General features: G+C 37.3%; 4 protein-coding genes across 6 annotated transcripts; 3 read left to right on the top strand and 1 right to left on the bottom strand.

Annotated features, from left to right (window-relative positions):
- The first annotated feature begins 9,075 nt into the window (after window positions 1–9,075).
- On the top strand, window positions 9,076–12,106 carry LOC129243003 (rab5 GDP/GTP exchange factor). Its single transcript, XM_054880007.1, has 7 exons — window positions 9,076–9,342; window positions 9,413–9,670; window positions 9,745–10,057; window positions 10,122–10,279; window positions 10,349–10,605; window positions 10,666–10,908; window positions 10,980–12,106. The coding sequence occupies exons 1-7, from the start codon at window positions 9,201–9,203 to the stop codon at window positions 11,856–11,858; spliced, it is 2,250 nt and encodes a 749-aa protein (XP_054735982.1). The 5' UTR covers window positions 9,076–9,200; the 3' UTR covers window positions 11,859–12,106.
- Window positions 12,107–12,338: 232 nt separating this feature from the next.
- Window positions 12,339–16,272, top strand: LOC129243004 (transmembrane protein 11 homolog, mitochondrial). 2 transcript variants are annotated; one of them, XM_054880008.1, is made up of 3 exons: window positions 12,339–12,516; window positions 13,271–13,604; window positions 15,068–16,272. In XM_054880008.1, the coding sequence occupies exons 1-3, from the start codon at window positions 12,476–12,478 to the stop codon at window positions 15,230–15,232; spliced, it is 540 nt and encodes a 179-aa protein (XP_054735983.1). In that variant the 5' UTR covers window positions 12,339–12,475; the 3' UTR covers window positions 15,233–16,272. The 2 variants fall into 2 exon arrangements, with proteins under 2 accessions (XP_054735983.1, XP_054735985.1); XM_054880010.1 differs by lacking the exon at window positions 12,339–12,516 and adding an exon at window positions 12,862–13,136.
- Window positions 16,273–29,234: 12,962 nt separating this feature from the next.
- LOC129241243 (peptidoglycan-recognition protein SD-like) lies at window positions 29,235–46,496 on the top strand. Its single transcript, XM_054877471.1, has 5 exons — window positions 29,235–29,643; window positions 37,712–38,074; window positions 42,002–42,189; window positions 45,918–46,065; window positions 46,159–46,496. The coding sequence occupies exons 1-5, from the start codon at window positions 29,637–29,639 to the stop codon at window positions 46,353–46,355; spliced, it is 903 nt and encodes a 300-aa protein (XP_054733446.1). The 5' UTR covers window positions 29,235–29,636; the 3' UTR covers window positions 46,356–46,496.
- On the bottom strand, window positions 46,473–96,358 carry LOC129241242 (alpha-tocopherol transfer protein-like). Of its 2 annotated transcripts, none has more exons than XM_054877469.1 (2): window positions 96,118–96,358; window positions 46,473–47,956 (listed from the first exon to the last, which is right to left on the bottom strand). In XM_054877469.1, exon 2 carries the CDS (start codon window positions 47,893–47,895, stop codon window positions 46,918–46,920), a length of 978 nt encoding a protein of 325 aa, XP_054733444.1. In that variant the 5' UTR covers window positions 47,896–47,956; window positions 96,118–96,358; the 3' UTR covers window positions 46,473–46,917. The 2 variants fall into 2 exon arrangements, with proteins under 2 accessions (XP_054733444.1, XP_054733445.1); XM_054877470.1 differs by lacking the exon at window positions 96,118–96,358 and adding an exon at window positions 69,481–69,501.
- Between the last annotated feature and the right edge of the window lie 12,171 nt (window positions 96,359–108,529).

Genomic DNA, 108,529 nt, shown 5'->3' with positions numbered 1-108,529 from the left:
GTTGACGACCGTCCGCGTGAAGGAAGGCCAAAAACCTTCGAAGACGTTGAATTGGAGGCATTGCTCAATGAGGATCCGTGTCAAACGCAAGAAGAATTTACTTCGGTATTAGGAGTTACCCGCCAATCCATTTCCAAGCGATTGCATGCTTTGGAAATGATTTAGAAACAGGTGACTTGGGTTCCTTATGAGTTAAAACCAAGGAATGTTGAACGTCGTTTTTTCGCCTGTGCACAACTGCTCCAGTGGCAAAAAAGGAAGGGTTTTCTTCATCGCATCGTGACGTGGATTCTTTACAGCAATCCAAAGAAAGTCACGAGGACTGCTCGGTCATGCTTCTACGTCGTCGCCTCGGCCGAATATTCCCGCTGCGAAGGTTATGCTATGTATTTGATGGAACCAAGTTCGTGTTATTTATTATGAACTGTTAAAACCAACCGAAACCATCACTGGGGATCGGTATCGACTTCAATTGATGCGATTAAGCCGAGCACTGCGCGAGAAGCGGCCGCAATATGCGGAGAGGCATGAAAAAGTGATTCTAAAGGGTGTTTTTTTAGAGGTTAGGTTTTCAAGATGAAATAAAACGTATATAATTTAATGTTATGGCCAAGAATTTAGCTTTATTATAAAGATAAGGGTTTGCCATTATGTTTTAAAAATGATTTCGGGCAAGTGGCCGCCGCGGCTGGCTCGAATAAATTCCATCCGAGAGGCCCACTTTTCGAACACTTTTTGCAGCAATTGGGGCCGTATGTCAGCAATAACGCGCCGAATATTCTCTTCCAAGACGTCAATCGTCTCGGGCTTATCTGCGTAGACAAGCGACTTCACATAGCCCCACAAGAAATAGTCCAGCGGTGTTATATCGCACGATCTTGGAGGCCACGCCACAGGTCCACGGCGCGAGATAATGCGCTCACCAAAAGTTTCCTTCAATAAATCGATTGTTGCGTTGGCTGTATGGCATGTAGCGCCGTCTTGTTGGAACCAAAGGTCGTCCACATCAACATCGTCCAATTCAGGCACGAAAAAGTCATTAATCATGGCTCTATAGCGCTCTCCATTGACTGTAACATTATGGCCGGCTTCATTTTTAAAGAAATATGGACCAATGATTCCCTCTGCCCATAGAGCACACCACACAGTGACTTTTTGAGGATGTAACGGCGTCTCAGCAATGGCTTGTGGATTATGTTCACTCCAAATGCGACAATTTTGCTTATTGACATACCCATTCAACCAAAAGTGAGCTTCATCGCTGAACAAAATTTTCTTCGATGCGTCGCGCGAACCAAACCATTATTTTCGTAATAAATTTGCACGATTTGCAAACGTTGTTCAGGTGTAAGTCTATTCATTATGAAATGGCAAACCAAACTGAGCATAAATCAAGTGACAGCTGTCAAAAAGACCATCTACGAAAAAAGTAGTGCCAACTTGAAAACCTAACCTCTAAAAAAGCACCCTTTGCGCCGTCCCATTATCACCTGTTCCATTGTAGTTCCATTCATATGAAGACATCAAAAAATAGCTTGATCCATGGATAGCCTCAAAAGATGAACAGTTTTACCGCGACGGTAAACGCGATCTACCAGAAAGATGGTAAAAGTAGTAGCCAGCGATGGGCAATACTTTCATTGATTCACTTATAACCATTTTTTCATAGTAAAGTTGTATTTTCATCAAAAAAACAGCGAGAACTTAGTAGCGCACCAATATAATTTTCTTTTCATTTTCGGCTAGATTTGATTATACACAAGAAATTTTATTTTCAGATCTACGAATTTAAAGTTTTCTATTATGCATGAACTGTAGCCAAATGAGAGAACTCTCAAGCTGAATTGTTTTGTGGTTGTTGCGAACCTTCTTTTTATCAAATTGGTATATAAGATATCTCAAGATCGTCTTAAGCGATTTTATTTTTTAGTCCTTGTAGTTTTGTCTAAAATTTGGAGTAAAATGTTTTTGCTTGGATGTGTTTTTTTACTTCATTTCAAACGTCACTTCAGCCAACTATGTACTTTGCCGTAATGAACGAAATGTCATTCTGTGTGACCCTTCAGTTATAAATTTCCATAAAAACCTGATTTTTTTAAGAGCTACCACTTTTGAAAAAGAAAAATAAACAAATTCAAAACCAAGTAACGGGTGATCAATTAAGAGGAGTTTTTTTCATTTGCGTTTTTTTTTACAGATCGCGCGCGAGTTGTGGCAAACTGTCATCGTGGATTTGTTGAACAGCGTTTGGCATTTCATCATGGAAAGACTCACACCGCAACAACGTCTACAAATTGTTCAACTGTATTATGAAAATCAGCGTTCTGTGACAAATGTTTTTCGTGCGCTTAGACCGCATTATGGTCAACATAATCGGCCTGCCTTAAACACTATTCGACATACCATCAACAAATTTGAATCCGAATATTCATTGGTGGATAATTCTCGACCGAATAGACCACGTCCAGCAAGAAGCATTGAGAATATAGCGGCAGTAGCAGAGAGTGTACGTGAAAACCGCGATGAATCGATTCGGCACCGTTCTCAGCAATTTGGACTGTCGTATGGAACAACTTGGTCAATTTTACGGAAGGATCTTCATTTAAAAGCATACAAAATACAGCTCGTACAAGAACTAAAGCCAAATGACCTTCCTGCACGTCACCGTTTTGCTGATTGGGCTCTTGAAAAAATTGAAGAAGATCCGCTGTTTTCGAGCAAAATTTTGTTCAGCGATGAGGCGCATTTCTGGCTCAATGGTTACGTCAATAAGCAAAATTGCCGTATTTGGGATGAAGAGCAACCAGAACAGATTCAAGAGCTGCCTTTACACCCAGAGAAAACAACGGCCTGTTGTGGTTTATGGGCTGGTGGAATCATCGGTCCATATTTTTTCAAAAATGATGATGGCCGCAACGTAACTGTGAATGGTGCTCGCTCTCAAGCTGAATTGTTTTGTGGTTGTTGCGAACCTTCTTTTTATCAAATTGGTATATAAGATATCTCAAGATCGTCTTAAGCGATTTTATTTTTTAGTCCTTGTAGTTTTGTCTAAAATTTGGAGCTCGCTACCGTACCATGATATCGGACTTTTTGCTACCTGAAATTGAATCTAATGATCTCTACGACATTTGGTTTCAACAAGACGGAGCCACTTGCCATACAGCTCGTGAAACAATGACTTTATTGAGAAGTCATTTCGGAGAGCAGCTGATTTCACGTTTAGGACCTGTGAGTTGGCCACCAAGATCTTGTGATATCACACCTTTGGACTTTTTTCTTTGGGGATTCGTGAAGTCCAAGGTCTATGCTGATAAACCAGCTACGATTGAAGCTCTGTAAGCCAACATTACGCGTGTTATTCACGACATACCAGTCGAAATGCTCGAACGAGTGATTGAAAATTGGACCTTCACAATGGACCACCTTAAGCGTATTGCGGCCAACATTTGAATGAAGTCATATTCAAAAAGTAAATGTCAAAAAATGTCCTTTCAAATGATAAATAAAGGTTTTGAACATAATTTACATTTTTGTTTTTTTTTAACTATTGAAAAAAGCACCTCATGATTGATCACCCGTTATTATCTACTATCTTTTTTCTGTCAGAGAGATTAAGTACCCCAATTCAATTCAAAATCAGGAACCTCGGAGATGCGAAGAGCCGAGAAACAGCAGAGACACCCCTCAAAACAGCGTACAGTCTCCACTCCTCTGGGTTCTGTTTTAGCTGTAAGAGGGAAATTTCCGAAGACATTATATGAAATTACCCAAAGCTTATTAAGTGTGGTAGACAAATGGTCGACGTCATATGGACTAGGTGTAAACGCTACCAAGCTTGAACTGATAATATTTACTAGATAACATCATTTATCGGATGTAAGGCCTCCGACATTGAATGGAATCACCTTATCATTCAGCGAAAGTGCTCGTTACCTAGGCTTGATATTAGATAGAAAGCTAAATTGGAATTCAAATGTAGAAGACAGAGTGAGGAAAGCCTCAACAGCATTTTACTCATCCAAGAAAACAATAAAGTTAATTTCGGCAATACACGGATAGTAAAACCGATTGTACTGTAAGGAATATTAGTATGGTGATTGTGAACAAATGGGCTCATATTCAACAAGTTTATATGGAGCTCTTAGAATCACTCCCACAGAAACACTAAACGTAATTTTACACTTATTGCTAATTGACTTATCTGGTAAGCAACTAAGTGCCAAATCAGCATTACGGCTCAGAGAACTCCTCCTCCTAAAAACACTCAATAAAGGTCATTCGTCTTTATTAAACGAGTTTTCTACTATTGTAGCTGGATTTCAATAGCAATGTAGAGCTCCATAAACTCTTTACCACAATACTCCCTTCTAAAGAGGACCAGGACAGTGATACGGTAGATGATGCAAATAGAGTCAGCTTCATGAATTGGTAGGTGAAGGAATTTACTCTGAAGGACTAGGTATCAGTGCATACTTTCACTTGCCTAATCACTGTAATCTATTTCAGGCAAAAGTTATCGCTTTAAGAATGGGATTACGCCTCTTAAAGAAGAGTCCCCTAACTATGTAGGAAGTATGTGTCTACACGTATGAATGAATGAGGTTTGCACTTCGACCTTGTGGTCTTTTGTGTCCTCTACTCATCACAGTACCTCATCCAAGCCCCTTTTCGTTATTATTCTCAGTATAGAGCTAGGTTGGATTGAGGGTATGTGCCTTTCGTCTGGCTGCAGTTGCCCAAGTTGCCTTAAACGTCGCCGCACTATAGCGCTGCATTCCAGGAGTCTCGTGGGATTAGTTGCAGAAACGGCATGAGTCCGTAGACGAAATACCGATCATATGCAGATGACTTCGCAGTCTGCAGAGGCTTGTAAGGATGCCCGGGAGCATCACTACTCGGATATTTAGACAGCTCTGAATTCGTTGGAGTCAGTAAAACATTCGTCAAAAATGGTAGTTGAATGCCACAAATTATTATGCGAAATGTCGCAATATTTTAAAATATACCATATAAATATTGAAGGTAATTTCAAAGGAACAACCCTAAATATTCACCCAGATGATGAGCTAATACCGATTCCCGTAGCTACATGCAAATTACTAATAGATGGTGCCTCTATCAATGCTGCTAATGCCCGTTGGAGGCAATCACCTTTTCGCCAAATAAGCAAGCAAACTTGGCCAGCCAGAATGCAACTACGGCCGCACAAAATCGTTACTGAATCTAAGGAGACAGGATATGAGAAATACGATAGGGACATTGTCTAATTGGAAAGCATGCAAATAGACTGGGGATACCATATTATGACTTTTGTCGAAGCTGTCAAGATATTAAAGAAGAGGAAACCGTGGAGCACCTCCTGTATATTCATAGAGCACCTACTGTATGCAGGAAAAGACTTTCCACGCTCGAATTCGCCTTTCTTGGCACCATTGAAGTCGTCTCTCAAATAGGGCTACCGAAATTAATAAAATATTTTTAGCCTACAGGGTGGTTCAGAGAAGATTCAGGAAAGTAAAGGACCAGCTCCAATGGTATCACAATGGGACTATTCAGGTGTTGTGTGCATCGGCTGACAGCCACTCAACCTAATCTAACCTCACCTATTATTTCAAATTTGAATTAGTGAAAAACATTAATACATAAATAACCTCTTACTTGTGACCCCTCAACTTCCGCTATTCTTAAGGGGGGAAGCTGGTCTAGAATTTTGAAAAAATCGAAAAATTTTTTTTTGTCTTAAAAGGTGCTTTAGGGTCTTAGAAATAATATACCAAATGAGGGATGCCAGCAAAAATGTCTAAATGCCCAAATTTTTCATTCGACGGCAGTGCCTCGCAGGTATGCCCCGAACGCTATTTACAACTTTAAACGCGTTTTTCTCGAAATCACTTTTTTTAAACTGGCCGAAGACATAACTCGAACAAATCTTTACCGATTCTTACGAAATTTTGACAATACATTCGAAATACCTTTCTCCGGAGACGTACGTAGGATTTTTTATTTATATTACATAGTTTTTTTTTTAATCAACAATTTTATGTCGTTCTTTATAGTGAAAATTGTAACTTTTTGTTCAAACGTGCACCATTTCGCGAAAAAACAAAATATCGAAAAAATCCTACGTACGTCTCTTTCTGTTGTTATATAGAAACTAAAAAAATTTTATTTTTTGATCCAGGACAAAAATTAAGGAGTTTACGTCTTCGGCAATGGACCCACTAGAAAAAAAGGCGCCTTAGGAGAACTGCTGGACAGCGGCCATTTTGAAATTAATTCAGACGAAAAATTTTGTATTTGTACCATGAAAGCTATATTATTAAACCTATTTCACAGATTTTCGATTGATTCCTTTGTTGAGTCAAAATAAATTCATAAAATATGCCCATTTTTTGCGCTCTAGACCAGCTTCCCCCCTTAAAAAAGTTTATCGACAAGCAAGATCTCATATTCGACTAAATTATAACTTAAGTATGCATTATAATACCAGCCTAAGGGTTTTATTTATTTTTGTTTGCTATCCATTTTTTTCGAATTTATATTCAATTTCAAACAAACAAATATTCAAATTAGTTATAGCAAATTAATGTGTACTTTAATTTAAGAAGTTATAGTCAATGCTCGTAATTCCTCTAATTTTTATTTATTCACTCCAAAGTACTAGCGAAAATGGCATAAAGGGCAACCATCACATGCAACTAAATATTATTCATAAGCACCGGGAAGTCACAATTCGTCCATTTAATTACTTTAACAGAAACCACGAAAACAATGAATTCATATTTGAATATGCGTACGCGTACGTACATAAATATATGTATAATAACGTATCTACACATGTCCGAAAAGCTATGTACTTATTGTTTAACAGTTAAAGTTTAGCTCTTCTTTCTATTTTGTATACATAACTGAAAAAACTTTGTTTGTAATAAAACGAATTTATGTTTGAAGATAATTCCTAAATGTAAGGTAAAATTAATAAAGCACTGCGAATTAAGAATTCTTGTTTTATTTGCGATGGAAACGACACCACTTAAAGGGTTAATACAGTTAGAATTTTCAAAAAATGGATTTTTTTTATTTTATTTTCTTAATGTACATATATTTAAGAAAACGCACAGAAAATTTAATACCGCTCCGGTGAATATTTTCAAAGTTACACGCAAATTTGAAAAGACGTTTCGGAGTGATTGAAAGTAAAGGGTTTTCCAATAGCAGGTGTTATTTTGAATAGCACGCTATTTCGGTAGATGTCACTTTTGAAGCTGTCATTTTTTGATATTTGACAAGTAGAAACTACGTCATTAATAAAAATGGAACGATAAACGTTTAAACAACGCATTGAAAGTATTAAAATTCACTATGAAAATTTGGCAGAGACCGTTCGTAAACCTCGAACTTTTTTGGGTCATCGTGAAGCACCTTGTCGGACTGCAATACAGAAATTGGTAAAAAAATTCGAGGTATTGGGACAAGTTAGTGATGTGAAGAATAAAACCCCTGCACGTTGATCAAGAACAGCCGAAAATATTGCTGTTGTAGACGAAAGTGTTAAAGAACACCCAGGTTTGTCCATTCCTCGTCGTTATCTGGATTTGGGCATTCCACAAACGTCATCACACCGTATTTTGCATAAAGATTTGGGTCTTAAGGCTTATAAAGTCCAGTTAACACAAAAACAACGTCATGTCTTTGCTGATTGGTTCGTTGAAATGCATGAAAATGATCCCGAATTCCTTCGAAAACTCATTTTGAGTGATGAGGCCCATTTCCACCTCGGTGGCTTCGTCAACAAGCAAAATTGTCGGATCTGGGGTTCAGAAAATCCAAGAGTTATTGTTGAAAAGCCTCTCTATCCTCAACGTGTGCCTGTTTGGTGCGGTTTATGGTACGGCGAAGTCATTGGACCTAACTTTTTCGAAAATGAAGCGCTATCGAGAGATGATTAACGATTTTTTATGAACGGAATTGGATGGTATTGATTATTTTCAACAAGACGGCGCTACGTACCTCACAAACAACGAAATCATTGATCTTTTACGGGAATAACACCTCTTAATGGAAAACCCTATACAAGGCCCTGCTTTAATCGCGTTTTTCTCAAAATGGTGTTTTCAAACTCGGTGACCAACATTACTCGAAAACGGCTAAACCGATTAATCTCAAATTTTAACACGAACTTCTTAAATATATTTTTTAGTGATTAATCGAAGATTTTTTCTCACCGATTATTAAATTTTTTAGTAATTAATCGAAGATTTTCTTTCTTCGATAATTTGTTTTTTTTTTATAAACAATTTCAGGCCGAAATTTTGGTCAAAAACCCTTTTTTTGGTTTTTTTAAGGAACCGCGATTTTGTCAAAAAAAAATATTTTTTACTTATTCCTTCAATTAGTTATTAAATTTAACATTACTTTAACGAAATCTGTTTGGTTTTTATTTTTAATTTCAGAGGATCCAGTTCAAAGACAAAATTGCATTTTGTCATAAATTTTTTTTTTTAGATAGATTTCAGTAGAAGGAATAGAGAGATAGGAAAGGTAAAATGTGGGTGGTAAAACAGAAAAATTAGTTTGAGGTCACTCTTCAACGAAACATGATGTATTAATGCTATGTTTTTATTTTTGTAAAATAAAGCAAATGACTAGAAAAAAACAAATTATCTCTAACCCCATAAATATTTTTCTTTAGGAATGAGATCTGTTGTCAATTCGCCACAATTTCGCCGCTGGCTAATATTATATTTATCGGAAAACGTATAGACTATAAGGAATCTATGTATGTGAATACCCTCTTCACAGGTATGACGAATAACGGTGGACACACTCGCCAACGTAACACGATTACACAAATGAGAGACCCATGTAAATGAATTCTCACCGCCGTTCCGTTCCGTAGTAGATGCAGAGAACGTAGACGGTTCTTTCATCGGGTCAGCTATTACGGCCGTACGTGCGCACGTTTACGTTGGTGAGTGTGAGCACCATAAAGGCGAAAGAAGAAGTGAGTTTATTGTGACTTTAAGAAAATGTGTAACAAAACAAAACTGCTAGCTGTAACATTGTGACTGACACGGACATTGATTACTTTTGCATTGGAGAAAATATTCGACATCATTTTATAGAACAGTTAAAATTTACTACATAAAACCTATGAGAATTATCATAAACTTGCTAACCTACACAGCGAAATAAGTATGTCATTGGCACGCGTGCCTCAGCTGCGTATTGTGCAGCGTGATCTGAAATGTCGGCAGGGATGTGGATTTTATGGAAATGCACAATTTGACGGTCTCTGCTCGAAATGCTTCCGTGAACGTAACGAAAAAAAGAAAAAAGGTAAATTACGGTTTTACCCCGTAACTGTAATTAAACAACAAGCCCTTAATATTACTTTTTATTACTAAAGCGGATCAAAAAGCAGGCATTTCTACTACACATACAACAACTACTGATCAAAGTAGTGGTAGTGGTGTCATCAGTGGAGCCGGACGCCTGTCACCGCAAAATCTGTTAGGACGCTCACTAAGCAAGCGGCAGGAAAGTTTGCCGGAAATATCGACTGGCACTCTTACGAAGAAGAAATCCCTAGTGCCTGCCGTGTTCCAAAAAACACTCCAATCAAGTGTGCAGAAAAGTAAGAAGTTAAAACAGGAGGTGCAGCTGGGTAAGGACAACCAACTAGTAAAATCTGGATGTTTTTAATCAGAGAAAAATTAAAAATCGTCGTTTTTCTAATAGCAACAGGACAAAGATCATATGTTCCTGACCCTACGGAGAGTCTGTTCATGCTTCAGCTGCGTCAACTACGGATACCTGACGATGGCAAGCGCAAACTGAAGAATGAGATTCAACGCTTGGATAATGCCATACGAAGCTATATGAACAAAAGCGCTAATAAAAGCATAGATGAGCTTTCAGAGCTGGTGCAAAATGCCTATACTAAACTGTCTGATATTGTGCATAACGACCAACGTTTTCAAATTGCAACTAATGAAGATCGCGAAAGTGCACTTGACTTCTTTGAAAAGGTTGTCATGACACAAAATCACAAGTAAGTGCCTACTCCTTTAAAAAAATCCAACAATTATTGTATTAACAGCTCGGTATTTTTGCAGGTTTTTATTCAGTCCCTATTTTACTCTCGACGAAGAAAACGATGTGAAGATTCAGAAACGAATACGACAACTCAGTTGGATAACAGCGAAACATTTAATGTGCAGCATTGACGAAGTGAATGCCGAATCGCGAGATCTAGTCTACAATGCCATAACTGGTATGTTTTGCCTTTTTTAATTTTTATGCAAGTAACTGAAGCTAAAGTGTATTCTTATAAATTGTTCAGAGTTAGTAGGCATCGATTCTTATTACTCACCACAAGAAAAACTAGAGTGCACAGTGCGTTGCTGTCGTCATATATTCGAATTACTCAAACACTCAGTTGGAGGCCCAGCAAGTGCAGATGAATTTTTGCCTGCACTCATTTTCGTTGTACTGAAAGCGAATCCGGTGCGTTTGCACAGTAATGTAAACTTTGTAACGCGTTTTACTACTGCATCGCGGTTAATGAGTGGCGAGGGAGGATATTATTTTACAAATCTGGTAAGTAAATGAGCAAAATTAATTTAGATCTGCACTTTCACAAAACAAATACATTACCAGTGCTGCGCAATATCCTTCATTGAAAATCTAAATGCCGAAAGTCTGGGCATCTCGGAAGAGGACTTTGATCTACTTATGTCAGGCGATAAGGCATTTAGTACACCTTGGGAAAGCGCTCTGCTCGCCTGTGAGGGTTTGCATTTAATATCAGAAAATATGAAGCGTATGGAATTGTTGAAAAAACGCAATGCGAGCATCGCTGCTGGTATTGAGAATTTCCGTAAGGACCTCGCAGACTTTCAAGTATATATTGGTTTCTAATATACGTATGTAGGAATTTCAATGATTTCAATGACATTTTCCTTCTTATTCAGTGCGAAATTGTCGATAAAGTGGATGCTTGTATTGCCAAAGCTCCGCTGACAATTCTACCAATAAAAACACCAACACATCTGATCAGTAAGGCACGTGAACATATTTCTAATGGAAATGCTGTACCTTTGCAATCGAGTATATCGCTTGGACACTATAACACGAATTTGCTCGCCGCTATTGAAACCAACGGCAAAACGACAAAAGGTAGTGTGGAAAAGTGCCTTCCTATTCCATTGGCACCCACAAGTACAATGGAAAGCGCTGCTGTAGATGATGCTGCTCATACATTGGCGCTAAAAGACACTAGTATATCTTCAGTCGGTCGTTTGTCGCCTTTACCAGCAGCACAACCATCAGTAGATATGCTATTTACATCTCCCATTTTCAACTATACCCCTTTCGATGCCGTTTCCCTGCTTGACGATCACTCGGATTCCACTGATGATTTTATACTCAACACAGATATAAGAGGCGGACTTACAAATGTAAATTATGACTTTGATTTGTCCGATCACAGTGCAGATAATAGTGTTGCTGAGGATTTGAAACTTAACTTGGAAGAATTCGATCCCCTTGTACAAAAACCAAATGAGGAATCAGCTTCAGGGGAGGCAGTATCGACTGGTTTGCAAACACCTGAAAAAAAGGTTAATCCCCATGAGCGAAGTTTATTGGACAGTGACTCACCAACAAATGGAGCATTGCTACCCTCGCCGCTCAAGCCCACTGTAGCCGAATATCGTGGCTTTTCGAGTTTCGAAATACCTTCTATTTCGTGCAACACCGGTGACTTTGCGTCTCTCAATCATTCAGTCAATGAACGTGTGGACAATACAGGGGCGCCAAACACTGTATCTGAAAATAGCGCAGCTAAGTGATTCAAATTCGGGCCTATGAGGAGTTTATTATTGGTACCGCCGCTGATGCAAATATTAATTTAATGATTTGGCTTCTAATCAAAGATATGTTAAAGCGTGCGAATATAAATTGTGTTCGACTGTTTGAAGTTAAAAGGAGCCAGTGTGTATTTTATAATTTTTTAAATAAATTCGTATTGAAATCGGCAAGCTCAATAAAAAGAGGGGCAAAATATTTCATACGTACCGTTATGCTTTTAAAACTTAAACGCAATATAGTTTTCATAACCTAATTATTCTTAGAGGAATCATAAATTTAATGCGCAAAAGAATAACGGCGATAGCAGAGTGTACTTCTGTGTGATATATTCAATGTGTAAAAAAATAAAAAAGTTCCATCAACCGAAACTGTTATTCACTCAAATTTTAAGTAACATAAGAAGCAACAGTGACTGTGAATGTCAGTGCTACCTGCTGCAATCACAATAGGATAACAACGAAACGAAATGTCAAATGCAGACAGACTTCGATCTGATTGCTTTCCGTTTGTCCATCGCTGTGATTTTGTATGTGGAGGGATTGTGGACTTTTCGAAGGAAATTGCGTGCGAAATAATATTAACAACTTGGTAGAAACACATGCAAAAGCGTAGAAAAATGGGGAAAAGTGCCGACGATAGGTGGGTGCTCTATGGCCAGTCTATAATTTCGAGTACCTCTAGAATAACTATAGTTTTGTTATGCAATTCTCTTCCTTCAAATGGAGAGAATATCATAGAACAATGGATTTTGTGGTCATTTGAGTGTGTGTGTTTTGTTGTGTGGACGGGATAAAAGCGGTCTGTATGGCCGGCTATTATAGTAGCGGTGCAGGTGGAGCCAAGAGCGGTGTGTAGAAGTAAATAAAATGTCTATGACGGCATGCCGTGCGTTTATATTAGTTTAACTTCACATCACCGTTACTGCCTGAGTCTGCATTTGATGCACATCATTTGCAATTTGGGGCAATGTTTTTCTAAATAATAATTTTAGTGATTGAACGCGTGTATCACAAGTATTGCTGGAAAGAAAAAGCTAGGTGTGATACAAAATGGGCAGATGGGCGAACACGTCCCATCCCTACACCCTTTTCAGCGTCGTTTACTACACAATACACTGAGAAGACCTTGAACTCGAGACATACTAGTTACATACTCACATTTGCCGTACGCACGCCGCTGCAATTCAAACAATAGTGGTTAAACTTTGTAATACCTTACATAAACTTTATTTATGTACGCAATATGTTGATAATAAGTAGGTAAAATAGTATAATTGGCAAACATTGCTAGTGATAAGCAATCTTGTTTTTAGTCTATCACAAACCTGGCGCAACTTTTTTATGATTTTTTTTCATTTATCTGTATTTTAATATATTTTTTTTTTTTGGAACAGTTCCACAGCCGCGCCTACCTTTCGCATTATTCGTGAAGTCTACGAAAGCACCAATGCACATGAACGCTTTGAAGCTGAATTGGACAAAGCGTTGGAGGCTAAAGTGGATTATATAATTATTGAACCGCCCAGATTGGGCGATGAGACTGGACGTTGGATAACTGTGGGCAATTGCTTGTACAAAACAGCTATTACATCGGGAGTGGCTTCGCTCATATCCAGTTTGATTTGGCGGGATCGACCATTCATTGCCGCGCCTATGTGTGCTGTATCGCTTTTCTGTACAGGCTTATACACAGTGTCATGGAATTATGATCCCTGCTGCCAGTATCAGGTATTAGTAAAAGATCGCAATTATATAAAAATAGTGAACATTATAAAGATTTCGAACTGAGTTCAATGGAATTTCAAATAATGTCGAAATTCATTTTTCATCGTTTATAAGTAATTTAGTTAAGGTTCCTCTTATTCCTAATTACAGTCTGTGTCAGAAGAAAGGAACCGGTTTTTTTTTCTTGTAACTTCAAGATATATTTAGTTCTGCAACCCGTAAACGCAACCAAACAAAAATGAGTGAGAAGCACGCGAAGCGTTTTGAGGCGGTATTTTTAGCACGCATTCGAAACGGTCGAAATTAACTTACGCCGCAGCTGCAAAAGTGATTAACAAAATCAAAAAAGTTTGTTGTGATGTCGAATCAGCAGTATAAAGTGTACAAAAATGTTGATGACTTTTCCGAGCGCGGCTTGAAGCGAGTGACGACAAAAAAGCAAGATTAGGTGATCGTCCAACTTTTTAAGCGGGCCTTTTTTTTGTGACTACGCCAAGCACGCCCAATTCTTGCTGAAAAGGGAATGGATGTGAGTATCAACACCATAGAACATCGACTGAAGGAGACGAACATGACTACGCCAAGCACGCCCAATTCTTGCTGAAAAGGGAATAGATGTGAGTATCAACACCATAGAACATCGACTGAAGGAGACGAACATGACTACGCCAAGCACGCCCAATTCTTGCTGAAAAGGGAATAGATGTGAGTATCAACACCATAGAACATCGACTGAAGGAGACGAACATGACTACGCCAAGCACGCCCAATTCTTGCTGAAAAGGGAATAGATGTGAGTATCAACACCATCGAACATCGACTGAAGGAGACGTACATATCCTACCCTCCCACATCATCAAAACCACTGCTCTCAGAAAAACACATTGAGAAACAACAAAACAACAAAATGGCGTTATAGTATTAGAGTGGCCTTCCCAGTCCCCAGACGCCAAACCCATTAAAGATGTGTAGGGAACTATGAAAACGTATCTTGCCGGAAGGCCAATCCTTGAATTAAAGCAACTCAACTGCGTCAAGTTCGCAAAATCTAGCCCTGTTTGTCGACGAGCTACGCAGAAAAACTGGTACAAAGCATGAAGAAAGTGCCAGGCTATACTCGACAACGATGAAGATAAACGGTTCACTATACAGGAATAGTTTACTGGAACGGCAGCCCTTGGTCGGGAAAAACCCGAGTCATTCCGCTAACGTTGAACCGGCTGCCATGGGAATGACAACAATGAAGACTACACAGCTTATTGAGTAATTGCGACTCGTAATTTTGTACATACTTTCTTGTAAAAAAATTTAAATATATATCTTTTATACATCTTGAATAATCGCGGTTCTGACACAGATTGTACATCTAAAATATGCACTACTTTGTCTATATGATTTTTATAAATAAATATATTCATATTTTAAATAAATAAATATATTCATAACTTTCAAAAATTATGTTTCAGGTGCAAAATGATGATGAAATCCTTAGCAAATTACCTCTGGGAGATGTGTCTGCGCCTGTGATTTTAGGCTATTCTCCAAATACCAAAACCAAGTACTTGCATCGCAGCGTTACTCTACTTTCAGCAGCGTTCTGTGCATGGCAAATCTGGCGGTCATACAAGTAGCTAAGCTTACGAGCGCTTACTACTATAGCCTGAATAGAGTTGCATGCTTATACGAATAAAATAAAAGTAGATTGTCAATGCCACTAAATCATATATATTTGCACATTTATAATTTGTCATGCATGCAACCACGCCGCCAGCTCTCGAAATCGGACCGCAATCAAAAGTACCCAATTGTCCACACACAGATGTAATAGGAAACTATGCAGCAGTTATAATAATCGCCATAACTCAGTGTGGAGCAGAAAATATTGCAAGTTATTCACGGATAAACAACATCCTAATTTTTTTTTTTCTATTTAATATAATTCACTAATTTTTATTTTATAAAATTTTACAAGTAATAAGAATGAAAATAAGTAAATAACGCGTTATTATAAAAAGAAAAGCGAAAATATACGTGGAATTAATTTGGATACTAAACGCGAATTGGAAAATCTCTCCCATTTGATGATGTGCCGATTACAAGGGAAATTTGAGAAATTAGTTTTAAATTCAAAAGTTTCATTTAGTTAAAAGTTAAAGTAGAAATGAACAACAAGAAACTAGATTGTGCATTAGAATTTTTATAGAAAATTTTTCGTTTAATAAATGATGTATTCCCTTTAACGCTGCGTTCCACTATTTCTTCATTTGCCCCCTTTCATCATTTATTTCCAAGTACATGCCATTACGTGGTTATGGAACTTCCTCGGTCATCTGCATTGTTCTTAGTTTTTGTGTAAAAAAGTGGCGCTCAGCAGCATTAAACTACATTCGCATTGAACAAAGTGTGTAATTTTGTATTGTTTTAGTCGACTAGACTCTAGAGTATAAAATAAACTCAGAAATAAATGAAAATAAATAAAAACTTGGAAAGATACAAATAAATGTTTAGCCATTACGAAGAATAATGAAATGTTGGAATCTACTTGTAGACGAGTATTTCTGTTTTAATGAATTGTAAGAGTTGTAAAATAATCAAATGTGACAAAGTAAAACACCATACAAACAAAAAAAAAAGTAAATAAAAATCTAATATAAAATTAAAAAAAAATTAACCACTTCATTTTACTCAATCGCACAAAAAAAACGCTAGACGTTCCAACGACAGTCGGTTCTACGTTACCGGAATGTAGCAGCATTCCCCAGTGGATGAATAGGGAATGTTTATGCTGCTACAACAACAACAACTCGATTGCTGAAAGAACAACATAATCCAAAAAACGAAATTACTAACAAACTCGATTTTAAAATAAATCGAAATTTTCTTCTAATCAACGGCATTACATCATAATGTAGAGTATACACGCTCCAACCGTTGTATCAGGGGTACGGGCTCGTTGGATGAACTGTTGTACCATGTATAGTACGAGTGTAGCTGCTGTTGTAGTAGCATAAACATTCCCCATACTTACATACGGGGAATGCTGCTGGAGTGACAGTCCTTGGCCGGATATAAATCCAGGTCGTTTCGGTAACGTAGAACCGACTGACGGTGAAACGTTTGCACGTTTGGTTCTGCTCAACCCATTCCCATGTTGATCCAACGGTTGCATGTGAAAATTAAAATGTTTTCATTTTAGGTGGGCGGAGTTAGCCGTTGTACAATGAGTTGGAACGGGGCACACTAAAATAACCGGAAGTGAACGCCTCGATGATACCGCCAAATAAGGGCATCAAGCACCAGTACTAACGATAGAAAACATAAATCGCGGGCTTAACCAAAACCGCCCCTGCGAGAGGACTGTTCTAGTAGCGTTGGACTTACAAAAGGCTTTCGATACAGTCAGCCACTCCACGCTACTAGATGGCATTTATCAGTCGACACTCCCGCCAGGGCTGAAGAGGTGGTCCGCGAACTATCTGAGCGGTCGGCACTCGTCAGTGATATTTCGAGATCAAACGTCAAAGCAGAGAAAGATTAAGCAAGGTGTACCGCAGGGTGGTGTCCTTTCTCCCTTGCTGTTCAATTTCTACATCTCGAAGCTCCCCCAACCACCAGCGGGAGTTTCCCTGATCTCATACGCTGACGACTGCACGATAATGGCGTCGGGCAATGACATCGATGGCCTGTGTTCCAAAGTGAACACCGACCTTTCTCGCTTTTTCACTGCGAGGAATCTCCAACTCTCCCCCACCAAGTCCACGGCGACCCCCTTTACCACCTGGACAAAGGAGGTCAAGCTGTCTCTTAAGGTTAAAGTCGATGATACACTAATTCCGACGGTAAATAACCCCAAAATTTTGGGTGTAACCTTCGACAGCTTGCTCTCCTTCTCTGCGCACACAACCGCAATTGCCATTTAAGTCCAAAATCGCAACAATGTCCTCAAATCGCTGGCCGGCAGCACTTGGGGCAAAGACAAAGAACTGTTGCTTTCGACATTTAAGGCAATTGACCGGCCGGTTCTAAACTATGCTGCGCCTGTCTGGTCGCCTGGAACTAGTGATTCGCAGTGGACAAAGCTACATACTTGTCAAAATACTGCCATTCGGACAGCGACCGGGTACCTCCTGATGTCACCCATCCAACACCTACATGACGAGGCACAAATGCTCCCAGTAGTGGAGCATAATAAACTGCTCAGCAAGCAGTTTCTGGTAGGTTTCACCCCTGCAGACACTTGCTTGAGCCTGAGCCGCCTCCCAGGCACGTCAGGAGATATCTCCTAGACTACGCTGACGAAATCCAGGACAAAACTGACCGCAACCTACTGGCCCGGACAGTATTTAGACAGTCAATAAACGACATTCACCGGGAGACTGCTACCACCTTCCCGTCCTGTGAATGCCGTAATCGGAGTCCAACCAGCACCTATTGCAGATGAAGAGCTCCAGCTTCCCCGTGAGACTCGTGTAACACTGGCACAACTACGTTCTGGATACTGTAGCAGGTTAAACTCCTACATATCCAGAATCGACCCCGACATACCAAACACATGTCCGGCATGTGAAGGTACCCCGCACGACACTAACCACCTCTTCACATGCCCCCTCAAGCCGACTCATCTAACCCCCCTCTCCCTCTGGACCCAATCTGTCGAAACAGCATGTTTCCTGGGCCTACCCCTAGATGAGCTAGACGAAGACGAACGATGATGTGCCTTTACTGACAGGGATACCTATGCTGTTAAAACAACAACAATTTAACTCCCATTAAAAAAGAAGTTCTATACCAAACAGCACCATAAATGGAGCTCAACTAATGACTGATACCAAGAAGTAAACCATACAAAACCCCATGTAAGAGGTTTTATGAAAAATAATAAAAATAAAGCACAGGCATGGACGTCTCATGACCAATACCAACCCACCTACATGCACATGCAACCCACACGTGAGAAGTATTATACTTCTGGATGTCACGAGGCACCTCTTCAACTACAGCGACGAGATTCGGGACAAAACGATTCGACAACTACTGGACCGTACAGGGTTTAGACATACAATAAACGTCATTCATCGGGAGACCCTTATCACCTTCATAAGTTCCCAACCCCCCAAATGCCGTAATCGGAGTCCAATCACCACCCAGCTACTCCGAGAGACCCGCGTAACCTTGGCACAACTGGGTGGGTGGGCCATGTAAAATTTGCCCATAAAAAACAAAACGAATCAATATTTTTTCAAACTTTTTTTTTATTTTGAAGATTGAACATTGTCATTTATGAATGAGAAATAATATCGTTCAAATGACTGCCACGACTGGCTTTACAGTAGGCCATTCGATCAACCCAATTTTTAAGCACATTTTCGATTGTTTGGGCGCCAATTTCATGAATAGCAACTTCGATTTCGTGGTTTAAAGCGTCAATTGTCTTTGGATGTCTTTAACGGCTTCCCACAAAAAATAGTCCAACGGGCTTAAATCACAGCTCCACCACCTAAATTCACCACTTTGGTAATAGGTTTTCAATATTTCCCAATTTTGTTCAAGCGTATTGCGTCCCATTTCGTAAATGTCAAACCTTTAAGTAAATTATAAACTCATTTCACATGTTATTTGTGTTACCATTCTCAAAAAATTGGGTGGTTCAAAAAGCAAACGCTATATGGCCCACCCTGTACGTTCTGGATATTGTAGCAGATTAAACTCCTACTTATACAGAATTGACCCTGACATACCAAACACATGTCCGGCATGTGAAGGCACCCCGGACGACACTAACCACCTTTTCACGTGCCCCATCAAACTCACTCATCTAACACCCCTCCCCCTCTGGAGCCAACCTGTTGAAACAGCAAGTTTCCTGGGTTTACCGTTAGATGAGCTAGACGAAGACGTCCAGTGATTTACTTTGCTATGACAGGATTTAGTATTGCTGCTACAACAACAACAGGTACTATACTCCATATCCTCTTCCATTGCCCAATATACATACTCCGCCCGCAGAAGACAAGTCATCAGCAACTTAAGCCCAATGACTCACATATCTTTCCCAACTACCGATTAACCATTAAAATAACCAACCTAACCATGCAATTTACCCGGAACGTCGATTTATATCCGGCCAAGGACTGGCACTCCAACAGTATTGCCCGTACATACAGTGCCGGTCAATATAATAGCACCAGTTGCAATATTCTGATTCGAAAGATGTAAAAATTTCACCTATTTACCATATTATTTTTTGGAGTGTAAAAAACAGTTAAATTGTTTATGCTATCTCAGAGTATGTGCATTTTTTATCAAATTTCGTAACTGTTAATCCGCTATAAAAGATATTTTGTCAACACTTATCATTTTCTACGGTTAATAAAATAGCAGCAGTAGGATTTTTAAATTTTGTTTTGCAAAATTTTGCGAAAAAAGTGAAAGCTGAAGGTAATAAAATTTGTTTAAAATACTTTCAATTAAATCGTGTAATAATATTATAAAAATTCTATAGTTATGGGTCGCGAAAAGCATTGTTCCCCTGAAAAACGTGGACTAATAAAAAAATTTGTGTCCGAGGGTACCTAAATCGTATTCCCAAATAAGGGAATTGCTGTTCAAATAAAATGAAAATAAATGCCCTAAGATATGAGCAAAAAGTTAAATCCCGTGGTAGGAAGCGAGTTTTCTCACCCTTAATAGTAAAACGGTTAGTACGGACGACTATAGCAAATATCCTTATGACAGCTACAGAGCTCAAAAAAACATTGAATGTGCCGGCAAACGTGGAAACTTGTCGCCACAGACTTCGAGACAACAGCCTCAATGCCTGTAGTCCTCGAAAAGTGCCGCTCCTTTCCTCTAAACATGTTGCTAAACGGATATCTTATGCTAAAGCACATCTAAATTGGTCAAAGGATAAGTGGAGAAATGTGCTATGGACTGACGAATCCAAAATTGTTCTTTTTGGTGGAAAGGGTTCCAGATGTTTTGTCCGTAGGCCACCTAACAGCGAATAAAAGCCACAATTCAAAGCTATCAAACTATCAAACATGGCGGTCAGGTATTATGGTATGAGGTTGCTTCTCGTTTCAAGGTGTGGGTCCTATAAATTGGCTTAAAACCGTTATGGATTCATCAGTTTATGCAAAAATCCTTGATGAAATTATGCTGCCGTATGCTTCCTACAAAAAGCCGCTGGTGTGGGTCTTCCAGCAAGACAATGACCCCAAACACACCAGCAAAATGGAAAAAAAATGGTTCAACGATAACTCTATCAATGTAATCTGAGTGAACTTTTTTATTTATTTTATAATTTTTTATTTGTTTTATAATTTTTTAATTTTTTATTTATTTATATCACTAACTTTTGTTAAAAATGAACTGAAGTGCTATTATTTTGACTATGTAGTATTTAAGTTTTTTGTTTATATTAATTAGCGTATTATAAACTGTTAAAAAAACCAAATAATTTTTTTATGATAATAAACCATTAACATCAAAGAATTTATTATTTTGTTTTGAGTTGAATCGGCCCAACAGTTAAACAGATGTAAACGGAGTCAGTATAAATTTTGTGCGTGGTGCTATGATATTGACCGCAGCTGTATATGGCGAATGCCATGTTGTTACAACAACAACATAACAATAGGGTTTCGAACAACTGTCAGGCCTACCTAATAAGATTCTTAAACCGCACAGACTGGATATACTCGTAGTTATGCTATAAAATTACCCTCGAACAAGTTGGTTGCGAGGATGTGGCAACAAAATGGTGCGGAAGCGCCAGTTAGATTCTGGATGAATCAACACTTTAACCAACCAACCAATTCCATACATACAATACACAGAAAAGAAATTAAAAAAATAAAAATTATTAAACAAGTTTCACTTGATTCCTGCATTTTGCGAAATGTTCAACACCACGAATATGAGAATAATAAAATTGTGCAACGCGTTGTATATCAGGTTGCTAAACAGTCATCCAACCTTGTTGTTGTTGTTGTTGTTGTAGCAGCATAAACATTTCCCAAACTTACATACGGGGAATACTGCTGGAGTGACAGTCCTTGGCCGGATATAAATCCGGGTCGTTTCGGTAACGTAGAACCGACTGTCGTGGAAACTAGCCATACAACCTTGTTTTGATGATTTATATATTTATTATGGCGCTAATGACTAATGACTAAATTTTGTATTAAAACTCATTGCATGCCGGCATCTCGGAGACTCAGACATCAAAAATGCGATTGGTTAGCAGGTAGCGAGTGTTTGGGCGTCTTAAACATCCCTATCTGTATGTACACACGTGCATATATTTAAAATCCGTACACCGAAAATGCATTGCTGCAAATGTTTACAACCCCCGCGTACGGATACCGCACACCAAATGCATTTTCAGTAGGTGCAAGTATGTTTGTATAAGGCATTGAACTGGACATGTTTAATTCATAACAAACTGACCGGCAATGTTCTGGTACAATTCTACATACATTCTAAACGTATACTAGTAAATAAAAGAAAGTGCCATTGTGTCATACGTAAAGCTAAATACACACCAGGCAACCGTTGCAGCAACACGGCCATGTTGAAGCAACCGTTGCCTCGTGTGTAGCTGTGTTGCCAATTGATTTTCGTGTTGCTGCAACCGTTGCCTGAAATATCAAATAAATTTGATTTTTGGGATAGGTTGCTGCAACCGTTGCTTCGTGTGTATCATTGTTTACTGCTTTTACTGTTCAGTGGCAATTGAAAATAATGAAAATTATGTTAATATAATTTTATTAACGAATATAAAAATTTGAGAGAGCTGTGGGATATAAGTAATGAAAAATATAAAAATAAAAATTTTAGAAAAAAAGCATACGAACATTAAAAAATGAATACAATAAAACTGATAAAAATTTCAAGTCCGCAAAAGAGTTTCCTGTTGCAAGATATCGCAAAGTTATTGCCAGTCTAATTTTTGCTGATATCGCCTCTCTCATTATGGTATCTTGTTTCGTTATTTTGGCCTTTACGAAGTCCAACAATTTTCTAAACAGAGCTTCGTCCATCCTCATGTAATTTTTATAGTCCGCTGGCTCATTTTCCTTCAGTTCTTTCAGCAGCCTCTCGTTCGAAAATTCGATTTTTTTTTAAAGCTAATTTTTAGAAAAAAAATTTCTTTCTCTTCTTTTGTTGCATCTCTTCTTCCTCATTTTCGTACAAAAGCTCGTCAATTATAATAAGAGAAGTAATTTTACGTATTTCGTCGATCATTTAAAAAATTAAATTTTACGTATCTTCCGCTTGTACCTTTCCTGCACCACAGTTATACACAATACTGAAATTGAAGCAACGGTCGCAACGTGTTTCTTAAACAAAGGCAACACGTTGCTTCAACGGTTGCCTCGTGTATATCTAGCTTAAAAATACATATTTACGAAAATGCATACATGGACCCTGTAGGGAAATTGAAATGTTATATTTTTCACTTAAAAATTAAGAGATTATTATCAATCCATTTTTTGGAACAACATCAAGACGCACGCCACAAATAGGAGGAGGTGCTCGGCCAAACACCCAAAAAGGGTGTACGTGCCAATTATATATATATGCAACATAATCAATAAATTATTCATTAGAAATTGCTTTTGTGTTTGTTTTTGTTTACTTTATTTCCTTTAATCAATTGTAAACTCAAGTTGTTGAGTGCAAAATAAATATTTTTCGGAACTTTCATAGAAGCAAATGCTTCTAGGTACTCTACTTGTACTCGTAGTTGTTGTTGTAGCAGCATAAACGTTCTACATTTATACACGGGGAATGCTGTTGGAGTGACAGTCGTTATATGTAAATCCGGGTCGTTCCGGTAACGTAGAACCGACTGTCGTTGGAACGTTATCTTACTGGACTATATCGCCTGCTGTAATTCGAGCAAAAAGCGTTACTCTGAAATTCTCTGTAATGACCTGTCCACTGTGATGCTTATAAAGGGATTTTCAATTGGCGCGGGTCGATTTTGGCGCCCTTTGGCAGCCATTTTGTTTAGGTGACATCTGTCAAATCTTTTGTTTATTATTCAGTTTTTTATGCCAAATCAGCATGGCAAGTTACACAATTGAACAGCACGTTGAAATGATAAAACTTTATTATCAAAATGAGTGTTCATTAACGCAAATGTTGCACGCATTGCGCCCATTTTTCGGTAGACGTCATATATACCTAGACGACATGTAGTTCCGACAGGACGGCGCTACGTGCCACATAGCAAACGCCATTTTATTCCATTTCAACATCTACCCACCCTTATTGAAAACCCCTATATATAAGTAATCCGGCAAGCAATATGTAAGAATATTGAACGGGCAAACTTTAAGATTAGCACTTCACGACGAATTAGCAGATTTTTGGTATGTGAGAAAGCAGCGATTTTTGAGCAGTTTCAAACTTTTTACTTTCAATAGCCTAGAATCATTTTCTAGTTCTGATTACAAAAATTGAAATTTTTATAAAAATTTATTCAATTTTTTTTCAATTTGCACAAAGTTGGAAACTTGACTTATTGTAGTTGAATTAAATATAATTTCATAAAAAATTATTAAAATTAAATGAAAAGTAAATAAAAGGTGACAACTTGTCAATATGTTCCTGCGTCATAGTTATTTAAGGGGTAACACCACTGTATAAATTTCAAAAAATTGATTTTTTTTTTATAAGCTTAAAAAATTCTTTGAACCTTTTAAAATACAGAACAAAAAGTTGTATACGTTACCGAAGTCTATTTCATAAATATTTTAAGCGTTTAACCAAGCGTTAGTGACTGCTACCTAACGACTTCTCCAAATTTCCAAACTTTAAACGCGTTTTTCTCAAAACACGTTTTCTGAAATTGGCACGCAGCATAACTCAAACAATTTTAAATATTTTTAATCAGGTTTTTCACTACGTCTGTATAATAACCTTCTTAAGAGAAGAGCGTAGGGGATTTTCGATAGATTAATTTAAACGATTGTTATAATTATTTAAGTGCCGTTTTTTTAGTCCAAAATAGAGTTTTTTCCTTCAAATGCTTGCTAATTCCACAAAAATAAATATTTTTTAAATCCCCTACGTGTTTCTCTAGCTATTCTTATCTAGATTAGGAAAAAAAATGTTTCTTTGTTCCAGATTAAAATTTGCACCCTCTGTGCTGCGTGCCGCGGAGCTCCTTCAAGAGAAACCACATTACAAAAATGTCCCCAATGCCGCCATTTTGTAAAATTTTTCGATCAAACTTTGTAGTTTTGTATTTTAGTATATAAGTAATAACTTCCCAAATCAAAGTGATTGTTTCCCCTTTCCTTCTATACAAAAAAATTCTTTAAAAATCGTGTTTATTTTACGCGTGTACAGTGGTGTTACCCCTTAATGCAGTGTTCATAATCCATGGCATGGTTGAGTTTAGTGTTACCTGTACAGTCCTTAAATTTAATTAGTTTCCTCTGGCAAATCAGCAGAAAGAGTCCGGAATGTTATAGCTGTTCTTTGCTGAAAACAAAAATGTGAATCAATTGTGTCAAGTTTTCCTAAAGCGAGGGCATTGGATATGCCGGACAGCTTTGTTTCCCTTTCAAATACCCGTATTCGCATAGTACTCGTAATAGAAGATAAAAGGATTCGACTGTGTGATTCTTATCATCATTCAAATGCTTTCTTATTGTTAAAGCGCGAAAATGATAAGATACCTCTCTATTAATAGCTAAATGTATTTAGTGTACTTATCTACATATTTTCATTTTAAAATCTTTGTTTGTCCCTAATATGGTTAGATGCCACGCAAGATACTGCTCTGTTGATTTCCAGCTGGCATCTACGTATGTATGTATATGTTAATATACATAAGCATACGAATATACATTAGTATGGGTCGAGTTATAGCCCTGCAGTAAAAAGCCAAACTACTTAGCAAATATTCTAGTCCATGAACTGGTATTTGATAGAAGAAGTCACACTAGCTCGAGAGTGAGTACAATTGTACCAGTTGCACAATGCTCAAATAAAGTTGTAGGTAGGTAGGTAGGTAAGATGGCAAGAGTACTTCAAGTAGCACTCACTTCCCGTTTTGATACTTAATGTGGACTACTACCTGTGCAAAGAAAAATTATTGGGAAGAGAAAACCTTCTACAGCCATCCCGTGCTGTTGATGTAGTGGAGGAGAGAAAAGGGATCTAGGCTGGAGAAATTCTTCAAGTCATCCCCAAAGGGCACGCTAAGGAATCTCAAGCGCCTAGCCGCCAGAGCCGGACATTTGCAGAGAAAATGTTCAACAGTCTCTTTCTCTGCAGAATCCCCACAGCTTCTGCAATAGGGGTTGTACGGAATTCCAAGCTTCTCCGCATGAGCACCGATCACCCAGTGACCAGTGAACACCGCAATGAGTTTAGAAATTGAATGGCGGGGGATTTCCATCACCTTAAGTGTTCTGTTTCTATCGTATTGAGGCCATAGTGTTTTCGAAATAGCCCACGATGAGACAGACCTCCATCTGTCTTGCGCTTTTCTTAGAAAGAAATTGTGTAGTTTCCCTTTCACAACGGACAAAGGGACACCGATGTCTGAGAGGGAAACAGCTGAAACCGGTTCTGTCGACTTCTTCCTGGCAAGCTCGTCGGCAATTTCATTTCCCTCTATATTCCTGTGCCCAGGAACCCAGATAAGGGAGATGTTTCCTGCTCGATCGAGATGTTTGAGTTTCTCCTTACAGGAGTTCACCAGAAGAGAGCTGCAATACGGCAACGACAGTGCCTTGATCGCAGCTTGCCTATCGGAAAAAATATTAATGTCTCCCTCTCAACAGCGATCTTGAAGCATTTTGCATGCCTGCAGGATCGCGACGACCTCTGCTTCAAAAACGCTGCTCGTTTCCGGCAGTTTAAAGAATACCGAAATTCTGGCTGATTTAGAGAAAACCCCCGCTCACGATCCAGATTCCATTTTGGAATAAAAAATAAAGTTGTATGCAAAATAAATTTCCTTCTATTAAATAACAAAGAAAACCCTTTATTTTTTTTTTTTTTTTTTTGTTCAAAACTAGCTTTTTTCATCAACGTAATTTCCATCAAGAACAACACAATCATTCCAGCGCCGCTCTAACGTTTCAATACCACTTTTGTAGAAAAAATTATATTTTACCCCAAAATAGACCACAGTTTCAGCGATAACATCTTCATTCGAGCGTTATTTTTTATCGGTGAGCATTTTTTTAGGTCTGCGAACAGCCAATAGCCGCTGGGAGCCAAATCTGGCGAATGCGGTGGATGTGGGGGCAATTCGAAGTTCAATTCATGTAGTCTTGCCCTTGTTTTCATTGAATTGTGACGCGGTGCGTTGTCTTGTTTTTGGTCAACAGTAAGCAAAGGCGCCACCCACTTTGAACAGAACTTTCTCATAGTCAAATGCTCATGCAATATAAAGCCAGAATGTTCTTTTGATATCTTTACCAGGTCAGTTAACTCACGCAACTTCACTTTTCGTTCATTCAAAACGATTTTGGGTTTGGTGCTACCGCCTTATTGGGGCATCGACTGCGTTGTGCATCATCGGTGTCTCTACGACCAAGCTTGAAGTCAGAGAACCATCGTTTTATTGTTGTTTCAGATGATGCGGAGTCTCCCCAACTCTTTTCTAAACCATCGCTTCGCTTGAACGGTATTTTTCCCCCATCAAGAAGCAGTGTAAAATTGAAACTCGATATATATTTTTCTTGATCCATTGCTTTGGAAATAACAAAAGTAGCGTCACTCTTAGCACAATAACTCACGAACTAATGAATGGAATATCATGAAACTTGAACAGCTGCCTTTTTAAGATTACACAGTACTAATTGAAAAAGAGGTTATTGCAATTAAACTTGAGTCATCTATGGCGTTTTTCAATAGGTGCGCTTCAACTTTTTTCCGATAGGGAGGGCGAACGACGCAATATTTTTTATTTTTCGCTTGTCATTTGTGAACTTCATTAGTATACATTTCATCATGAAACGCTACACACTTGAGCAACGATTGCAAATCGTGCAAATTTTTTATGAAAATAATCGTTCTGTTGCTGCTACTTTAAGATTCCTTTTTTCCAAAAAATCATCTTCAGTGATGAAGCTCACTTTTGGCTCAATGGCTTTGTCAACAAGCAAAATATGCGTTACTGGGCAGAAAGCAATCCACACGTGATTCATGAGGCACCGTTGCATCCCGAAAAAATCACTGTTTGATGCGGTTTACATGCCGGCGGCGTAATTGACCCATATTTTTTCGTTGACGAGAACGATCGCCACGTTACTGTGAATGGAAATCGACACCGCGACATGATAAACGATTATTTTTGGCCGCAATTGAATGGTATGGACTTAGACGACATGTGGTTTCAACAGGACGGGGCCACAAGCCACACAGCACACGCTACAATTGATTTGTTGAAGAGTAAGTTCGATGAGCGCATTATTTCCAGAAATGGACCGGTCGAATGGCCGCCGCGCTCGTGTGATTTGACGCCTCTAGACTATTTTCTTTGGGGTTATGTGAAGTCATTGGTCTACAGTAACAAGCCGGCGACGATTTGTGAGCTCAGAGCCAATATTGAACGCGAAATTGCTGGAATTTCGGCCGATTTATGCAAAAGAGTGGTCGTAAATTGGGTTCAACGATTGGACTTCGTAAAACGTGCACGCGGTGGTCATGCAAAAGAAATCGAATTTCATACTTAAATGTATATGTTCAAACTCGATAATAAAAAAAAAATTAGTTAAAAAAGTCAAACCGTTTGTGTTTTATTCAAAAAAAAAGTTCAAGCGCTCTTACTGAAAAACGCTTTATATGCTAGGCCCGGGACTTTTCAGCCCATGTGTTATAACAATAATAATAAATAAGAATTGATACACGCAATGAGGTTTAAACGAATATATGAACTTAAACATCATCTGCGTAGCTAATCCTAAAAATCAAACTTATTAATACTTCAAAAAGTGTTTAAATATCATAAAAAAAGGAAATTAATGCCAGAAATTTAAACTTCAATTTTATGAAATATGTACATATGTAGTTTTTTTAATACAATCAGACGAACTACTTCAGCTGCAAAGCTTACCACAAGTTTGGTAGTTCGAAACTAGTAGTCCAATAATTCAATATCCTCCACGAATTCAATATCCTCCAACACAAAGTTAATATTTGTAAAATTATATTATGATTTATTTTTACCTTAATCCAAAGATGCTCAAAATATTTCACTTTTTGCGCTCCTTAGATTCAGTCTTTAAAGTATGTATTTTTTGATACTTTTTTTATTTTTAAGCTTGGAAATTGATTTCGGGTTAGAGATAAAATTCGTTGAAATAAATAGTTTTGATTCGCTGGGCGGCAGCCGTTGGTCGTAAAAAATCCGAGTCATTCAGGTACGTAGAACTGGTTGTTATTTCATGGCTAATGGGTTCGGCATTTTTCTTTGAATCACTCCACCTTAATGTGTATACTTATAGACATGTATTGCATCTACTTATATTTATATGGCTGTGTAAGTGAGCAAATCTGTATGGATTGTATGTGTGTATGTATCCGTGGATCCCATAAAGCAGGAACATTGTTAATAGTCACTGAACGGTATCAATTTATCAGTGTTCCGCACTCAACAGCACTCAAACGTTTGTCCAGCAACGCGATCATTTCAATCTCAGCAGCCGCTGCCAAAGCGTGTGTAAACAAATTGTCTGCCGTTTCAAATACAAGTACAAATTTCTTTACTGGCATACCAACATTCGTGTCAAATAAAAAAGCATTCGCAAATCAAAATAATGAAAGACTTCTCAACAATTGTTTCCCCGGCTCGGAATTTGCTGGTTGACGTGTGACAGTAAAAGCAGCAAAATATAGCAAGAACATAAAATCAACTGACTCTACATCAGCGAGAGAGGCTACTAGAGGCTAAACTGCGGAATTACTGAATTCAAAATATAAACAAGAGTTGACCGCGTTCATGGTGCACCGACTCGGGACTTACGACCAAAGCGTTAATATCTTATATTACGGCGCACTATGAGAGGTGAGTGACTATAGAAAATACACAAAAAATAAATTTTTTTGTTCACAAAAAGTTCGGATCATATGTTTTCGTGATGGATAATCTTTGTTGGCCAAAATCTCTTCAGCACTAAATTAGCGGCTCTCTTTCGAAGAATTATTACTTTGCTCTCTCAATTTTTGAGTGATAAGATACTTCTTTGGCGTTAGTGACCGCCTACTTGCAAAAGTTAAGGATAATTATTACAAATTTTTGTGTTATCGAACACAACCAATCATGGATTATGAGATTGAGACATTCGTGAGAGTATTTCTGGTTGTGAACAAAAACGAAAGAGAACAGTAGAGTACGACAAATTCGCTCGTTATTAACAACAAATAAAAAAACAGACAACAATAAAATGAATATGAAAGTATATTTACGATGTCCACAAATTAGTGCATTCTGAAAATTCTCTCAGAGTGGGAAAGCCATTCGCGGATATACATATATGTATGTACATATGTATATATATGCTATACTATAATTTGTTGTAATCTACCATATCCTTTTTGATCGAAACCCACACAACAAATTGGAGGATGTATGTATTTATAAGCCATCCTAATATTATTAGCCGATTTCGGTTCGCCGTTCCACGTCTGTGGGAGAACAACAACAAAGTAAGCAAGCCGAATCGAGTTTGTTTAAGCCGTTTTATTTGTAAACAAATTGTCTACATCAGTGCTTGAAAGCATGGTGAAAAGATTTTTAGAAATGTGCTCTTTCGACAGAATCAGCTGATGGGTTGGCGTCACTTGGGATGTGTTTACCAACAAAGAGACTTATTGGACGAGTGTGTGAATACTTGTGAAATCCTCGTGTAGAATTCGACTGCCGAATTCCCAAGTGACGTGGACGCCGAAGTTCTCTTCAGAGTTTTCGTTTTCACCATAGTTAGAGAGCAAACCGTGTAAATTTATTATATTGTACTTGGCTGGAAAGTATGCCAATAGAACTTTTGCTAATACTAATTATAACGGTACTATTGCGGACACTTTAACGAAAAAGGGGGCAAACACTCCCTTCATAGGTCCTGAACCTTTCTGCGAGGTAAATAACAGCTTCAAAAGTGCTTTTCTGCGTGAGCAGGAACAACGAGGCCTAATCGATTACTGGAGAGCCCAATCGAGCATGCGACAATCGAAAAGACTCATAGATCCAGAACGGATAAAGGCAGAAGCAATCCGTAACCTTAGCAGACAGGTCATACCAATTTACACTTAACTACTAACAGGACACTGTAAACTTAATTATCACATGAAAAAGATAGGTGCGATAGAAAACGATTCCTGTAGACGCAAAGAGGCACAAGAAACAGCAGAACACGTTCTATGCGACTGCTCAGCAATGGCACGACGCAGACTAAATTACCTGTGAAGTGGGGATGTAGATCCAAATCTTCTGATAGAAATTAAGCCTACAGCAGTTTTTTATTAACAGCCTAAAACTGTTTGAGTAGGCTTCATGGCTGCACAGTAGATCTATTCAGGTCGCAGTGTACAAACAGCCAATCAATAATAATAATATAACGGTAGTAAAAGGTTTGTGTGATAAATAAAAATGGAGAGATATCGTGGGCCAAAGCTCAATTTTACGCATTTTAAAAATGTTAATATTTCGCAAATCATTTAACTTTTTACAAAACCAAGTATATCATTGGAAAATTAAATAAAATTCCATTTTTGATGTGCATACTTTTTAGTTTGTGAATTTTTGAGAAAATACAGTTTTTATGAAATAATAAGACGGAAGTGATGCAAAACGATTTGCCTAATTAAGATAACTTACATAAATTCTATGAATGTTTTATATTTTCATTAAAAAGTATATTCAATTACCTTTCATTGGAAATACAATAAGTCTACTTTGCTTTTAGTACGGGATCCGGCTGCAGATTTGGTGTAGTCATCGAGTACATGCTGAAATCCACATTTTTACCCACATTTATGATTAGGAGAATGAAAATTCACCAAGTTGCCAGTAGAAATGTGGCCGAAAGTATTTTTAATTAAATTATTGTTAATTGATTTTGCGGGAAAAATTTCATTAACCAAGTTTTGAGATAAAATATCGTTCGGTTTACTGCAATAGGTGTAAAGACTTAAAAAAACCGTAGTTGCCGTTGCGCGCTTGGCCGCACCTCTCCGCAGCCAGGTATAAACAGGTATGATTTCGATATATTTATACATCCATAACGTATATTGATCTGTTATAAATCAAAATATAGCTAATTTTTTTCTCATTATTATGATATATGGCAACCTAATTAAATCTGGCCGCAAGTTAGGGTTGCCAGCAGTTAAAGATGGGAAAATTTAAGGTTGAGTGAGAGGAAGCTAGCGCGTAACATCACTAGTCTAACAAGGATAGCGACATTTTAAGGCTATTGCGCATGCGTCAGATGCTGGTATTCTCAATCACCAGTTCAAACAATAGCAAGATCGACCAAAGAAATAAATACTCCAAAAGAATAATCATTCTTTCCAAACTACAAATTTTATAAATACAACAAAAACTTAATATTGATCAAAAGTAAAGCCAAGGTTACTATGTAAAAAAAAATTAGAAAAGAGGTTGACCCACACACACATCCACACATCCACATTTTTAATTTTTTAACGGGAAGTTAAAAATTCTATTGTGCAAGTGCTGTATGAAATAATTTTTGATTTGATAGCCTTAAAATGTCGCTATCCTTGTTAGACTAGTGATGTTACGCGCTAGCTTCCTCTCACTCAACCTTAAATTTTCCCATCTTTAACTGCTGGCAACCCTAACTTGCGACCAGATTTAATTAGGTTGCCATATATCATAATAATGAGAAAAAAATTAGCTATATTTTGATCTATAACAGATCAATATACGTTATGGATGTATAAATATATCGAAATCATACCTGTTTATACCTGGCTGCGGAGAGGTGCGGCCAAGCGCGCAACGGCAACTACGGTTTTTTTAAGTCTTTACACCTATTGCAGTAAACCGAACGATATTTTATCTCAAAACTTGGTTAATGAAATTTTTCCCGCAAAATCAATTAACAATAATTTAATTAAAAATACTTTCGGCCACATTTCTACTGGCAACTTGGTGAATTTTTATTCTCCTAATCATAAATGTGGGTAAAAATGTGGATTTCAGCATGTGCTCGATGACTACACCAAATCTGCAGCCGGATCTTAGACTATTTCGATTGCACTTCGAAAAAAAAATTACATTGAACTACGTTATGCTCAGTTTTCTGTTGGAACTAAATTTTTGTTTTTGGAAATTAACTGTTTGTATGAAAATTCTCCGCAGCCGAATGAGTTGGTGCGTGACTAAAATTTGGAAGACGTAGATTCAAATCTCAGTGAAACACCAAAATGAAGAAAAAGTTTTTGACGTGATAACGTCTTATAATTCGATTTAACAGGCTGCACGCACGAAAAAATGTGTCGCTACCTTGCTCATTAGTGTTACCTTGCTCATTGCCGTTACCTTGCTCATTGCCGTTACCTTGAATGAACTGCAAGCGAAAGCGCGGAACGAACGACAAAGCAAACGAACGGCAACGTTCGACATCTTGCTTTCTCCTACTTAAGTGAGCGTATATATGTATGTATATGCGCATATGTACATATATAAATTCACGTTCAATTTCGCGCAATTTTCAAAAAGAACAAATCTATATGTAAAGATGCATACAAGTCATATGGACATATCAAATATACGAATCTATTCCGTACGCAAGCATGATGGAAAGAATAATGAGATGGCGCCTATCGTGGTCCCGTTACTTTGCGCTCAGCGAATTTGACAACTAGTTACGTGATTTTAGCTCCAGTATGGCCAGATTACCATTTTCGTAACTTGATTTAGCATTTTTTTTTTTTGTTATTTTTATTATTTTTTGTCTCGGAGTTTTAGTTTATTCCACATGACATTTTTCTAGCCTATTCTAATTAAAAGTAATGTTTATAATTTTGTAAAATATACATTTTTTAATAATTATTTAAATAATTCACTCAGTTTTATTTAGCTTTACTTTTTTTTAACATCTGGTGGCATTGCCCGCGATTGCCGGTGTTGTTGGTGTTCTTCTGCTTTCGGCAGTCAAATCTCTCTCTCGCTACTGCAGAGTTGCCTAGCTTTGGATATAAAAACGCATTAAAATGCCTATTCAAAGAAAATAACCCAACAAATTTTTATTGAATCACTTAAAGAACTTTGTATGCGTGACAAATTGTCTTTAAAATGTGCGTTTTTTTAAATAAATGTGTCATGCTCATCTACAATTTAATTTATGAGGTTTTTTTGTTAAGCGAGACTCTTTTGTTAAGGGAACGACTTTTTTGCTATATTTGAAGTTATGTAACTAGATAAGGTACTCTTTTTGTAAAAACGTCAGTATGGTTTCTTTAGTATTTTCTGGTATTTTGTTGTTTATTTTTACAATGAATACAACTCTTAATGTCCTATGTCTCACTAAGGATTGATGACCGGAAGAAACGATTACACCTCTATGGTTTTAATTCAATAAATTCAAAGGCTTTTTAAAATGTGTAAAAAGGTTTTCAATCTTAAGAAGAGTTGAGAGAGGGGCATTTAATAAGTTTGCATAACCTTAAGGGGGGATTCTACTGTAAAAATCAAATTTTCATGGATTTTGTTTTCATACTTGTATTAATTTAATTAGTAAAAAAAAGTTTAGGGTTACATAAACACAGGTCTTGAGTGTACAAAAAAAATTTTTAAATTTATTTTCATTTCAAAATGGCAGCTGTACAGCCGCTCCCCCGAAACGCCTTTTGAAATCTGCCCACACTGTCGCGCATTTAAAAAAAATCTGAAATCAAAAAACCCAAATTTTTTTTATTATATATCATTATTTTTAGTTGTTAAGCCTATTACTTGCAAAAAAAAAATTTTTTTGTAAAATTTTTGAAGTTTTTTAAAAAATCGACATTTTTTTGTTGTCATTTTGTTATTAAAAAAGGGGTTATAAATAATAAATTTTTCCCCACCATAGCTTTAAAAACTAGTAAATATTGTTTAAAATATACTATCAAAGTTTGAGCTTGATATGTTAATTTTTCACGGAGCTGTGATGTGGGCAATTTTGAAAACGTGGTTTCGAGAAAAACACGCATATGACCGTAAACCTCTCGAGCGCTCAGTTTATACCTGCTTTGCTAAAACTTTTATAACTTGAAAACTATTCAAGATTTCTTTTTAAGATTTTCATGGAACATTCTGGAGTTGTTTCTGAGTATGTTTCAACAAAAAGTAAAAAATCGATTTTTTTTAAGTTTTACAGTAGAGTCCCCCCTTAAATGGGGCCAAAAATTAAATTTGCAGTTTGAAATTATCAAATTTTATAAGAGTAAAAAAATTTTCATTAGCACTAAAATCTTCACAGAGTGACCTTTTTTAACCTTTTTTTGTTTAATAATATAGTTTGTTTTTTAACCTAAAGTTTCGGTAGCTTTAAATTAAAAAAAAGAAACAAACACGAAACTTCGCATTTTCGGTATAAAAAAGCACTAAATTTATTGCGAAGAGCAAATGGTTGGCAATACTGCACAACTCAGCAAACGTGACGTCACGTCTGATGGGCGCAATCTTCTTTCTATCATTCTTGTATGTATATATATGCGCATATGTAGGTATATAAATTCACATACTTGTATTTGCATATGCCTTCTTCCTGTGTGCATGGTAATGAACCATTTCTCTGTTGAGAATAGGACGATGATAGAAAAAGGAGGAAGTGAAACGGAGTGTCTCGAGTATAAAGTGTCTTGAAAAAGGCAAATCGATGATGGTGCCTCTTAGTGTTATTGACTTATTAATGTCTGATGCACAATCGAAATTGAACATATCTTTCATGAATTTGATAAATGTTTAGTCATTTTTCACGTTTGTGTAAATGTAACTTGACCTATTCCATTGCAATTCCATTTACCTCCTTTTCAATATCAATACAAAATATCTATCAAACAAATAAAATTAAAATTTTGTTTTGAAAAATGCAACCATCCCATCAGTATTTGCTTATGACGTTGTCACGTTAAACTATCGTCAGTAAACCGACTTTACAGACAACCTCTTTTTTCCAATAGCGGTCGCCGCCCCTCGGCAGGCAATGGCGAATCCCCGAGTATATTTCCGTCATGAAAAATATATTCATAAAAAATTTGTGCAGTTCCGAGACGGCTGAAAACTGTAAGCTTGTTGAATAAAATCAAGACACATGCCACAAATAGGACAGAAGTGCACGCGCCAATTTTTTTGTTTTATCAAATAGAGCCATTCAGCATAATTATCATCATCATTCATAGCATAACAACGCGCGTTGCATTAAAACTTCCTACACAAAGCGGTTCTGATGTTGAGCTTTTGTTTCGTAGTTTTACGATTTTCCAATTGTTTGAGGTCGTTCTCTACTGCGTCTATCCAACGGTTCCTCGGTTTGCCTTTGACCTTCACGCCCATTAACTTCCCTGTCATGGCTTTCTGCACGGTAAATTCAGCAGGCATACGGGTAACGTGAACCTGCCATCTTATGCGTTGTGCTTTACGTAACAAATTGCACAGCTGACTCGTTCTTAGTAAGATCAGTTAGTTTCGAGTTATAACGGATTCTCTAAGTAATGTTGTTCATACTTATTGGGCGAAAAATATTTCTCAAATATGTCTCTCAGTGTTAGCAATCTGTGCGCGGTCAGCAAACTTCAAGAAACCACTCAGTAATCACCGAAAACTCCATCAACATTGTTCGTAAATTTATCATTTATCACATTTTAACTCATCATTTGGGCTTACGAAAGGTTTGCGCACGTGTCATTCCGCACAAGTTAACTGAGGACCAAAAATTGCTCAGAATTCAACATTCGAAAGACCTCATTAAAGAGGCGAGAAAAGACGAGTACCTCCTTTACAACATTGTAACTAGTGATAAAACGTGGTGTTTCCAACATGAACCTAAAACTAAGTGTCAAAGTGACGAATAGAAGGCGCCAGACAAGCGACCACCCAAAACAGCGCGTTTGGAGAAATCAAACATCAAGTCGATGCTCATTTGGTTTTACGATTTCAAGGGAATTATCCACAAGAAGTTCGTGCCAATGGGCCAAACCGTCAATGCAATTTTCTATCTTGGTATTCTGAAGCGTTTATTGCAGCGCATTCGTCGAATTCGCCCTGAATACCGCGGAGAAGGAAGCTGGCGCTTATTGCATAAGAATGCACCATCTCATCGATCCACTCTTGTGACAGATTTTTTGACTAGAAATCGCATTTTAACCAGCAATCACTCACCGTATTCGCCTGATATGGCTCCCTGTGACTTCTACCTATTCGGAAAATTGCATTTGGCCATGCAAGGAAAAAGTTTCGCGTCCGTAGAGGTCATCCCAAAGGCTTGTACCGACCTCCTGAAGGGCTTTCCGGTCAATGAACTGAAACACTCCTTCGAAAAGCTTTCAGATCGCGCCAAACCGTTTATCGAGGCCAGAGGGGTCTATTTTGAATAAATAAACTCGAAGTTATCAGAAGAAGTTATCCTGTCGTTTTTATTTTAGCTCGGTCTTGTTTATTTTGGACTTCACCTTGTATTTCAGCGTTCGCGTGCTCATAGCGGGTTTGAAATCCGTACACTACCGATTGGTAACCACGCACCAACCCATTCGGCTAGGGCGGTCGTGCATTTGAATGTGCATAAAATCCACAATGCAAAGATAACTCGCAATCGCGCATATCAAAACTCTTGTCAAATATTTGAGAACCGATTAAGTTTGCAATGCGCCGGATGATGAGCATTCCACACACTTTAATAGCATCACAGTAACCATTTATTCTTTCAAGCTCAGTGCCAGTATGCCACCGCTGTTAAGCAATCGCAGTGTTGGCAACTTCATATCCTATTTCGAGCATGACCAGAAATATGTGAAACTATTCACACAGCTGGAATCGCTTCCACGCGTTTTCTGGCGTCTAATCAAACTTATTTGTTGTATTCATTTGTTACGCGCTTTAATAATAAAACTTGTTCATTCTAATAAAGGTATACGTGCAAATGATCGATTGGCCATGTCATGCGGTGAGCTCTACGCCGTCATCTCGCGCACATCGCAGACTTCAGTCAAGTCAACGGCGATCACCAATGAAACGAATGAGCGGGTGCCTTTGTTAAAGGACAGCAAAAGCTATGGTGGCACCTCAACGACGACAATCTGTAAGAGTGGAGCTGGTAGCAGCTATTACAGCGATAACGATAGCCGCAGTATTAAAGGCGACTATGATGACATCACTAGCTCGGGATCTAGGAAGCAGCGCTCGGACTGCTGTGCATATATGAAAATTATGACATTTGTTTCGATTCTAGGTGGTTGTTGTGTTATTGCCACTTATCTCTTAATTGCTGAATGTAAGTTCTGAGACTATATAAAAAATATAATAGTTACTTAATACATATTTTTATACAATTTAGTAATCTGTTTGAATTTCTTGCGTTAGGTCCGAGTTCATAAAGTTGAATCAAATGATTTGTTTTGCTTCAAATTGTATTTGTATGTGTGTATGCAAGTGTAGTGTGATCGTTAGGACTAGCAACTACCTCAGATAGTTTAAAAATTTGATTTTTATTTAAATTGTTCTAATTGCACATATACATAGTAAAGGGTTATCCATAAGGCAGCGGTGATGGTTGAAGCGCATGGGAAACGTCATTTGCCGGGCAATCATTTATTGAAACCTGGTTACGTAGCTATTAAACCTGCTGCAGCATCGCAGTTCTCAGATACTCGTGCCCGTGGACGCTTAGGTAACTTAATCTCCTCATCAGACATTCAAAATACACAAGAAAGATGCTGACGAAACGAGTGCGAGGGTGCTGTCGGGAAATGTTATTTATGGCCTGCCTGTTATCTCAAATATGTAACGCTGACCTACATTAAACAACTCATGAACGTTTATCCTAAAGCGCTAAACTTCATCGAAGTCAGTGCACGTTTAGCTGTGAAGTTCGTTATAGGTACAAGCGCACCAGCGCATATGGAATTTTTAATGATTTCTTTCAGAGTTACATTCTAGCCCTTCTTTTTTTCAAATGTGCTTCAGATTTTCTATGGGTTTGGGCGTGATTTGTTACTAGTGATGTTACCATGTCTTTGTCTAGGCAGCGGCACTTAATTTCGAATATGTGTAGATTTTAGAGCGGTCGCCGTAGCCGATTGATTTTGTGCCTGATTACCATTTAGTTGGTCTCCGAATCGATGCCCAAATAATAGAAGATATGTTTTCTTAATAACAGTCGCAATTTGGCGAGCGATATGAAACCTCATTCTCCATGAAAGAGCTTTTTATAAAAATCATTTGACGTTCCGAGGCGGTATAAAATATTATTATTATTCATTTATGGCATAGCATCAAAACGCACACACCAAAATACGATATTTTACACAAATTCAGTGAAAATGGTCTAAGCTGTGTTTGATTATAAAATTACTATAGCTCTCATCAGCCATCAAAATTAATAGTTAAAGCGGAAATTCTCTCCCAAAGAGAAGAAAAAACAAAAGAGTTAACAAACGGAAAATTTACCATCACTTGCAAAAACCTGTAGAGGATGACAAACCAGCTTATTTTGTTTACAAATTTTTGTGCAGTCTAAAAAAATTAAATACTAAAGTTTTTGTGGTTGAATTTTTCATCTTATGGCTTTTGACTATAAACGGAGAATTTTAAATCGGTGCAAGTGCAAAGGCGCACTGGTTTCACAAAAAATAAATTCTTTGTTTACAAAAAGTTCGGATCACATGTTTTCGTGATGGATACATTTTGCTAGCTAAAATTTCTTCAGCACAAAATGAGCGGCTCTCTTGCATCGAAATGTTACTTTGCTCTCTCAATTTTTAAGTGATGCATAATTTTTTGGCCTTAATGAACATATTATCGAACTTGTCTTGGACTAAATTTTTTTTCCACATTTTCAAATTTTACTTTGTTCTTTTAATTTTTCATAAAAATATAATAATAACATATTTTAATAAAAAATACTACAAAAAGAAACTGAAAAAAATAGACCAAGTTAGGTTAATTTAAGTAGTGCTGGTAAAAAATATCTCACATAGACCCCTCGAAACCATTGTGTTGCAAATGTCAGGTATTTGGAGTCGAATTATTATTTCAATAAATAAAGGGTTTTCCAATAAGAGGTGTTAGAGAGGTAAAAGATCAATGGTTTCGTTGCTTGTGTGGCACGTAGCGCCGTCTTGTTGAAAATAAACATTGTCCAGATCAATACCATCCAATTCCGGCCACAAACAAATCTTTAATCATCTCTCGATAGCGCAATCCATTCACCGTAACTGTTGCTCCAGCTTCATTTTCGAAAAAGTTAGGTCCAATGACTCCGCCGGACCATAAACCGCACCAAACAGTCACACGTTGAGGATAGAGAGGCTTTTCAACAATAACTCTTGGATTTTCTGAGCCTCAGATCCCACAATTTTGCTTGTTGACGAAGCCACCGAGGTGGAAATGGGCCTCATCACTCAAGATGATTTTTCGATGGAGTTCCGGATCATTTTAATGCATTTCAACGACCCAATCAGCAAAGACACGACGTTGTTGATGATCGGCCGGCTTGAGTTCTTGTGTTAACTGTACTTTATAAGCCTTAAGACCCAAATCTTTATGCAAAATACGGTGTAATGACGTTTGAGGAATGCCTAATTCCAAAGAACGACGAGGAATGAACAAACCTGGGTTTTCTTCAACACTTTCGGCTACAACAGCAATATTTTCGGCTGTTCTTGAGCGACGTGCACGGGTTTTATTCTTCACATCACTAACTTGTCCCAAAAGCTCGAATTTTTTCATCAATTTCTGTATTGCAGTCCGACAAGGTGCTTCACGATGACCCAAAAATGTTCGAGTTTTACGAACCGCCTCTGCCAAATTTTCACCATTTTTATGGTGAATTTCAATAATTTCAATACGTTGTTTAAGCGTTTATGGCTCCATTTTTATTAATGGCGTAGCTTCTACTTGTCAAATATCGAAAAATTACAGTTTCAAAAGTGGCATCTACCGAAATAGCCGGCTATTCAAAATAACATCTGTTATTGGATAACCCTATATTTAATATACTTCAAGAATGAAAAATATGCTGATCCTGCACATTTGTTGAATCCTATAGGGAGTGGCAAAGTAAGTGTTCCAAAGTACCCCTTGCATTCGCTTCTTTACATGTGTTACACGCATCTGGACTAGTCCCATTTTGACTGCGCGATTTGGGGTGTGTCGTCAGTACTGCAACCAAAGTTTTGCAGTCTTTCCTAGACAGTGATAAAATAAAGTTTGCAGTTTTCGTGTTCCATGTCTTTAGCATAATTTTGGCAGTTTTGTATGAGGTTGAGTGCTCCCATATCGACTGCCCTTCGAAAGTTAGTTCCTCGTTTAGTTCCGTTTTCCGAAAAGATAGTGATGGGTATATGCCTGACATGCTCAATTTCGGCAAGCGAATACCTGCATTAGCGAGCTCATCAGCTCTTTCATTTCCTACTACTCCTTTATGTCCTGGTATCCAGTAAATAATGACCTGCCCATTTGCGCAGAGTCCATCCATTTTGGATCTGCACTGTTGAACACATTTCGAATTAGTGCAAGAAGCTATAATTGCTTTAATAACCGCTTGACTATCAATGAAAATGTTTGTTCGAGTGTTAAGAGGAAGTTAATTCCATAGCTAATTCAACTGCTGTTGGGTCATAGATTTCAGCTTGAAATATACTACAGTGTTTAGATAGTCTGAAAGACTTTTGGAGATCAAATTGTGGACAAAAATAAACCAAGTTTTATGAAAATTTCAAAATCGTATTTTTAAAAATTGTTGCGAGTATACAGTTTTGTAGCTCTTTCAATTTTTATGCAACACGATCGGCCTTTGAAGTGGTTCCAATTAATAGTTTACAACTTAAGATGTATTTCCCTGAGGCAATTCTGCCATCCCTTTCGTCCATAAGGTGAAAAAGTCAGTCAACAATTGAATGACAATTTAACAATCTTAACCCTCTTTTCCCCTCCCTTCTCCTTTCCCCAAGTAGGCCTATGGAAGGGCAGCCATTTAACCCAACCTAACCTAACAACCTTAACAGAAAATAAGCAAGATCATTAAAATGTAAACATTCACCTGCTCCTTTGCAATTAGTCGCCTTGAAGATTATGATTTTTGTTTATTTAAAGTAAATACAACTGAGGATATTAATTAAGGGATTAACATCGTATGTTATTATCTACCCTGTTCCATTACTAAACTTTCTACCTTAAACAATTATTTTTTCCTTCACAGCGCGCTCGCCTATTGTAGAATTCTCGTTGGATCTGGTACATCGTGACTTATGGAGTAATGTTTCCACACCAATCGCAGACTCTCTAAATTACTATGACGTGGAAAATATTGTGATAATGCAGACTGGTGGCTTAAGTTGTGTCGAATTTCAAAAATGCTTACAAACTCTGCGTGAACTTCAAAGAGAGGTTTGTACTATACCTATAAAGGGTGGTTAAGTTTCAAGAGCCGGTGTTGATTTTGAATAAAATAGAAATTATTGTCATTTCTTCTTCTTATGATAATATTGGTATGGCTTAATTACGTATGGAACAAAATATCGGCTAAATGGCCGCCGCGCCCTCGGCGGCACACCTCCATCCGATGGCCCAAATTTTCGATGACGCTGAGGCATAATTGGGGTTCTATGCCGTTAATGTGCCGAATTATCTCATCCTTTAGCTCTTGAATTGTTGCTGGCTTATCGACGTCCACCTTTTCTTTCAAATAACCCCAAAGAAAGAAGTCCAACGGTGTCAAATCACATGATCTTGGCGGCCATTGGCATCGCCGCGACGTGAGATTATTCGGCCATCAAATTTTTCGCGCAAAAGAGCCATTGTTTCGTTAGCTGTGTGACAAGTGGCACCGTCCTGTTGAAATCACATATCGTCCATATCCATATCTTCCAATTCGGGCCATAAAAAGTTCGTTATTATCTCACAATAGCGAACACTGCCTGACCGGCCTCATTTTGGAAAAAATACGGCCCAATGATGCCGCCGGCCCCTAAACCGCACCAAACAGATACTCTTTGTGTGTGGTTTGGTTTTTCGGCAATCACTCTTGGATTATCATTCACCCAAATGCGGCAACGTATCCACTGCTGCCATTTCCTGCCACCACTTAAACGCGTTGCTCGATTGTGTGTCTTTCCATGGTTCAAATTGAATTAGTCTGAAATTGAAAAATGTCAAATGAAATGCAGAAAAAAGTTTGACGTTTATGTGTGGTTCACATTCAACTTCGGTCCTTGAAATTTAACCACCCTTTATATGATTAATTCCCTTAACATTTAAATATAGACAGGCTGCAAACGGTATTTGAGGACAACTGGAGAGTAAAACTAATTAGCTTTTGTTTTGAACAAAATTTAATGAAACTTCAAGCGTTTTTTACACAATATTTACTTATAATATATCTATAAAATCATTCATTGAAACTTCCTATTAGCTGCAATGACCTTCTCTATCCGAGTCTGACATCGATTGCTCGCCCGAATCAAATGCTATGACGGTATTAATTGACCATAACGGTATTAGTTGCAGCCTTCAGTGAAGAAATGGTGTTATGAGTCTGCTTATTGTTTTGACGCTCAACTACGCCCCTTACGTAGTAATCTAGGGAATTAAGGTCTGGGGAGTTAAGCGGCTATAAGTTCGGTGTTATGTAGTCATGGACATTTTCAGCCATCCAATCTTGTTCCGCCAACGCTTTGTGTGAAGGAGCAGAGTCTTGCTGAAAGATGTAAGGGCTATCACTGCGTACACTAGCAAGCTAGGGTTTCCCTACTGTCTCCAAAACCTGGATATATGTATGTAACCGAGTTCACTCGAAACCCTTAAGTGTAAAGTGTAGTGGCATGGCAAGTGCTTTGTTGCTCACAATACCTAAAACCATAACAGTGGCTAGAAACTTCCTGTGCATGACAGCAGGAACCTCTGTTGCATAGCAACAGAGCCATCTATCATTTCTGCGGTTGCTCTTTTAGGCTTGGTCAAAATTTTGTTCGTCAGAAAAAAACCATAACATCTCAGGCGCTTCAGGATGTTTAACTTTGTTTTGAAGGCGTTTTGATGTTGTTGTTCATGGACAATTCGACAAATAATATCCTCAGACACTCAACACTAATCTGTGTTAGAATGTTGCTCACTGACGCTTCCAATTCCACGCGAACCTGATAAACGAATGAACGGATGCACTTAAGAAAATTATACAATACCTGTACATCTCAGGCGGCAGCCAAAGCTGAATGGGTTGGTGCGTGACTGCCATTCGAAAGTGCATATGATCGAATATCCGTGCATGAACATCAGGTAATAGAAAAAAATTTTCTAATGGCGTTCACCCCTCGGCAGGCAATGTATTGTGTTGCTGCCATAAAATGATCCTCATAAAAAACTATTTGCCGTTCGGGGCTGACTTAAAACTGTAGGTCCCTCAATTTGTGGAACAACATCAAGACGCTCACCACAAATGGAAGGAGAAGCGCGTCCAAACAGTTAAGAGAAGTATACGCGCCGATTATTTATTATCACTTCATTTCTTGAGTTAAGTTGTAGTCCTCCATGCCTTAGTCTGAAAAAGAGCAAAAAGAGAAATAATAGTTTCGGAAAGTTATAGCCACATGCATGTGTTCAAATACGGTATGCCCGTATACACCCTGTATATGCACTTACATATGTATATATGTATGTATATACCCTAGCCTATGTAAATGCATGTGCAGGGTGTATACGGGCATACGGTATTTGAGGGCATGCATATGGCTATAACTTTCTGTTTATTGACGTGATAACGTCTTATAATTCGATTTAACAGGCTGCACGCACGAAAAAATGTGTCGTTACCTTGCTCAATAATGTTACCTTGCTCATTGCCGTTACCTTGCTCATTAGTGTTACCTTGCTCATTGCCGTTACCTTGCTCATTTGTCGTTACCTTGCTCATTGCCGTTACCTTGAATGAACTGCAAGCGAAAGCGCGGAGCGAACGACAAAGCAAACGAACGGCAACGTTCGACATCTTGCTCTCTCCTACTTAAGTGAGCGTATATGTGTATGTATATGCGCATATGTATATTACATATATAAATTCACGTATTTGTATTTGCATATGCATTCTTATTGATTATTATTAATTTGATTTACTTAAAGAATTTAAAATAAAACCAAGTTTGTTAATAATACCTGTTGTTTTAATCTTATTATCATTTTTTGACGTGATAACGTCTTATAATTCTATGCAGCCGGCTTCACGCACCAAAAAATGCGTCGTTATCTTGCTCATACGTCGTTACCTTGCTTGAACAGCATGTTATGTTATGTTATGTTATGTTATGTTATGTTATGTTATGTTATGTTATGTTATGTTATGTTATGTTATGTTATGTTATGTTATGTTATGTTATGTTATGTTATGTTATGTTATGTTATGTTATGTTATGTTATGTTATGTTATGTTATGTTATGTTATGTTATGTTATGTTATGTTATGTTATGTTATGTTATGTTATGTTATGTTATGTTATGTTATGTTATGTTATGTTATGTTATGTTATGTTATGTTATGTTATGTTATGTTATGTTATGTTATGTTATGTTATGTTATGTTATGTTATGTTATGTTATGTTATGTTATGTTATGTTATGTTATGTTATGTTATGTTATGTTATGTTATGTTATGTTATGTTATGTTATGTTATGTTATGTTATGTTATGTTATGTTATGTTATGTTATGTTATGTTATGTTATGTTATGTTATGTTATGTTATGTTATGTTATGTTATGTTATGTTATGTTATGTTATGTTATGTTATGTTATGTTATGTTATGTTATGTTATGTTATGTTATGTTATGTTATGTTATGTTATGTTATGTTATGTTATGTTATGTTATGTTATGTTATGTTATGTTATGTTATGTTATGTTATGTTATGTTATGTTATGTTATGTTATGTTATGTTATGTTATGTTATGTTATGTTATGTTAATGTTAACTCATTCTCTATATCCATACAAAATATCTTTCAAACAAATAAAATTAAAATTTTCTTTTGAAAAATGCAACCATTCAATCAGTATTTTCTTATGACGTTATCACGTTAAACTATCGTCAGTAAACCGACTTTACAGACAACCTCTTTTTTTTACAGTACCAAGAAAAACAAGGTATTATACAGGAGCTTCCATTTAACTTTCTGATCGGCGGAGATCGGCAAACTTATGAGGCACGCGGTTGGAATTATGAAAGTGGTCTGCCTTTGGTGCAACAGAATGCCTCGTTGGTTATCGCCTTCATAGGTATGTTTTCGAAAAAAGTCACTTTTGATAACTTAGAAAACAACAAAACAAAAATTGCAACTAAATCTTTTTTCTCAAATGCCATTCAATTAGGCAACTACACAATTTTGGCGCCCAGTTCGCTGCAGTTACGCTCTGCTGTTTCGCTTATTGCCGAGTCAGTGCGCCGAAAGAAGCTCCAAAGCCAGTATAAAATTTTCGGTCTGCGAAATTTGACAAACGGCCAAAATGATGGAAAGGCGCTCTTTGGTGCTATTGGTCAGTGGCAGCAGTTTGCAGGACTGATCTGACTATGAACTCTACTAGTAGGTGTAATCGATGTCCGAATGTAAATGTGCTGATTCTCAGCTGACATTTTGCGCTTCAACGCAAGCACGAAAAACGAATTTAAATCGAAAATGTGTTAGTATTTTAAGAAATAAGGAAATCATTTATTTAGCTGTTGCGCAGTTACATAAAACAACAAAGCGCTTAATTATAGATATATTTATAAGTATAGTGCATGTACACACATACGTGTGTATGTGTGCTAAACGAGAATGCGTTTGTATGTATGTAATATACATTTGCTTTCTATGCGTAGTATGTAAGTATATATACTCGTATATGTAATACTAAATATGTGATACAAAGCGTACAATTTACATATGCCTCTCGGCGCTATTATTCCATAATGTACTCTACTAATCGCAAGCTAAATAGATGAAATTATTATTTTACAAAATATAAGACTTATTTTAAGTAATGTAAATTAACACATCACGCACATCAACACAGCACCTGTGAGCTTAACTCATTCAAATTCATTCCTCTTCCTCGCCTGTACAACGTTCAGACGACTTAATCCTAATCCTAATCGAAATCCAGTTTACGAAAACTACCCTCAATCGACTCGATTTGCGTCACAAATTTCATTCCATTGTTGGTTTTGTCCGCGTTGAAACTACTTTTCCGCAATATGCCACGATCACTCAAGAGCGCTATCTTGTCTAGGTTGAGTATCTCCTCGCGCTTAGCGACCAATTCGTCCTTCCACAATTCGACCATCGCCTTCAAAGGCATTTGACCGCCCAGTTCCTGTGGCAGGCAAGCCGGATCGACATGCTTCGCCAGTTCTTTGTCGTGTGTGTACAGTGCGAGGCGATTGCGTATTTTCGAACTGACATGCCCCTTCACGAAATCGATCAGCCATTTCAGTGTCGCCGGCACATTCACCAAATGTATCTCCTTGTGACGCAACGGTAGCGATTGTTCGCTCCACTTGAAAACGCGTGCAAATTCTGTCGGATTCCAATTCGTCACATGCGATGTGGTGACACCGGCAAAGTCACCGACGTGTATAAGTCCACAGATCTGTGTGGCTTGGTCCTCCATTAGGCACTCGTAGGTGAGAAAATGTGCACGCGCCTGATCACTGCTGCTGTATATCTTTGGATTGAAGCCTTTGGCGTTAATTATCACCACACGACGTCCGTTCTTGTCACGTTTGGGTGAGGCAAAAATGTAGCCGCTGTTTATTATGTCGTTCAACTTTGGCTCCAGAAAGTCCAACTGTGTGCTCATGTGTGGAAAAGTGCGTCGCACATTCAAGTACTTGAGTAGTGTCTGCTGAGCCATGGGCACACTATACTTTTTACAACGCAGGAAACGCAATAGGAACTGTTCGTCGAGGCGGACATCGCGCAAATCTTCATGTTTCAGTATCCAATTACGCAGTTGTTCCAAACTTTGCTCGCGTGTACATTTGTCTTCGCGCAATTCACGTTTTGCAATTTTCAAAATGTGTTCCGACATTTCGGAATTGGCAAGTTGCTCTTTGGTTTGCTTCATAATAACAGATTTGGGCGCCTCTGTGGATTTCTTCGATTGGAGAGAAGTGAATGGTTCGCCGCTGAAATGAAATGTAGATACAAGGATTTAAAAAGCTGTCATAGATCAACGTAAATATGATAAATAAAAGCTGAGACATTTTTTGTTTAATTTGTTAGTTTTATTATTGTAATGGTCCTGGAAAAATACATTAGGTCTGTTCATGTAAAAATTATCCAGTAACTTGCCACAAACTTCATTTCCGAGAATTCTGTCTCAAAAAGAAGATATCAAAAAAAGTACATGAACGCAAAACCAGTAACAATTTGCAAGTTTTACGAGCAGCTGATTAAATTGTGGGCAGGAAAAATCACAAAAAATAAAAATTTTCACTTGAGCTACCTCATATTAAATTTAAAAAATATATAAAGCAAATAAAATGGAAACTAACGAGCTTGGGAATCACATGATTTCATTTTGTCCACAATAATTTGTTCCATTTCAACATCGCCATCAATTGCAATTCCCAAATTTTGATTCTTGTTTATTTTTACTTTGCGGTCAGCTGTTTTTCTCACTTGCAAATTCTTACTAGTAAAAATTTATCCAGTAAAAACTTGCAACTTCCCCTCATATTTAAATGTCTTTTGCTCTCTCTCTCTCCCCTATTTTGCAAGTTTTTTGGAACACCAAAATGTGATAATTTTTAAGAATTGTTACAAATCATTTGCTTCATAAACAGTCCTATTAACTCAAATTTTTGACGTGATAACGTCTTATAATTCGATTTAGCCGGCTGCACGCACGAAAAAATGTGTCGTTACCTTGCTCATTTGTCGTTACCTTGCTCATTTATCGTTACCTTGCTCATTTGTCGTTACCTTGCTAATTTGCCGTTACCTTGCTCATTGTCGTTACCTTGAATGAACTGCAAGCGAAAGCGCGGAACGAACGACAAAGCAAACAAAGCACACGAACGGCAACGTTCGACATCTTACTCTCTCCTACTTAAGTGAGCGTATATATGTATGTATATGCGCATATGTACATATATAAATTCACCTATTTGTATTTGCATATGCCTTCTTATTGATTATTATTAATTTGATTTATTTGAAGAACTTAAAATAAAACCAAGTTTGTTAATAATACCTCTTGTTTTAATGTTATTATTATTCATTTTTTTATTATATATGAAGGAAAAAATGTATGGTAATATTTACGATATACCTTATAAGATATGTTGTATACTAATATATGTATGTATATAAACATGCATATACATATACAATTTCGCGCAATTTTCAAAAAGAACAAATCTATATGTAAAGATGCACACAAGTCATATGGACATATCAAATATACGAATCTATTCCGTACGCAAGCAAATGTAAGCTAATGTGCTTGAACTGCAAGCGAGAGCGCGGAACGAACGACAAAGAGCACAATCGGCCCCCGCGTTCGGCAACGTTCGACATCTGGCTCTGGCTTAGTGCAGCATATATATGTATGTATATGCGCATTTGTATATAAATTCACATACTTGTATTTGCATATGCCTTCTTCCTGTGTGCATGGTAATGAACCATTTCTCTGTTGAGAATAGGACGATGATAGGAAAAGTAGGAAATGAAAGGGAGTGTTTCGAGGGTAATGTGTCTTGAAAAAGTCAAATCGATGATGGTGCCTCTTAGTGTTGTTGACTTATTAACGTCTGATGCATAATCGAAATTGAAGATATCTTTCATGAATTTGATAAATGTTTCGTCATTTTTCACGTTTGTGTAAATGTAGCTTGACCTATTTCATTGCAATTCCATTTACCTCCTCGTCTATATCCATACAAAATATCTATCAAACAAATAAAATTAAAATTTTGTTTTGAAAATTGCAACCATTCCATCAATATTTTCTTATGACGTTGTCACGTTAAACTATCGTCAGTAAACCGACTTTTTACAGACAACCTCTTTTTTCTTCAGCAATTCATTTTAAACTATTAGTATCGGCCAGTAGCTCAAAGCGGTCAAGTAATCAAAACGATTGAGTATTATTTACATATTTATTTACAGGAAATAAAATTATAAACGATTATATTACACAATTAAGGCAACTACCAGCAAAGGCTGACGACTTGAACTGATAAGTAAACTGAAATGATTATTTGTTTTTTTGCATACATACGTCAATATGTCAATATGTATGTACTATGATGTTCAATGAGTTTTGCGATTCCAACAAGATTCCAATTGATGAATCCCATACCATTAGTAAAAACTGATTTATTAAAACAAAAATGCATAAGAAATAAAAGAAATAAACTAAAACTAAAAAAAAAGTTTAATAAGGTTACATATGCTCAATCGGAAGAGCAGAGTCCAGATCAAAACTTTGGTTTAATTTTGACGATCTCCTCATCGAAGGGGGATTTAATTAGTATTAGTAAATCCAACATGAAATTGAGATGTACGACTAAGGTAATGGAAGGGGGAATTGACAAGAATACGTTCTAAAAGAAAAGGCCACAGACCCATTGATTTTAATAAACAACAGAACTGAAAGAAAATAAACTGAGAAAAGAGCTTCTATTCAGCAAAGTTTTCAAATTTATAAATTTGCACAAACCGTTTAAGTCACAACGAGGCCTACATGAGACTGTCTTGTACAGTTTTATAATACTTCGAAATGGATAGATATTTCATAGTGGAAAATGCGGTAGGAAGATTGTTGTTGTTTTTGTGGTAGCATAAACAGTTCCCATACATCTACGGGGAATGCTGCTGGAGTGACAGTCTATGGCTCAATATAAAGTCGGGTCGATCCGGTTACGTAGAACCTGCTGTCGTGTGAATATTATAATTACCATAAGGGAAATCAGCAAAAAAAATTCCTGAAATGTTTTCTACTAATGTAAGGATAGTGTGCGACATTATAAATTACCCAGAAAACCAAAATCGGCTAGAGTAAAAAAAATTCCAGTGGCAGATTTGAAAAACAGTCAGGGTGTTAAAGTATTTCACGAAACTATCTGAGGAGTTCTCTTAAACTCTAATTTTCATCAATGGCAAGCTAACGTTGCTCGAACTCACGTGTCGCTCTCAGTGAAATAGCAAAATATTGTGTTTTTTTTTTTATAATGAGACAAAATTAATGGTATATAACTTCGATGAACCCAAAGGCCGTATTATGTAAGTACTGCTTTATTAGGCGTTTTAAGTCGATGGAGTCAAAATACAGAGGCGCTTCCTTGTAAGCACTTATCGCGACACAATCAGCGAACTCATTGCCTTTAATTCCGCAGTGGTCTGCGGTCAATTTAATTTTATTTGCTTGCTTGATAAGCAAATCGCGAACGCAAATCACTAAAGCAGATTTCTTACAGCATTGATGGCAGTTTGACTCTCCGTACAAATGCATTTACCATTCTTTTTGGAAGCTATTAGAGAGACTTGATATATAGCAAAGATTTCACTAGTAAATGTTGAGCAGTGGTTGAGCAGCAAACCTTTTTTCAGAACAAATCTTTCCTCAGATATAACCGCGAAAGAGGTTAAGAAGTTGGTTTCTGAGCCAGATAAGAGGACAAGTGTCTTGCTTTCGATTATCTTGAAGAGGAAGTTCAATCTACTTAGTTGTGATGGCAAATAGAAAATATGACGCAAGCGAATGAAGAGCTGCAACCGAAGAACGGTATCCCAAGTGTAAAGCATGGCGGAGGTTCGGTGACGGTATACAGTTGTATGGTATGCCAGCTAGTTGGGTCAGTAAATATAAGTTCTTGGAAACAACTATGGGCCGGTTTGTTGTTTATCTGAGCCAGTTTATTATTAGCTAAATTAATCAGCAACCAAATTAGGTCTGATGACGGATGATATTGCCAATAGGAGAACGAGACGAATCACATGACCAATGTGGTAAATGGTTCATTGCTTGATAACGTGCCAAAATAACTCCTTTCGCCACTCCAATCGCCGAAACCCTACCCTATACATATAACAATTATGGGATACGTAAAAGAACTTATAGCAACAAAGATGAACTGCAGGAAAGTCTGGAGCGCGAAGGGACTCAAATCTGTGAGAAAAAAAAATAGTTTTTTCGGTTAATCGATTAAAATCAATAGCAGAGGCCAAGGAAAGCCCAACTAGATACTATCTAATCTATTTGCATTTAGCATTTATATTATACATATATTGAAATTGATTTAAATAATTTTTTATAGAGTTTTTTTTATGCAAGTACATATACTCTTCTGTGCTGTGACTTCATTACCTTGGTTTTTTATTATATATAACACATGGGCTGAAAAGTCCCGGCCTAACAAGGAAAACACATTTTTTTTTATTCAAAATTAGCTTTATTCATCAACGTAACTTCCATCAAGAACAATGCAATCATTCCAGCGCCACTCTAAGATTTCAATACCACTTTTGTAGAACGACTTAATTTTTGCCTCAAAATAGGACTCAGTTCCAGCAATAACCTCATCATTCGAGCCAAATTTCTTACCGGCGAGTATTTTTTTTTTTGGTCTGCGAACAGCCAATAGCCGCTGCGAGACAAATCTGGTGAATATGGTGGATGTGGAAGCAATTCGAAGTTCAATTCATATAGTTTTGCCATTGTTTTGATTGATTTGTGACACGGTGCGAAACTCGTTTTGATTGATTGTTTAGAAAATAACGAAAGTAGCGTCACTATTAGCACAATAACACACGAAATGATGAATAAAATATCATGAAATTTGAACAACCGTATTTTTAAGAAAAAAGAAATGAATGCAATAAAACGATGTGTTAGGCCCGATACTTCTCAGCCCATGTGTTAATTCCAAAATATTTATTTTTAAATTTTATTATCGAAATAAATATTTACGTAGTTCGTCTCTTCAGAGATTTTTTTTAATAAAATCAATTATATTCTGAACGCATTATATGTGTGTGTACGTAAACTTTTCTGTGTGACTGTATGTTTGTGTTCATGAAAATGCTTAAAGTACTTGAAATTTCAGACGGTAGAAGTCAAAAACGAAAGACTCAAGAACCAAACGGCCATGTCAAACAACTTTAAGTAACCAATATTTTTTAAAGATAACTTCAATTGTTTACTAACATACAGTAATACTACTGACACATTGTCAAAGAAGGTACACATATACTTATTACATATGTGTGTGTTTATGTTTATGTCTAATTAGAGCTCTGTTTCATATTTTGTTTTCCCAAATAGGTAATGAGGAATAAGATCATTGTACTTATATGCTTAAATGCTTACATACATACATGCATATATGTATATGCATGTATGCTTATTAACGAATGTACGTAGTAAATACTTATACACACATACGTATATACCTGTATGTCCGCTGCTCCAACAGTCTTTCCTCGCAAAAGAAACATGTATGCCCTTGCATTGGAACGTAATGAATGCCCTTCAGTTGGTACAAGCAAAAACATAACTCACGCAAATAATTCACATACATACGTACATATCTACATGGCTCACAGAAGTATTTTGCATAGTCTCTTTAAAATTTAGTCGACTTTAAAATTTCTTATCTATTAATTAGACGAATTTACTTTTTTAAATGCGTGTTGTTATTGTTGTCTATTTCCTAAAAAACATCTCAGCAAGCCAAATATTTTACAGTTAAGTAATTACAATAACAACGTACGTGGCAATGGGAATCTGTGCTCACAAATTATTGTTTCCGAAACCGTTGATTGAACCAGTTACAGTTTTTTGCCTATTTTTAACTGGAAGCTAATTTATTTGCAATCATTTCGTAATTTTGGTGCTTTGCATATCGAAAATGCCAAAGGGTAAAGAATTATGTATGTTCGCAGTGGTCGTCGTCAGTTGTAGGCAGTTCTCATCCGAGTGCATTCCTCTCTCGACAAACACAACTAACAACACTCTATAAGGCTCTCATCATGCCCGTCCTAAAGTATGGCTCAGAAGCTTGGACAATGACAGGTCACTTGGAGTATTTGAGAGAGAGATTGTGTGGAAGATTGGAAGAGAAAGAAACGACTGGCGCACTTTGTTAAACTCGGCCAAAATTATGACGGCTGGGAAAAAAATTCTTTTGTATCTTCACAATGCAGCAAAACCTACGATGCTGATGTCGCCAAATGACCGAATTGGCGCTTACACTTTTTTTGGGTGTTTGTCCGAGCTCCTCCTCCTACTTTGGTGCGCGTCTTGATGTTGTTTCACAAATGGAGGGTATCTAAAATTTCAAGCCGACTTCGAACATCAGATGTATTTTTATGAGGAGCTTTTTCATGGCAGAAACGCACTTGGAGGTTTGCCATTGCCCGCCGAGGAGCACAATGTGTTGGCGCTCCAACCCACTTGACTACGGCGGATTAACGATATAAAACGTAATATATTATACATCATTTTAGACTGCTGTATAGAATGCGATAATTTGGAAAACATAACACTTGGTGGTCGACCAAAAGAACGCCAAACATTTAGAGAAAATCGCTAAACTCCCATAAACCAAGCCGCAAAAACTAACGACGAACTAAAGGCAACACTCCACACTCAAGTATCCGATGAGACAGTGCGCAGAGTACTCAGAAGTAACAATATTCACGGCCGCGTGGCATGGAAACAGCTGGTTATAAAGGGTATTTCAAAAGACGCGCCTAGATGTTGTTTTAAAATAACATCTCTTAACAATCATATACAGTCTGTGTAAGAAGAAAAGAACCGTTTTTTTTCTTCTAACTTCCGCATATATTTCATTCTGCGTTTTGCTGCGTAATAGTCCCACTTAAGTTTCACGACGCCAGTGCTAACTCAGGTTAATGTCGTACGAAACTTTCCCGTAAACGCAACCAAACAAAAATGAGTGAGAAGTACGCGAAGCGTTTCCAGGCGCTATTTTTATGCACGCATACGAAAGGGCCGAAATTATCTTACGCAGCGGCTGCAAAAGTCATTAAAAAATCAGCGCACAATTTTTGTTACAAAGGGAATAGATGTGAGTATCAACACCAAAGAACGTCGACTGAAGGAGGCGAACATATCCTACCGTCCCACATCAACAAAACCACGACTCTCAGAAAAGCACATTGAGAAACAAGAAAATGGCGTCACAGCATTGACCTACCTTCGCAGTCCCCAGACGCCAATCCCATTGAAAATGTGTGGGGAACTATGAAAACGCATCTTGCCGGAAGGCCAGTCCATGATTTAAAGCAACTCGTGCGTCAAGTTCGCTAAATCTAGTCCTGTTTGTCGACGAGCTACGTAGAAAAGTTGGTTCAAAGCATGAAAAAAATGCCAGGCTTTCATCGAAGACTACACGTCTTATTGAGTAATTGCGACTCTGAGTTTTGTACATACTTTCATGTAAAACAAATTTTAAATATTATATATTATATAATTTTTAAACTTCATGAATAATTGCCGTTCCTTTTTTGTGACACAGACTGTATATATGAAAAATGGCATCATTTAAAAGTCTACCAGCAGTCATACGAGCATTAAAATTTTCAACAACTCGCTGCGCATTCAGCAATCGCGATCTGAATGTTGTGCTTGAGCTCTGGATTCGTTGTTGGCTTATTCACACAGGCTTTACTTGTCAAAAAAATGCCATAAAAAGTAGTCTAATGGAGTTAGAGCGCATGATCTAAGTGGACAGTTTGTGCCAACATTAGTCGACCGGGAAAATTAGATCACAATAATGCAATATTTTTCCTTGTTGTGTGACTCAATTCTGTCGAAATTAAAGATCGTCAATGTCTATTGCTTCAAGCTCAGGCTTCAAAAAATCTTCGATCAGTTGTCTATACCGATGTCCATTGACAGTAACAGCTCTTTCATTTTAATCTTCGAAAAAAACGGGCCAATTATTTACCAGGCTAAAAACCACACCAAAGAATACATTTGAGTGGATGTTATGATTTTTCTGAAATTGCTCAATGCTTTACTTCTCCCCATATGTGGCAATTTTATTTGTGGACAAGTCCATCCAGTGTGAAATGATCCGTCACTAAAAATGATTTTGACTCAAGATACAACATCCTGTTCAAAGAACCAATTTACCAAATGTCTGTGTTGTTCTATCGGTTAAGAATTCATGGTTAAAATTGTAAGTCGGTCTGGGTATATTCAGAAACGTTTTATAATGCGCATTAATTGCAGTGTTGGCAGCACTGCCAATACCATACCTCTAAAACGAATTCTGAGGTCCCTCAATTTGGGTAGAACGAAAAATACCACTTTGACTCATTTAGAGTGCTCCAATCGAGTCCAAATGTATGACCGACCCCCACTAACTTTGGACGGCCGATCCACCCATGCCAGTGGCACACCCCCTGGAACTCCTCTGGGGGGTTCCCCATACAATCATTTCAAAATATCACCATTTTTGGCCTTTACATGAGAAAAGAAACTAAAAAGTTCGACCCAAATTGGGGGACATCTGAATTCGTTTTAGAGGTATGGTTCCTTCGGCAAAGTTTTTTATTTTGATCCCTAGAATATCATTTTCACAGAGCAATGGGCGATTTTTTTGCCTCCCCACAAATCGACCCGACATATATCTATACTAATATTATAAAGAGGAAAACTTTGTTTGTTTGTTTGTTACGAATAGGCTCAAAAACTACTGGACCGATTTTAAAAATTCTTTCACCATTCGAAAGCTACATCATCCACGAGTAACATGGATCATATTTTATTTTGGAAATAGGGCTCGAGATATAGGTCAAAACGTGGACCCGGGTAACCTTCGGATGTGTATGTACAATATGGGTATCAAATGGAAGCTGTTGGTGAATGCTTTAGTCCAGAGTATCTTTCATGCCGCTCCGTGACTGGGGCCTCGAGATATAGGTCAAAACGTGGACGCGGGTAACCTTTGGTTGTGTATGTACAATATGGGTATCAAATGGAAGCTGTTGGTGACTGCTGTAGTTCAGAGTATTTTTCATGCCGCTCCGTGACTAGGGTCTCGAGATAGAGACCAAAACGTGGACCCTAGAATGTGTTTGTACAATATGGATATCAACTGGAAGCTGTTGGTGAATGCTTTAGTACAGAGTATTTTTCATGCCGCTCCGTGACTGGGGCCTCGAGATATAGGTCAAAACGTGGACGCGGGTAACCTTTGGTTGTGTATGTACAATATGGGTATCAAATGGAAGCTGTTGGTGACTGCTGTAGTTCAGAGTATTTTTCATGCCGCTCCGTGACTAGAGTCTCGAGATAGAGACCAAAACGTGGACCCTAGAATGTGTTTGTACAATATGAATATCAAATTGAAGCTGTTGGTGAATGCTTTAGTAAAGAGTATTTTTCATGCCGCTCCGTGACTGGGGTCTCGAGGTATAGGTCAAAACGTGGACGCGGGTAACCTTTGGTTGTGTATGTACAATATGGGTATCAAATGGAAGCTGTTGGTGAATGCTGTAGTTCAGAGTATTTTTCATGCCGCTCTGTGACTAAGGTCTCGAGATAGAGACCAAAACGTGGACCCTAGAATGTGTTCGTACAATATGGATATCAAATTGAAGCTGTTGGTGAATGCTTTAGTACAGAGTATTTTTCATGCCGCTCCGTGACTGGGGTCTCGATATATAGGTCAATACGTGGACACGGGTAACCTTTGGTTGTATATGTACAATATGGGTATCAAATGAAAGCTGTTGATAAGTGCTTTAATACGGGGTAATTTTCATGTCTATTGATGACTAGGGTCTCGAAATATATGCCAAAACGTGGACCCGCCGTGTCTTTGCACCGAATTAAACCAAACTTACACACATTGTTAAGTAGGTATTGAAGATGGTTTCCGTATAGTATGGATACCTATTGGTAGATAGGGTCTCGCGATATAGGTCAAAACGTGGACCCGGGTAACCTTCGGATGTGTATGTACAATATGGGTATCAAATGGAAGCTGTTGGTGAATGCTTTAGTTCAGAGTATTTCCATCCGCTCCGTGACTAGGGTCTCGAGATAGAGACCAAAACGTGGACCCTAGAATGTGTTTGTACAATATGGATATCAAATGAAAGCTGTTGATAAGTGCTTTAATACGGGATAATTTTCATACCTATTGATGACTAGGGTCTCGAAATATATGCCAAAACGTGGACCCGCCGTGACTTTGCACCGAATTAAACCAAACTTACACACATTGTTAAGTAGGTATTGAAGATGGTTTCCGTATAGTATGGATACCTATTGGTAGATAGGGTCTCGAGATATTGGTCAAAACGTGGACCCGGGTAACCTTCGGATGTGTATGTACAATATGGGTATCAAATGAAAGCTGTTGATAAGTGCTTTAATACGGGGTAATTTTCATACCTATTGATGACTAGGGTCTGGAAATATATGCCAAAACGTGGACCCGCCGTGTCTTTGAACCGAATTAAACCAAACTTACACACATTGTTAAGGAGGTATTGAAGATGGTTTCCGTATAGTATGGATACCTATTGGTAGATAGGGTCTCGCGATATAGGTCAAAACGTGGACCCGGGTAACCTTCGGATGTGTATGTACAATATGGGTATCAAATGGAAGCTGTTGGTGAATGCTTTAGTTCAGAGTATTTCCATCCGCTCCGTGACTAGGGTCTCGAGATAGAGACCAAAACGTGGACCCTAGAATGTGTTTGTACAATATGGATATCAAATGAAAGCTGTTGATAAGTGCTTTAATACGGGATAATTTTCATACCTATTGATGACTAGGGTCTCGAAATATATGCCAAAACGTGGACCCGCCGTGACTTTGCACCGAATTAAACCAAACTTACACACATTGTTAAGTAGGTATTGAAGATGGTTTCCGTATAGTATGGATACCTATTGGTAGATAGGGTCTCGAGATATAGGTCAAAACGTGGACCCGGGTAACCTTCGGATGTGTATGTACAATATGGGTATCAAATGAAAGCTGTTGATAAGTGCTTTAATACGGGGTAATTTTCATACCTATTGATGACTAGGGTCTGGAAATATATGCCAAAACGTGGACCCGCCGTGTCTTTGCACCGAATTAAACCAAACTTACACACATTGTTAAGGAGGTATTGAAGATGGTTTCCGTATAGTATGGATACCTATTGGTAGATAGGGTCTCGAGATATAGGTCAAAACGTGGACCCGGGTAACCTTCGGATGTGTATGTACAATATGGGTATCAAATGGAAGCTGTTGGTGAATGCTTTAGTTCAGAGTATTTCCATCCGCTCCGTGACTAGGGTCTCGAGATAGAGACCAAAACGTGGACCCTAGAATGTGTTTGTACAATATGGATATCAAATTGAAGCTGTTGGTGAATGCTTTAGTACAGAGTATTTTTCATGCCGCTCCGTGACTGGGGTCTCGAGATATACGTCAAAACGTGGACCCGGGTAACCTTTGGTTGTGTATGTACAATATGGGTATCAAATGAAAGCTGTTGATAAGTGCTTTAATACGGGGTAATTTTCATACCTATTGATGACTAGGGTCTGGAAATATATGCCAAAACGTGGACCCGCCGTGTCTTTGAACCGAATTAAACCAAACTTACACACATTGTTAAGGAGGTATTGAAGATGGTTTCCGTATAGTATGGATACCTATTGGTAGATAGGGTCTCGCGATATAGGTCAAAACGTGGACCCGGGTAACCTTCGGATGTGTATGTACAATATGGGTATCAAATGGAAGCTGTTGGTGAATGCTTTAGTTCAGAGTATTTCCATCCGCTCCGTGACTAGGGTCTCGAGATAGAGACCAAAACGTGGACCCTAGAATGTGTTTTTACAATATGGATATCAAATGAAAGCTGTTGATAAGTGCTTTAATACGGGATAATTTTCATACCTATTGATGACTAGGGTCTCGAAATATATGCCAAAACGTGGACCCGCCGTGACTTTGCACCGAATTAAACCAAACTTACACACATTGTTAAGTAGGTATTGAAGATGGTTTCCGTATAGTATGGATACCTATTGGTAGATAGGGTCTCGAGATATAGGTCAAAACGTGGACCCGGGTAACCTTCGGATGTGTATGTACAATATGGGTATCAAATGAAAGCTGTTGATAAGTGCTTTAATACGGGGTAATTTTCATACCTATTGATGACTAGGGTCTGGAAATATATGCCAAAACGTGGACCCGCCGTGTCTTTGCACCGAATTAAACCAAACTTACACACATTGTTAAGGAGGTATTGAAGATGGTTTCCGTATAGTATGGATACCTATTGGTAGATAGGGTCTCGATAAGTGCTTTAATACGGGATAATTTTCATACCTATTGATGACTAGGGTCTCGAAATATATGCCAAAACGTGGACCCGCCGTGTCTTTTCACCGAATTAAACCAAACTTACGCACATTGTTAAGTAAGTATTGAAAATGGGTTTCGTAAAGTTTGGTTGTAATTCGGAGCACTGGCAACGGGTACAGCGTTCTTTTGAGCCAGCCATAATGTCGCTTACTTTTTTAACGCTTGGGGTGGAACTGAACTGTCAAATTGACAGTGTGAGTTACAATGTGTCAATATTTCTTTCTGATTTGGATGCCATAAGGAAAAAGCGTAAGTGCAACATGTAAAAATTGTTTGTGAATTTTTTTGGAGTGGATTTTGGAACAGTGAATAATTTCTTACGAAATTTGAGAATTTAATGTGAAATCCGAATGAAATTATGTGTTCGTGGAAAAAACAATTTTTTTCGTTTTTTTTTTTTTGAAAAATATAAATGGATAATGGTTAAAAAAGCTCCAATGCTTAATAAAACATATAAATTGAAACGAAAAGTTCATGGATGATCAGGAAAAAAGACGATTGTTTATTCATATGCGTTGATTTGAAATTTAAAAACAATCTTCTTTTTTCCTGATTTTCAATTTATATTTTATATTTACTCAAAAACAAATAGAAAAACAAAAAATATTGTTATTCCAAAGCGCTTGAATAAAGAATAAAGAAATAAATAATATGAAAATCATATATTTTCTGTTCTAAACCATATCTATTCTATTTTAGTGTGCCCAGCGAAGGGGGCCGGGTTTGCTAGTAATAAATAAAGTACGTACACACTATACCAAAATCTGATGCGCATACAGTTTATATGGATATGCATATTTCCATATGTATTTCTAATGTTTCATACATCCATAAAAATTGTAATAATTATTTTATTAAGTGTCATATCGTAGAGGGTATAAATAGTTTGATGAACCTTTTTACAAAAAATATTTGCCTACTCAGCCACATTAACATGTTTACATAGCTACCACTTATGTACATATATTTACTTACACACACAAAGACAACTTTCCTAGTAGGTAGATGTGTATGTTTATTACTATTTTTTTTTAATATTTGCGCCGTCTCTTAATTGAAGTTTCGCAGCGATGCTTGACTGACTACTCCCGTACAAAAACATTCACACGTTCCTAACAAAACAGCGGCTTTTCTGCACCGAAAGGGCCATGAGCATCCATGCCTCCCGCTACCAATTGAATGGCACAAGGTTGTAATTAGGTTAGCTATGAGACACGGTTGGTGCTATAGCTTTTGCTCAAAGTGAGGCGCTAATCATTCAGTTGTATTCAGAGGTATGAGATTATATTGTTTTTCTCTAAAGCTCGCTTTTGCTCTTCGTGTGCTATTTTAAACTCCGTGAATTATGGGGATGCCAATATTAGCGGAACATTATGATTTCGGAATATTTTTAGAGTAATCCCGCGATTTCGGGTCTTGTCTCGAGATTCACCTTGGGACATAATTTTTTTAATAAGTGTAAAAATTCAACAGCTGAAAGCACTTAAACATTCTATGAAGTAAAACCATTTATAATTTGAGATAAATTGATTTTAAAATCGTATACTATATTTACTAATATGGAAAAAGTGAAGTAATTAATTTTAAATTCTATTTGATTCGAATAATCATAGACAGTGACGAAGGCAATGAAAGAAATGTGAATGCATTAGTAAAAAAAGTGTGAATATATAATGCTATTGTCTTTGCAAAACTATCCCATTTAAAAGCCAAGTTAAAGGATTTATTATGTTTTTATCTTAGAGTATGTAAATTAATCTCTCTAGAACATAGGTAGGTAGGTAGGTAAGATGGCAAGAGCACCTACCCCAGGTACACTTCAAGTAGCACTTACGTGCCGTTTTGATACCATAATGTGGACCACCAGCTGTGTAAAGATTAAGAGAAAAAACCGTCTACAGCCATCCAGTGCTGTTGATGTAGTGGAGGAGAGAAAAGGGATATAGGCTGGAGAATTTCTTCAAGTCATCCCCAAAGGGCACTCCGGACATTTGCAGAGAAAATGTTCAACAGTCTCTTTCTCTACAGGATCCCCACAGCTTCTGTAATAGGGGTTGTACGGAATTCCAAGCTTCTTCGCATGAGTACCGATCACGCAGTGACCGCAATGAGTTTGGAAATTGAATGGCGGGGGATTCCCATCACCTTAAGCGTTCTGTTTCTATCGTATTGAGGCCATATTGTTTTCAATAGTACACGATGAGACAGACCTTCAACTGTCTTTTGCGCTTTTTTAGAAAGAAATTGTGTAGTTTCCCTTTAGCGACGGCCAAGGGGGCACCGATGTCTGAGAAGTCGACCCCTTCCTGGCAAGCTCATCGGCAATTTCATTTCCCTCTATATTCCTGTGCCCAGGAACACAGATAGGGGAAATGTTTCCTGCACGTTCGAGATGTGTGAGTTCCTCCTTACAGGAGTTCACCAGAAGAGAGCTGCAATACGGCGACGACAGGGCCTTGATCGCAGGTTGACTATCGGAAAAATGTTGTACTAAACAAGTTTTTTTCCTTTTGTATTTTTTTTCACTTTTATTATTTTAAATTTTTCGTGATCCCGGAAATTTTCGGGATCTGAAAAGCAATGGGACCCCGGGTTTTACATACCTAATTATCACAATCGGTAATGTACCGGCAATGTTTTTTGTTAATGGAATCTACAAACTTCAGGTTAAGAAATTGTACAAAAATATGTATGGCTGTTAGTCCATGTGCATATGTATGTGTGCACCTTTATCTAGCGCAAAAAACATTATTTTGAACTTAAATCTTCACTGCAGTTTCTTTTGTTTCTTTCATTTCAGCTGATCTGACCACATTGGTATTTCTGTGATTTCTTCTTTTTGTATAAATTTACACTGTATGCGTATCATCGCACTTAACCGGACAACGCCACATTATGGCAACAGCAACAATACAGATGAATTTGCTTTCACACAAAATGTTGACCTGTTTTCTGTAAATAAATTTGAACTTGAGCCGATTTTACACTCAACTACGTACAAAAACCAGTTATTGCATATTTATAAATACAAATAAAAATGGTATCACACCATTAAGACGAAAGTACTTAGTAACTAAATTTCAAACATTTTAAAAAGAAACACACAGGCATACATGTACTTCAGCAGTGTCATAGTCCCAAAATTTTTTGTTTTTAGATAGGTATGCAGAAATGATCACAAGTTCTTCTTTTATGCTGTGGAAAAAATGCCATATCTATTAACCTTTCTGCACTATTAAGATCATTACTGACACATTTAACCTTCTTACGGTTTTCAAATTAACTGACGCGGACGGACTTCGGGTCAAATTTCACCCAATACTATATTTTCAAGGTTTATACTTGTTTTTTGATTATTTTTACTGTTAGGTTTTTTCCATTAAATGGGTATCTTAAATAAAAATGAAAATCCAAATATATTTATTCCATTATCATATTTTTTTATTAATATATTTATGAAAAATTTTATTTTATTTTTATGTGAATAATACAAACTTTAACAAAAACATTTATTCAATAACAAAAAGATATTCATGAATAACGAAAACTTTAAATAAAAAGTGTATTTAATAATGAAAGAAAAAAGAAATAAATTATTTCAGACAGTTTGTACACAATGTAATAGTTTTAGAATGTTGTTTACATATATATTTATTACAAATGTCGCAAACTAATCCTGTTTTGTTATCAATTTTTGGGCATAGTTGACATCGACTCCTTTTAGTTATTTTCTTTTCCGACGTGTTTCCAAATTGACTTGATGATGATGGTTGTGCATCCAGTTGAAAATCCTTTCGTATTTTTTTTGGCAATTTCAAGTGAAAAATGTGCTCGTGGTAAAGTTTGTCGCTTTTTTATATAGGGTGTTACGAACTGCATACCAAGGTTTTCCAAGTAAAAACAGCGCTTTGTAAGCAGCCCTCTTTCCAGGTGTGGTTGGCGGATTTGAATAAAACGAAAGCGTTATAAGCTGAAATGTCGATTATGTTACTAAACACTACTTGAGGCCACCGTTTTGTCATTCGTTTGCAAGTGTAACCGCTTACAGCTTTGTCCAATGTGTCTACACCACCTTTACATTTATTGTAGTCCAGTATTATTTCTGGCTTTTTATCACGACGATTACTAATTTTTGAATCATGGTGTTGAGTGCTAAGTAGAATCACAGCTCTATTCTTCTTAGGTATGTACGAAACGAGAGTTGTTTATTCGGTAAAAGCGAAGATTGATGGATTTAGTGGTCTTCTTTTTATGTTCACTAAGTCTGGTGGTAGTTCGGGCTTGTTTTTGCGTATTGTTCCTACTATCGTAATACGTTTCTCCAATAATTTTTGTGCCAATTGATAATACGTGAAAAAATTGTCGGTTGTGAGGTTATGTCCTTTTAGCCCTTCAATCAAATCAAGAACAATAAAAGCAGATTGAATAATACAATGCACCCGCTGAGCCGGAAATTTGCAATTAGCAAATAAATTTAATTCAAATAACGCTGATTTATAAGTTGGGTCAAATTTGACCCGAGGGTCGTAGATGTGTAAAAATTTCTACGCGACAGAGCCTAAATTATTTTTTTTTTAATTTTACGCTTATTATATAAAATATAATAAATTAGAAAAAGACACGAAACATCAAGTCCTGAAAAAATTTGGTTCTTGAAAAAACTTGATTTTTTTCCTGAAATGGGTCAAAAATGACCCGAAGACCGTAGGAAGGTTAAGGGGATCCGGTGGACTAGAAATTTCAGAAAATCGATTTTTTGTTTTTCCCATATTTCGAAAGTATAGTATCTTGCGCAGAAATTCCCAATGTTATAGCTTCTACAGCCCATTAACTAGGTAGAGAGTGGTACGCACGCACCTGTACCCCAAATTTAAACTCATTTATCTCGAAACGACGTTTTTCGGATTGGTGTTGTCAAAAAAAATACTATTCAATCGAATCGTCTGAAATTTTAATATGTTGTTCAAAACATCAATGGCTATCGCCCACATAAATAAAAGAGCCAAAATGGACTACACCGTCCAGGTCCAATTTTTCGTGAGAGTCAAGTTCAGCACCCTTTTTAAAATTATTAAAATTAATTTTTTTTTCATTATTGTATGTAAAAGAAGTTAAATAAAAAACCTTAAAAATTTAAAAATCGTGTTTCATTTTTTTGCTGGAAAAAAAATTCCTGAAAATACCCTAAATTTTCGTGCTCTAGAGTCTAGACCACCGGGACCCCTTAATATAAAATGACCTGCAACTTCACAATGACAAGCCTTATTTAAATATAATTTATTATATCCTAAATACTAAGATTTCGCTTTTAAATATTTAAAAAAATATAGTTTTTCCCTCCTTCAAATAGAAATTATATAAGGGCATCCTATGACCAACAGCAAGTCGGGCATTGTAGAGCTAATAAGTGGTGATCAATTTAGAGGCATCGGATTTTAAATTTAAATAAAACAACGAAAATTCAAATTGATGGGACAATCTTTATTGTTGTTGTGTAGAACCATTTATCACATTTATTTTTTACAGATAATCCCTTTGAAATTTTGACTGCAACTGCGCCGTAATTCGGTCATCCGTATCCACCACTTTTGAATGACTCGCTGGAGGACTTCGATCGGTATCTCGTAAATATCTTTAGTAACGTTGACTTACAATGCGTCAATCGAAGCTGGTTTATCCATAAAGCATTTAGACTTTACATACCCCCACAAATAAAAGTCCAAAGGTATGATATCATACGATATTGGGCCCAATCCACTGGTCCGAGTCGAGATATAAATTACTCACAAAAACGAGGCACTAAATTCATTATTTCACGGGCTGTGTGGCAAGTAGTGCCGTCTCGTTGGAACCAAATATTGTGTAGATCACGGACTTCACTTTCCGACATCAAAAAGTCGTTTATCACGGCGCGATAGCGATCGCCATTCATTGTTACATTGGCGCCAACCTCTACTTTGAAGAAATATGAATGGGCCGATGATTGCTCCAGCTCATATGCCGCACCAAACGGTTGTTTTCAATGGATGTAAAAAAATTGTACGATTTGTAAACGTTGTTGAAGCGAAAGTCTTTCCATGATAAAATGTCAATAAATACTGACAAAAATTATGTATTTAGTTTGACAGTAGTCACACGTGATCTGTGAAAAGAACCCTATTGGAAAAAATATCACCCTTGATCACCCTTGTGATTTATACACTACCCATACAAATTGTCAAATAAGCATGTGTCAATGCTGGTGCAGTGTGTACACTGTGAATAATATGAAAAAGTCTGGCATTTTGAGAAATTTTTAATTTCACGACTAAAAAATTCTTGTGACCAATGTGCAAGCTGCGATTACCAACCCCTGTGGAGCGTGGTAATTTTAGTGAGGATAAATATAGAGATGAATGAATGAAAATGAGGTATGCACTTCGACTCCACGGTCTTTTGTAGCCTCTACTCATCACAGTACATCATTCAAACGTAGCTCTTTCATTAAACCTAAGAAGGAGCTAGGATGAGCTGAACATATTGTGCCTTTCTTTCGGCCGCATCCGGCCGTGATATAAACATAATCCTTCTTCTCACTATAGCATCTCGATCTAGGAGAAGGTTTATTGGAATTCTTTGCGATTAGTCGCTGAAATGATAGAGGACAGTGGACTATATCGAAAGCCTTTACAGATGGCTAGGCAATCTGTAGTAACCTGTGAGAATAATCGTGAGCATTCTCAGTTTTTCCTTAAGGAGAGTATGAGTTGCCTAACCTCTTTTGATTTTATTCCTTTATCAATTCCTAGTCATATTAACAGGGTACATTTGGCTAACTGCTGAATAACTATATAAAACGGCGTCAGCTCGAGCATCCCCATCATTGCGGTCGTAGGGCAGTTAGGCATCGTTCTCGTGTTGCACGTGCATGCTAAGCGGTGAATCTTAATCAGTGCTGCTCGTGCTCTAGAAAAAGCGGTCCTCGATACCCACACGACCGCTCCATAATAAGAAAGGCGTTCATCCATATCAGGATTCTTGGGCTGCAACCCCAAGATTTTTCTGCTAAACGTTTACATATCATGATAGCCTTAGTTGCTTAGGACAAGGTTGTGCCAGCGTGCCTTGTCCAGTTAAGCTTGGAATCCAAGATGAGGCCTATTCCATATTGGTTTCCCTCATTCCTAGTAAGACTCTTCTCCTGTTAAAAGTAATGATGGCTGTTTTAGACGAATTTATATTCATATCCTCCACAACGCACCATCTCTTTTCTCTAGGTTTAAAGCTCTTTGCATTACTCCGCAAAGCGTATTCTTGAGCTTTTTCTTTGCTATGGTTACAGTGGCTGCGGCATATCCTCGACAGCGAATGTTAATGGTTGTCAGCAGATACAGAAAGCCAGCAACGACTAGGCTTCACTGGCGCCGTGATAGGACTTCAGCTATCCGAAAGACAGAGATTGAGATAGAGATAGGGATAGAGATGAAAATATTGAACGGCACTCAAAACAAATAAAGGTTGGCCAAAAAGTCTTGCGGTATTTCTGCAAGCTTGTCTTTGCAAGCGCGTAGTTCTAGTTGTATTCGTCGCATCGGTTCACGCTAGAGCTTTTTGGAAAGCTCTTTTCACGTGCTAACACGTGTTTGATTAATTGTTGTTTGCTTTTAGTCGTTCGTGAGTTATAGCGTCGCAAACATGGAGCAAAATAAAGAGAAAATACGGCATATTTTACACTACTACTACGATAAAGGCAAAAATGCATCTCATGCTGCCAATAAAATTTGTGCAGTTTATGGACCCGATACAGTTTCCATTTCCACCGCACAACAATGGTTTCAACGTTTTCGTTCTGGTGGAAAGGTGATCGAAGATGCGCCACGGTCCGGAAGGCCTGTCGTCAAAAATTGCGATAAAATCGCTGAATTGATCGAAAAAGACCGGCATAGTAGCAGCCGTAGCATCGGCCAAGAGCTGGGCATGAGTCATCAAACCGTTATAAACCATTTGAAGAAGCTTGGATTCAAAAAGAAGCTCGATGTATGGGTGCCACACGACTTGACGCAAAAAAACATTTTTGCCCGTATGGATGCATGCGAATCGCTTCTGAATCGCAACAAAATCGACCCGTTTTTGAAACGGATGGTGACTGCCGATGAAAAGTGGGTCACTTACGATAACGTGAAGCGCAAACGGTCGTGGTCGAAAAGCGGTGAAGCTGCCCAGACGGTGGCCAAGCCTGGATTGACGGTCAGGAAGGTTCTTCTGTGTGTTTGGTGGGATTGGCAGGGAATCATCCACTATGAGCTGCTCCCCTATGGCCAAACGCTCAATTCGGACCTGTACTGCCAACAACTGGACCGCTTGAATGCAGCACTCATGCAGAAGAGGACATCTTTGATCAACAGAGGCCGAATCGTCTTCCATCAGGACAACGCCAGGCCACACACATCTTTGGTGACGCGCCAGAAGCTCCGGGAGCTCGGATGGGAGGTTCTTTTGCATCCACCGTATAGTCCGGATCTCGCACCAAGTGATTACCACCTATTTCTGTCCATGGCGAACGAGCTTGGTAGTCGGAAGTTGTCCACAAGAGAGTCCTGTGAAAATTGGCTCTCCGAGTTTTTTGACAATAGGGAAGGGAGCTTCTATAAGAGGGGCATTATGAAGTTGGCATCTCATTGGGAACTCGTCGTCGAACAAAACGGAGCAAATTTGACTTAAATCGCATTATTATAACCAATTTTATGAACAATTGAAAATTCAATAAAAATACCGCAAGACTTTTTTGACAACCTATTATTACCGTAAAATAAAAGATATCGCAATTAATAGGCAAAAGCAATATACATCAAAGTACGCAAACCAATGTCACTATCCCTTCTTCCTACTCCTTCTCCACGGAATGTTATTTGCTTAAAAATCTGCTGTTACAAAAATTATTGTAATATTTCTTTAATTACTTAGTGGTAATTATTGTAAAGAAAGTTGTTATTGTTAGCACTACAAAGTCGCATCGCAATCAACTAACTTTTGAATCTTGTCCATGCAACTTAAGCCTTCCTATATTGCACAACCAATTCCTTAGCTGCTGGCCATGCGAAATTTACAATAGTTAAGGCAACGGCGTGCAGTTTCTTGAATGTTACGAGGGGTCCCACTACGAACAACAATTTCACTATTACTATTATTGGCAAGCCGTGAGTATTGGTAAGAAATCGGTGGTAGTGAATATTGCCTTAAGCACGTCTAGGCTGAACAAGTTTTCGCTTAGGCTGAAGAAATCACCTCTCTAACACTAACTCACTTTATACGTGGGTATGTCAGCAGCAAAGTTCCACAGTTTATTGCAGCACAATCATTTATCGGCATAAGTCAGAAAAAACATTTTACAACTGTTCGCAAAAAGAGAGGCAAACGAATATGTCTGTATGTATTATAAGTACATACAAATGTACGTATGTACGATACGATATGTATATAAATACAATTTCATATACACGCGCGCAAGTATTTGTGTGCTTTGTTTTTTATTGCAGTCAATCAACCATCAAAGGTACCTACTGACCAGCTTCATAGCTGCATGACTAACTAATTGCAGGCTGTTGATTTGTGATCAATGGGCAAAAGTCCGAAAATAATTCAGTCGAGATTCAAAAAATGCAGTTGAGTAATATTTTTAGACTAAATTCAAAGGTAAGGCAACAGCAAAGCAGGTTATTGGACGACAGCGGCAGTTCCAAAACAAGAGTTAATGTGTAAACACACAGGTGGTTTATACAGTCCGGTTCAATTGATTAGAGGCAATACTTTTTTTGAAAGAAAATGGCAATCGTATATGATGTAGTAATCAAAGGGTTTCTGATAATTCAAGTATAAGACTGTACTTTGCTCGAAAATAAACACGCATCAAAATATTCTTCATCTAACGGTATTTCGACGCTGTAAAACTTCAGCAGCTGTAATACTGTACTTCATTTATTGGATCACTTGAATGGAGACCCTAACCAAATAAGAAAAAATAATAAGAAATATAGGAAATTATTTTTACATTTTTTATTTAAAGCTTAAAAATTTGTGCTGCCACCTTGTTTATACATAAATTACTTCATAAAAACGTTAATGAATGAACTTGTAAAAATTCTCCAGATGGCCTAATGAAATTTCAGCATTTTTGACTTCAGAATGGGCAACCATCTCATAAACCTTACGAGAGAGCCATCTCCATAGACTTGCAATAATGTTCAGATCTGGGGAATATGTTGGTCATGCAGAAGTTTCAACGTTTTAGGACGCAATCCAAGTGTTGACCACTCTTGAAATGTCACCACTACACACTTCACGAGTGATCATCACTTGGATCCTATTGAAAGATCCAATTAATAAGTTCAAATGTTTCACAGGTTTCGGAAAAAGATGATTCCAGCAGAGCTTTATAGCTGTCTCCCTTCATTTTGTAGTCAACAGTTTTAAATTCGAACGTGACATTGTACGATATTGCGCCCCATACCATAACATCACCTTCACAGCCATGATGTCGACCTTTCCTCCATTCTTAAGTCATGGAAATAGTAATTGTATCCATCCGGTCCCATACAGTTTGAACTTCTTTTCTTCACCAACTAAAGGGTTTTCCAAGAGGTGTTATTTTGATATTCGGTGTACCGTTAATAGTGGAAAATAACATCAGGCGAATGACCACCACGACCAAGCTTACAGGACAATATCCTTTTCATAAAATTTTCCATAACTGAATTGCAAAGTGGCTGCCCTATGTCCTCGATAGCCTCACGAATTCCATCTTTGAGGTCTTTAATCGACCGTGGGCTATTGGCGTAGACCTTCTCTTTCACTTGGCCCCAAAGAAAAAAGTCAAAGGGTGTTAAATCACAAGATCTCGGTGGCCAATTGTGACCACCTCTTCGAGAGATAACACGGTCCGAAAACTTTTCCCGTAAAAGCTCAATGGTTGCGTTGCTTGTGTGGCACGTAGCGTCGTCTTGTTGAAAATAAACTTTGTCCAGATCAATACCATCCAATTCCGGCCATAAAAATCGTTAATCATCTCTCCTGTTTAACACCTAACACCTCTTATTGGAAAACCCTTTACTACGTTTTTCTATTCACCGAGATCGTTATTTGTAACAGAACTCCAAGCCATATGTCTGTGCTCGTTAGCAAAATCGAGGCGACCTGCTGTGCGAAATTTATTCAAAGGTGGTTTTTTGCTTCAGATGTGGCGCCCTTCGAACGGTGGATTTTCTGGCTCCAAAGTTTGTCATTTTTTTAATTTATGTTATTGAAAGCGTGGAATTTGTTGCAATCCGAAGGATTTTGCAGGTTTCCTTCGGTGTCGAAGTCATCGCAGCTCTGCCTTTGTAGCTCTTACCATAGAAGGCGCCTTCTTTCACCGCGTAAAGATCCACAACATTGGGACTTCGACCAATCTTTTTAGCCATTTGGCGATCCAAAAGTCACTGTGAGTTCAAGGTATGGATTTGACCTTTTTCGCGATTTGTTAAACTTTGCTGCTTTCCCATTTTATTGGAATTAAGAAGTTTGCGACCAAACACAATGAATGCTGATAAAAACGATCACAGTCTTATTGCGCAAATATTGTAGGCTAACTGAGTGCTATACAAACTTACAACGGCTGAAGTTCTAGTTTTGAAATACCGTTAGATGGAATAATATTTTGATGCATGTATTCACTTTAATTATTAGTAAACCTTGGATTACTAGCTCAAATACGATTGCTTTAAAACCATTTTCTCCCATACAAATTATTGCCTCTAATCAAGTGAACCGTAGTGTACGCTTATATGTGTATGTATGCATGTGAAAGCGTAAGTATTCATTTTTACATATAAACAAATTATGAATGCACTAAATATGTAAATATGTATGTATGTGCATTCGTAAATATGTTCACATATAAACCCTTTGCATATAGGAAGTGTAGTTACGTGAAATGTGCATACGGAGAATTCGGTTAGCAGGTGATCAAGATGTGACACACATACTTTTGTATATGGATGCATGTATGTATATGCATGTTAGTCTGGTCAAGGTGAATCTATACAAGATAGTGGGACCAGACCAGCAACAACATTTTGTGTATCCGAATCTTTCGACTAAAGAAAGTGCAGTAGTAGTAAAATAGTACGGCTTTTCGTCATTTCATTTTGTGTTGATATCCTAATGTTTAATCCGTAAAAGAAAAAAAAAAACAAACGAATCAGCAGCTCAACTGCCATCACCTTGTGCCCTATTCGCTCCGTGTCTGCTGATAATCAGTGTATAGATCATTAAAGTGATTGCACCTTAAGAGTTGTAGAGTTTTCAGTATGAGCTATGAAATTTACTTATATGCATATCATGGCCGCTGTAGCCGAGTGGGTTGGTGCGTGGCTACCATTCGGGAGTGCGTAGGTTGGAATCTCCGTGCATGAAACAGCAAAATGAAAAGTTTTTGCTAATAGCAGCCGCCCCTGGGCACGCAATGGCAAACCTCCGAGTGTATTTTTGTCATAAAAAAGCTCCTCATATAAACCATTTGCTGTTCACAGTCGGCACGCCACAAATAGGAAGAGGAACTCAACGAAACACCTAGCAGAAGTGTACGCACCAATTATTTATTTTTATAAAGGGTGTTTTTTTTAGAGGTTAGGTTTTCAAGTTGGCACTACTTTTTTCGTAGATGGTTTTTTTGACAGCTTTCACTTGATTTATGCTCAGTTTGGTTTGCCATTTCATAATGAATAGACTTACACCTGAATAACGTTTGCAAATCGTGCAAATTTATTAGGAAAATAATGGTTCGGTTCGCGCGACGCATCACAAGAAAATTTTGTTCAGCGATGAAGCTCACTTTTGGTTGAATGGGTATGTCAATAAGCAAAATTGTCGCATTTGGAGTGAACATAATCCACAAGCCATTGCTGAGACGCCGTTACATCCTCAAAAAGTCACTGTTTGGTGTGCTCTATGGGCAGAGGGAATCATTGGTCCATATTTCTTTAAAAATGAAGCCGGCCATAATGTTACAGTCAATGGAGAGCGCTATAGAGCCATGATTAATGACTTTTTCGTGCCTGAATTGGACGATGTTGATGTGGACGACCTTTGGTTCCAACAAGACGGCGCTACATGCCATACAGCCAACGCAACAATCGATTTATTGAAGGAAACTTTTAGTGAGCGCATTATCTCGCGCCGTGGACCTGTGGCGTGGCCTCCAAGATCGAGCGATATAACACCGCTGGACTATTTCTTGTGGGGCTATGTGAAGTCGCTTGTCTACGCAGATAAGCCCGAGACGATTGACGTCTTGGAAGAGAATATTCGGCGCGTTATTGCTGACATATGGCCCCAATCGCTGCAAAAAGTGGTCGAAAATTGGGCCTCTCGGCTGGAATTTATTCGAGCCAGCCGCGGCGGCCACTTGCCCGAAATCATTTTTAGAACATAATGGCAAACCCTTATCTTTATAATAAAGCTAAATTCTTGGCCATAACATTAAATTATTATTATTTATTTATTATATTATTTTTATTTCATCTTGAAAGCCTAACCTCTAAAAAAAACACCCTTTACTACGACATATATAATCACGCAAGAAGCCCTGGAATAATTGTGATTTGTATAAATTAGACAAGCTTATGTAGAAACTTTATATTCCAAATCTGGACTACTTAAATTTGTAATTAATTTATTAAATTTGGGCAATATACGCATGCGCCCCGTTATAGGCCTGTCAAAATGGGTCCGTTGCGACAACGCGTTTCACTGACGTGACGTGTAAAACGTCTGGTAGTGCCATAATGAAAGTTTTGACGCATGATTCAATTATTAATCATTGAATCATGGTATATACCTATGAAGTGAGACTTTCAGCTATTAGTCCATAGATGTCGCTAGGAGTATTTTTAAACCTTCCCAAATGTCTTGTCATCTGTCAACAATATTCAGTTCATTGTTTATTACGTCTCATACAACAATGCATTTTTGTCGCTCTTAAAAATGTCGAATTTCGTGCCTTCAAACTACGATTTGCCGACATCGTGAAACCACTTGTGAAATGCTGCTCTCCCGGTTCAAAATGAACTCTTTTTTGCATCGCATCGTTACGGCTGATGAAAAATGGGTGTATTTCTCCAATCCCAAGCGTAAACGATCGTATGGTCCGCCCGGCCACAAGCCATAAACAACGGCCAAACCAAATCGCTCGGTCGCAAGGCAATGTTGTGTGTTTTGTGGGTTCAACGTGGTATGATTTGGTACGAGCTATTAAAACCAGCTGGCGGTGCACGCTACGAACGACAATTGGCCGATTTGAACAGCGCTATACACCGAAAACGCCCAGAATATGCCGATCGGCGTCACAAAGTAATTTTTCTTGATGGCAATGAACCGCCACATGCACCGCCACTTCGAACAAGAACGACCCGGGAATTGGTGGAGACGTACGATTGGGAACCGCTGGTGCATGCGGCTTACTTACCAGACTTGGCGCCTTCCGATTATCATTTGTTTGCATCGATGGGCCACGCACTTTCCGAGCAGCGCTTCAATTCTTACGAAGAAGCCAAACAATGGCTCGATGATTGGTTTGCGGCCAAAGACGGACAATTTTTTTGGCGCGGCATCCACAAATTGCCGGAGAGATGGGGAAAAAGTGACGCTGGCGACGGCTATTATTTTGAAGATTAAATTTGTAACCATTTTTTGTTAATAAGCGTTTGAAATTGAAAAAAAGTATCATTTCATAGGTATACACCGGTAGACACAAAATAACAGATGTTCCTGTCGTGAAGGGAAATATTATTCATATTTCATTATGTATAAAGAGGTTTTTGGTGGTTGTGAAATATAATACGATATATTTGTTTGAGGAAAAGGAAATCAATTAAGTTAGGTAAGGTGGGCCTGGCTGGCTGAAAGCCATCACAAAGACCTATAGGTCCTTAGTTACGGTGATGGAGCTTGACCCTTACGTTTCCTTGTAGTAGGCTTCTTGTCATAAGTCTGCATCTTTTGCAAATCTAAGTAAGCTCTGAAGCCCTAACCCCGAGGGACATTCTAATCTCGGGGTTCATTCTAGTTCATTGCAGAATCTGCAGCTTTCATTGTTTGCAATTCCCAACTTGTATGCGTGTGCCGCTAACAAATTGTGGCCTGCCAGTATACCTACGATAGTTCTGCTTTCGTTTCTAGATGGAGCTGGTACGAATCTGGCGTATTTATCTGCATTCTGTGTACACCTGATTCTCGCAGTTTTGCAAGTGCTAAGATTATTTCACCTCCTGTCCATCCGTATTTTCATGTCCGCAGTGATGTCATTATACATCGTATTTAAAGGTTTCAGTATGTCGTTTTCTTGTTCAAATGGAATGTAAACAGCACTCTTGGCAATCTCATCTACAATTTCGTTTCCTGCAATGCCCTTATGTCCGGGTACCCAATAGATGTGTAACCGTCTGTCTGCGGCTAGTCTCTATATGGCTTCCCTGGTCCTAAGAACGTTTTTCGATTAAATTTCATATGAGTTTATTGCCTTTATTGCAGCTTGACTGTCAACGTAGTGCTAGTTTTGTTTCTGCAGCATTTCCTACCCCAAAGACTTCTGCTTGAAAAATACTGTAATGGTCAGGGAGCTTAATTGGCCGCCTGATGTTCAGCACTGCGCAATAAATCCCTGCACCTACTCCGTCCATCACTTTCGAGTCGTCAGTAAATATATTAAGCTTATTGGGGATAGGTTTCATGCCTATTTTCCACCCCTCGGAATGTCTTCACCCAATTGTATTTTGGAGTCATAGTGTCCCTATTGGTCCGATAACTCATACCTATTTGTGCGCAAATGTTTTAAAACTATTATATGGTCGGTCTTTACCTCTTGGGTGATGCTACGAGTACCGGCATCTGCGATTACTTCTGTGATTTTATCGACATTTTCTTTAGCAAAAATACTTGAACGGAATCGAAGAAACCGAAATTTGCGTGTAATTAGCTGGCACCATAAACACCATTCAAAATTTAAGCAGCCTGGCTTTATCGCCTTTTTCGAAGGAAAACTGTAAAATGTGCCGAATTTTCTCTTAGTTGACTTCCATTGCTAACACCCTATAACTCACAACTGAATGGAACAAACAAAAAACAGCAAACGATTTTTTTTAGTGTAAAATATCACGTTAACAAGCTTCTCTCACTAAGCAGAGTAGATCTGCGTCTTTCACTGGTCTTTCACAAGTCACTGCAGCCTGAGGTATCATCTAAATAATATTGGTCTATCTGAGACCAATGTCTGCCGCTTTTGCGAAATGGACATAGAAAGCTCAGAACAAGTGCTTTGTGAATGTTCTGCGTTGGGCAGACAGAGACTTCATCACCTTGGTGGTATCGTAGTATCTCCATGCAAACTTTGGAACAACAAACCCAAAATTGTGCTAAAATTTTTAAAAAGCCTAAAACTTTAGGGTTACAAAAATAGGCCTTTCACAATAGATCAGCTCTGGTCACAGTGCGTAATGGCCTTCTAATAATAATAATAATAATCACCTTAACAACAAACTTTAAATTGTTTTATCGCTACTTTACAAGATATCGATCACTACAGCCATCTACCGAGAAAATAATGGATTTCTTTTTCCCCAAGCTAATATTATAAAATTCACATTCATTTTTCAGGACAACTTCCTTAAACCTGGACTTTGCTATATTCCTTCAAGCTTTCAGTGAAAAAATAAGGCGCATTTGAATTAAGTCAATTAATTTAAATTCCATTTTTTTCCTTCTTCACTCCACTCGGGAATATAGGGCTTCAATAAGACTCAGTCTTGCGTTGGTTTCGTTAATCTACTTTGCTTTCTGGCAGGGTAGGTGATTAGCCAGCGCTATACAAAATCGTTATTCTATAAACAGTTGCCGGAATGTTGCCAAGTTTAATGCATTCCGACATAGCGGACGGCACGTACCACCTACATCAAAAAGTTCCCCAAATATATTCAGAAATATCAAAATATAGGGTGATCAATTAAGAGGAGTTTTTTTCATTAGCGTTTTTTTACAGATTGCGCGCGAGTTGTGGCAAACTGTCATCGTGGATTTGTTGAACAGCGTTTGGCATTTCATCATGGAAAGACTGACACCGCAACAACGTCTACAAATTGTTCAACTGTATTATGAAAATCAGCGTTCTGTGCCATACAGCTCGTGAAACAATGACTTTATTGAGAAGTCATTTCGGAGAGCAGCTGATTTCACGTTTAGGACCTGTGAGTTGGCCACCAAGATCTTGTGATATCATACCTTTGGACTTTTTTCTTTGGGGATTCGTGAAGTCCAAGGTCTATGCTGATAAACCAGCTACAATTGAAGCTCTGGAAGCCAACATTACGCGTGTTATTCACGACATACCAGTCGAAATGCTCGAACGAGTGATTGAAAATTGGACCACCTTAAGCGTTGTTGCGGCCAACATTTGAATGCATACATACATATTCAAAAAGTAAATGTCAAAGAATGTCCTTTCAAATGATAAATAAAGGTTTTGAACATAATTTACATTTTTGTTTTTTTTTTAACTATTGAAAAAAGCACCTCATGATTGATCACCCTATACAAGTTTATTCCGCAAAAGTGTTACTATCCCCTTCAAAGTACTGCCCGTCAACTACAACGCACTTATGCCAATGTTTGATCCAGCTCTCGAAACATTTCTGGAGCTCTATTTTCGGTATAGCCAGCAGAACCGTCTCCGATTATTCTATTACTTCCGTCCGACTGTGAAGACGCGTTCGCCGTTCCCACTACGAGACTCGTTCAAACAGAAAAAAAATATCGGGAGCCATATCAGGTAAATTCAATGACAGGTTTTTTTGGTCTTTGTTCATTCGAAGCTCCCCACTCACTCGCCTGGTGTCTACATAGATTGCGTGACATACTCATTAGATCGCGTCTCGTCACCAGTAATGATGCGTTTGATGATTGTTGGGCCAGATTCAGCCTTGGATATTATGTCTTTGGCGATGTCAACTCGGTCTCTTTTTTGCAAGTTTTAGTAGGAATGTTAATCACAGATGTGTCAACCTACCAAAAAAAATAAAAAAATAGAACTCAGTTGGCTTAGAGCGTTGTTCCGGGAGCTCTTTTGATCAAGATGGCATGTAACGCTTTTGACTCAAAAACACATTATCTATTTAGCTGTCAGTCAAATTCGTTGCCGCAACGGACCCATTGTGACGGGTCTATTACTTGCTTTACGTATGCTGTGTTGACCTTGAAAACCCAACCACATGGTAATGGTTACTCGACCGCTAAATTTTATCAACGAGCTCAACTTTGAACATGCAGCCGGATGAGGTGCCTTTTTGGGTGAGTGTGTGTGTGTGGACACATATAAATTTTAAACTCGTATGCTTATATATGTAAGTGCATATGTACATACATATGTACGTCAGCACTTGTCAAATGCATTTACATAAAATAAACAACACAGCCAAATTACACACAAACACAAGCACATTTACTTACATATTTACATATATGTATGTGTGCACGTGTACTTATGTTTATAATATTTAAAGCAATTAAAATTTGCGTGCATTCCGTGTTGTTTTTCTGTGTTGTACTTCCATCAGTAAAACTAGTTGGAAATAATATTGAAAAATTTAGACGTTAATTACTTGCGAGCTTCTCCTATAAATGCTTATAATCAGTTAATTGATATTATTTTACGGTACACATTAGTTTGCCTAGATTGTTTTAAGCCAGCATGATAAGCAGAAAATTTACCTGCGTCTGACTACATTGCTGTTAGCTGAGAAAAAAAATTTTTTTTTTTACTCTTTGTGAAATAATCACGAATGACCTTTACAAGGTAGTTAAATAAAGCCAAGGGACAGCAAAGAAAAAGTTGAAATCATATGCACATGTTCATACATACATACATATATGTATATTAGGGTGGTCCAAAAATGCATGGGAAAAAATTTATATTAAAATTTTTATGCTGCCGCCCCCCATAATGGTAAAGAATGAAAAATAAAAAGACCCGTATTTTTTTTTTTTACTTTTTTATATTACTTTTATGAAAATAGTTAATACAAAAAAAATTAATTATTTCATAATTGGTTGTTATTCCCTGACCAATTATGAAGAGAAACTGAGTTATCCGGTTAAAATATATTCATTTTCCAGGTTTTTACATGAAATCTACGAAAAAGTATTTTTTCCCCATGCAAAATACATGGGATATTTCAAAGCCCCGGCGGCACCATTAAATATGGTCTGATTAAAAAAAAAAAAAATACGGGTCTTTTTATTTTTCATTCTTTACTATTTTGGGGGGGGCGGCAGCATACAAATTTTTTTTTGGACCACCCTAATGTATATACATGCACACACATATATAAACACACATGCACACACTTGCATATGCACATATAAAGTATATTTATGGCCATTTGTACAAATGTAAAAGTTGCAAATATTTTGTTGTTGTCTTTAATTTGCATTGCACTTTTATTTAATTTGTTACAAAGCAATACGTTTTGTTTCTGAAAAATTCCAATACCAAATGGAATAATATTTATCTTGAAGACACTCTAACTCTCAACTTGAAAACACACTGAATCAGTCGTTTCTATTCGGTTGTTAAAGGAAAGCGGCTTACGCTCCACATTTGGATCAACAGGCGTAACCCATTATGGCATTATTAACCCTTTGGGGACGGAGCCGATCGGCGGGCGTGCGGCGCTGAGGACGAAAGGTATTGGAGTACGCAGTAAAGAAAATAAATACGTTGAACATTACAAAAACCTATGCTTGATTTAACACCAGAAAAGTTTTTCATAAAATCAAAAAATAATTATAAACAAGCTGCTATCACTGCTAATCTTGAAATACCTGAGCGGATTCCTTATTGCACGGATTTCACTTCCACTTGACGAAGCAATGCCGTCATCTTCCGTCTTATCAGATGCAAAATAATATTCATCAGAACTGTCACTATTTAACGTATCATCTCTAGATCGCTTAGCCATCGTGTGTAGGATAAAATATAAAATATATGCAAAGCCTGCTGGTTCCTCTGGCAGTGATCCTGAGAGACTGTATCGAAGAACTGAAATTCGTTCTGACTCTACCGTCGTCTCATATTGTGAGTTTACATTATAAGGAAGATAAGATCTCATTACTAATGACCCCTAATGTCTTTGAATAAAAACGTGACTCTTTTACTATTTTTTTGGTTTTCTTGTTTTCATTTTTAATCATTAACATTAGAACGTACGACAGTGACACTAGGTCGTTTGTCGGACAAAAAAAGAAAAAAAAACAAAATCTTACATTTTACATACATATGTTACTATGGCACTATGTATTGAATTCGTTTAAAATTAATTTTCTATATTCTATAGCACCAGTGATGAACTTAAATAAGTTATTATATCCCGAAGGGCCAATACCATTTAAAATTTGTATGATTTCATCTCGGTTTAAACTATATTTTCCAAAAAATCTTTGACGAATTCTTTTAAGTATGGGACATTTTCCTAAGAAATGTGTGATGTCTTCTAATTCATTTAAGTTACATAAAGTGCAATTTAAATCCCTTTGGCTTCCCAAGTATATTAAATCACATCTGGCTTTCATAATCCACATAATTTTATAGATTCCAGTATTATCGTTTAAATAGCTTCTGGCGTTGTTATGGTCTAATTCCTTATATAATCGGGCCCTTTCCCATAAAGTTCGAATATTCGAATCATGAAGATTTTCTAGTATTGAAATTATATTTCTATTCCAGTCTCTTTTATTTAAAGTGCCCCATTTACATGTTATATTTAACTTTTTGGCCAGATTACTAATTTCTTCAACCCAAAATATCTGTTTTTCTAAAATCTTTTTTGATAGTATATGAGGCAATCTATTATCATCATATTCAAATAACGTTTTGAATATACAGGGTTGGCCATCTTAAACTGACCCATGTGATTATTAAAAAAATATGGAAAAAGAAACATTTTTTTGTGTTTCATTGTGAAAAACATTTAATTTAGTTCAAGGAGATTCGTTTACATCACTTTTTGAATATGATATCGCGCAAGTGGTCGCCCTTAGCACGTATTTGGATATGTACAGGGTTGGCCATCTTAAACTGACCCATGTGATTATTAAAAAAATATGGAAAAAGAAACATTTTTTTGTGTTTCATTGTGAAAAACATTTAATTTAGTTCAAGGAGATTCGTTTACATCACTTTTTGAATATGATATCGCGCAAGTGGTCGCCCTTAGCTCGTATAGCGTAATGTGCCCGTTTTTCGGCGTTTTCCATAGTTTTGGCCAGCGTCTCGGTCGATATGGCGGCTATTTCCCGTCGGATATTGGCCTTAAGTGCGCCTAGTGTCTTTGGCTTGTTGACGTAAACCTTCGATTTCAAATTACAGTAAAAAGTTATAGGGTTACTCAATGGGTCAGTTTAATATGGCCAACCCTGTATATTATATTTTAAATGAAGCTGCAGTGTTACAAATGAAAACTTGGAACATTTGTCTCCAAGAGAATGCAATAAGATGGCGTATTACTCGGGAAATGAAATACCCTTTTTAAAAATCAAACGTTGAATTTTGTCTACTTCTTCAAACAATGAGTTTCCTCATACCTGAGCAGCATAACTCTGGATTGCTCTAGTCATCGCTAAACAGTTTCCATTTTGCCGACAACTTAATTTTATTTTTACTAAGAAATGTGCGCCAAGTTGCATTTATGCTATTTTTCGCTAGAACATTTCTATTTTCTATATGTTGCTTGAAACTGAGTTTTGATGTTAGCTTTACACCCAAGTAATTATATTCTTTCGTTATTGGTATAACTTCGCCGTGAAAAAACCACTTTTCTTTTTCTGCTATTCTACCGCCTCTCCGAAAAATCATTATAGCTGACTTAGATAAGTTTACTTGCATATTCCACTTTTCGCAGTATTTTTCTAGGTTGCTTTTCATTTTTTGAAGAGCATTAACCTCATCTGCCAATATGACGATATCGTCAGCATATAATAGCAAACGGATATTTAACTCATCTATAAAGAGTCCCCCCTCCAAGCAGTCGTGCAGGTCATTCAAGTAAAGAGCAAAGAGCAAAGGTGAAAGCAGGCACCCTTGCTTTACTCCTGACGATATTTTGAATTTTTCACTCATTTCATCTCCTACTTTTACTATCGAACATGTATTTCTATAATAACTTTCAATAAAGTTTGCCATTTTGGTGGAGATTCCTATTTCACGAAGCTTGTATAGCAATAGTTGTCTAGGGACAGTATCGAAAGCGGCTTTAAAGTCCCCAAAAAACGCGTACACTTTTTTCTTCTCCCTAAACTTAATATGGACTATTGCTGCTAGGTTATATATGTTATCTACGGTTGAATGTCGCTTTCTGAAACCTGCTTGAAATTCTGTTATAATATTTTTATTTTCTACCCAGCTGGTGAGTCGCTCATTTAAAATGCCCATCATTATCTTTACAACACAATTTATGAATGAGATACCTCTATAATTGGATGGAGATTTCCTATCGCCTTTTTTAAAGAGCGGATATATCAGACTTGTTTCGAAACATTCAGATTATATAGCCTATTAAAAACGTTTGCCAACTCAACAAGAAACCGGTCATCGGCATTTTTGTGACTCTTTTACTATACGTATCTTATCGCTTAGAACGACAGACGTCGCGAGCCTTGCAACTACGAACTAATTTGGGTGGCTATTCGTCGACACGCGTCCGGAACGGTAAAACGGCTTAGGCGGCTATATGCCGACACTCGTCCCCAAAGGGTTAATAATTTTAGTCTCCTTTCTTGTCCAATCCATTGCCTCTAATAAACTTCGATTTGTGTTTACAAAATCAGAGAGGTGATGAATAGTCGCTTATTCAGTGATCATCTTCTACACTGGTACTACTTGACACTGTCTACTTTGCTTGAGCTTCGAAAATTCCAAGTAATTATTTAGCTAATCGGCTAATTATGGAAACTTGGTAGCTTCTTGAGATTATATTTTTACTTCATGACTGAAAAAATGAACACCTTATATAAGAAAAATTGAGCTCACAGGCATAAATGCACATGCATCTGCACTAGAGATGCCAATGTTAAGGGTAGATTTTGATTACGGGATCACGAATAAAAATGTTTAGCTGAAAGCAATTAAACATACAATAAAATAAAAAACATTAAAAAAGATAATTTAATTATTTAAACCATATATTTACTAATACTGATAAAACTTCAAGTAATTAATTTTAAATTGTATTTAGAAGATCGTTTGATTGTGGAACGCTTACATATAGTACTCGTATGTAAAGGGTGATCAGATTGGAGGTACTTTTACCAATAGGGTTTTTCGACAGATCACACGTGACAACTGTCAAACTAAATACGTAATTTTTTTCAGTATTCATTTACATTTCATCATGGAAAGACAGACGCCTCCACACCATTTACAAATCGTACGAATGTATTACGAAAATCGACGCTCTATGAAAAGCCAACAGAGCAACTTATGGTGTACATAATCATTCAGCGATGGGCCTCCCATTTTTGTCTTAATGGCTACGTTAATAAGCAAAATTGCCATATTTGGACCAAAGAGCAACCCGAAGCCATTCAAGAACAGCCGTTACATCCATTGAAAACAACCTTTTGATGCTGCCTATGGGCTGGAGGAATAATCGGCCCATATTTCTTCAAAGACGAGGTTGGTGTCAATCTACCAGTGAATGACTAACACTATCGTGCCATGACAAACGGCTTTTTGATGTCGGTAATTGAAGTCCGTGACCTCCACAATATTTGGTTCCAACAAGACGGCGCTACTTGCCACGCATCCCATGAAGCAATGGATTTACTGCATCATCGCTTCGGTGAGCAATTTATCTCTCATCTCAGACCAGTGGATTGGCCACCAAGATCCTGCGATATCATCTTATTTGTGGGAGCATGTTAATTAAAAAAGTAAGTTAAGTATAAAAGTGAATACACGAGGTTCGATTGAGGCATTGTAAGCCAACGATTCTAGCGTTATTTACGAAATACCATTGCAGTCCTCTTTCGTCCTCAACACTTGTCGGCTGATCTGTCAAAAGGTAGTGATAAGCCATTTGAAGGTAGGGATGCTCGATGAACATCGATGTTCGATGATCATCGATGTTGCTATACGAAAAATATCGTAACATCGATGTTAACGGAATCGGTCATCGAATATCGATGTTAACTTACATCCACAGTATCAAGCGAGTAGAGCGAGTGCGCACTGCGCACGGGTTGCTCCCTTCCTTCGTTGACGTTCTTCGTCGTCTCGCTCGCGCTCACGCTCTCTGAGAGAGAACAGAAAACAGAGAGAGAGCCTCTTTTCTGTTCGTTTCGTTTGTTGTTTGTTGATAAATATTTATGTCATAATTTACTCATTTGATCTCATCCAGTGTCTGATCTCAAACAAGATCCTATCCAAGTTTGGAATAATGCCATCGGTTCCACTTATCCGAAATTTAAAAAAAAAAACAGTGAAATATTTGAGTACTATCGCTACATCAACGCCATCCGAAAGACTGTTTTCAAAAGCTGGCTCTCCTCTTTACCAGCAAAGAAATAGATTGAAAGGTTCTTCTCTATCAAAATTACTTTTCCTTGAGTCAGTGGATAAAAAATATAGGAATTTGTAATAATTTGATCTTCTGTTTCTTAATAAATTTCGAACGATTTTACTGTATTTATGTTATTTTTAGTTGTGTATCTTTTTGATCTTATTTGTGTTTTATATATACATTTTCAGTTTGTTTAAACTATATTTTATTTTTTTCTGTTTACTTTAAAATTTAATTTATTTTTTTTTTTAATTTTATTTATGTGATTATTAATGCAAAAATCGTCGATGTTAGCCAACATCGATGTTTAGCTTTCGACAAATATCGAACATCGATGTTGGGCTTTCGATTATGACATCGATGTCAACATCGATGTTTTTCTAACATCGATCATCCCTATTTGAAGGTAATGATCCCTATCTTCGCCTTTAAAAAATAAATCAGCTTCTTTATCAGCGCATCGGATTAAATATTATATAAGTTTTTCAATTTAAGGAAACGGATTCAGATGTATGTATGTACATTTATATCTACATTTCTATGAAGACAATCACACAATTGGTTCTAAAGCAATGTTTAAACTTTTAATCTTTCATAGCGGTAACTTAAGGGGGTAGTATGGTATTTTTTTTTTTTCATTTTTTTTGTTTTTTTTTTTTAATTATTCTATAACATCTTAAGATTATTGTGTGAAAGTTTGAAGTGCATTAGAGTAAAATTGACAAAGACACAAAGGATTAAGTATCTACCTCTCCAACCGGATTTCACGCTGCCGAAATCTTTAAACGCGTTTTTCTCACACTTGCCTTTTTTACGGTCGGTGTCCACTGTAGATTCATATCTACTGCACCGATTCTTTTCAAATTTGGTTTCTTTCACGAGGTACTTTACTTTATTATTATTCACGAGGTAATGACGTCGAGTTTTTTTTTTTTTTAATTTTGTCATATTTTAAAACAACAAAGTTTTCAAGTTTTTTTTATGAAAAATCGGTGTTTTGACTTCAAAGCGCTTTAAAAAATTAAAAAAAAAAAAAAAAAAAAATTCGACGTTGTTACCTGCGAAACTTTATTAGCTGATGAAATCAATTTGGTTTTTTGATTTTAGTTGATCCAGTAATGAGTTCTGAGGGACACCGCAATAAAACTTTTTTATGAGACGTCCGCGAAGATTCGCTTCCACCAACTCATTTCTTCATAAAAATCAATGAAAATTTCACACAATATTCTTTAAATATGACTTTATAATGAAGTAATTGTAAAATTTTGAATAAATCAACTGTGTCGACAAAAAAAATTTCGAAAAATATGCTTGTTTTACACCGAATTAACCATACTACCCCCTTAATCTATCTTTATAAAGGTTAGGTTTGGTTGTAGCGATTATCCGTTATGAGGCACACGCAGACTCATAGCCAATTGTAGTGACATATGGGGAACTTGTCCTGATCTTTATAAAAGTTGTATACAAGAATTATAGTTTTCTATGAATAAGTAAAATTTATTAAACTTAACCCCTTGCACCCGAACAGCGCCTCTCCGGCGCCAACCTATTTTTAATGTACCTTAAACTGTGCTCGCGTTGTAAATTGTTTTTCGAGGTGTGAGATGAGTCCGATATATATCAGATGGTGGACACTTAGATCTGTTTTAAATCAATGATCAGTTTTAATTAAGTTTAGCTAATCATAGCCGGTAAGTCTGTAGGAGTTCTAGCTTTCGTAATATACAAGTAGAACTCAATTAGTATGTACAGAATTGAGAGGTGTGTCCAATATCAGACCCTTAACCGGCTCTCAATGATTTTGAAGGAGTCAACTGATTTGCTGATGCAACCGGAGTTATGACAATGGCTTGTTTACATAAGAGGTCGACAAAAACTGAGTTTGTGTTGGTGATATGCAAGCAAAGAAATGAACACAACCTGCACTTACGTTACTTTGTTGTCGTCTGAACAACGACTGATTGGACTACTGTGTGAATACGTGTGAAATGACAAGACAGAATTCTTCTGAAGAATCCCCGATGACGTGGCAGCCGAAGTCAGTCTCAGAATTTTGCTTGCTTTGTAACCTATCTCACTTGGAGCTCAATTTTTTTAAAATAGGTTATACACCCGATAGGGAGAATAATCGTAGTAGCCTACTTTGCTCTCAACGAATTTGACAGAAGCGCTTTGTGTGCCACGTCGCACTTGTGCAATTTATTTGTGTGTTGCTTATGTAATTTTCCTTCTTCTTGCATTCCTGTTCGCTTTTTCACACCACTCTCATCCAAGTGCACTGATGTGACGTTACGTACTCTCTGATGAACGCAATCTTGTTTCTATCATTCTTAATATACACCACTGTCGCCAAATGGCATGGAGGGTGTTTCCGTTAGATATGGTCTAAGGCATGATAGTTCTGGGAGATCATACGGAAATATTTAAGGATTTTTGAAGCTTCATAATCTTATCTTTAATATTATTTATCAAATGATAGAGATAAATCTTCTATTTCTGCCCTCAGCAGGCAAACAAGACGAACCTTCGATAGCTTTTCTATCAAACAAATTAGAAAAACTCGATCAATCAATCAGAGGATGTACGCGGCGATCGCTTTTATATATATGTACATACACATAGTAGAAAAAGTCTGCGTTCACCTATGCAAATATTCTTTGCATTAGAAAAAGTTCAAAACAATAAATATTTCAGAAAATTTTTTAATGAGTTTTATTTAGTTCACTTAAACGTAACTATCACACATATTTCGCTACCAATAACAAAATCAAATTTAAAATGAGATCACATAAAATTAAAAAGGCCATTCAAACTAAACGGAAAAAGTTTGCGTTCACTTCAATAATAATAAAATAAAAGGCTTAAGATCATAGAAATGTTTTAAAATTAACAGCTAGTTGGATATCCACGCCTTTTTATGACTTCTAGAAGGCGTCTTTTCATTGATTCAACTAGTTTGGCTGTTATTTCTGGACTTATGGCTTCCCATTCCTCTTTAAGCGCGTTCTTAAGCATTTCCTTGCTAGTTATTGTACGCTCTCGTATTTTTTTTTTTCTAGAACGTCCCATAAGTGCTCAATGGGGTTAAGGTCAGGTGATTGTTGGGGTGTGCGAAGTTGTTTTGGAACATTATACAACAACCACAACCTAACAATCTCTGCTGTGTGTTTCGGGTCGTTGTCCTATTGGAAAACAAATCTTTCACCGAGTCCCAGTTTGATTGCACTTTCTCTCAAATTCGTTTTTAAAATATCGAGATAATCATGTCTGTTCATTATCGACTCAATAAACTGTATATTTCCAACGCCCGAACTTGCCATACACCCCCATATCATGGCACCTCCTCCCCCATGCTTTACCGTAGGTACCAGATTTTGCTTTCCAAGTGCCGTTCCGTTTTTCCTCCAAATAATTTTACGACCTTTTATCCCGAAAATGCAAAACTTGCTTTCATCTGAAAAAATCACACTATTCCAAAACTCAGGTGGCTTGTTTACGTATTCCTTGGCGAAAGCCATCCGCTTAAGTCGATTTACTCGCGATATGAAGGGTTCTTTTCGGTCCACTCTGCCGTGAAATCCGATTCTTTTTAGAATTTTTCTTACTGTATCTGGATGTACTTTCTTTTGGTATTTTACTTCTATGTCTTTTGAAATTTGGCTTGCTGTTAGTCGCGGATTAGACTTCACAAGAATAGTTATGTTACGTTCTTCTCTTTCCGTCAGTTTTTTTGGACGCCCAGAACGAGGCTTAGAATCCAAACAATTCGTTTGCTTGAAGTTTTTTATCACTCTTTGGACCGAGGAGTATTGCCTCCAAGCAATTTCGCGATTTCCCGATAGCTCTTACTATTTTGCCACAAACTTACAATGATTTTCCTTTCACCAATATCTATTTCTTTTCGCCTTTGGTCCATAGCAACAAAAAAAGGATTTCTAATATCAATTTTTCCCTCTTTAGATTTGTTCTTAACCGCGTCAACTACATGAATGATTTAAAATTAAATTTAACGTAATTGCCATGCAAATAATCGTCACTATTCGAAATGAACGCACACTTTTTCTGCTCAGCCTATTTAAGTAACTGTACTACAATCCCGTTATCTGAACACGACGCAGCTCAAACTCCAAAAAATGTTGTTCATACCCTCTACGAATAATTTTCTTTGAAATAAGTGAAAAGAAATAACTGAGAGTTTTAAGATAAACACGTTAAATTATTTTAATACTTTATAACAGTGGGTGAACGCAGACTATTTCTACCATGTGTATATTATAAACATAAAATTTGCAGCACCCAATAGCAAAAGCAAGTGATGTTGCGTGTTTGTTTGTATCCACGGAGACCTGTGTATGTAGATTTTGACGCTCTATGACGCTCAAACTCAAATTGTTGGACAAACGAAAGTTTGTTATTTTGCATTATTCTGGATACGTTCCATAGAGAGTAAACAAACATAATTTATAGCACTAAAATCAGGAATCGCCGAAGGCGTTTCTTCTTAAGTGGCAGCACCTAAATATAATAATGGACGGTATTCGTTCGTATCTGTATGTACGCAAACCATTAAAATTTCACGATTCATCGTAATCTTTAGGTCGCGACTTGCTGGATAACAAGTATGGTACAATATAACGAGAAATTAATCATCTAATTTTGGTTTTGGATATTTTTTTTCTTGTTTTTTTTTTTAATAAAAAAATAATTTTGAGTGATGAAAATCTAGAAAAATTTGACCTTTACGTGCTCCATTGTTCATTTGTATACTGAAGCTGTCTGACGTACGATACCATTTGTAAAAATTATAAGATAGGTTGATTAATTCTGCACCACCTTGTTTAAACAACTCGAGAAAGCAAAAAAAAAAAAAACAGTCACAGATTTTGTTACAAAGAAAAGCCAATAGAAGCCGTTAATAATTGGAATAAAGGACACATGAGCTGGAAATATCTGACACATCTACTGATACGAGTAATAGCATTTTTGGTCCAGTCCGTAATAAACGTACACGCTTGTTACCTGATAACCCATGAATAGTGGCAAAATTAATTGTTTTTCTAATTTCAATTTCAATTTTTAAATGTTTTGTACTGATTGAACTTTTCATTGAACACTAATTTAAATTTTTTTTAATAAAACTTAATGGCTTTTGTGCTTCTTTTGCACGGCTTTTTGGAAAAATATTTATAGTTTTTTCATCTTACATGATTTTTTAAAGTTGTGTAAAGTAAATTTATTATAAAGGGTGGTTAAATTTCAATGGCCGATGTTGAATGTGAACCACATCTAAACGTCAATGACACCGTTGGACTTCTTTCTTTGGAGTTATTTCAAAGAAAAGGTATACGTTGATAAGCCAGCAACAATTCATGAGTTAAAGGATGAGATAATTCGGCACATTAACGGCATAGAACCTCAATTATGCCTCAATGTCATCGAAAATTTGTACGCCGAGGCTGCGGTGGCCTATTGGCCGATATTTTGTTGCATGCGTAATTGAGCCATACCAATATTATCGTAATAAAGAGAAATGATAATAATTTCCTAAAAAAATTGTATTTGATTCAAAATCAACACCGGCCCTTGAAGCCTAACCACCCTTTAGATAAGGAAGTATTTACATTTGGTGGCCTTTAGAGGTGTGCCGCCGAGGCCGCGGTGGCCCTTCGGCCAATATTTTGTTTTGTACGTAATTGAGTCACACCAATATTATTATAATAAAGAGAAATGACAATAACTTCCTAAAAAAATTGTATTTTATTCAAAATCAATAGCGGCCCTTGAAACTTAACCACCCTTTACTATGCGTCGCATATATTTTTTAAACGATTTTTTTGCACATTTTTCTAAGGAGCGCAGCTACCGTGAAAAAAAGTATAATGTATTTTATTATATTTACATGCATACATACATAATACATACTTGCAAAATAGATTTAGTTGACTTAAAGTAAAAAAGTTTATATAGGTATATATCCATTCTATCTATATATGTACAAACATATGTATGTATATATGCACATATTATTATTCTCAATTTAACACACATTTTTAGGTAGTATCATATATTTGCATGTGTAGATATATGCATATGTCAAAGAAGTTGCGGATATTCGCATTCGCAATCGCAATAATCAATACGGAGCTTTCACGAATGCGATTGTTGTGCAAGTTGTGATGTCACAAGAAATTGCGAGCACTAATTACTCAACCGGAATCTTCATTTCAGCTACTTAACACACTCGCAAGTGACAAGGTCTGAAATTAGTAAGACCACGTACAAAAAAGTTTTTCTTAATAATCTTATCATACAGCTAATTGCTTATTGAAAGCCATAATTACCAGAGCTGCTACCTTGACAAACATTGCCTGATATCAATTGTCAGTTTGCTAATTTTACAGTTACATTTTCCATGATAACTTAGTGGCGGCAACATCATTGATTTTTAATATGAGAGCAAAAATGGAGGTGTTTCTATTGAATTATTTATGATTATGTATTTGAATATGAAATAACACATCCCTAGAAAATGGCAATTTATTCGCCATATCCTCCTATTTAGACCCTCGCTATAAGCACAAATTTGTCATACCCCCTCACAGAGGAAGAGGTTAAATATGAAACATCCTTCCGTTATGAAGGAACGCCACAATAGCTGGAAGTGGGATGTACTGGCGCCTGCAGGGCTGGCCTGCTGACCTCGACTACCCGGACGATATTTGTCTCCTTCTGGCATGGCAACGCACCTCCAATCGGTACAGGAAGCCGCCGCTAAGGCTGGGCTCTCGTCTTTAAAACTAAAATGATGCGTACTAATACGCAAAATACGCATCGGTTCCTGATCGATGGTGCCCAGCTAGAGGAAGTACTATCGTTTTGCTATCTAGACAGTATCATCTTGGTGTCAGGTGACTCAACATCAAAACCCGCATTAGGAAAGCTCTAGCAACATTTGGCTCCCTACGTCCAGTCTGGAAAGCATCACAACGCGCAAAGCTGAGGAGCTTTGATTCTAATGTCAAATCATCCTTAGACTATGTCCGTAGAACGTGGAATGAGACAGCGGCCGAAATATATGCACTGCAATGTTTCACTAACCGATGCCTTCACAAAATCCTGAAAATTTTCTGGCCAAACAAAATCTCAAATGCAGATCTGTGGATAACAACTCAGAAAACGTCAATACTCATTGAGACTTGCAGAAGAAAATGTTGTTGGACACGTCCTTCCTAGACAATATGATGACTTAACAAGAGCCGCTATTGAGTGGAACCTTCAAGGCAGCCATAGACGAGGAAGGTCATCGAACACTTGGAGGCGACTGTTGGATTTGAAAGGAAGCGACGTGAATTTAACTTGGAATGAAGTTAAGAGAATGGCGCAAAACAGATCTGAATGGAAGGAATTTGTCATGGCCCTTTGTTCCTCCCTGGAACCATAGGAAATTATAATAATAATAATATGATACTTGTAGGGCGTTCTGCGGCTCGCACATTTATTTCGAGCATCCGGTTAAAGAAGTCACACAACAGCGAGCCACCTTGTCTGACTCCTCGTTTGGTATTAAATGGCCCGTAAAGGTCTTTCCTAATTCGGACGGCTTTAGTGCAAAATAATTATTATCGTACAATAAAGCATTAAAGAAAGTGGCTAACACGATCGAAAGAAGAAAAGGGATTATTGAACGAAATCAAAGAAGAAATTCAAACCCGATTCAGCGAAGAAATATCCATTTCTCCTTTATTGTTGACAAATCAGAAATGAAGAAAATATGTCTAGAAGATTTATTGAATACCCAGGAACCTCTTTTCGGATCCTTGGAGTTGATTAAAAGCTGATGAAGCGACAAAAAGTTATTTCAAGCGGCTATGACGTAAATACTTCACGTTAAATTTGATAGTTACGCGAAATGTACAGCGAAACTTTACAGCGTCCGGTTGGTTTGCCATTTCATAATGAATAGACTTACACCTGAACAACGTTTGCAAATCGTGCAAATTTATTACGAAAATAATGGTTCGGTTCGCGCGACGCATCACAAGAAAATTTTGTTCAGCGATGAAGCTCACTTTTGGTTGAATGGGTATGTCAATAAGCAAAATTGTCGCATTTGGAGTGAACATAATCCACAAGCCATTGCTGAGACGCCGTTACATCCTCAAAAAGTCACTGTTTGGTGTGCTCTATGGGCAGAGGGAATCATTGGTCCATATTTCTTTAAAAATGAAGCCGGCCATAATGTTACAGTCAATGGAGAGCGCTATAGAGCCATGATTAATGACTTTTTCGTGCCTGAATTGGACGATGTTGATGTGGACGACCTTTGGCTCCAACAAGACGGCCATACAGCCAACGCAACAATCGATTTATTGAAGGAAACTTTTGGTGAGCGCATTATCTCGCGCCGTGGACCTGTGGCGTGGCCTCCAAGATCGTGAGATATAACACCGCTGGACTATTTCTTGTGGGGCTATGTGAAGTCGCTTGTCTACACAGATAAGCCCGAGACGATTGACGTCTTGGAAGAGAATATTCGGCGCGTTATTGCTGACATATGGCCCCAATTGCTGCAAAAAGTGGTCGAAAATTGGGCCTCTCGGCTGGAATTTATTCGAGCCAGCCGCGGCGGCCACTTGCCCGAAATCATTTTTAAAACATAATGGCAAACCCTTATCTTTATAATAAACTAAATTCTTGGCCATAACATTAAATTATATACGTTTTATTTCATCTTGAAAACCTAACCTCTAAAAAAACACACTTTAGTTGCATTAAATTTGGCTGAAAAATCAGAACAACGATTGTTCGTGAGCTCGAACACCTTAAAGTAAATAAAGTTTTTGTTTCTGGCACTATTACTCGTTACAATAATACTGGTTGCATCGCGAAACGTCATGGAGGTGGTCATCAAAAGCTGGAACGTCACGTCAAATGTTTCAAAAAGTGAAGAAGCGACTTAAGCGAAATCCCCCACGAACTGCCAATCGAATGGTAAAAGAACTGAAAATATCTGACCGTAGCATCCGCCGCATACTGAAAAATGATCTCAAAATCAAGCCTTACAAGATCCAAAAGGCGCATGAACTCACACCTACGCAGCAACAAGTCAAATTTGAGAGAGCGAAGGAGTTGCTTCGCTAGGACGAAATCGGTCAATTTCCGAGCATTGTGTTTTCTGACGAGAAAATTTTTCAAATTGAGCAATTCGTAAACTCCCAAAACGATATGGTTTACTTGACCGACCATTCATAAGAGAATTTGAGTCATTCATTGGCCACCAGGAGGCAGCACCCGCCTCAGGTAATAGTTTCGGGCGCTGTAACCGCAGATGGGCGCTCTCCAATCATTTTCATCGAGCCTGGTGTCAAGATAAATGCGAAATATTATCGGGAAAGTATTCTGGAGGTCGCGTTGAAGCCGTGGGCACACAAACACTTCGGTGGCAGACCATGGACGTCTCAACAGGACTCGGCACTGTCTCACAAAGCTCGAGTGAACCAAGAATGGCTAAAAACAACGTTCCAAACTTCATAACGTCCACACAACGGCTCTCAAATTTACCAGACACGAATCCGATGGATTATTCTTTTTGGGAGAGCAAGCTCCGAACTAAAAGATTCAGCAGTCTCGAGGCGCTGAAGAAAGCCATTGTCCGCGAGTGGGCCAAAATACCTGAAAGTCACATTCGGCCAGCTTGCGATTCGTTTCTAGATCGTCTCAAGGCCAAAGTCAAGCAAAAGGTAGTCATATCGAGCAAAGTAAATTGATTCTTAATTTTGTTGAATTGAATAAAAGTAATTTTCTAAACTAAATTTTTGGTGTAAGCAATTAATACACTTCGAGTGCCGAAGTGCTGTATATACATATACACAGCCTTATATGACTAGCACCCATTGTTTCCAATAGATGCTAAAGTATTAATGAACGATGCCACGGTGATCACGAATTTGACCAATTGGACAGCTATCAAAAGCAGCAGCCGAGGTTGAAAATAAAATTTTCCGAAAATACCGCCTGGATTCTTCTCGAAAATTTTCTAGTGGGACGTAACGAAAATATCCTAAATAGGCTGTTGCTTACATCTGGCCCATTCTAGAGTTGCACCAGGGCAAAGCAAAGTAAAAAAAAGAAAAATAATTTTCTGTAGAGATAAAGAAAGTCTTAATTACAGGTTCACCTACAACGGCGAAGATAACGTAACGGCCAACGTACTAAATAAAAAAAATTTCAAATCATTAATTCATATCTCTTATATTAATAAATATCTAAAGTGAGGGTGAAATCGAAATATTGTTAATTTAAATGCGCTTTTTTATTTATTTTTTATTATTTTTGTGAAATATATTGCAATTATGATTCGTTAACGTCTTTTATAAATAAATATATTTGGAAAAGGCACGCAATAATTTTGACCGGTTTTCGGACTGAAATACTCCTATGTTGCAGCGCTCGTGAGTTCCTTAATTATCCAACAATTTGGCACTTTTTCTTTTGTAAATGTGTTTATTTTGTTCCATTTTCGTTGACGCTTTTTGTTATTACTTTTGTTAGGTAAGTCAATCCAAAAGCCACAAAGTAACATTTTACATATTTGTAACATTTGTGTGAGCAGCTGGAACAAGTTGTTAGTGTAAAAATTGTCCGTGCAATTCAAAACACGAAATAAAAATTTCATAGAAAATTGCTGGTAAGCAGTAGAGCGACGGAGTGCCAATTGCGTAAGGCTGCAATGCAGTGGAGCATGCGCATGCGCCGCATTGCATTAGCTGCAACCGAATGCAGTTGCATAAAGATCAACAACACACCGATGTGGGCATGAATGTTTGCGCGTGTGTAGGCATGCATGTGTTGGTATGTGTGTTGTACGTATTTGCGCGGTCTAACAGCTATGAATCCATACACACATTGGTATATGAAGTCCTGTGTAACTATTGTTGCATAAGAAAATAACTGCTTTCTGCAACATTACAAATCTATTTTTTTTTTTCAGTATGGCTGTCGCAATTTGGTTCACTGTGCGCACTAAATAAAATATTTCTCATTTAATTCTTTTCACTGGGATTATACGATTTTCTTATTTAAAAACAACACAGTTTTTATTTCACTATTTTTTTCTTTTTAAATACTTTTATAACACCTTAGCGAGACTGACATACAAGTTTTAAAATTAGTTAAGAAAATTGTAACTCTGCTTTTAACATTTTTAATAACTATTATAAGTTGCTCCTCCAATCTCCTTGTATAACAGTCCAAGTATTTTTTAATTTTCATGCTTTTATCCACCATCCACTGCTACATACCTCTATTTTCTATTCGTTACTTTAAAAGCTGAAATGTGATAGTTGTTGTTGTTACTAATGATGTCGTTCGCTTTAAGAACTTAAAATCCCACTGAGTTGAATTATAGTTAATTAGTTTAGCTTTGCACTATCCTTTTTATCAAACAAATACAAGTAAATCGCCCGCAAATCAAAACTAACGAAACAACTGTCTAGCCCGACTGCCAAGCGCGGAATGAACTGTGGCTACTGAGCAAGCGCTGCGATGGTAGCAAACCTGCGCAGTAGAAAAGCACCAAAGCAGCGGAATTATTCGGCAGTAGTGCGGCAGCCTCACCAGACATGTTAAGCTAAGACCTACCTAGCGACCAAAAAGCACAAATATACAATCGTACTAATTTATGTTTACCAACTTACAAGCATACATACATGCAGATATATGTACGTACATTCACCAAAGCGTTACAACAAATCAAAGCTGTGATAATCAAATACTTCGTTATTCGGAATGTGTACGGCAGCCTACTCGGTGTGATTTGACATCGTACAAGTAGACGAGAGGCAACTACCCATCCTTTAAAGGCTCTAAGTTGATATAAAAATATACATATGTATGTGTGTGTATAAATAAAAATAAATATATGTATGTAATATATATGCGTAAAATGTGACTTTAGTGTTAAGGTGTTAAGAAATTGAGAAATTAAGAAGGAACTATTCTAAAGCTATGAAAAAAATGTTGGATCAGCAAATAAGGGAGAACAACTTAGTTAATTTCCCACCGCATCAACTTTAATTTGCCTACCAACAAAGCAAATCTACTGAGACTGTAATACACAGTCTTGTAACTTATATTGAGAAAGCTATTGAATCAAAACATATCGCACATAACAGGAGCTGGCAATGTCCTATCTGAATAGGTTGGATTATATCGATGCTGGAATCCAGAAGGATCAGTACAGAAGTAAGAGGAAGAATAAAGTCTGTCAAGGTTGCCCGCAAGGGGGAGTACCCTCTCCTGTTCTGTGGACACTATTAATAGACGAACTTCTCCACGAACTGAACAATCTAGGATGCCATTCTTCAAGTATCCTTAGAAGGGGAGTACCTTAGTTTTAACCACAACAAACCGCTCACTTGGAACTCTCATCTTGAGAAAGTTGCTGCAAAAGCCACAAGGGCGTTCTATGCCTGCACAAGGTGTTTTGGAAAACATGTGGTCTTAACCCCAGAATGACTTATTGGACATTCACTACACTTGTTAAACCTATAGTCACTTACGTTTTCTTAGCATGGCGAGTTAAGCAGCGACGGGCGATAAATGAACTCAACAAACTGTAACGCTTCATCTGCCCAACAGCTTCCCATTTGATTTTGGAACAAAGCTCGTTTGAGTGCTTAAAGATTAAAAGACATCTTCAGTCTTAAAAGTGGGGGTATGAAAGGGCATTTAAAGATCTTAGAAGACTCCTATTTGTGGCGTGCGTCTTGATGTTGTTCCACAAAGGAAGGGACCTACAGTTTTAAGCCGACTCCGAACGGCAGATATATTTTTGCGAGACGCTTATTCATGCCAAAAATACACTCGACGGCTTGACATTGCCTGCATACATACTCCTGTTCTTTATAGAGTTATTAACTATCTCCCAACCCCATTCCCTTCATGAGCTTTGAAGCTCCCATTAACGGAGGTACGGCCTGGAAAAATAATTCTATCACCTTCAAACCCGGATCCCAGATATGCTGCACTGATGGATCGAAATTAGAAGATGGGAAAACAGGGGCGGGAATCAATGGGCCAAAATTCAAAAAATCAATTCCAATGGGTCTCTACCCAACAATCTTCCAAACATGTCCCTAATTGGTCCTGAACCTTTCTGTGGTCTTACAAAGGGCCATATCAACGAAATTCTCAGGAGGTGGGAGCTGAAGAAGTTCGTTCAACACTGGCAAAACTCTATCGGTTAGCAATAAGCGAAACAATTCCTAACACCCGGCTAGGGAATTTTTATAAGCTACTTTCACTTAGCAGAGTAGACCTAAGACTTTTAACTGGTCACTTTACAGTCCACTACATCCTGAAAAATTGTGTTCAAAGAGTATATTTTTTATACATTCTGTCAAAAAAGTACCGGAAATTGTTCAATAAAACGCAAAATAATTCATTTTGTCGCCTTCAAAATAGGCTCCATTCGAAGCAATACACACATGCCAGCGATTAGTCCAGTCATCAAAGCACCTTTTAAACGCGTTTGAAGAGATCTTTTGCGGCTCCTTCAGCGAATTCTCCTTAATAGCCTTTACCGATTCAAAGCGGCGTCCGCGGTGTGGCAATTTAAGTTTTGGGAAAACGAAAAAGTCACAGGGGACTAAACGTCGCATAGCTTCCAAATAATATTAGAACGAATTCCGAGAGCACAACACCATGATAATCAAAGAAAATGAGTAGGATGACCTTCACTTTTGACCGACTTTAACGTGGTTTTTTGGGTTTCGGCTCATGCGGGTAGTGCCATTCAGCCGCCTGTTGACTGGCTGACTAGTTTACATGTCAGACTCATATACCCACGTCTCATCACCTGTTATGATGCGCTGGGTCCGAACTCACTTGCTCAAGCATGTTTTCAGCCACCTTCTTCCGATGAATTTTTGACGTAATAACGTCTTATAATTCGATTTAACAGGCTGCACGCACGAAAAAATGTGTCGTTACCTTGCTCATTAGTGTTACCTTGCTCATTGCCGTTACCTTGCTCATTTGTCGTTACCTTGCTCATTGTCGTTACCTTGAATGAACTGCAAGCGAAAGCGCGGAACGAACAAAGCAAACGAACGGCAACGTTCGACATCTTGCTCTCTCCTACTTAAGTGAGCGTATATATGTATGTATATGCGCATATGTACATATATAAATTCACGTATTTGTATTTGCATATGCCTTCTTATTGATTATTATTAATTTGATTTACTTGAAGAATTTAAAATAAAACCAAGTTTCTTAATAATACCTGTTGTTTTAATGTTACCTTGCTTCGTTACCTTGCTTGAACAGCATGTTATGTTAAGTTATGTTATGTTATGTTATGTTATGTTATGTTATGTTATGTTATGTTATGTTATGTTATGTTATGTTATGTTATGTTATGTTATGTTATGTTATGTTATGTTATGTTATGTTATGTTATGTTATGTTATGTTATGTTATGTTATGTTATGTTATGTTATGTTATGTTATGTTATGTTATGTTATGTTATGTTATGTTATGTTATGTTATGTTATGTTATGTTATGTTATGTTATGTTATGTTATGTTATGTTATGTTATGTTATGTTATGTTATGTTATGTTATGTTATGTTATGTTATGTTACCTCATTCTCTATATCCATACAAAATATCTATCAAACAAATACAATTAAAATTTTCTTTTGAAAAATGCAACCATTCAACCAGTATTTTTATGACGTTACCACGTTAAACTATCGTCAGTAAACCGACTTTACAGACAACCTCTTTTTTGAAAGAAATTCAACTCTCTTGGAACGAGTCGAGCAGCTACGCGTCTCATTCCCAATTGATGGTGTAAAATGTTGCGAATTGAGTCGTGAGACACGCTAAGGTCACGAGCTACCTCCCTCAAACTTAAATGATGGTTTTTCAGCACCATTTCCTTGACTTTGTTGACGTTTTCATCCGGTGAAGACGTTGATAGGCGACCAGATCGGGGCAAATCTTCCACGACTTTTCGGCCCTCTGTAAAAACCTTATATCACTCGAAGACCCGTGTTTTTGGTAAAGGGCTTTCGACATAGACTTTCTGCAACATTTTCAACGATTCAGCACACGAAATCCCGTTCAAAACACAAAGTTTAAGGGGGGAAACCGGTTTAGGAGGCCAAAATTTTTATGTTTTTCGAGAGTATTTTGAACAAAGAAGGAACAATCAGAAATTGTTTAAGTTTAGAGGATATTTTATTTATATTTTTAGGTACACTTTTAAATTTTTTTGAAGCTATTTCCGCGGGAGATAGTGGCGTTAGAGCGTGTTGTCCATGAACGATCGCCATCCGATTGTCTTGCTGGTGGGAATTCCTGAAGTTGCAATTTTTCTCTGAAATCAACAGCAATTCTTTTTTTATTAACAACATTTTTCCTAAGAATATGAACCTAATTGTGGTAAAAAAATATTGAAAATTGCATGCTTTTGAGGCGCTTGAACACAAAGTAGTTTTTTTATACCTTATTTTTTCATCTATTTTGCTTAAAAAACCATATTTTAAATAATAATATAATCCCAGAATTAGGTTCATATAGATTAGAATTGAATAAAGAAAAAATCTCGAAAAATTTTAGAACGATTGGTCGATAACTTTTTAAGCTAGAACGCCCTCCAGTTGAAAAGAAGTAGTTTCGAGAAAAACGTCCTTCTAACTAACGCGCGTTACGGTGCGGAACCGACGGGCAGTCACTTAAGTGCTCATAAAATCGGGAATAATGCGAATTTCGCTTAAAAATTTTTACCACATATTCTTGAGTAGTTATACTAACGATTTATGCAATAAAAAAATCGATTTCTTATCCATCTAAACCGGGGGGAACCCTTGAGACAAATTCTTTGTTCGATATTTTGACGTGATAACGTCTTATAATTCGATTTAGCCGGCTGCACGCACGAAAAAAATGTTACCTTGCTCATTTGTCGTTACCTTGCTCATTGCCGTTACCTTGAATGAACTGCAAGCGAAAGCGCGGAACGAACGACAAAGCAAACAAAGCAAACAAACGGCAACGTTCGACATCTTGCTCTCTCCTACATAAGTGAGCGTATATATGTACAGGGTTGGCCATATTAAACTGACCCATTGAGTAACCCTATAACTTTTTACTGTAATTTGAAATCTAAGGTTTACGTCAACAAGCCAAAGACACTAGGCGCACTTAAGGCCAACATCCGACGGGAAATAGCCGCCATATCGGCCGAGACGCTGGCCAAAACTATGGAAAACGCCGAAAAACGGGCACATTACGCTATACGAGCTAAGGGCGACCACTTGCGCGATATCATATTCAAAAAGTGATGTAAACGAATCTCCTTGAACTAAATTAAATGTTTTTCACAATGAAACACAAAAAAATGTTTCTTTTTCCATATTTTTTTAATAATCACATGGGTCAGTTTAATATGGCCAACCCTGTATGTATATGCGCATATGTACATATATAAATTCACGTATTTGTATTTGCATATGCCTTCTTATTGATTAATATTAATTTGATTTACTTGAAGAATAATAATACCTGTTGTTTTAATGTTATTATTATTAATTTTTTTATTATATATGAACGAAAAAATGTATGGCAATATTTACCACATACCTTATAAGATATGTTGTATACTAATATATGTATATAAACATGCATATACATGTACAATTTCGCGCAATTTTCAAAAAGAACAAATCTATATGTAAAGATGCATACAAGTCATATGGACATATCAAATATACGAATCTATTCCGTACGCAAGCAAATGTAAGCTAATGTGCTTGAACTGCAAGCGAGAGCGCGGAACGAACGACAAAGAGCACAATCGGCCCCCGCGTTCGGCAACGTTCGACATCTGGCTCTGTCCTACTTGAGTGAGCATATATATGTATGTATATGCGCATATGTGGGTATATAAATTCACATACTTGTATTTGCATATGCCTTCTTCCTGTGTGCATGGTAATGAACCATTTCTCTGTAGGAAATGAAAGGGAGTGTTTCGAGTGTAAAGTGTCTTGAAAAAGTCAAATCGATGATGTTGCCTCTTAGTGTTGTTGACTTATTAACGTCTGATGCACAATCGAAATTGAACATATCTTTCATGAATTTGATAAATGTTTCGTCATTTTTCACGTTTGTGTAAATGTAACTTGACCTATTCCATTGCAATTCCATTTATCTCCTCCTCTATATCCATACAAAATATCTATCAAACAAATAAAATTAAAATTTTGTTTTCAAAATTGCAACCATTCCATCAATATTTTCTTATGACGTTGTCACGTTAAACTATCGTCAGTAAATCGACTTTACAGACAACCTCTTTTTATCCATAGTGAAAATCGCAGACCACACCTGTGGTTGACTGATATAATTAAATGCCAAAAACAAGCTAACTCTGCGACACTATAGAGGACAGTTGTTCCGACATTCCAGCAAAAAAAAGTTAGACATACATATGAGGATCGCGCGCTCTTTAAATGAACAATTCCCGATATTTTTTTGAATTGAATACAAAAGAGAATCAAAGCAGGGGGATAATGGGGATAAATCTTGGAATAAATGGAATAACTTTTTCGAAAATAAGGAAACAAAATCAGGTGTGAGGTAGAAAATGTTTCAATAAATCTGTCGCGCTGTCCAAAGTTATGCGGCGCAGGCATGGGGAAAGTTTATATTTGAGAATTTTGACAAATTCCAACTGCAATTTATAAAGAAAATTCCAAAGCTCCCAAGCTGTTTGCCTACTTACGCTATTTATTTAGAAACAGCTATCGAGTACGGTCACACTTGCATTACACTTAAATTTTTTCCAAAAATCAATCTTTGCATATGAAGTCTTGTGGCTCCCATGCTTCTTAACCGAAATAGTTTTAAAAAGAAATGTTTTCTGGGCTAAGGTTTTAAATCAAACAGGATTGGCTTACAATTTGAAATGGGACGTAACGATGTTAGCAAGTGGGCAGAAAAAAGCGTAATATTTCTAAATTGCATGAACACTACCAACAGACAAAAAATGTGGAATAGACCACTAAACAGTACGGACAGAGTATATAAAGAACTGGACCATAGTGTAGATCAAAGTTATTTTAAGAGCGACAGAAAAATTTTAAATTTCATGAATGTTTAAAACCAAAAGTGATTGCATTAAACTTAATGGCCTGTACTACAATTAAAACTGCTTTTTATGTTACTTAAAGAGGAGGAGGAAACAATCCAACATTTTCTTGGACGATGCACAATATTAACACAATACAGCTGTACTTTCTTTAGAAAGACAGTCCTTAGTAATACCGGAGTAGTTCATGTTCTAAATGGTGTATATGATTTTCAGTGGAAAAAATTATCAATTTTATTACTGGAGCTTTAAAATACAGACAATTTATTAGAGATATAATTCTCATTTTTTGCGGCAAACGGTTTTTAAAGTGTTCATTTAAATAAAGTAACAAATATTGTAAATAATTTTGTAAGATTTTTTGTGGAAAATAAATGAATCTATAAGATAGAGAGATATCTTTATAAATAAATCTTATACATAAAATCGAAAGACATGTAAAAAAGCGTTACACAAGTAAGTTTGCACTAGCATTAAGGGCTAGAGGTAGTCAGAATTTTCAAAAAGTTTTTTTTTTTGCATTTTCTTAAAGTGTAATATCTTAAAAATATTGTATGAAAATTTGAAGTGAATTCGAAGAATACTTTTCGAGTTATTTTACAATTAACAAAGGACGCTCGGGCGCTCCGCACACTGGGGATTTTTGTACAGAGATGCGGAAAAAAGTATACATCCCAAAAAATATTTACATTTTTACTACTAACGAAGTTGTATATATTTGTGTATGAAAAGAACATGTCTAAAAACTATTTTTTAAAAAAATTAAAAAAAAAATTTTTTTTTAATTCATAAATTTTAATTTTTTTATTTTTTTATTAATATAAGCCAGCAAATATTTACGCACAGGATACATGTAAGTTCATAATTCTGAATTACCCTCAAAATGTCAAAACAAAATTAAAAGTGTTTCGTTATCATTATGCACACACTAGAAAGCGTTTAGTTATTATCATTGCCAAAAAATAATCAGTGGCGCCTGGTGGCACCTGCAATTGATTAAAACTGAAAGAGACGTTATTAAGCAACACGTTGATACTAGTTTCTGACCGTAGGTAAATGTAGCTCAACTTGCAGATCCAAGAATATGAAGGAATATGATTTATGTTTTTTTTTCGTAAAATTAATTATAAATAGATAATCAAATGCTTTACAGCCTTTGTTCTTCCGGCTAAAATATATAAAAATATCGTACCCTAAATGAAAAATAAAAAATTGGAAGTCGGCTCAAGCAAACAGAAAAAAAACCACCTTGGGCTTTGAAGTTTTTTCTTAGTCAGTTCAATACTATAAAAAAATTATACTTTTGACATATCTATAAAAAAAAACTGTAAGTCGGAGTTTAGTAATTCTTTTTGATTTTATTGTTGGTTCTATTCTGGAATTTAGAAATACCATTAAACATTGCGTAGGTGGTATGTTGCAAATTTGACTTTTTTCCGCAAAATCCCCAGTGTGCTCCGGCGGTCGACGCAAAACTTTAAAATACGTTTTTCTCAAAACTATGTTTTTTGAACTGGTGATCACTGTAACTTAAAAACCGCTTGCTAGATTTCAATAAAATGTATACTGATTTTAAAAAACATAAAAAACTCGTGCCTGATCGAAGTCTTTTTTTTTTTGCAAAAACTTCGATTTTTTTTTGCAAATACTTCGATTTTTTTAAACACTTAATTGCCGGTCTTTTCTCGAAAATCTGAAAAATATTTCCTGAGGCCGCCATGTTGTTAATTTTGAAAAAAAAAATCAGGCACAAGATTATCTATTAATAAAACTAATTTCTCTTGGTCGATTGATTTTAAATGAATCTCCAAGGACTTGTGATGATCACCGCAAGGGAATTCTTGAGGAACGGGCTCCACACAAGCAGCGATAACTTTTACAATTATTATTATTTTTTTAGTTTTGCTTAAGTGAAGTCGAAACATGTTATATCAATGCTATGTTTTTATTTTTGTAAAATAAAGCAATTGACTAGCAAAAAACAAATATTGAAAATCATCATTTTTTCGGGCTTCTGACTACTCCTAACCCCTTAATACAGCCACAATCGCGCCCATTCATGGAAGAAATTTTAGCTAAATTAATATTTTGAGTTAATTATTTACGATATGCGCAGTTTTAATATTTGCAAAGCGTTTTCAATAAGGGATTGGTCTGAACTTTCCTGTGGCCATTTCAAAATCTCTCTGTTTTGTTCCTCTAAGTATTTCGTTGCTTTTTTTTGTGGCCTCCTTCCTTCAGTTATAGCAACCCTTTAAGAATATTACTATAGTACAGTAATTTTCTTTCTTCCTCCCCACGTACACCCTGCCGAAATGCACCCTGCCAACCGAATTATAATTCATCTTTCGTTCTAGAATTCTTGTGGTTTTAAAGCCCAATTTTGGTAAAACTCCATTATTTTTTTCATATTGCGTTCTCAAGCAAGAGAATTGAAAGCAAATCTGCTTAAGAAGGTGGTAACCACCGTACCGAATGCCGTCATCGGAGTCCAACAACCACCCATCGCAGATGAAGAGCTCCAACTTCCCCGAGAGTCCCACGTAACCTTGGCACAACTACGTTCTGGATACTGTAAACTCCTACTAATCCAGAATCGACCCCGACATACCAATCATATGCCCGGCAAGTGAAGGCACCCCGCACGACACTAGCCACCTTTTCACATGCCCCATCAAGCCCACTCATCTAACACCCCTCTCCCTCTGAACTCAATCTGTCGAAACAGCAAATTTCCTGGGCCTACTACGGCGGCCGCCGTAGCCGAATGGGTTGGTGCGTGATTTCCATTCGGAATTCACAGAGAATCTCGAATCTCGGTGAACCAAAATTACTAAAAAAAAAAAAACATTTTTCTAATAGCGGTCGCCCCTCGGCAGGCAATGACAAACCTCCGAGTGTATTTCTGCCATGAAAAAGCTCCTCATAAAATTATCTGCCATTCGGAGTCGGCTTGAAACTGTAGGTCTCTCCATTTGTGGAACAACATCAAGACGCACACCACAAATAGGAGGAGGAGCTCGTCCAAACACCCAAAAAGGGTCACCAATTATATATATATACAGGGCCCGCCATCTATCGTTACGGATTTGAACTAGGTATTATTTGAAGAATGGTAACACTTACTGTCATCTGATATGACAGAAAATTAGTTTTATTCTTCCGCTGAATGGAAATGGTTGTGTATACGCTCAAAGAACGCTGGGAAATATTGCGACATTACTTTGAAAATCATGGTAATGGTGCAGAATGTGTACGAAAATTACGTACGGCAATGGGAAGAAAAAAAACACCGAATGAAGCGTATGTGCGATGAAGCTCATTTCCATCTCGGCGGGTATGTTAACAAGCAAAATTGCCGCATTTGAGGCACAGAAAACCCGCACGCACTCGAAGAAAAGCCGATGCATTCACAACGAGTCACTGTTTGGTGTGGATTTTGGTCGAGAGGCATCATTGGTCCATTTTTCTTCGAAAATGAGCGAGGAGTGGCTGTAACCGTTAATGGAGAGCGTTACCGGGCCATGTTGAGCGATTTTTTTGTTCCGAGAAATTGAAGAGGAGGATATTGGATGCATTTGGTTCCAACAAGATGGCGCTACTTGCCGCACAGCTAATGCTACGATCAATCTTTTGCGCACTGTCTTCAAAGATCGCATTATCAGCCGAAATTCTGATATCATTTGGTCGCCTCGGAGCTGCGATTTGAGGCCGTTGGATTATTATCTTTGGGGTGCCGTCAAAGACCAGTGTTATGCCAACAAACCAGGAACAATTGATGCACTGAAGACCAATATACGCGATGTCATAGCTGAAATACAGCCGCATACAATCGAAAATGTGTTGAAAAATTGGATCCATCGTATGGGATGGTGCATGGCTAGCCGAGGCAGCCATATGAATGAAGTTGTGTTCCATCATTAGCCGGAAGGATTGTACTTCAAAATAAAAAAAAAACAGTTTGGAAAAATATTGGGTAGTTTCTTTTTTATAGCATTTTTAATTCCGTAAAGTTATATGGCGGACCCTTTATATACTGTTAGATGAGCTAGACGAAGACGACCAGTGATTACAATACACTGGCAGGGCAAAGTTACTGATACAACAACAAATCAAATCTGCGACCTTGTGGCCAAGAATGATAGAAACAAGATTGCGCCCATCAGAGCGTACGTGACGTCACGTTTGCTGAGTTGTGCAGTATTGCCAACCATTTGCTCTTCGCAATAAATTTAGTGCTTTTTTATACCGAAAATGCGACAATTTTTAAGTTTGGTGTTTGTTTCTTTTTGTTTTTAATTTAAGGCTAGCGAAACTTTAGGTTAAAAAAAAACTGTATTATTATACAAAAGAAGTTTAAAAAAGGTCACTCTGAGAAGATTTTAGTGCTAATGAAAATTTGTTTACTCCTATAAAATTTGATAATTTGAAAGTGCAAATTTAATTTTTGGCTCCATTTAAGGTTATGCAAAAATATTAAATGCCTATCTCTCAACTCTTCTTAAGATTGGAAACCTTTTTACACATTTTAAAAAGCCTTTGAATTTATTGAATGCGAATTAAAACCATAGAGGTGTAATCGTTTCTTCCGGTCATCAGTCCTTAGTGAGACATAGAGCATCAAGAGGTGTATTCATAGTAAAAATAAGCAACAAAATACCAGAAAATACTGAAGAAGCCAGAACCACGTTTTTACAAAAAGAGTACTTTATCTAGTTACATAACTTCAAATATAGCAAAAAAGTCGTTCCGTTAACAAAAGACTCTCGCTTAACAAAAAAACCTCATAAATTAAATTGTACATAAGCATAACACATTAATTAAAAAAAAAACACATTCTAAAGACAATTTGTCACGCATACAAAGTTCTTTAAGTAATTCAATAAAAATTTGGTATTTTATTTTTCTTTAAATGGGCATTTTAGTGCGTTTTCATATCCAAAACTGGGCAGTAGCGAGAGAGAGATTTGACTGCTGAAAGCAGAAGAACACCAACAACACCTGCACTCGCGGGCAATGCCACCAGATGTTAAAAAAAAGTAAAGCTAAATAAAACTGAATGAATTATTTAAATAATTATTAAAAAATGTATATTTTACAAAATTATAAACATGACATTTTAATTAGAACAGCTAGAAAAATGTCATGAAGAAAGAACTAAAACTCCGAGACAAAAAATAATAAAAATAACAAAAAAAAAATGCAAAATCAAGTTACGAAAATGGTAATCTGGCCATACTGGAGCTAAAATCACGTAACTAGTTGTCAAATTCGCTGAGCGCAAAGTAACGGGACCACGATAGGCGCCATCTCATTATTCTTTCCATTATGCCTTGTGGCATTAAAAAGAGAGTACATGAATTCATTCATTCGTAACTGCATCTACGTTCTCCTTTAGAACGCAAAGCTAAGGCCCTTATTATGAGCAACATTCGATCTTCGACTGTAGTCGAAAGTGCTGATCGAACGAATTTTCATTTGGTCTTATGGTGCTCATTCGTTGAAGAATAGGACTATTGTGAATTTCGATCGCTCGACGCATTTACAA

The sequence above is a fragment of the Anastrepha obliqua genome, chromosome 3 (genome assembly GCF_027943255.1).
Source record: "Anastrepha obliqua isolate idAnaObli1 chromosome 3, idAnaObli1_1.0, whole genome shotgun sequence".
Lineage (NCBI taxonomy): Eukaryota > Metazoa > Arthropoda > Insecta > Diptera > Tephritidae > Anastrepha > Anastrepha obliqua.
This window is presented reverse-complemented; position numbering and strand designations above follow the sequence as displayed.

What these genes read in the sequence shown, in the direction of transcription:
- LOC129243003 (XM_054880007.1), top strand. Translation starts at nt 9,201, where the DNA reads ATGTCATTGGCACGCGTGCCTCAGCTGCGTATTGTGCAGCGTGATCTG. An exon ending in GTCATGACACAAAATCACAA is followed by an intron (nt 10,058 to 10,121) that starts GTAAGTGCCTAC and finishes GTATTTTTGCAG; the next exon opens with GTTTTTATTCAGTCCCTATT. An exon ending in GATATTATTTTACAAATCTG is followed by an intron (nt 10,606 to 10,665) that starts GTAAGTAAATGA and finishes ATACATTACCAG; the next exon opens with TGCTGCGCAATATCCTTCAT.
- LOC129241243 (XM_054877471.1), top strand. An exon ending in TTATCTCTTAATTGCTGAAT is followed by an intron (nt 38,075 to 42,001) that starts GTAAGTTCTGAG and finishes TTTCCTTCACAG; the next exon opens with CGCGCTCGCCTATTGTAGAA. An exon ending in TGCGTGAACTTCAAAGAGAG is followed by an intron (nt 42,190 to 45,917) that starts GTTTGTACTATA and finishes TTTTTTTTACAG; the next exon opens with TACCAAGAAAAACAAGGTAT.
- LOC129243004 (XM_054880008.1), top strand. Translation starts at nt 12,476, where the DNA reads ATGCAAAAGCGTAGAAAAATGGGGAAAAGTGCCGACGATAG. An exon ending in GGGAAAAGTGCCGACGATAG is followed by an intron (nt 12,517 to 13,270) that starts GTGGGTGCTCTA and finishes TTTTTGGAACAG; the next exon opens with TTCCACAGCCGCGCCTACCT. An exon ending in ATCCCTGCTGCCAGTATCAG is followed by an intron (nt 13,605 to 15,067) that starts GTATTAGTAAAA and finishes ATTATGTTTCAG; the next exon opens with GTGCAAAATGATGATGAAAT.
- LOC129241242 (XM_054877469.1), bottom strand. Translation starts at nt 47,895, where the DNA reads ATGAAGCAAACCAAAGAGCAACTTGCCAATTCCGAAATGTCGGAACAC.